The sequence below is a fragment of the Rhinolophus ferrumequinum genome, chromosome 15, assembly GCF_004115265.2.
Source record: "Rhinolophus ferrumequinum isolate MPI-CBG mRhiFer1 chromosome 15, mRhiFer1_v1.p, whole genome shotgun sequence".
Lineage (NCBI taxonomy): Eukaryota > Metazoa > Chordata > Mammalia > Chiroptera > Rhinolophidae > Rhinolophus > Rhinolophus ferrumequinum.
This window is the reverse complement of record NC_046298.1, coordinates 50,490,789-50,628,208: the sequence shown is the minus strand read 5'-3', so window position 1 is coordinate 50,628,208 and position 137,420 is coordinate 50,490,789. Positions and strand designations below refer to the sequence as shown.

The 137,420-nt window shown below is 43.2% G+C and overlaps 5 protein-coding genes, 1 non-coding gene and 1 pseudogene across 20 annotated transcripts; all 7 read left to right on the top strand.

The window, feature by feature from the left end:
• The first annotated feature begins 8,830 nt into the window (after positions 1-8,830).
• Positions 8,831-45,578, top strand: LOC117034569 (zinc finger protein 606). Of its 9 annotated transcripts, XM_033127653.1 has the most exons (9): positions 8,831-8,918; positions 9,926-10,034; positions 10,836-10,994; positions 11,419-11,507; positions 18,626-18,763; positions 19,748-19,874; positions 20,112-20,207; positions 22,387-22,463; positions 25,794-25,910. In XM_033127653.1, the coding sequence occupies exons 2-9, from the start codon at positions 10,004-10,006 to the stop codon at positions 25,797-25,799; spliced, it is 723 nt and encodes a 240-aa protein (XP_032983544.1). In that variant the 5' UTR covers positions 8,831-8,918; positions 9,926-10,003; the 3' UTR covers positions 25,800-25,910. The 9 variants fall into 9 exon arrangements, with proteins under 9 accessions (XP_032983544.1, XP_032983543.1, XP_032983537.1 ...); XM_033127652.1 differs by lacking the exons at positions 22,387-22,463; positions 25,794-25,910 and adding an exon at positions 45,054-45,578; XM_033127646.1 differs by lacking the exon at positions 22,387-22,463 and having other exon boundaries at positions 9,960-10,034; positions 25,794-28,950.
• Positions 45,270-49,624, top strand: C15H19orf18 (chromosome 15 C19orf18 homolog). The gene is made up of 4 exons (XM_033129312.1): positions 45,270-45,276; positions 45,578-45,680; positions 48,355-48,521; positions 49,506-49,624. Exons 1-4 carry the CDS (start codon positions 45,270-45,272, stop codon positions 49,622-49,624), a joined length of 396 nt encoding a protein of 131 aa, XP_032985203.1.
• Positions 49,625-52,884: 3,260 nt separating this feature from the next.
• LOC117035457 (zinc finger protein 239-like) lies at positions 52,885-59,933 on the top strand (annotated as a pseudogene).
• A 4,970-nt stretch (positions 59,934-64,903) lies between these two features.
• LOC117034607 (zinc finger protein 211) lies at positions 64,904-71,579 on the top strand. Of its 6 annotated transcripts, none has more exons than XM_033127772.1 (4): positions 64,904-65,141; positions 68,274-68,400; positions 69,812-70,075; positions 71,314-71,579. In XM_033127772.1, exons 1-4 carry the CDS (start codon positions 65,109-65,111, stop codon positions 71,391-71,393), a joined length of 504 nt encoding a protein of 167 aa, XP_032983663.1. In that variant the 5' UTR covers positions 64,904-65,108; the 3' UTR covers positions 71,394-71,579. The 6 variants fall into 6 exon arrangements, with proteins under 6 accessions (XP_032983663.1, XP_032983662.1, XP_032983661.1 ...); XM_033127771.1 differs by having other exon boundaries at positions 69,812-70,250; XM_033127770.1 differs by having other exon boundaries at positions 69,812-70,316.
• A 7,491-nt stretch (positions 71,580-79,070) lies between these two features.
• Positions 79,071-94,244, top strand: LOC117034585 (zinc finger protein 211-like). The gene is made up of 3 exons (XM_033127714.1): positions 79,071-80,318; positions 86,348-86,474; positions 90,991-94,244. Exons 1-3 carry the CDS (start codon positions 79,980-79,982, stop codon positions 92,538-92,540), a joined length of 2,016 nt encoding a protein of 671 aa, XP_032983605.1. The 5' UTR covers positions 79,071-79,979; the 3' UTR covers positions 92,541-94,244.
• An 18,629-nt stretch (positions 94,245-112,873) lies between these two features.
• LOC117034612 (zinc finger protein 396) lies at positions 112,874-114,661 on the top strand. Of its 2 annotated transcripts, XM_033127784.1 has the most exons (2): positions 112,874-114,004; positions 114,207-114,661. In XM_033127784.1, the coding sequence occupies exons 1-2, from the start codon at positions 112,990-112,992 to the stop codon at positions 114,317-114,319; spliced, it is 1,128 nt and encodes a 375-aa protein (XP_032983675.1). In that variant the 5' UTR covers positions 112,874-112,989; the 3' UTR covers positions 114,320-114,661. The 2 variants fall into 2 exon arrangements, with proteins under 2 accessions (XP_032983675.1, XP_032983674.1); XM_033127783.1 differs by having other exon boundaries at positions 112,874-114,661.
• On the top strand, positions 114,007-114,080 carry TRNAM-CAU (transfer RNA methionine (anticodon CAU)). Its single transcript has one exon. It is a non-coding gene; the product is annotated as a tRNA-Met (tRNA).
• Positions 114,662-137,420: the final 22,759 nt, after the last annotated feature.

Below are 137,420 nucleotides of genomic sequence, written 5' to 3'. Positions count from 1 at the left end.
TGTCAACGGATGGATGCTATCATCCTGTGAGGAAACCTGAGGAGAGCAAAGAAGTAAATTATCCACATATTGTAACAAAATGGAACCTTTAGGGAAAACTACATCATCCAAATCAGTCTTTAGAATCTGTGAGAAATAAGAAGGGCTGTCAGTAAAACCTTGAGGCATTACTGTCCAGGTAAATTGCTTTCCTTCCCAGGAGAAAACAAAAAGGTATTGGCTAGCTTCATCAACTGGGATGCTAAAGAATGTGCTGCATAAATCAATTACTGTAAAGAATTTACTTCTAGTTGGAATGGATGCCAGCAGCATGAGTGTCAGGAACGACAGGGTGTTGAGGGAGAACAAAGTGGTATATTGCTCAGAGGTCCTGGACAAACCTCCACCCATGTCCCTTTGGCTTTCTCACAGATAGACTAGGAATGTTACGAGGACTAGTCAAGAAATAATAATACCGTGAGTTATATAATCTCTTATTATGGGCTTTATACCTTGAAGGGCCTCCTTACTTATAGGATGTTAATTATGGGCAGAGGCTTTGAAGGATCAATTTGAACCTTGATGGAAGGTGCACTGTGAATTCTGCCAATATCAGCTGAAGATTTTGCACACAAAGTAGATGGTAGTTGGTCCAATAGGGATCACTGATCAGTGTTTTCAGGTTCAGTTACTGTACCATCAGAGACAGCACAAATAAAAGATGCTGAAAAATCATGTAATTCACCTGATTGGTGATTCTGACAGTTACCATCCAACTCTAACATTTCTTCCTTTTGAGAAAAGGATATTCCAGCATGACACTTTTCTAAGAAGTCTCTGCCTAATAAATGGGTAGGGGCAGAAGAACTAAGGAGAAAACAATTTCTCTCTTAAGGGGCCTACACAAAAGGGAATAGGTTCAGATATGTAAACCTGTTGAGGTTTATTTGAAATCCCCACTATTTGAAATGTCTAATTACTCTGAGGCAGGGGCCAGTTTATAACAGTGGGGTTGAGCACCGAGAGTGTAGCACCAGTGTCAATAAGAACAGGAATAGTTTCCTCCCCAATTTCAAGAGAAGTTTCTCCAAAATGATTAAGGGGAAGGATTAGGAAAAGCCCCTGGAGTTCCTCAGAGCCCTGTCACTGGGAATCAGGAGATCTGAAAAAGATTGGTTAGAAGGCAGAGAGTGTCTTGTACACTTAAACTTATGGCAGTCCCTTTTCTAGGGTCCTTGCTCCTTGCAGTGATGGCAAAATGTTGGAGTTTTTTGGTTTTCCATAGGGCTTCTCATTTGCCACTGCTGAAAGTCAGAAGTCTTGGCAATCTTACTTCTAGGTGGCTCATCTAGGGTACTGGCAAGCTCATTGGCCAAATTTACCAAGTCTAGGGTAGGTATAGTTCCCCATCCCATCCTGGATCTCCTAACCAGGAGGGAAAGTTTTTATTTAGCCCATTGACAAACAAAGAATTAAAAGGTTTTTTTATTTCTTTAAATTAAAGTTTATTGGGGTGACAATTGTTAGTAAAGTTACATAGATTTCCGGTGTACAATTCTGTAATACATTATCTATATCTCACATTGTGTGTTCACCACCCAGAGTCAGTTCTCTTTCCATCACCATATATTAGACCCCATTTACCCTCTTCTAGAGCCCAGCTCCCCCCTCCCCCCTTACTCTCTGGTAACCCCTATTGTCTATGTCTATGAGTTTTTGTTCTTTCAGTTTTTTTGTCTTATTCAAAGAATTAAAAGTTATACGTGTGGTGTCAACATCTGAAGGAAGACCAGAGTTTTCCTTAAAAACTACTTGAAGTCTATTATAATAGTCATGAACTGATTCTTCAGTTCTTTGTGAGCTGAAGAATTTTGCGTGTGAATTTTGCTCCAATCAATAGACCTTGGGAAGGCCTTAGGAATTGCTTGATGTAGTTTTCGAGCAAGTTGCCTGGCTTCCTCCCAATAATTGGAAATTTGCTTTTCTAAATCTCTATCAGGATGCTCCCATCTGGCAATCCTCCTCCAATGTCTAGCTTGGCCTTCACCAACTAACATATTGATTAGCTGGTACAAATCAGAAAACCCAGGCTGATAGGCCTAAATAGTAATATTAATATCAAAGTTTTTAGTAAACTTTATTAGAGTCCTCAGTTACCTCAGGAAATTCCTTTGCAATGGCTCGTAACCCATCTTTAGCCCAGGGGATGTAGGAGATGGGGGGTTTAGTAGGATCTCCAGAGGGTTTAATCTTAAATGGGAAAGTACTGAGAAGTTCTGAGGAAGGAGAAAAAGAAGATTCAAGAGAAGGTGCTGCTAGGGGCTGAGCTGAAAGTGAAGGAGGCAGGCATGAGAGCAAAATAGCATTGGAGGTGGAGCTTGAGACAAAGGAACAATGGGGGAAGGGCAAGGCAGTGCTGTAGAGGAAAAGCATGAGGTTTCAGGTGCAATGTTGTGTCTTTGAATTTTTAGCAGCCCTTGTTAACTTTGAGACTTTATTTTGTAATTGGGTAACTTTAGATTCATAGCCTTGTTTGGAAGCCTCAATATACCACTCAAAAGAGGCATTCCATCCCTCTCTCTTAATTATAGCACTATTATTATGCAATTTAGTTTTAAGAAATCAAGTTTGGGAATCTCAAAAGTTCCCCAAAGTGACCTGATTTTCTAAATTACTCTTAGTCAGATCTGTCTATTCAGTTAAATACGTTCACGAAAATTCCCTGCAGGTTTTAAGCATATACTAGGCTGGTGTGCCTAGTGGAGGAGGGACAGTTTTAGAAGGCTTAGACAGCAGCGATCCCCTTTTTTTTTTTTCTTCAGCGATCCCATTTTTAACACTGGGCCTGAAACAGTTCACAGCTCGAGCAACCTCCAGGTCTTCAGCTCACCTCACTCTGGAACAGTCTGATTACTGACAACCAGGCCGAAGATTAAAAGCCGGTTCCAGGGAAATAACCAACTCTCAGAGAGTTAAGTTATAGGCTGAGCTGTGACTGGGCCCAAGTCAGTTTACAACTCAAGCAGCCCATGGGTATTTAGTTTGTCTCACTCCAGGACAGTCTGATTACTGAACCAGGTCAAAGGCTAAACACCAGTTCCATAGAAATAACCAACTCTCAGAGAGTTAAGTTATAGGCTGAGCTGGATGGCACTCTTCTCACTTTCTCAATGAGACGGCACAGTCTAAAAACGGCCAAAACTAACCAATTTCAGTAGAAATAACCTCTGTCCCCAAAGGGACTTTAGGCAAAGGCCAGTTTTTGTCTCAAAGGAACAGCTCCCTTTCCAAAGAATTCAAGCTGATGTACCACAATGAGTATGCAGACAACATAGACAAATAGGCCTTTAATGCATTCACACACACATATACACAAACCAACAACAAAATTTTTTTTTAAGCAATTCACAAATAAAGGCTGGAGAGCATCAGATGCAAAGGTTCAGATCCAGGAGAGAACTCACCTGAGGTCTCTAAGCCGAGGAGCAAAGCATCAAGCCGAAATGGCTCATTTAGGTGTCAAAGCAGGTTTGCCCATTGTTCAGAAGCCACCAGAGTTTGCCCTTCTCTGGATCCTGGACAAGTCCCCAAAATGTTGATTGGACAAAATAATTTTCCGGGTAGTCCACCAAAAAGAGGGTTTATTCAGGAAAAGAAAAAGCAAAACCACTGCAGCAGTGTAAGAAAGTGCACTTCGAGGCAGCCGCCCATGTTCAAAGCTTTTCCCCTCCCAAGATGGCTCCTATATATATATATATCCCTCCCCCAGGAAGTTGGAACCATAAAGTTTTAGTATGAAGTGAGGACTAGAGAGTAACAGGAACCCCAGCTCTGTCCATGGACCTCCCAGCTCTTGGGTCAGTTTTCTTAAAATGCCATTTCACTTTTATCACTACAGACTAATTATGAACACTGTAGAAACATGGAAAACTCTTATGATGTATAGTGAAAGGTGCAGAATTGTTGGGGCTGTAATACCCTATGTGTGCATTTTAACAAGGGCTTAAAAGGAAATGCAGAAATGAATGTAGCTAATTAATAAGAGTTTTTGGAATATTGTGTGACTTTTTAACATTTTTTTGAAAATTGCTCTAAGTTAACAATGAAACGAGGAGAATTACATCAAATGTCAGTCTGAATATTAGAAATGGGTGCACTAAGGTAGCAAAAACAAGAAGAAATGGAAATAAATTTGATGTCCAATATAAGAACTTAGAAAAAGAAATTATTTCCAATCAAAGCAGAAAGAAGGATGCAATAAAGATAGAAGCAGAGAATACATGGTAAAAGGTGACTCTGAGAAAAACACACTCTACATATAAATTCCAAACTAACATGATCCAGAAAAATGACATACAGATTTGCAACACTGGGAAAGAAAAGGGAAATAAACATAGGGAAAGTAATATGTAAGATTTGTACATTTTTGTGTATACTTGAAAACATAGATGAAAAGGAAAGTTTTCTAAGAAAATATAATCGTGGTAAACATAAATGGACTGAAGAAAACACAGAAAACCTAAATAGACTAAACATTTCACATTAAATTGAAAAAGTTCTCAGAAAATTATTCCACAATAAAATTCTGAGCCCATGCTGTTTTACCAGTGGTAGAGAAAAAACAGTCATCTCAATGATGAATGAGAAAGAAGCTGATAAAATTTAATATTGATAATTTCAGGAAAATAAACCTGGTAGTAGGAAAAAAAGTATTTTTATAGTATGAGGATATCAGACTTAATGGTGACACTAGAATTGATGTTGGCAAACTAGGGCCCACAGGCCAAATCTAGCCCATGTGTTTCTGTAAATAAAGTTTTATGTTAACATAGCACACAACCACTCATTTCTGCATTGTTTATAGCTGCTTAATAAGGTAGAGTTGAGTAGTTGTTAAAGAGATTTCATGTCCTGAAAAGCCAAAATATTTACCAGAAAAGCTATGCCGATCTAGAAGTATCTCCATTCCGTTCAGGGAGGATCAAGGCAAGGTTACTCACTAGTCCTTATTTATGAGCAGGCAATTCACAAAAGGAGTACAAATGGATAGTAAATACATGAACAAGTATGAAGTCAACAATAATCAAAGAGATGGAAATAAAAATGATAAAAGTATATACCCAAGCATCTGTTATGAGGCAGGCAGTACCTCAAGCACTCAATCTACATAACCTCATTTAATACTAGTGAGGGAAGTTCTGTTATTTCAATTTAGAGATGCACAAAATGAAGTCCAAAGAGGCTAATTGGCAGGTAAAGATTGGCAAAGGTTTTAAAAGACTATGTTGGATGTAGGCAAAAATAGTGAGGAAATGGACCCTATTACTCAGCACCTATGGATGGTTATGTGGGTGCACCCTCTGTAGGGTGGTCGGGTTAGAAGTCCAGATGTAAAGTATGCTTATTCAGCAATTTCACCTTTGTGATTCCCTCGTGGAAATCACTGCCCAGTATGAAAGCATGTGGTGATAGGACTTCTGTTACAGCATGCTTTGTGACAGAACATCCACCAATAGAATGTTTAATTATGGTGAGAAATTAAATGGCATATTGTTGGGAGACAAAATTAGGTTCATAACAACATGGGTGATCCCAGCTCTATGAAATTGTCTCCCAGGGGAGCTCCGGAAGAATGTCACCCAAATGTTAATGGTTGTTATCTTATAGGGGGCAGGATTTTAAGCAATATTTGTTCTTTACCTTTTCCTGAGTGATTTTCATTCTTTATAATGAATTTGTATCATTTGAATTAAAAAGAAAGAAAAACTATACAGCAGTGAAAATTAATGAACTAGATTGTCATATCAGAAAGGCAAATCTTGCAACGATAAATACATGGAGGTAAAAAAGGAAAGTTGCAAATAAAATCTGGTATCGATAGCATTTATATGAATGCAAAACGTGCAAAGTAAATACTGTTCTGTATTGTTCTTGAATACACACACACACGTAAAGTTTCAGGAAACATGAGGAGTGACCCACATCTCATTCAGGACAGTGGCTGCCTCTGGAGAAAGGGGGTTTCTATTGGAGAGGAGAACAGGGTTTTCAACCATGTGGGCAATGTTCTTTTTTTTTTTCCGGCTTTGGAATGCATGTGTTCACTGATTTCCTTACAACTTTATCAGGTTTTACTTATTTTTCTTAAAAGAAAAATGATCAGACCTCTCACATTAAATTCCACGGGTGTGAGAAATTGCAGGCTGAATGCTGAGCTAGCGACAAAGGCACCTGGAAGAGTTGTGGAAGGGGAGCTTCCACAAGGTCACTGACAGTGATGCATGTTGACTTCCATGCGGGATACTGAGTAACTCAGCCTTACCAGCTAAATGCCCATAGTGTTGAACTCAGTAACTCCTGGGCATTTAGCTAGTGAGGCTTAGTTAATTCTAGGATTTGAGGGTACAAGGTAACTTAGAGTCTAGCTTACCTGTGTTAGTTATTTTACTATTGGTGACTCTACAACCTAGTTCATAAAATGCCTTACTTGTTCCAAGTAATGTGCCCTGGACCCCATCCCCCTTTACGTTTCATTATCATCTGGCTATGAGCAAATGGAACCAACTGGAGCGCACATGTGGCACAGGGTGACCACTCTGCGCATCCCTCAGACAAAGGCTATGTCTGGGCAGAACCTAGATTCTCCAGCTCTGGTCTCTTCCCACTCAGAAACCTCAGTGGCAGCTCACACACAGATCAGACTCCCCTAATAGGGGCATCCAAGATGGCTGTGCAGCCCAGCCCTTGCCACCTCATAGCATGGAGAACAGGGTACTCTCCGGCACCCTGGGGTCGCTATTAGGGGAGAGGGCTTGGGTCAGAGGGAAGCAGAATCTTCACATAACTGTAATCCACTTCCCACCCCGCCCTTGGTGAATAGCTCTGAGTAGACAGGCCTCTTCTATGCCCTGCATTGTTCTGGGTACTACAGGCTGAACTGCAGCCTACAATGAAAACCCTTGAACCTACTGCCTGTTGGCTCTACCTTTAAAATACTAACATGTCCCCAGTCTGACGACTGATCACCACCACTCTGATCCAAGCTGCCATCATCTCTCTACCTTGATCACTACATTGGTTTCTTGGGTCACTGTGGTCCTTCCCTCACCCTCATCTATTCTCCACACAGAAGCCAGAGTAATCCTTTGATGAGGCCAGAGCCTGTCACTGCTCTGCTCGGAGCCATGACCCCCATTTCACTCAAAGCCAGAGCCATCACAATGCCCCTGAGGCTCTCTGCACTGCAGCCCCTACTGCTTCTCTAACTATGGTGCTGTTGAAAAGAAGGTGGACAAAGGAACAGGCAAGGCGAATAAGGAGCAAGGAATAAAGTCCTGGGGCCCAGGGAGTCTCTTAAGAGAGGGTCATTCCCAACACAGGTGGGAAGGAGGTGTCCGTGGGCTCCATAACGGGATTCCAGGGTCAACTGGGGCTGGAGGACCCGTGCCAGGTGAGTAGGCTTTCTTCCTTCCTGTTCATGCTCTTGAATAGTGGCCTTGATTGGCCGCTGACAGAAGTTTGGTTTGCCTTGTTCCCTGCTCTGTTCCTCAGTGTCATTCAGTAAATGATGTCACAAGGGGAAAAAAAAAATCGCAAAACAGGTAGATGATAATTTATGTTCCCATAAAGCTTTGCCATCTGGAGACCATTTTGGGAACAATTTCTGATATTCTCAGCAGTAGGGGCTTCATATCCCAGAGAAAGTTCAAAATTACGTTCCTCATCTGAAGAAAGGTATCATAAGAGCCCCTTCCTCAGAGTCTTGTGTCGATGTAGAACGTCCAAACCAGTAAAGAATTTTGATGAGCTAAAACTGACAATTTCAGGAAAACAAGATCTCAAATGGTCCAGTGAAGGACAATTTTGCAGGTTCTTTCACTCATTTGGAATTAAGGAAGATTACAGGGAGGTGGGAGAAAGCAAGGCAGGGATCAGATTATAGAGATATAGTAAAGAGATTCTGTGCTCTCTTGAGGGTGGTTAGTCTTACTTCAAAGGTGTGTTAACCAAATGCACAGAAACCATGGACAGGGATGCTTAAGGCAAAGATAAGCCATTTACTGAAGAAACTGTATGCCTGGGGCGTGACTACTAACCGTGACCTGCCCGGTTAGGAATTTATGGTCAGATTACCCAGGTCACTTTCCCTAGCACTCCTATTTTGGCCAAACTTGTAAATATTAAAGGAAAGGATCCCTTGAAAGCGCTCAGACTTCATTAAGTTCCTATTGCTCACTGAGCCGCCATTTTACAGACCAGCAAACTGAGACTCCCCACCGGACTTACCCAAGCCCCCGAAATTGGGCAACCTTGGCCGGGTAGGGCGGTCTGGGGCTGGGACAGTGCAGCCTCCTTACAGGAGCCTAGGACACTAGCAGCCGGGTTAAGTCCACGGCGCCACGGACTCCAAGGGTAGAAGCGCCCCTAACCAGCAGTGGAGGCGCTTCCCACCAAACCGGAAGTGTGCCTCCTGGAACTACAACTCCCGGCAGGCCGTGCGACGCGTCCCGGTCGACGTCGGGGAGCTGCCGCCATTGTCCGCGGCTGAGGTGAGGCGGTCGCTGGGGTGTTGGGGGCTCGGAGCTTCCGGAGAACGGGCGGGGAGAGGCGGCACCTGCCATTGCGGCGGGCGCGGCACCTGGGCAGGTCCTACGCCTGCCCTTTAGCGTCGGCTTCGCTTCTGTCTCCTCGGCCTGCCGACCCTCCGCTTCTAGGCTTGCGGCCGCGCGTGGCCGGGCTGGGCGAGCCCCCTGGCCCGCAGTCGCGGCCGCAGGCCCAGCGCGCCTTTGTTCCCCAGGCCGCGCGCCGAACCTCGGAGCAAAACAAAAGCTGAACAGAAGGTGTGTTCCCACCTGGCGAAGCGCCCCCGAACAGAGAAGTCGCCTGCGGAGAGAGCGTCGGGGACCGGCCGGAGGGGGAGGCCGGCAGCTGCGAACCAGGTAAGGGCGCCTCTCGCTGGTGCGCGCTCCTGAGTATCGCATCCACGTTGGGGTTGAAATCTGGGGCAAGAGGCCAGGAAGCAGGCGGTGAGGACGCCTGTGAAACCGTTCATGGGAAATACCCACATTTCATTCCCTATCGGGCGTTTCTCGTTGGTACTGCGCTGAAGGACGTCAGACGTGGACTGGGGACAGCCCTGGGTTCTTTTAAACATGCAGTGACGGCGGGACTTTGTCAAGTTGCAAACAGCGGGGCAGAATACGGTTTGCCTGTTTTGAGTGTTGGCGCTGATCCCGGTGCTCCTGGGGCCCGGCGGGCGATCCACTGCTTTGGCCGCACTCCCAGGAATCCACAGAGCTCCGCCAGTTGGCGCCGCTACCCTCAGAGAGGGACTTGCACAAAGACCCGGAACCTAGGGACTTGGAGGTTTAGGCTTCAGACCAGGAGACGAACAGGCTTAGGCCTGGTAGGTGTTGCAGGTGGATTCTTTTCTTTTAAAGACATTTCCACAACATAAAATTAACCATTGTAGTGTATAATTCATTGGTTTTGTTGTACATTCAGGAACTCGTGCGAGTATCACCACTATCTAATTACGTTTTCATCATCCCCCAAAAGAAACCCCAGTAACTATTAAGTGGTCACTCCCCATTCCTCCCTCCCCCCAGCTCTAGGTAACCACGTATGCATGAGGGTTGCTGGTAGATTTTTACAATAATTCTTGGCAAATCACTGAAAAGTTACCTGGACATTGTGACTGGCTGTCTCCTGGGAACCTTTGACAAATTTCCACTCTGTCATCTTGGATGGGGCTCTTTTTCAGCTGATTCAAATCACCTTTTATTTCTCTCCAGGAATTCTGTTATGTTTTTGACATGTCAACATTATTTTCTTAAGATGCTGCCTAGCAGTCCTTTGTTGCTTCTGTGGGTGGGTTCTCTTCTTTGTTCCCACTGGATCTTCTGTGAGAAGGGACCACTTTTGTCTTTTTCACTTTTGTCTCTAGGTTGGTATTGCAGTTGCTTTCTTTATGTCACCAGAATCCAGTGTTCCTGGCAGGCTCCTGGTTAATTAATCCTGTGGGATGGCTGCCATCAACCCGTGGGCCTCCTGGGGTGAGTCCAAATCCTGTTCCTTCTGGGCCTTCCCAGCAGTGACTTACTGTAGTCAGGATTCAGAGCTGGGGAGGGCCTGAGGGCTTCTGGGATTGGAGGGGATCTGTTTTGGTACAGAATTAGAATGAGTGAGATTTAAAAAACAACAACAACAAAAAACTTGGTTATTGGTGAAAGGGGAAACTTGGTGTAAAAAACATTGTAATTTTTATATATTTTATAGTCATCTCCTGAGCTATTTTATTAGTTCTAAGAGTTTTCTGGTTATTTGTGAGATTTCTTAGACCATCATTCAGACCATCAGAATTTCTTTACCACTCCTAAATTTTACTTTTATTATTGTTTTTCACTTACATAGCACTAGTCTGTAATTTAAGAGCAATGTTAAATAGTAGTGTGATATCAGTTGTATGTTTTACCCTTAAGTGAGTTTTCAGGTATCTCTCACTAAAGTCATCAAAAAAGTGTCTTTCTACTACTTATATTTTTGAAAAATTAGGTAATGTTAAACATTTTATCAGATACCTCTTCAGCCATTTCACAGGTTTTGTTCTTAATTGTTCTGTGGCTATATCATATCTATACATTTCCTGACGGTGACTGACCCACCTGTGCGTTTCAGGTATAAATCTAGCTTACTATGTTGGATCTTTTCACATGCCTTTGGGCTCTGTGTATGGAACTTTGTTATGCCCATTAGTGAGTGCCCATTACTGTTTTCATGTTGTGGCCTTTGGTCACTAGGATTGGTGTCAAAGAGTACCTTTCCATTTCTTGTTCTAACCTGATCTTTTGGTACAGGTGTCCTTACGGACCAGTCCTGGGGGATGGCAGCTGTTGACCCATGGGCCTCCTGGGGTGAGTCAAGAACCTGTGTCCCCATTGGCCATGTTGGCTGCCATTCTGTGGCCTCTCCCAGCAGTGACCTGCCATGGCCAGGGATCAGACATGGGAAGCCAGGTGGGGCTTTAGGGGAGGGGAAGGGGTTCTAGTCCAGATCTGTCTGTACAGAGTTGGAATAGGGAGGACTCATTCTGAGGGATAAGGTGGGGGAAAAGGGGATGGTGACATCTCTAGGACAAGGTGCATGAGAATAAATGTGTGGTAATTTAGGGCTCAGACCCAGAAAGCCTATGAATGGACACTGCTTCTCAGAGATGGTGCCTCAGAGCAAAGGGGGACAGTGTGGGGTTCATGTGTTTAGGCACATTCCTTGTCTTCTCTGAGCCCCATTTCCGTCATCTATAAAATGAGGAGGTGTGTCTCTTCCCTTGTCCAAGGGGGAGGGCCAGGGCTGGCTCTCTCTGATCCCTCCCACCCACCCCCAGGAGGGCACACTTCTGGCAGAGAGAGCTGCCTCTATGACTATGCTTTCCTCCCCCAGCTCTGTATCCTCAGGACCCTGGCTGGCGTATGGAGGAGACCCCCGAGGAGGTGGGGAGAGCCGCTGGGCTCCTAACAGCCCAGGTCCAGGTGAGGTGTCCAGGTTGTCCGCAGCCATCCCACTCCCTGTGATTCCTCAGTTTAGAACATCTACTTTGGGTAGATGGAATCAGGCAGAAGTTTATCATTTCCTGAGCACAGACAGGGAGAATTCAGTTTCCCATGATGCAGAGCCTCATTGTTAACCAGCCGATTGACAGTCCTGAGCCCCGGCTGTTCTGTGGATTGTTTTGGTGGATGAGGGACAACCCCCTTGGTTGTCAGCCCCCCCACCCCGTCCCCTTTCTCCTCCCACCTTCTCTCATGTATTCAGTGCCTGATTCAGGTGATGTTTGGTGAGTGCTGTGCTTGCTTAGAGGGGAACAAGGACACATTTGAGCTCTTGTCCTAAATCGCTCCCAGGGTGGTTCAGTCAGCTACTAGGCACCACAACCTGCCTGGTGCCGCACGTGTGGTTCAAGACACAGAAGTCTGAGACGCTTGGGGAGGCCCTGAGCCTTGAAGGAGCAGAACCCAACTGATACCTCAGGATGTGGGACAAAGTCTGCATAGAGGTCACGGGGCACAGAGCAGCTGGGGTCCTTTAGCTAGGTCGAGGGAGGCTGCCCAGGACGTACCTGAGCCAAGAGGCGAAGGAGACACATCAGCCAGATGGGCATGGCTGGTCAGCAGGGGTCTGGGCTCCTGAAGCACCGCGGGGTGGCAGGGGGCACTGTATGACCAGTGTCTGGGTGAAGACTGACCCCACATAGATTTTAGGCTGGAGAGGGCAAGCCCAGCCGGGCTCTGAATGCCTGCTGCACAGCTGGGCTCCATCCTGGTGGTAATACGGAGCCTGGGAAGCTCTGGGAGCAGGAGGTGGTAGGATTCACAGTGTGGCTGGAAAGATGTCCCTGGCAGGGGTGGGGAGAAGGGGCTATGGGAAGCAGACTGGCATTTCAGGCTTCAGTCTGACCAGGGCCTGGGAGCAAGATCTGAGAGGTGTTAGTGGGTCGAAGCAGGGGGACTTTGACTTGTAAGAGCACAGGGGTGGCTCTTGAGAGAAAAAGGATAGCAGGGTTGATGGTGTTGGAGAGGTGTCGTCTTCCTTCCTCCTGCCCAGCCTCCTCACTAGAGGCAGCCGCTTAAGAAAAAAAATATTTTTATAACAGATTTATTAAAATATTCATATACCATAAAGTTCAACCTTTTAAAACGTACAGTTCAGTGGTTTTTAGTATCTTCACAGAATTGTGCCACCATCCCCAGGATCTAATTCTAGAACATTTTCATTATCCCGAAAAGAAACCCCATATCCATAATGGTCACTCTTTGCACGCCCCCACCGCCCCCCCCGTCCAACCCCCAGGGTCTCTATGTATTTACCTATCCTGAACATTTTATATAAAGGGAATTGTACAATATATGGCCTTTTGTGTCTGGTTTCTGTCACTTAGCATGTTTTCAAAGGGTTATCAGTATTGTAGCATGACTCAGTATTTTATTTCTTTTCATGACTCAGGCAGCTATTCTTAACTTACTGTTTTCAGTTTCTTAGGGTTATCTCCATATTTCTAAATGAGAGCTTTTTATCCTAATTCATCAAATATACATTTACTGTATTGACTCCCTGCTGTGAAAGATGAAGAGAAATAGTTTCATTACTCTAAGTCTTTTACTTCTGAGTTAAAATAATGAATCAACTAAATGTGAGATACTATGATATAAAAATATTAATAATGTCTGTTAACTTTATACCTCCCCCAAATTTAAAAAAAAAAAAAAACACACAAAAAAACTAATGAGCCCTCTCACAGTTAAAGGTGACTGGTGCGTCTGGGTGTACTACCCCACGTGGCAGCACTACTCTCCTGGGCTGCCAAGGGCCTGGTCTGCACGGTGCCGGGTGGTGGTTGTCTGGCATCAGAACGTGAGCGACGACGATGTTCACTGCTGATGTAACGTATAGTCACTTTTACATCCTGTGTGGAATCAGCAGTGAAGCTAGGCCAGGCTGAAAAATGGGCCCCGAATCAGTGTCTTGGAAACAAGTTAGTTGTAATAAAATGCTGTGAAGAAGCTCTAATAACCACTGTGCTGCATTCTGCTATTAACTTAGGTGAGGGTTTCTTAGAATTATTAGGGTTAACACAGAAAATGAAATGGAGAATTCAAATAAAAACACCCTCCAATGTCTGAAGAGTTGTGATTTCTCAGAACATACTCCTGGTCCCCTCTCCACATTCACTTTGGATTTTTCCTGTGGGGAAACTCGAGACTTGAATCATGTGAGTTTTGTACTGAGCAAGGTCTTCAGGAACACAAATGAGCCCCGTATCCCTTTATTGTTCCCTCCAAGTTAAATATTTACTGAAATAAAGCATTCACCTGGTGAAAAAATCAAGTGCTGTCATCCCTTGTTATCTGAATAGTCTGTTCTTAGAAACATGTTGGCGAGTGAAGTTTCAACTAATTGGAGCCCAATTCCCATTACTTTGAGGAATAGGGAAAATAATGTAATGTCTCAGCCTATCTGAAAATCCCAGCCAGCCTCCCCAAGTATGGAAACTCCCAAATCCCTCTAGAACAGCCCACCAACGATTTCTGCATGATAAACAGTATGCTCATAAAACACCAATAATCTGGTACCTTGCACCTGTCCTTGGCTGTCTTGAGAATGTGCAGTCTCATTACATTTCTCTGCAAAGCTTGTACTAAAATATTAACAAATAATGAAATTCTGAAGATTGCAAAGAGGCCATCTGAATTTCCCCGGGTTCTGTGAAGGGACGACTCAGAATTTAGGTGATGCAGGGGCAGTCCCATGAGATCCTGTCAGGCAAACAGCTGAGACCAGCTGGGCACCCTCTGCAGTCTCCCAAAACCTTCCCATGGTTTAACTGTGCTGCTGGTGTGTGAGCAGATTCCAGAAAGTACTTTAGAAAGCCTAAACTCCCACGTGTGCGCAAAGCATGGAAACAGGAATGTTAAGTCCTCCTAGCAGACGTAGCTGGAAAGGGCTCAGTCATTCCTGGGGCGGGGCCCTTCTTTGTCCTGCCCCCTCACCCGTAAGTGTCAGTAACCGTGACATCTGCAATACCTCTCCTAGCCCAGGAACGTCCCTGTTGTCTCTACAGCTGGTTAGACTAGGTGCCTGTCTTCTGCCATCTCTCCTATGTCATCTCCAGCCTTGGTTTTGCATTTTTCTTTGTATTCCTGAGGCCTCCCATGAACTGTGAACCCCAACATGGGGACATATTCATCTGGGGTCTTTTTTTCTTTTTGTTAGTCGATGGCCCTTCTAGTTTGATAACATCTCTGTCAGTTCTGGAAACCTTTTTTTTATTTAACTTTATTTTGACAAATTCTGTAATTACAGAAAAGTATAAAAAGTAATCAAACATGATCCCCATCACTCTGAATTAAGTTGTTCATGTTTTGTCATACTTTATTTTCCTTTACAGTCCCCAATCACATTTTCTTCCCATCCTTCCTCAGAATGACTCATGGTGTGTATGCAACTAATCCATTTTCATACTCATGTAGGTAATAAACTACATAGACATGATAGGTAATACTGTTCTTTTCTAAAAAATTGCTTTTTCTACACGTAGCTTTTGTACAGCTTGTTTTGAACACTCAAAGTCAACTTTGAGGTCCGTGCATGTGAAATGCAGGTTAGGTTAGGTTCGTTCCTTTTGCCCCATCAGAGAGGTGGACTCTGTTCATCCTATCTGTGGATAGGCTTATAAGTCTGCCTCCCTGCTCCATGTCTGCTGTTCCAACCACAGCTGTGTGGACATTCTTGCAGTTTCCTTTTGTGCACATGTGTTTTTCTAGGGATACCCCTAGAATCGGAATTGTCTGAAGTTCAGGGTGTGCGTGTTAATATGATTAGTGCTGCCGTATGGCTCTGATGACCTAAAGCCACTTCTCAGTGCCTTATGAGAAAGGGCTCATTTCCCTCCCTCTTCACCACCACTTGACAGTCTCTCTTAGTTTTTGCTTATCTCAAGACTAAATGGTATATTGTACAATTTTAATTTGCATTTCCTTGATTGCTAGTGAGGTTGAATATCTTCATATGATGGTTGGCCATCTATGTCCTCACTGTGCCGTCCCTAGATTTCTGCATGTTTTGACTTAACTGATATGTAGGCAGTTTATATACATTCTGGATCTTGATTCGTTCCCATATATAAACTATCTTCTGGTCTGTAGCTTGTCTTGACTTTGTGGTGTCTTCTATCAATCGAATGTTTTTCAGTGTATTTTTGTTAAACATATCTGTCTTTGTTCATGCCTAGTGTTTTTGTTTCTTTTTAAAAGATGTCCTATAGTTAATAAAAACATCCCTCGTGTCCTTTTCTTTTATAGTCCCTTTCTGGGGTCTTCTGTTAGATGGTGGGTGTCCTGAATGAACTGTGTCTCTCTGATCTCTATATTCCATGTTTATTTTGGGGGGGCAGGGCCTGGCCATCATATTCTTGCCACCACGGAACTCTTTCTGAGGCCTTTTACATGATGGCCATCCTGAAGCAATTGCTCTGTCTTCTAGCTCTTCTTCACATTCTATAAATTATTTCCTGATCTCTCAGAGATCCTCTCATATCGTCCTGTTTTGTACCAAAATCTTTCATCAGAACCAGAATTATAGCTCATTGACAGCTGGGCTGCCTGGACTCTTACTGGCCGCTGAATTGGGTCACCTATCCAGGGAAGAGCTGGGAGGGTTGTTCGAGAGTCAGGTCTGCTTCGTCGTTGGCCTGCCTCCCTGTCTGTCTCTGTCTCTTCTGACGTGTCTCACTCTAAGCTCCGTGGGCCTGGATGGGCCAGGATCACCAGGTAGGTTCTGCTGCCAGTTTCCCAGGCACACAGCTGGCTGTCAGGCCACAGATTCCCCTCTCTCCCCATGTCAGGCTGAAGGTCTCAGCTCACCAGCCTGACAACCTCCCACACTCGAGTCTGATAAGGCTCGGGGGAGTTTTGACCACATGTAAAGGCTGCTGGTTGTGCTGCCCACAGGGGAGGTGGGGGAGCTGGCAAAGCTGTGCCGAATATACATCTTCACCTCCCCTGTTGTCAGCCTGACTCTCACTCCTGCCTTCACTGTATCCTTTAACCTGGGGTCCTACCTCCATTGCAACCCTTTCTGATGTGCGGGGCTGGGGTCACCTCTGCTCTGTTTCCATGGGCTGCCACAGTTTCATCTGTTCCCCATCTTCCAGGGACGTGCGGACCACCACGTGCCTATGGCCTCTTTTCACCGGCTGTGATATTTCTGTTACTTTCTTTAAAAAAAAAAAAACAAACTTTTTTTTTATTTAGGAGATTTTTAAACCCAAAGGTGAACCCTGTATTAGTTTCCGGTTGCTGCTGTCATGTGACTACAGACTTAATGTCTTAGAACAGCATCACTTTACTCCCATGGGGCCCAGAAGTCTGGATGATGGCAGGGCTGGTTCCTTCCAGAGGCTCAATGGAGAGTGATTCCTGGCCCTTCCTAGCTTCTGGAGGCCGCCTGCATTTCTTGGCTCATGGCTCCTTCCTCCATCTTCAAAAGTGTGGCACTCCGACCTCTGCTTCCATTGTCACATCTCACTATGACCGTCCTGCCAACCTTTTTCACTTGTAAGGACCCTTGTGATGACATCTGGATATCTTTAATCACATCTCTGCCGACTCCTTTTGTCATATTGAGGTAACAGTCACAAGTTCTCAGGATTAGGATGTGGGGGATGTGTGGGGGGGACCGTTATTCAGCCAACCACTGACACCCATGTTCACCAGCTTTGCCAGCTCATCTCTAAGCTTTCTGCCTTGCCATCTATTCCAGCACAATCTTTTTTGTAAAACTGGAGTATTTTCAAGTGTATCTTAGATATGTTTTACCTGTTAACACTTCAGTGTATATCAAAGAGATACCTACGGTAAGGTGACCACATACCTTGTCACACCCAACGAAATTAACAATTCCTTAGTATTACCTAAGACCCAGTTCACCTTCAGTTTTCCACACTTGTCCCCTGAATGTCTCTTTACAGTTGGTTGGTTCAAATCGGTCTAAATAAGGACTGTACATTGCATGTACTTTGTATGCTAAAGAAAACAGGTCAATTGTTAGTTTGCCTGCTTTTGTCCTGGTGATGTGATTGGATGACTTCCTCCATCCCTTTATCTCCTGTAAACTGGTGGTTGGGCTAAGCTAGGGTAGATTCAGGTTCTGTATTTTTGGCAAGAGAACTTCATAGGTGGTGCTGGGTCCTTCCTACTATGTGGCATCAGTGGGCTCAGGGTGTCTGGGTGTCCCGTTTTCAGATGACATGATAGATTTGCGAGTATCAGTATTGTCAGTTTGACATCTCTGTTACCAGCTTTCCTGTCTGCCTTCATGGACAGCAGTCACTGTTGATCAGTGACATTGTCCACTTTTATTAGGTGTTGCTGAAGCTCTAATGATTTCATTCCTTCTGTGTCTATTAGATATGGTTCTCCTATTCCTTTTAAATGTGTTTGTGGCGGGGGGCATTCCACTGGGGTCTTGAGAGGGGTGGGAGTTGAAGTTGGGGCTCAATCTACCAGCTTGGCAGCTGACAGTATAGGTGAACTCGGAAGCCATCTAAAGAGATTAGGTAGATAGCAGGAGATGAGCAGGCCTCCTGGCGGGTCCCCCAAGTGCCGTCACTCTGAAACTGAACTGAGGCTTTGCTTCTGCACTTCTCTACCTGAGGTTACATTTAAGTAAAAACCTTACATTACCCCAAAACATATAAGAAGCAGCCATCAAAGAAACTCAGGCCCCAAGCAGGTCTGTAAGATGAAAACCAAGAAATTGACATTGATGAGTCCAGGGTTGGGGCGGGTTTCACTGAGGGAGGTTGTGGTCAGCAGTTTAAAATGCTTTTTGGAGTAAGAGGGTCATAGTAGTAGGGTCACTTCTGGGTTCTCAGCCAGTTGTCATTTGGAGGGGAGCAGTTCAGGACAGAGATGCAGCACTGAGGGCTGGCGCTGATCAGTTTAGAACCATGACTCGCAGGGGCAGAAAGTCCTGCCATCGGGTAGGAGAGAAGTGACCAGACAGCTGTGAGGGGGTGGGTAGAGGGTTACAGGGCTCTCAGTGGAAGCACACTACACATGTGTCTTGTGGTTGATTCTGCACCGACGGAGAGGTCAGAAAGCCAGCTTCCAGCTGGAGAGGAGGACCACAGTGCACAGACAGGCCAAGAGGGGACCTAGAAGTGAGCTGGGGCTGCCACAGACCCTCTCCCCTGATGCACAAGCTCACTCCACTGCACCACCACAGGGAGGTATGCCCCTGCCACCACACCCCCTCACCCCCACCCCCATACCCAAGGCTTATGCTGATTGCTTCCAAGGATTGTAAGTGATACACTCATTTCCCAAATCACAGGAAGATTAGAATTCATCTTCCCTGTTAGTTTTCTAGTGAGTATTCCTGGTTCTATTTTCCTAAAAGCATCAGTTTGGATTTTTTCTAACTCAGAGTGCTTTTGACAGCAACTGTGATTGTCCTTGGCTCAATTCTGTCCCACCCTAGCCCCAGTCCTTGGGACAGAGATGATCTAGGGACAGAAAATTCCACACTGTGGCCAGGAAGATAGACTGTGAGTGTTCAGATCACCCTTCCAGGTCCTAGCCCCAAGATCTCTGGTCTGATCAGAGGTAATGTGCGTCCACCTGGTCATGGCTTTATTAAGCATCTACGTGTATATCTCCAGAGAAGACGGGGCGTTGCTTTAGTGGGAATCCTGTCCACACTGGCCAGTGTCACTAGGATTGGGCAAGAGTCTTGGGAACAACCTGCTCATCTTTGTTGTGGTTATTGTGGCCCAGATGGCTAATCCCTAAAAATATATCCCAGATGTGGGTTCCTGGGTGGCTCCCAGTGAGACGTGATCCCTATCAGAATATTGAAGATATTCAGGGCTACTGCTCTACATCTTGTCTCCTCCTCAAAGCTGTCCGGCTCACTTCCTTTCCAGAAAAGGTCCTTCCTACTATGTGGCATCAGTGGGCTCAGGGTGTCTGGGTGTCCCGTTTTCAGATGACATGATAGATTTGCGAGTGTCAGTATTGTCAGTTTGACATCTCTGTTACCAGCTTTCCTGTCTGCCTTTCCTATGGACAGCAGTCACTGTTGATCAGTGACATTGTCCACTTTTATTAGGTGTTGCTGAAGCTCTAATGATTTCATTCCTTCTGTGTCTATTAGATATGGTTCTCTGGAGGGGGTGGCCCCAGGCTGAGGAGAAATGTGTGTGCTCTTTTAGGAACCTGTGACCTTCCGGGACGTGGCTGTGGACTTCACCCAGGAGGAGTGGGGCCAGCTGGGCCCCGCTCAGAGGACCCTGTACCGCGATGTGATGCTGGAGACCTATGGGCACCTGCTGTCTTTGGGTAAGGCAGGTGCTGCCCACGTATTTCCACTGCAGTACCTTCTGTGCTCCATGTTTAAGACTCGCCTCAGAAGGGCTGAGTTGACCTTGAGCCCTGAGCTTCAAGGATGAAATTCCTAACACTTATAAAGCAAGAAGTTGTGGGACCATGCTTATTCTGCCCAAGTGATAGGTCAGGGAGGAAGAGGCAAGGGAAGCATTCCAGGCTACACAAGTCTGTGTTTTTCCTCACGTGTAGGGAAGCAGATTGCCAAGCCTGAGGTTATCTCCCTGTTGGAGCAAGGAGAAGAACCATGGTTGGTGGAGCACACATATCCTCAGAGCACCTGTCCAGGTGAGAGCGGGCCCCAGGTGGGAGCAGGAAACCTCCTAAGCCCACCTTGATAGAGAAATCGGCTGAGGCCACGAGGAGTCATCTTTCTCAGACACATTCACAGTTCCCTCCAAAGAGCCTTATCGCTTGCATTGATTTTGTTGTTGTTGTGCTGCTGTTGATTCAGAGCAGATAGGCCCTTTTTTTAACAAGGTGAGTTATTGTAAGTTACACTTCTATCCCTTGCCATCTGCTTTCCTGATGCCTCTCAAAACTCTGCTATGCCTTTCTCTCAGATAACTTCTCATTCTGTAACCTGCTTTTTAATTTCTTCTTAATTCATTTATTGCTGAACTTGTTTCCTGTAGCCACAGACTCTTCCTTTTTTTTTAATACTCTTTGACCCATTTTATTTTTAGAACTGTATCCCAAGTATATATATGTGCTGCAGTGCCAACTGAGGGTTTTTTGTTGTTGTTTTTTTTTTTTAGTTTCGGGTATACAGAACAATGTAATAGACATTTACACCCCTCACAAAGTGATAACCCCATTCCCCCAATCTACTACCCCTCTAACATCGTATATAGCTGTTACAATTCCGTTTTCCATTGACTCTATCCTCTATGCCACAGACTCTTCTTTAAAAATATATATATATGTTTTTTTAATGTAGGTGTAATTCACAGGGTATTCACAGGGTTGACAAAACTTAAAGCTATAAAATAGGTAAGGTGGAAAAAAATCTCATTATTATTCTCTCCTCTTACCCACATTATTCTTACCCCCAAACATACACACACACACACGCAACCAGTTTTTTTTTTACTATAAATTTTTGAGTTATTAGTGGTTGCCCTGCAGATTATAATTAACATCTTAACCTGTAATAATTGAGTTTGGATTAATACCAATTTAATTTTGATAGTATTCGAAAACTTAGTTTCTGTGTAGCTCTGTCTTCCCCTTTTTATGCTATTGTTGTCACAAGTCACGCCTGTACGTTGTGTCCCTCACCATAGATTTATAATTGCTATATGTAGTTGTTTTTCAAATAAGAGAGAAAAAAAAAGTTGGGCCCTCTCGGTGGCTCAGGCGGTTAGAGCTCCATGCTCCTAACTCCGAAGGCTGCCAGTTCGATTCCCACATGGGCCAGTGGGCTCTCAACCACAAGGTTGCCAGTTCAATTCCTCCCGTCCCTCAAAGGATGGTGGGCAGCGTCCCCTGCAACTAAAATTGAACATGGCACCTTGAGCTGAGCTGCCGCTGAGCTCTTTAAAAAAAAAAAGTTATAAACCAAAAACGCATTTACGGTTTTGATATATTTATCTATGTAATTACCTTTATTGGTGTTTTATAGTTTGAGTTACTATCTAGTGTCCTTTCATTTCAACCTAAAGGGCTCCCTTTAGCATTTCTTGTAGGGCAGGTTTGCTAGCAGCAAACTCACCCAGGTTTTGTTTATCTGGGAATGTCTTGATTTCTCCATTTTTGAAAGATAGTTTTGCCAGATATAGAATTTTTTACTGATAGTTTATCTTTCTGGCATCCATAGTTTCTGATGAGAAATAAGCTGTTAGTCTTATGAGGACCACTTGTCTGTGATGAGTCGCTTCTCTCCTGCTCCTTTCAGGATTCTCACTTTGGCTTTGGCTTTTGGCGGTTTCATGTGTATGCACATGGCCTTCTAGATTCCTAGGAATATGTTAGAACTTCTCAGAGTCCCCATGGACGTCTCATTCCTTGGCTTTTCCTTTCATCTTTTTGATTTGTGTATTGTTTCCCCAACTGTTTCCTTTCATCTCAGACAGTAGCAACTTTAAAACATTGCCTGAAAACGTTTGACAGATAGATACCTCTTCCCTAGAAGCTTTTAGCGCTATTCGAGTTCCCGACAAGCCTTTCAAGGGGGGTCTTCCAGGGAACCACCAGACAGGTCAAATAAAGGTTATTTATTGGGGACGAGGCTTTAATAAAGCTCCAGCTGTGTTCTCCCTCTAGTACCAGAAATATGGGCTGTTATTTTCCAAGGCTACTGCTGAGTTTGGGAGCCAGAGATGGGACTAGGGTAGGTGAAAAATGCTACAAAGCTCACTGTTATTATAAAAATTCAGCCTTTTCTTTATTAAACTCTCCCTGGGTGGCTGCAAATCTTTGGTTAATTTATAGAATTCTGAAGCAATTGATTCTGTGTTTCTGATAGTTTTTTTGGTTGCTTTCACGGAGGGACAAAACTTCAGAGGTCCTCATTTTGCCATTTTCACTGACATTTTATCCAAGGTAATCATTTTCAGTATTTATGTTGCATGTTTCCAGAGTTTCTTTATGCAACTACAAGCATGTAGGGATAGGTAGTTACTTTTCACCTTTCGAAAGGTAGAATATGACACACACTGTTCTGTATCTTGCTGTTTTTGATTTAACAATGTACCATACCTCTCCTTGAGTCCTGAAGATGGATGACATCCCATCCACTCTAATGAAGTGGGCTTTTGTGGAGTCTCCTAAGTTGCCCCCTATTCAGATCTGAAACCTTATAAGGGCTCCTGAATTCTGGTGGCTTTAACTCTCCCACCTTTAGTGCTGACCATTCTAAGTTGCCATCCTGAGCCCTGTGGTTCCACCACTTCCGTTCTTATACTTCTATCATCTTGCAAATCATCTCAGCCATTTCCTTGATCTTGATACAACCAGGAATCTCATTGCATCCTTCTGGATTATGTCTCCCCTCCTTCCTAATGTGTATCCCTGGGACCAGCCTTCAGTGAGTCCTCTAAGCTAGAAATTGAGAAGTCGTCCTGACTTCCTGTTCTTTCCTCTCCAAGAAGTGATCTCTCTTCTAACTCCCGAGATTTTTTTCATCCTCTGACATGTCAGCTAAGCTTCCACCAACGCCATTCTCAAGTCCCTTCCTCATAAAATTGCCGCTCAAATTGATGATTAAATTCTTACTTGTTATTAGCCACTTCAGGTGTTATTTCTAGATTTATGGCCCTGAAATCTTCCATTATGAGGTCAGTAAATCTACAGTAATTCAAGTTGCCTTTTACACAACTGACCAGATCAAGACCTTCCCCTTTTTTCTATTATTTTTCTCATTTCCTGACTAATTCCTGAAGCTTACTGAACTGGCATCTCGGTGTCTTCCTCACATGTCAGTCACATCATGCCTTTCCCCCTGGTGTATGTAGTGGCGGTCTTTTTGTCTATCTGCATTTGAGTCATGCTCGAAGGCTAAGCTCATGTTGTTACTCTGTGTGGTTGCCTCTGTCATAGCTAATCTTTCCGACCTCCCACCCACTTAGCATCCACAACCCCACAGTTCCTTAGTGGTACATTGTATTTATTGAGCATAACTGTTTAGTATGTCCTCTAATCACAGAGATTCTATCTTCCAGGTGAAAGTTCTCATTGGTCTTTACATCTATACTTTCTTGACTTGTCTCTGGTTCTGGATACTTAGGCCACAAGGGTGTAAAATTGGACAAGAAGTGTTCATTTGGTCAGTGAGTTGGTCAGCTACTATTTTTAGGAGTTTCTACTGGAAGGATTCAAAAGCTATATGAAGATTTTTTCCTAACTTCTAGGAGCTAAGCTTGAAATTGGTAATAAATGCTAGTTTTTGAGCAGAGTAGAGCCTCTGTTGTAATGAACTTTGGTAGTAAAAGGGGGAAAATGGTGTATGGTGAAGACAGAACAAGAAAAAACTAGAGAAAGAGGACAGGGTCTAGGTCCTGTTGTGTACCTGCAGCTTTAGACCCTGTGGTAGGCTGATTGATGACACTCCCCCCAGAAAAGCATGTCCACTCCTAAACCTGGCACCTTATATGGCAAAGGGGGCTTTTCAGATGTGAATAAGTTAAGGACCTTGAGATGGAGAAATGATCTCATATTATCTGGATGGACCCATCATAATCACGTGGTCCTTATATGAGTGAAGCAGTAGTGGCAGAAACACAGGGAGGAGATGTGGTTGACAGAAGCAGAGGCCAAAATGATGTGCTTTGAAGATATGAGGTGTGACAATTAAGTTCGTGAACGTGTTGCAATGATGTTGCTAACCTTTTTTTGATATCAGAGGGATTATTCATTATGAATTTGTACCAACTGGACAAACAGTTAATCAAGTTTACTATTTGGAAATGCTGAAAAGGCTACATGAAAAAGTTAGACGACCTGAATTTTTTGCCAACAATTCATGGCTCTTACAGCATGACAATGCACCAGCTCACACGGCACTGTCTGTGAGGGAGTTTTTAGCCAGTAAACAACTGTATTGGAACACCCTCCCTACCCACCTGATCTGGCCCCCAATGACTTCTTTCTTTACCCGAAGATAAATGAAATGTTGAAAGGAAGACATTTTGATGACATTCAGGACATCGAGGGTAATACAACGACAGCTCTGATGGCCATTCCAGAAAAAGAATTCCAGAATTGCTTTGAAGGGTGGACTAGGCGCTGGCATTGGTGCATAGCTTTCCAAGGGGAGCACTTCGAAGGTGACCGTAGTGATATTCAGCAATGAGGTATGTAGCACTTTTTCTAGGATGAGTTCGCGAGCTTAATTGTCCGTCCTTGTTGAGGAAGGAGGCACAAGCCAAGGAAAGCAAACAGCTTGTAAAAGTGGAAAAGGCAAGGGTATGGATTCTCCCCTAGAGCTTTTGAAGGGAAGCTACTTTGATTTTAGCCCAGTGAAAGCCATTTTGGATTCTGACTTCCAGACTGTAAGATAGTCAGTTTGTGTTATTTGAAGCCACTACTTAACAGGTGTGATAGTTTGTTGCAGCAGCAGTAGCAAACTAATGCAGACCCCTTCAGTTGTTGGAGGATTGATGCCTCAGCAATGATGACAGTTGGCTTTATATATTGAATTTGCCAGACATTTCACTGGATTCATAATCTCATTTCATCATCAGAAAAGTCCTCTAATGATAGTGGCAGAGCCAATATTTAAATACAGATTGTCAGATTATAACGTATGTATCTGTCTTATCACAATATACTGCCTTTCAAGTTAATCTCGTATGTCACTGCTCCATAAATGATTCTGTAGTTGTTAGAAGAACTTTAGGAGTGTCCCTAAATCATGTGACTTTTGCCCTTTGGGCTAATGAATTTTGTGTTATTGACTGAACTCTATGGAGTAGGAAGTAATGTGATAGCATATTTTCATAGATAACATCCTGGCTTGAAGCCTCTGTTGGTGATTTCTCTTAATGCTACCCCGTCCTATTTTGGCAGGTGTCAAAACGGGAGCAGTAAGAGCATTAGAGCACATAAATAAATTAAGACACCTTGGTAATTTAAACATTATTTGCTAAGGGCCTTGCTCATCCATCTTTTGTTACCATGGATAAATATTCCTGAATGGACTTTATCAGTATTTAAGCAAACACTTTATATTCTGATTACTTACTTTTGTTCACTTTTTCTCCTCTTTTCAATTGTGATGTTTCTGGTTGTTACAAGTTTATTTGAAAACAAGTTCAGTCTTGCCTTTTCAATAATATGGACCAAAAAAAAAAAAAAAAAAATTTCACTTTTTCCACTATATTCTTAGAAGTTCTTTTTCTGTGCTCTCACAGCTTTTTTTTCTGTTTATTTCAGAAATGATGAGAAATCTTGAAAGCAAAGCATTGATCCCAACGCAGAACATTTTTGAGGAAGAACAATCCCATAGCATGAAGTTAGAACAATACGTATGGGGTGATCCTTGGTTCTCCAGGTTAGAAATTTTGGGATGTAAAGACCAATTAGAAATGTACCACATGAACCAAAGTACAGCTATGAGGCAGATGGTCTTCATGCAAAAGCAAGTACTGTCTCAAAGAGGCTCTGAGTTCTGTGAATTTGGGGCAGAGTGTAGCCAGAGCTTAAACTTTGTTGCACCTCAGAGAGTTTCTCAAATAGAACATTTCTATAAGCCTGATACAAATGCTGAAAGTTGGAGATGTAATTCAGCCATAATGTATGCAGATAAGATTACCTGTGAAAGTAATGATTATGACAAAGCTTTCTGCCAGTCTGTGCAACCTATTCACCCTGTAAGGATGCAAACTGGAGATAATCTTTTCAAATGTACTGATGCTGTTAAATCTTTCAATCATATACTACATTTTGGTGATCATAATGGAATGCATACAGGAGGAAAACTCTATGAATATAAGGAATACCATCAAATCTTTAACCAGAGCCCATCCTTTAATGAACATTCAAAACCTCATATTGGGGAAAAACAGTGTGGTTACAAAGAATATGAGAATATCTTTTACTTCTCATCCTTTATGGAGCATCAAAAAATTGGTACTGTAGAGAAAGCATATAAATACAATGAATGGGAGAAAGTCTTTGGGTATGACTCATTCCTCACTCAACATACAAGCACTTACACTGCAGAGAAACCCTATGAATACAATGAATGTGGGACATCATTCATCTGGAGCTCTTATCTTATCCAGCATAAGAAAACTCATACCGGAGAGAAGCCCTATGAATGTGATAAATGTGGAAAAGTTTTTAGGAATCGTTCAGCCCTTACTAAACATGAACGGACTCACACTGGAATAAAACCCTACGAATGTAATAAATGTGGAAAAGCCTTCAGCTGGAATTCTCATCTTATTGTGCATACGAGAATTCATACAGGAGAGAAACCTTACGTATGCAATGAATGTGGGAAGTCTTTCAACTGGAATTCCCATCTTATTGGACATCAGAGAACTCATACTGGAGAGAAACCTTTTGAATGTACTGAATGTGGGAAATCTTTCAGCTGGAGCTCCCATCTTATTGCCCACATGAGAATGCATACTGGAGAGAAACCCTTTAAATGTGATGAATGTGAAAAAGCTTTTAGGGATTACTCAGCCCTTAGTAAACATGAAAGGACTCACTCTGGAGCAAAACCGTATAAATGTACTGAATGTGGAAAATCCTTCAGCTGGAGCTCCCACCTTATTGCCCACCAGAGGACTCACACGGGGGAAAAACCGTATAACTGTCAGGAATGTGGCAAAGCATTCAGAGAACGCTCAGCTCTCACTAAACATGAAATTATTCATTCTGGAATTAAGCCTTATGAATGTAATAAATGTGGAAAATCCTGCAGCCAGATGGCTCATCTTGTTAGACATCAAAGGACTCACACTGGAGAAAAGCCCTATGAATGCAATAAATGTGGGAAATCCTTCAGCCAGAGCTGTCACCTGGTTGCTCATCGAAGAATTCACACTGGTGAGAAGCCCTATAAATGTAATCAATGTGAAAGATCCTTTAACTGTAGCTCTCACCTTATTGCGCACCGGAGAACTCACACTGGAGAAAAACCATATAGATGCAATGAATGTGGGAAAGCATTTAATGAGAGTTCGTCCCTTATTGTACATCTGAGAAACCATACTGGAGAAAAACCCTACAAATGCAATCATTGTGAGAAGGCTTTCTGTAAGAATTCTTCTCTTATTATTCATCAGAGAATGCACAGTGGAGAGAAACGCTTTATATGCAATGACTGTGGAAAAGCTTATAGTGGTCACTCAGCTCTGCTTCAACACCAGAGGAGTCATAGTGAAGAGAAACTCTATGACTTGAATTGAATTGAATTGAATTGATGAGAGATTGTCTTTTGTACATTTGATAACACATTGAAAAAACCCCTACAAGTATAATCAAGAGGGAATTTTTTAGTAAGAGTTCAGTAAGACTTCTCCCTTTATTACTAAGTAGAAAATATCTTCTTAGAAGAAACCTATGAATGAAAAGAATAGAAGAAAGCTTAGCAGTTCTGTAGCTCTTATTTAACTTCAGATAATTACAGTGAAGAAAACTCCAAACTCCTCTCATGGTCCATCAGTAATCCTACTTGAGGAACTTGAATGTAGGGAATGAGACATATTTTAGTAAGAGGTCTCAACTATTTGTGGATCAGAGTGCATTGTTAAGGAGAAAACCTTATGTTAGGAAAAGTGTTTCAGGTGGAAACACAGTGTTTTGCATCAAGCTGGAGTATTAGATGGGAAGATTTACAATAACATTTTGTGCATAATCATGAAAATACAGATTCTATTATTATAATGTGAGGGTCTAGGTGCCCTTTAAGAAATAGAATATGGAATAGTAAATCTGAATTTAAGAAAAAAATAGTATTGAATGGGATATTTACTGTTGATAAAGATTAACCTTAGAAAAGATGAGTAAATGAGATTTCTAATGGTGGAAAGGTTATTGCCTAGAAGTATAAGACTGATGTTGTTGGAACAAATGGTGATACTTTATAACCCAGTGTGTTGTTGTCCATGGTTTACTCATTCCTGCATTGTTGGACATTAGTTTGTAATTTGTTTTAGGCAATCACTATAAGTTATAATTATGGACAATGCATTAATATACATAATCTGAAGGAATAAAAAGGACACAGAGTTGTATATACATATGTACTATGACACCTAAAAAAATGTATATGGATAAGGACTGAAAAGACATATGGAGAAATTAACCCCGTTAATTTTTTTTTTAATTTAAAATTTAACATAGCACTTGCCACATGCTAGGCTTTGTTTAAAATGCTTTTCAAATATTAACTTGTTCAATCCCCTTAGTTCTATAAGATAGGTACTATTATTATGCTAATTTTGCAAATGGAGAAACTGAAGTGAAGATGTTGAGATATCTACCTAAGAACGCAGAGCTAGCAAGGAGTGACGCTGAGATTGTTTGGCTCCAGAGTTCATGTTTTTAACCACTATGTTACACCTCTCCAGTGATTCTTTTTCCCCTAATATTTTTTGTCTTTTGTTCAGTGTTTATATAGTAGATATTTGATAATAAAAATCAAGAAATTCCTAAACAGTGAAAAATAAAGTTACATGGCTCTCTTTCCTGAAGGATTTCTGGTAACATGAGAGCTAAGCTCCCTTTGGAATTTGAAGTCTGGATTGGACATTCAGGAGGACTGCATTTTCTAGGACCTGGGTTCCCTAGAATTTTACCACCCACAACCCTGAACATTATAACGGAATGGGCTGGAGGACTCATTGGAGGTTTGGGCAAGCCAGATGAATGCTCAATGAGGCAGAGGGCAGGAGATGCCACTGCACATGGGAGCACCATTCCACAAGTTCTCCCTTGAAATCATGTTTATATTTTCTTTATGTTCTCCAGATGAAAAGGTTGCTTGATCACAGGATTCAAAAGGGAAGGGTGCTAACCAGTCCCTATGGAGTGCTCTCTGAGTTCTCACAGGGGAAGTGGGCAGGATGGATAGGAGGATTTGGGTGGCTTCTTTCCACTTTACAAATATGTCCTGTATTTCCCTAACATAACGCCAACAATCCTTCCTGGATAGACTTCCAAGATATTGGTTGAAAATCCAGGGTATAAAAGGTTCATCTAGGTCCATGACTCCTCAGTGGTTGACAAACAGTGGCCTCCTGGTGTCAGGGGATGTTGTATTCACCATATGACTGCTGTCTCTGGAGCTTACATAGGTAAGTAATATCTGATTCCCTACATTTCAGGGCTTAAAGCATAGTGTCAGCCAATAAATGTTGCCGGAGTAAATTGAAGTAATTGAATGGATTTCTTATGTGATTTGAGCAAAGACGCTTGGACAGAATCGAGTTAGCAATATCATCTTTAAGAGAATGCAGCCTAACTATCAAGTGTCATACTGCCAATATGTGGGTATTGTGTTCTAATACCCAGTGTAATACACTGAGTGAATCCAGATTCTCTGGTTTAGGGACTCCAAGGGGTTTCATATGTCACACACAATATTCCACAAGCATCCTGACAAGTTATTCTATAACTCTATTACCAAGATTAGTGTCTTTTAAATCCCTTGAACAAACCTTACCTCACACTCACTCCTGGCAGAGGACTTTGCTTCCTATTTCCCTGAGAGAGTACAAGCAAGCAGCAGAGGCCTCCGTGGTATCTCCTCCTCCCTAACAACTTTCCAGCGTTGGTGCCTGTGTTTTATTTATTTTTTTAACTTTTTTAAACTTTATTTAAGTGTGTTTTTCCAGGACCCTCAGCTCCAAGTCAAGTAGTTTCAATCTAGTTGTGGAGGGTGCAGCTCACAGTGACTCCTGTGGGGATCGAATCATAACCAACTGAGCTAACTGGCTGCCCTGGTGCCTGCGTTTTAGAAAGTAAAATGCCTGGAGTTGTCTGTTCTTTCTGTCTTCACTTCCTTTCCAGTCTTTGTTGAACCCACTCCAAGCCTAACTTGCCAGTGGCCTCCAGGTTGCTAGGTCCAGTGGTCAATTCTGTTTTCTTCCTTGACATCAGCAGCATCTTAGCTAATGAATCATTTTGTCCTTGAAACATGTTCACTTGCTTTTAGGACATCCCTCCTGCCTCTTAGCCTTCATTTCAGTCTTCCCCACCACCCTTACCTCTCACCATCAGGGTGCCCATTTCCTGTCTGCTCGCACTCTCTTGATGACCTCATCCAGTCTGGAGGCTTTAAACAACCACAGGATGGTGATGACTTTGCTTTTTAAGGCAAAACTCATCATTTTTTAAGTGAATTTTGAAAATGTCCACACCCTGTAAGTACCGCTGTAATCAAAACAGAACATTTTCACTTCTCCAAAAAGTTCCTCATGTCTTCGCAGTTAATCCCTCCACACCCCACCAAGCCCTGGGTAACTACCTATTTGCTTTGTCACTACATGTTAGAGCCATCTTTTGGAGTTTTATATAAGTAGAGTCACACAGCATTCTATTCATACACCAACTTTTGGGGCTGGATTCTTTTGCCCAGCATGTTTTTGGAGGCTCATCCATGTGGTATTGTGTGTCAGCTCCTTTTTTTTGCTGAGTAGCATTCTATCACGTGGACGTGCCACATTAGTTATCCTGTTCTGTAGAAGGACATTAAGTTGTTTCCAGATCTTGGCGTTGTTACAGCCACTGTGGACATTTCTACAAGGCTGTGTACACAAGTTCTCATATATCTTGGGGGAGAATGTAGGAGTGGAACTGCTGGGTTGTTTGGTAAGTATGGGGTATAATCAAAAAACATGGTGAATGTTTAAATTAAAAAAAATTGCAGTAAAAGACACATTGCCATTAATTCCCCCTCAAAATACTCCCCCTCACTTAGAACACACTTATCCCATTGTTCTTGCCACTTTCTGAAGCAGTTCTGGAAGTCCTCCTTCGTGTTTTTAGTTGCGCTGTCGTGATTGCCTCCATATCCTGAATTGATTCAAAACATTAACCTTTCATGGCCATTTTGACTTTGGGGAGGAGTTGGAAGTTGCATGGTGCCAGATCCGGTGAATAAGGTGGATGAGGGCACACCGTAATGTTTTCATTTGACAGAAATTGTCATATACCAGAAGCTGTGTGTGACATGGAGCATTGTCATGATGGGGGATGACACTGCCCATTTCATGTTAATGCGTTGTTCATGATCCATGATTTACAGCACACTTGAAAACACACCTCTTAACTGTAGCTCACACCTGACTGATTGTACTGAACAAGTTGAAACTTGTCACACAGTTACTAAGGTTCCACGTGCCACTTCCCATATTGAAGATCCCTGCCTTTCTATTGGAAGGCACTCGGCACCATCATTCACCATATTTTATGATCACATCTTGTATATGTTTAGCTTCATAAGATACTGTCTGTGGGCCTTTTAACCTGATGTCTTTAATCTGTTTTACTTCTGAGAAATCTCATTTTTAAAATATTTCATCCTTTCCATTTAAAAAATTTCTTTTTAGGACTCTTATTATGTAGATGTAAGCATGTCTTGTCTTTTTGTCTGGACATGACCTCAGTTTGCTCTTCCTCTTTGCTCATTTGTTCCTCAGTTGTCTTCCCATTTTGCTGTGTATTTCCTCTATTGTGTGTTCATTTCAACAGTTGATTTACAGACCTAATACTTCTTGGTTCTTTTTTATGTGTTGTTATTTTCTGTTGTTAATACCATGCCTTATCTCTTTACGTGTATTTAATAGATGAATTAAAATTTTCGGTCCATTTGTTTCTAATGTGTCTGCTTCTGATGGACTCTGTAATCCAATGTTTGGTTTTTCCTTTTGGAATAGTTGTGCTCAGAAGACTGCTTTTTACCTTGGCCAATTAACACAGTTCACTTGGGGGTCACAGCTACTCCATTAATTGTTATGCATACATGTGACAGGATGGGGTCCTGGTCCCTGTAAATCCCACTGAAGTTGGGGTTGGGGAATGGATCCTGGGATGGGGAGGTCAAGGCATTAGAAAGCTAGTCAGTGATTGGAATGTGGTTCACCAGCCCAGGACTTTGAGGAGGCTGGCTGTGGAAATGCGTGCCTGAGGTACGGTGTCTGCCTGTTCCCCAGCTAACTCATAAACAGGCTGCTTCCCCACCATGATCCCCCTTCTCAGGAAGCCTGGAACAGAGGTTTGGTGACAGCAGCTGCAGAGACAGTGTTCTAAGACAAAGGCAGGAAAAGTTAGAGTGAACTCCAGAAGTCCCTTTTCTATTTCATTCATATAGCTGAGCTGTGCTGCATCCTGCCCAGCACACTAGTCCAAATCAGGCACCCGCCCAGGTCTTTCTAAGAGTTTCTGATACTCCCTGATCTTTTGCTCTGAAGTTGTACTTGGGTTTGTTTATCTGAGGTAGGTGCCTGAGGTTGAGCTGGCTTCTAAGTGCCAGAGTTGGATATCAGTTGTGCACCCTCTTCGGATTGTGGAAAGGTACTGAAGACCACGTGCCATCATGCCTCCCCTAATTCTCTTGACTTCTCCACAGCAACAGCACACAGCACAGGCCTGGCCAAGGCAAGGAGGGTCTATTTAAAAATGCAGACCCCATCCTTGATTCCCTTACCCTGTTCTAGTATTTTACATGTAACACCTATCCGCTTCAAGCACACTATATGTTCAACTAATTTATTATGTTTCTTTCTATTGCCTTATCAGTTTTACTAGAAAGGAACAACTGTAACATAGTGACAAAGCTCGGAGAGGGCAGGGATTTCATTGCTCAGTGTTGTATCCCCAGGACCTGGGATAGTCCCTGGCACACTGTCAGTTCTCAACAAGTGTTGACGAATGAGCCAGCATTAGGGTTGTTCCCAAGGCACCAAGACACGTCCCACAGTTAACATTGTGTGTACATGCACGTAAGCAAGGTCTTGATCTAAATAGCCCAGTTACAGTCATCCTAACTGGACATCTTGATTTCTAGTACACTCGTAGGGCTGCGTATATGCTAGCCATTGAGTGCCTAACTCACTGGTATTAGAAACAGTGAAGGAGATGTATGGGGGTGGGGGTCAGGGGAGAGAACTACAGGCTTATTCAGAAATCAGCTGAGGATAGTGATGACCGACCTGTAGGCGATGCCACTAGGCAGTGACTTCACCTCATGGCTGCAGTTTGGGGGCAGGTACCAATGCAGTACAGAAACGGATAGACTTTGAAGTGTGAATAACTAGGTTTGGGTCACCATGAGGGAGCGATACACTGGAAAGCAGCTCACGTACACGGAGCCCTGTGCCGGGCTCTGTGGGTGCCCTCAGGAGTCACTGTCATGGGTGAGATAGTGGGGACATTAGCGAGAACAGGTCAGGGTGTTGGGACCACAATGGGCAGGAATGGGTGTTCTTGGAGCACTCATGGAGGTAGCAGTCAGACCAGGGAGTCAGGGAGGGCCTTCTGGGGGAGGTCAAGCCACTGCTTATTTCTGCCCACGGCCAGAAACTAGCAACGACACCACCAGCCATTTTCATTGCCCTCGGGTTTCTTAGAGGACAAGAAAGCACACACTTGCCTGTCAGTTCAGAACATGACACTCAAGGTTTTGTTTAACAGGAGATGAGCACAGTTATACATTGTGGACTCTGCTCTTGAGATCATAAGCATAGGGTGGACCTAAGCTGAACAAGGAGAAGACTGGGGAGACAGAAGAGGGCCAAGGCCTCGGACCAAAAACAGGCGGAAGAGGAAATACATGGGGCAGGGAGAGGGAGACAAAGGAGCAAGCTCTCCTTTCCCGCTGATCTGGATGCTCCCTGAGGACAGGGACCTCGTCTTTGTAGGCATATCCATCTTTGTACCTATATCCGCCAGCTTCACCTCACTGGCCACGCCCCCCGTTCTGTGAGTCTCCCCATTGGCTGGCTTGTTTCTATGAAGGATCTCCACGAGGCAGCCTGAGCTGATCTCACATTGGTGACTCCAAGTCAGGACCTAAACATTCTATAGGGAGCGGAGTTTCTTAGTTCCCTCGGATAAATATATAGGGCAAATGCTGGGTTCTAGCTGAATATTTCCTTTCATCCATAGGATAAAAGACTAACAATTTTGGAGTGATGGATAACGTTCAAAGTTCTTTCACCTTTTTGTTTTTGTTTTTTATGGAATGTCCACTTTGTTTATGCTTGCCTTATGCAGGTGAGTTCAAACCCACTTGGACAAAAAGCTGACTTAATGGGTAGTGTCAACCATTGTTTTTACTTGTTTTAGAAGAAGTAAAAAGGGGTAGTAACATTTTACTGCTATAAGTTTTCAAGGCTATAAGCAGTCACAGGAATCCACAAATGTCACCAAGCAGCTCAAAGTGTCCTCTAAGAAAACTCAATTATCTCAGATTCAAGAAGAGGCTTCCCAGGCCCAGCCCGGTGGCTCAGGCAGTTAGCGCTCCATGCTCCTAACTCCGAAGGCTGCTGGTTCGATTCCCACATGGGCTAGTGGGCTCTCAACCACAAGGTTGCCAGTTCGATTCCTCAACTCCCACAAGGGATGGTAGGCAGCGCCCCCTGCAACTAAAATTGAACATGGCACCTTGAGCTGAGCTGCCGCTGAGCTTCCGGATGTCTCGGTTGGAGCGTGTCCTCTCAACCACAAGTTTGCCGGTTTGACTCCCGCAAGGGATGGTGGCCTGTGCCTCCTGCAACTAGCAACGGCAACTGGACCTGGAGCTGAGCTGCGCCCTCCACAACTAAGACTGAAAGGACAACAACTTGAAGCTGAATGGCACCCTCCACAACTAAAATTGAAAGGACAACAACTTGACTTGGAAAAAAAAAGTCCTGGAAGTACACACTGTTCCCCAATAAAGTCCCGTTCCCCTTCCCCAATAAAATCTTTAAAAAATAAAAAAGAAGAAGAGGCTTCCCCAAGACCCAGCAATAAGTCCTTCTGCTGTTCATTTTGTGAAATGGGTCCTCTCATCTGCTATATGAACGTCTTTTCTTGTGTATTTGTTAGTAGCCTGGCCCATAAAATAATATTAGATAAGCACTGCTTGGAAATTAAACTCTATGTTCTTCACTCTCTGTAAGTTGTGCTCTTTTTAGGCATTACTACTTCTCGTACGTCTCACTTGAGCGCACTCAGAAACCTGGTCCACTGGGTCCTATGAGCGTGTATGTGTGACTTCAATTGTGATTTGATATACTTGTTTTCATGGTCGAGTGGAGGTGTCCAGACACAGATGCTCTACAAGTGTGAAATATTCTTTATAATTCTTTCTCTTCTACGCTTTGCATTTTGAACTCCATTTATCTCAAAACAGAGGAACTGACCCTGACAATCTATAAAGTCAGGCAGTAACTCTTTGTGCAGCTATGTTCTGCTTATAAACAGTCTCAGTTCTGTACAAGGGAAATGCCATCTGCACACAATAATGGCATATGATTTGTGTCGGAGGAAAGAATATTGCTGTTGGGCTTTCCCTGGCATTGGTTCTCTGGCCTTGTGATGAAAGCACAGTCCCCTTGAAGTCTGCACTGCATCATTCCAGGGCCTCAACCAGCTTGTGTGACTGCAAAAGCAGTCAAGAAACCAAATGTGCTATGTTCTTTATGGTCCATGTTCACGAAAGGAAACTCTGGATGCAAATAGAACACGCCTTTGGCAAACTAAGCCACACATTTCTACTAAGCATTGGAATAAATTTATTAACCACATTTATCATCTTAATTATTTGGAAACTACATATTAGGCCCCCTCGTCTAATACCAAGTTACTTCCTTATTTTCCTAAATCTATCTTAAACCTGTCTCTTCTCTTTGATCCCCTTCAAAGGCCTTCTAGCTGCGAGACCTCCACAATTCTCAAGGCATAATGGTAAGTCAAGGAATCTGGGAAGGTGGATGGGACCCATGTGCATTCCCAAAGCTGCTGTGGTGTGTGGCTCCAGAGGGCGCCCACTGTAGTAACCTCTGCAGCCCCTTTGTGCACGTTAGAAAAAGGCATCCTCCCTGGATAGTTGGATTAGCAATGATGGTCAGAAAATACAGAAAATAAAAATACATGATTAATACACGCATCCATCGCAAACACATTATTAATCTTCCTAAAATTCAATCATGAGTAGTTCATTTGCAGGTTCACTCCCTCACCACCAAAGCGCAGAGACTGAGTTGTGGCCATGGTATCAAAGGGCCTGCATTCTGTTCCTTACTTTGACACCTACTTGTTTTGTGAGCTTGCATTAGAGCTTCACTGAGACCTCCTCCTTGCCCAAGCTTTGGATCTCAAGTGTAGGTTCTGATATGGAGATAGAGGAAAGAATTGCCTGATCAGATCACTGGAAGACTCCAATTTTCACATGTAACCCTTAGCTCTTGGTTATATGGAAAGATGCCTAACTCATAATAAGGGAAATACACATTGAAAATACACCATATTTGCAGGTTTTAGCTATCATGTTGAAAGTGGGCAAAATGTTTCATAATGAACTATTGGCAAAGGAGTAGGAAAGCACAATCTCCCATCTTGCTTGTAGGTTAGGAATGATTGCAACTTCTATAGTGGGCAATTGGCAATTCTTATAAAAAGGATGCGTTTATTTTTTGACCCAGAGTGTTGAACTATACATGGGATTTGTTTTACTCAGGTATGGTAAGACACACAGACATGGAAATGATTGTTATGAAGGAAAAAGTTTATATGCACAGATCCCTAGAAACAGGCATGTTACACCATGCAGGGCCATGTAAGGAAGGACCAGAGTTAGGAGGCAGGAGGAAGATGGGAAAGCGTGGCCCAGAGCCTTTATTGGGGTTTACATGGGAAGGAATGGGTGAAGTGAGGTAGGTACATGGAGTAAGCTTAGGGTTGGATAGCTTGAATAATTTCAGCAGGTTCTGGACTATAGGAATGGTTCCTAGTTGTCCAGTACCTAGCCTTGGGGTGATTGAGGGCAGACAGAATTGGCTTGTGTATTGGCATAGAATTACCCCTGGTCATTTGCAGAATATGGAAGAATTCTGTCCTGTGGGAGACCCTGCTCTCTGAGCCATTTGTTGTGCGAGGCAGTCTGCGGGGTCTCTGGTCCCGCTCCCCACATAAGAACGCAGGATATGGCTAGGCCAAAAAGGAATACCCACGAAGCCATAGATAGGGGAGTCATACCACTATAGTTTCACTGGAGGCTGGATCCACAAGACCTGCAACCTGCTGTCCACTTCTCTGCCTGCCAACGAACCGACTGACCAACCAGCGCAGCCGAGGCAGTTATATCAGTGGCTAATTGGCTAACTGGTTACAGCTGATGGTCAACTAGCCACAGCTGATGGCCATCTACTACCTGAGCCAGCACCTTTCCGCGAGAGGCCAAGAGCCTGGAAACTGCTCTCTGAGACTCTGTCCCCACAAATTCACAAGACTCAGAAAAGTAGGAAAGCTTTATTAAAAGTCGGGCTCCCCATAGCAGTGTCTAAAGATGGCTGCCACAGGTAGTAAGGAGAGAAACACTGGTGGAGGGTGGGGGGATTGCAGAGGGCATAGTCTTGAGTAGACAGATGCAGCAAGTTGCTGTTTAGTTGGGGTTTCATATTTTTCTATGCAGATGCAAGGGGCTAGTCATCTTGCAGTTGTTTACCATTGTAGTTGGCCCATTCTGAGAACTGTTGCCACAGTTGGGTTCCTCTGAAAATTGTCCTGATGTTTGTCAACCTGTAAATGTAGTGTTAACCAGGGGACTCAGAGCTAAGTGGTTAATCTTTGAACCTATTCCTCTTAGCTCCCAGACTCATTAACACTTTCTGACTCATCAGTTAAGCTTTAGGCTAACTCTTGTTAGCTTCCAGACTTGTTCTTATTAACTCTTTCTCTGACTCATCATTCTCCCATCTCTGATCAGCAATGAAAATCTTTGGGGTCTGGGGCAAGGGCCTATCTTCTGTAACTGCTTCAGAGCTGGGTAGTGCTTAGAGCTGGCCCTACCTAAGAGATTGCCAGTCAAGGATGGTGGTGCAACTGGGCTTTGGAAAATCTGGGCAGTTTCATCTAAGGACTTGACCAAGCTGGAGGCTTCAGGCCGGGAGTTGGAGCTCTGATCTATGGGGCTGAGGGTGGTTTCAGAGTTACTTGTGGGGATGGGCTAGACGCCCTGCATGAGAACCATCTGTAACTTAAGAGACAAATTTAACCAGAAGGTTAAAGAGGTACAGTCTAAATAGAAGTAAACCAAGAATAATAAGGAAGGGAACCAGTAAAGGTGAGAGAACTAGGATCCCCAAGAGCGGAAAGGGGATCCCAGGTGGAGTGCGAGTAAAGAGGAAAACAAGAAGTCTTAAGAGAAAAGTAATAAAGAGCAGCTCCAGGAGTCTAGGGTTAATTATTAGTACTTATCAGTCTTGGGAGATTGACTTGCTTGTTTGAAGAGGAGCTTAAGATCTTTAATTGGCTCACAGAAGCAGGTACAACAGTCTTCATTTCTGGGGTAGTCCTGTGGAGACTTAAATGAAATACATTTGATTGGAGGGAAGAGGACCCAGCTACTGAGTCTCTGCAGCCCGATGGCAGTTGGATGCTCAGGAGAACTGTAGAAGATCCCTTCCATTTAGGAGTTAACTGGTTTCTTGGGGACCCCTCTTTTCTAGGCTTGTAATAATTTTTTTTTTTTAAGATTTTATTGGGGGAAGGGGAACAGGACTTTATTGGGGAATAGTGTGTACTTCCAGGATTTTTTTCCCAAGTTGTTGTCCTTTCAATCTTTAGTTGTGGAGGGCGCAGCTCAGCTCAGGTCCAGTTGCCATTGTTAGTTGCGGGGGCATATGCCCACCATCCCTTGTGGGAGTCGAGGAGTCGAACCAGCAACCTTATGGTTGAGAGACCACTGGCCCATGTGGGAATTGAACCAGCAGCCTTCAGCATTAGGAGCACGGAGCTCCAACCGCCTGAGCCACTGGACCAGCCCTTGTAATAATTCTTGGTCTCTTGGCTTTACAGGGCTATAGAGAGAGCAGAGGGGACGGCCTGTGGAAGGTGCAGTCCCTATATTTCTTCAGTGACTGTTGAACTTCTCCTAAGTTAATAATATAGGAAATAACAGAATTGAAGTTAGAATCTAAAGTAATGGGCAGCAATTAGAGTCAGGGCTTAGAGGACTCCTGACAACTTTTGCTAGAGTCCTTTTGAAACACCAAGGTACAGGCCATTGACAAGAAATAGGCTGAGTATGAGCCTAAATCTAGGTGCTCTATTTATCCATACAACCGAGCAGGTTTCAAAGAAAACAGTTCCAGAGTGAGTAAAGACAAAGTAAGTGGCTCCTGTATCAATCAAGAAATTAACAGGCTTACCTTCCATTTCAAGGGGCACCCACAGTTTTACCCCTGTGAGGATGACAGCCTCTTTCTTTTCTTTTTTTAAAGATTTTATTGGGGAAGGGGAACAGGACTTTATTGGGGAATAGTGTGTACTTCCAGGACTTTTTTCCAAGTCAAGTTGTTGTCCTTTCAGTCTTAGTTGTGGAGGGCGCAGCTCAGCTCCAGGTCCAGTTGCTGTTGCTAGTTGTAGGGGGCACAGCCCACCATCCCTTGCGGGAGTCGAAATCAGCAACCTTGTGGTTGAGAGGACGCGCTCCAACCAACTGAGCCATCCGGGAGCTCAGCAGCAGCTCAGCTCAAGGTGCCATGTTCAATCTTAATTGCAGGGGGCACGGTCCACCATCCCTTATGAGACTCAAGGAATCAAACTTGGCAACCTTGTGGTTGAGAGCCCACTGGCCCATGTGGGAATCGAACCGGCAGCCTTCAGAGTTAGGAGCATGGAGCTCTAACTGCCACAGCCACTGGGCCGGCCCTGGCAGCCTCTTTCTTCTTGGGAGCTGCTGCTGGGTACTTTAGACCTGTCAATCAATTACAGCCATTTTCATGGAAGGAGTTGGTCCCTGCTCCCTTCAGTACAGGGGCAATCCCTCCTCCACTGCCCTTTTAGTTTGCACAGGGGGCACAACTGCTTTGGAGGATTAGGATACACTTTATTCCAGTGGTCTGGGCTTTTACATTCCAAGCAGGCTCCTTCTCCTGGTGTTCCTCTTCTGAGGTTGTCAGGGTGGCCATGAGGTGGCTTTGGCCTTGGGATGTCTATAACTGCAGCCAAAAGGCTGGCCTGTCTCTGGTCTTGTTGTTTATTCTTTCCTTGTTTTCCCTGTCTCAGTTGTAAAAGACATTGTAACAAATTCCCTAGCCTTCTTTTAGGATCTGAGCCTCTTTATCAAGGATGCTACAGTGAGTCAGAACTATTATAACAGCCTGCCAGATTAGGAAAAGTATTAAGCTAAGCTTCCTTATATTGGCCTATATTTGATGCCATGAACCCTAGCAGTAGCAAAACTTAGTTCTTAGATTTAGTTTTCTTGAGTAACCAAAGACCTAATTGAGATAATATAAAACAAATTATTCTGATAACATATATGATGTTTGCTTTTCAGGGAGAAAACTTTTTCTTAATATCAGTAGCTGACCAATAGTCTAACAAACTTTGTCTTACTTAGCAGAGAGAGAACTTAACTCTAATTTTGTAATAACTTACTTTTGATATTCACATTTGTTTACTTAATTAATCTATAATCTTTAGAACCTTAATTTTTACTGATAGCTGAAAGCAAGTACTTATCATTTCCATTGGCAAATTCAGCAACATATTTTGCAACCTTCAAAAACATAAGTTTTTGTAATAAAATACAAGATATTTTATTTGTTTGTTTGTTTGTTTTTAAACTTTTATTTATTTTAAGTGTGTTTTTCCAGGACCCATCAGCTCCAAGTCAAGTTGTTGTTTCAATCTAGTTGTGGAGGGCACAGCTCACATTGGCCCATGCGGGGATGGAATTGGTAACCCTGGTGTTACAAGCACCACGCTCTAACCAACTGAGCATCATGCTGTAACTAATTGAGCTAACTGGACGCCCACAAGATATATTTATTAATAGATCTTAATTTATTTTTATAACCTTCCTGTGATAAGAAGCCAGAAATAGATGAACCCAGACCTATCTAATAATTAATATTTCAGCATTTTATTATTTTGAAATACCTAGATATTTAATAATTTTTATTATTTAATACAACTTAGCAAAACTAAAATTTTAAGTTACTAACAGATGTTGAGAAACCATGTCCAAGCATCTATATTGTATAACTATTGCTGAAAAGTTTCATCTAAAACTGTATTTTATTTACTTCTTATTAGCTTTTAATTTTATGAGATTTTAATTATTACGCAAGCTATTTTCTTGACAAATTTTGTAACAGAGATAACACAAATTTATTTTTGCAACTTAGATAAAACAAAAGGTTAATAACCTTAAAAGGCATGTCTATTTAACCAAAAGTTATACCAGCCTTAGTATCAAATATTTGCTTAGATCACATGATCCTGAAAAGTATTTGGGTCAGTTTTTATTATATAAGCACTTAAAATTTTATTTAAAGCGAATTAAACATTATACTGGTAATACTATCCAGAGGCAAAAATGCTACGTGTAAAATACTACAAGCACAGGTTATACACAAAAACAGAACTACCAACAATTGCAAAGAGGACCTAAGATCTTTAATTGCGCCAATAGGACAGTTTCAAAGAGGCTGTAATAAAAGGGTGAGGTTTGGCTTGAGAGATTAACCGCTTGTGTTTCTTCTTAAAAATACCTCTTTTTTCCCCCTTTTTTTTACCTCAGCCTCAGGCAGTGGTAGTGGCTATGTTTACACTTCAGGCTATCTGCTAGATCTTGAAAGTAACTGAGAGTTAGAAAAAGCTTTCTTTTTGAGAGGAGAGAGGTCAAATTTGGTCTAATTCTTGAAAAAACAACCAAGAGGGGAGTTGAGAGGGACAGAGGAGGAGCTGCCCATGGTGCTAGGGACGGTGGCCTCGTGATCGCCAGACTAAGAATTTGAGGGGCATCCCCCGAAGATCCTCTGGAGTCTCTGACTCAGGAGTTACGGAATTAGCACACTTGTTACCACATACTTCAGAGAAAGAGAGGAAATAAATGACCATTAGTTGTGAGGGCGTCCCCACCTAAGATCGAGGTGAGGGTTGTGGACCTGGCCTGTGGAATTCCTGTTGCCCCACAGACATCTCCAGGCATATCTCTTACCAACCAAAGACCTGTTGACCCGTGGAGGCAGCGACAGAGATCCAGAGAAAGCGAAAGAAGAATTTAGATGGGGAGCAAGTCACCGCAAAGAACTATAGGGAGTGTCCAGTGGGGAGGGAGACTGTGCATCTTTGACTTGTGTGCCTGTACGATGAGTGGGTCTTTGACTTGCACCGGCGGGACCTAGTCCTAGAGTCCTGGACCGCTACCAGGTCATCCTGTCACAGGAGACTTCTTGTGGCGGATGCTTTGAAGGCTTTTACACGTCCGTGCCATGCCCACTAAGAGTGCAGCCAAGATGACTCGCCTGTCCCCTAAGAAAAAGAAAGGAGCCTCACACCAGGTCTGGCAATGGAATTCCCCAACCAACAGAGAAGTTGGGCTTTCAATTGCACTGGAGAGTAGCCCCAGTCAGAAAACATCAATTTCCAACTCTCAAGAGAAGGAATCCATGAGAGGCTCTGGCGAGCCACCGGGGGAAATCCCCAGCAGGGGAGAGAAAGAGGTAGAGTCGAACTCCTGAGTTTCAGCACCAAAATGTATTGTTATGCAGGGTGTCATGTGGGGTATCTGGTACAGCTCCCCACATAAGAACACAGCATATAGTGAGGCCAAAAAAGAACACCCACGGAGCCATAGATAGGAGAGTCAGACCACTATATTCTTGCTGGCAGCTGGGTTGGAGACACAGGAAGCAGGAGCCACACGACCTGCAACCTGCCGTCCACTTCTCTCTGCCAACCAACCTCACTTGCTAACTGCAATCCGCTCTTGCTAGCTCAGCCACCATCTTCTTGCCAGCCCCCATTTGATGCTAGCATAGCCACGGCAGTTATATTAGTGGCCAATGGCTCACTGGTTACAGCTGACGGCCAACTAGCCACAGCTGATGGCCATCCAATCACAGTTGATGGCCATTAACTACCCGAGCCAGCACCTTTCCACGTGAGGGCGAGAGACTGGAAACTGCACTCCTGGCTCTGTCCCCACACATATAATTACCCCTGGTCATTTACAGAATGTGAAAGAATTCACAAGACTTAGAAAAGTAGGAAAGCAAGGAAAGTTTTATTAAACGTCAGGCAGAGAGAATGCCCATGGCAGTGTCTAAAGAAGATAGCTGTCACATGTAGTAAGGAGAGAAACATCAGCAGAGGGGTTGCCAGGGGCAGGGTCTTAGAGTAGACAGCTGCAGCAGTTTGTTGTTTAGCTGGTTTTATATTTTTCTATGCAGGATGCAGGGGGGATAGTCATCTTATAGTTGTTTACCATTGTGGCTGGCCTCTTCTGAGAACTGTTGTTGCAGGTGGCTTCCTCCAAAAATTGTCCTGGTGTTTGTCAGCCTGCAAGTGTAGTGCTAACCAGGGGACTCAGAGCTAAGTGGTTAATCTTTGAATCTATTCCTGTTAGCTCCCAGACTCCTTCCTATTAACTTTTTTTGATTCATCAGCGTGGAGTTTGAATGTTTGACAAATGAAGTGTTACATGACATCATATACAAATCCATATATGAATCCATATATGAGGGTGTGGGCTCTGAATTGGTTGGTTTGTATATCAAAAGCATGCTCACAGGGGAGTCCTTTGCTCTAGGAAATACTAGCCTCAGGGGCTGGGAGCAGGAGTCTCTCCAGGAACAAAGCCTCAAATGCCAGAGCACCAAGAATACAGAAAATAAGAAAATACAGTCACTATAAACAGCAATTCCATTTCTAGGAAGTTTTATAAAAAATACGCTACTCCATTTCATTAGTCCACTTGCTTTCCCATTCTGCTTGGTGACTTCCTGTTGTATCACAACTTAAAATATCAGTCCCATTTTCAGACAAACATGCTGTCAATTTCCCCATCTTAAACAAAATACATCTCTTGATTGCTCAGCCCCTTTCAGGAGCTGCCTCCATTTCTCTCCCTGCCTTTACAGCAGAGCTCTTTAAGAGTTTCCAAAACTCACAGTCTTTAATTCCTTTCCTCCCATTCTCTCTTGAACCTGTTTCAGTCAACATTGCATCCCCACCATGTTGCTAACACTGCCTTTGTCTAGGTCCCCGATGCCCTTCGCATTGCCAGACCGAACAGCCAATTTTCAGTACTCATTGTATTGAAACCATCTGTAACCCATATTCTTATTTTCTCCCCCAGTATTTCATTATTAAAATCTGAAAACATACAGAAAAGTTGAAAGAATTGTGGAGTGCACATTAATAAACCCCACAGCTACAGTCTACAATTAAGCATTTTGCACTGCTAGCATTTTCATAGTCCAGGTTCTTTTCATCATGCCAGGCTGGCTTTTCACTGAGATGTGAACTTCAAGGCATTTTTCAGCCGAGTCACTGAACTCCTCACCCTGTGCCAGTGAAGAGACAGAAAGTGAGGGAAGGCCAAGTGAAGGACATGGAGTAGTCACTTCAATTTGTCAGAATTTGCAAGTCGCTGAGTAATGTACTTACTTTCCAATTGTACTTTTGTTCAATTTGTACAAACAATAAATCTCTCGTTTTTCTTTTTTATTTCAGATGATGGGAAGGATGATACACCTGAGCCTATAAAAAATGACCAGAGTTCTATACTACATTCGATAGCCCCAAACACCAATTCCTGGGATGCCGGTTTGTGGAATTGTACCCTGAGTTGCCCTGTAATATTCTTTCATTATAGCACTGCACACCCTGAGACCATCAAGGCAACACTTGAGTTGTAACACTGAGGCTACTCTCCTGCCAGCTGCATACATGGCAGGTGCTGCTGTACTGAGTCAGGGACCCCCATATCTCTATAGAGCAAAAGAGAGGGCTTCAACCAAGGACAGGAGGCAGATGAAAAAGGGGAGTCAGTGATTACATGTGAATTCAAATTATATTTGATTACAGAAGCAATCTCATCTCTGCATTTTTAAAAATTAAAAATGCTCATTTTAAATGGTATTTCTCATTTTCTGTCACATTTCCCTTTGGAATAACAATATATTTAACAAATATATTAACTGCCAGGCATAGCTGAAATGAAATTCTGTGCAAACTTCTTTTCTTTCCATTTTTAGCACTGATTCCGCATAGACCTGCTCTTGTTCAAGTCGTTACAATTGCATGTATAGCCTTAAGCATCGCCCTGATTTGTGGGATCACTTTTTCCTATATGATATAGTAAGTATATGCTAAGTAACATTACCATCCGTGAGCAAGATATAAAGTAACTAAATTATTATTTAGCGATGATGACAATAATGATGATAATTTTTATATAATCACTATAAATTTCCAGACCAGTGTTTTTCAGAATATGAACTGTACTCATATTGGGTCATAATATAAATTTAAAAGAAGAAAATAAAAATAAACAGAACAGAATACAATTTAGAAGAATAGAACATATTAGAAAGTATTACATGTATTAAAGTAACTTGTCAGACAGACAGATACATGGTTGTGAAGTAAAACTTTTCTTACTGTGGTTCATGGTCAAAAATGTTTGAAAGCCACTGTCTGAGATGCTAGTTATCCTCCCAAAATGTGGTGTTCTCAAGTGAACTTGCTACCTGGAAGGAATCTTAATAATACAAAGCAAAAAAGAGTGACCACTCTCTTTTTCACTAGAAACTTGTTAGTATCAAAGTAGTCTGGGATAATGGTAGCATTTGGGGAAGACACTTCATCTTGTTCGCACAAATAAAGCTTGTGATCAAGCTCTTTCAAGTGATGTGATCATTTTGAATTAGGATCGGACAGAAGTGAATTGCACTAGGACATCATACCACTCTGACCAGAACATACCGATTCCTGCTCTAGGATTCAGTTCTAGGGTCCCATTATATCCCATCAGAAACAGCTTGAAGACGTACTGAATTATTTGCTTGATTAGAATTCAGTATGAACACAAGGACTATAGCACCATGTATGGGATATTTTTCCCCCCTTCTTCCACCTCCCGCCCACACTCTGGTTCAAGCTGTTGTTTCTTAGTCTGGTTGTGTAGGACACAGTTCCCTGGCCCATGCTGGTGTTATGAGCCTTGTGTGTAGAGGGTGCAGCTCATTGGCCCGTGTGGGAATTGAATCAGCGACCTCGGCATTAGGAGCATGGCGCTCCAACCACCTGAGCCACTGGGCCAGCCCCGGATGTTTTTTAAGGGAGCCATTTTAGGACCACCCTGAAGTATGTCAAATGAAGGCAAAATGAGATTGAAGGTAAAATTGAAGACATTTTGCTAACGAGAGTGTGTAACTAGCATTTTTGGTTCTGTGTTATCTAATGTGGTGATTTCCTTTGATCAATTTCTGCAACTGCTATTTTGGTTTATTTCATTAGTGTAGACAAAGATGTTAACAGATATAAAGTTTTCTAAAATAATTCACTAAAACGTATCCTCTTGGACTTTTCAATGTCCAATTAAGTTGCTGAGTTAATGTCTACTCTTACAGCTTTTACATTTGTGTCACACGCAGGGTCACACCTAGCTATTTTATAGCCGGAGGCAAAAGGAAAACACATGCCCCAAAGTATATGTTTTCATGTAATTTTTAGTGGTTAATTTTTCCCAGATGTAGATTTTAAAAATACTATTGATAAGTTTGTTTTCATTTAAACCAAGGAAGTAAAATTATAATAAATTGTTTCTTATGTAGATAAAATATTTAAACTTAAATAATGTTGTGAGTTTTGATGACCACTTTTCAATTTTTTAATATATTGTCAACTTTAATGTTTTGGAAAAGAATAACCATTTAAAAATACACAAAAACATGCATGTATGTAGGGACTCACCTTTTTCCTTTTGACTCAGGCTCCCGTATGGTTTGTCACAGCACTATTGGATGTGTCTTTATTTAAAATTTTGATATTTGGTTTATTATGGATTTTCTCCATTCACTTCATTTTAAAAGAAATACTGAGTTAAAATATTTATCATCGCTACTGAGTTTTTTGCACCTCCTTCAATTTTGCACCTGAAGGGAGCACCTCACTCTCCTTACCTAAATCCTGATCCTGTCCCAACTTCTTGATTATCTTTAATGATGTTTATGATCAGGCCTGTTCTTCCTGCTGCACAGCTTGCCTCTGGATGCTCCTCCTCACCCTCTCCTACATCACAACCCCTTAGAACACAAATAAGCCAATCCTAAAATTATTTTTTATTACATCAGTCAAATAGAATTGAAAAGGTAAGTATGTTAGGAAAAAGTAACACACTCTATTACCCATTTCCATGTTAAACATCTAAGGTTGGACCTATGGTGAAGTGAGCAAGGCACTCACCTTAGGTGCAAAATTTAAAGGGGTGCCGAAAAACTCCTTAATCAAGATAAATAATATTTTAATGCAATATTTTTTAAAAATCTAAATGCCCCAAAAAATCCACAAGGAACAAAATATCAACATTTAAAATACAGGATCAGTAATGGTGTTGGGACAAGCTGTATTGGAGACTGAGCAAAAGGGAAAATCTGTAATATCTATACTGTCTTTATTGAAATGTTGATATTTTGTTCATCATGGAGTTCTTGGCGTTAATTTTTCTTTTGTAAATTATTTCATTAAGATATTATTTATCTTACGAAGTTTTGTACCTAATGTGAGTGCCTCATCTACCTCACCCTACTCCTTCTCTGATCCACACTTGGCATTATCTGTTACTCCTCTTATGCCTGTCAGCACAAATTTACAATCTTTGATTACTTTGGTTTAACAGTCTATTTCTGCTTCCGTCACCTACCTACCACCATGTACTGGTGACTCTTTGTCAGTCAAAAAGTCACGTGGTTAAGACATGATGATGTGTTGTGAAAATTGTGCTCCTAAATTCATCTGTATTATTCTCCAGTCGATTGGTACAGGCTGAGGAAAGACAACAACTTGCGTTGCTTTATAAAAATGTCAGGACACCATTATTAGGAGATGAAGAGGAGGGCTCCGAGGATGAGCGCCAAGACGAGTCCTCTTACCTACTTCCAGAGAATGAGAAGGAACTGGAAAAGTTTATTCACTCAGGTAGAGAATCAACCAGTTTATCTATCTCGTCATATCCAAAGTCACATGAAAGCTGAGCTGGCAATGATGGTTTGGTTTTGAAACGCAAAGCTAAGTGGGAGTTAATGGAGTTTGAGGTAAGAAAGATGAATATTTACAGCCACACCTACATAAATGAACTGTTCTGATCAAATTATACAGTGGTTAACAACTGTGTGGTTGCTTGGTTCCTTTTGCAGGGAAATTCCAAGGATTGAAAAAAGAGTTCAGGAAACAAACCTTTTCCCAGACAAGACATTTCCCTTAAGCATAGTTATTAATGTGGCATTATTCTCAAGTTTAGAACACAAACAAGTGGATGTCCTGTCTGCACCGTGTGCCTCAATGTGATGTGGAAACGGTATCCAGGCCCACAAAACAGAGGTTATTATCCCCAGGTCAAAGACACCTGTCTGAGAGATGTTTACCATACCTGCAAATCCTTCTGAGGAGAGGGCAACATATATGCTCATATAAACTTGATTTTGTAGAAGTTCTGATGTTGGAATTTTTAAAATTCTACAGCAGAAATATGGAGAGAGTGCAGTGTCTGATTTAATCCTATTAACTGTCCCCTGCATGGATCTCCTCTCTAATAAGACCAGGCATAGACAGTAGGAAAGAGGCTGGAAGACTATGAGGAGAAGAGATAAGTGATGGTTACTAAGGCAGACGGCTCTTCCTTACCCTTAGAAAATATTTTTTTCAATGTCTTTTCATAACATTGGATTATAACTTTTCTACATTTACTTTTTTACTGGGCATTTATAAAGCTTGAATACAGAAAGTGGGAAAATAATTTTAAAATTTAATTTTCACCATCCTTATCAGACAAATAACAGTTATTATGTACTGAAAATCCACTGTTTGCACCCTTATTTTTCGCTCCATTTTTCCTCACCTCTTTTGTCTCCATTTCTATTCCTCATTTATTTGTCTTTCAATAACATTATGTCTATATTTTAGTTATTAGATCAAAGAGAAAAAAACATATTGAAAAGATGAAATTGAAGGGTAAGCAAAAGTTTGTAAAGAAAACAAAAACACAGAATGCTGTGCACATTGCAAAAATGGGAACTCTGTGAAAGCAAATAAAAGCTGCAGCACATGCCACCCAGAGTAAACAATGGCAGGGATGACAGACAGGACATGAACAGAATTCACTCCCTGAGAACCCTGTACAACAGCTTTCTAAGGAAAGAAAACTAGAAGTGTGTAACAGAAAATAAATACATAGCAGTTCTTGCTTCTTCACTCTCACAGTTTGTGAATAATTATAACTTAATTGGAAAGGAAAAAAAAATCCAACGTCGCAAGTGTGAAAGAGAAATTGTCAGGATTTTCTTTTCTTGGTCCTAACCAGAAGTACAAGTAATTTCTTTGAGCAGTCTCCCAGACCATGCTAAGGAGCCACTTTCATTAAATGGAACTTTCCCAGTAATATTACCTATCAATACCAGTAGCTTGTCTCCATTTACACACAAGGAGACTGAGAACATCAACTTGGTACTAGAGGAAGGAGGGGGAAAATCCATTCCATTGCCAATAATTCTCAGAGTGATTATATTCCAGGGTTCCAAATCAGGTAAGAGCCCAGAAAGTGGGGAAGCCAGGCTCCAGTACAACTTGTGCCTCTGGAATCCATCAAGGTCTGTGGCTAGGCCATCTGGTCATTGGAGGGCAGCATGGTACATACTACAGTGTTGGTTCTGCTGTACTACATACCATATATGGATGCCAGCATGGAGAGGCTAGACTGATTTTTAATCAAGTCAACAAGGAAGGGAAAAGCACAAATCTTCATGGGCATATGTGTCTTAGTAAAACCACTGTGGTAAGAAAATTCCAAGATGGTCCCCAAGATTCCCTTCCCCTGGTGTACACAGCTGTATAATTCCCTCCCCTTGAGTGTGGGCCTGCAAATATGATGGATGTCACTCCCTTGATTAGTCAAAGATGATAATATAGTTGCTTTCTTGTTACTAAAACTCCGTCTTAGCAAACCAGAGAGCCATCTTTCCTAGTGTTTAGGGCCTGGCTCCATGCAGGGAAAGGCCATCATTAACCAACCCAGCATGAAGGCTTCAGGCCTTCTCAGATATTTTCCGAGACTGCATCGCCTCTGGCTTCCGTGTGTGTGTGTTTCTCAATTTTGCATTTTACACAAAATGACTAATACATTGTGCTAAGTAGCTTGATTTTACTGAGGGGGTACAAAATAGTAGTTATAAGTATAAAATGGCAAAAACAAAAACCACTTTAAAGACTTGCCAATCAAGAATGTCCAAATTGGGGCCGGCCTGGTGGCTCAGGCAGTTGGAGCTCCGTGCTCCTAATGCTGAAGGCTGCCAGTTCGATTCCCACATGGGCCAGTGGGCTCTCAACCACAAGGTTGCCAGTTGGACTCCTCGACTCCCACAGGGGATGGTGGGCTGTGCCCCCTGCAACTAACAATGGCGACTGGACATGGAGCTGAGCTGTGCCTTCCACAGCTAAGACTGAAAGGACAACAATTTGACTTGGAAAAAGTCCTGGAAGTAAACACTCTTCCCCAATAAAATCTTAAAAAAAAAAAAAAGAATCTCCAAATTATCCTTGGTACACCAAGGATTTTTCTTTTCAAAATGTACATGTTATGTGACTGTGTATGTCTTCTCATGGATGTCATTACTAAAACTTCTAAAAGTGAGATCTTCACTTTTTTTCACCATCCAATGATACTTCCCCAGAGACAATTCTGCCACCATCTTTGAATCACTACATAGCCACTATTAATAGCTTCCTATTTTTTTAATTGAAGTATAATTGACATATAACATTATATTAGTTTTAGGTGTACAACATAATGACTTGATATTTGTATACATTGTGAAATGACCACCACAGTAAGTCTAGTTAACATCTGTCACCTTACATAGTTATAAAAATTAATACCTTTCTATAATTTCCATTTTACAAGTGTGTTTCTGAGATATCAATTCCTCATGCAGTACCTGCTCATATCCCTGTAATATTCCCAGAAATGAAATGAGATCACAGATTTAAGATACCCCTATATTCCTCTACCAGTGGACACATTTTCTGAGTATGGAATATGTGCATTTGGATCAGTAAACCTTTGGGAGCATCTGAAAGAATGTTTAGCCTCCCGGACTCTGAAATGATATGTCTCCAAACACTAGGGTGATCAGTTGCACATAGTACTCCCCAGAAATCTGAGTACGGCACCTTTAAAAAGGAGTTAAGCCAGTCCTCTGTCTTGTGACCTAGACTGCCAGTTTCCCGGCAACCCTCGCGACGGAGCTTGGCCTTTTCCACAGGGGATCTGGTGGGAACATCCTTGGTGGGAGCGGCCTGTAGACCCGGGAACTACATTAATGTTTCCAGATGGCAGCAGCATTGTCTGACCAATAAAGGCTCAGAAAACTTTCCACGTGAGAATGTAACTTCGGGTGGGACTTCTGGCAGCCTCCTTGTGGTGGGCGTTTTGTCTTCTCTCAGGATGCACTCACCCGGTTACAGGCTCGGGAGAGTATGGAGGGGGTGTTGATGATGGGACCAGGAAGTTGCGATAGTAGTCATGGTCTCCGCTGCACAGACGCTGGCCTGAGGCTGGGCTACGCTGCCAGAGTGACCCGCACCAGGGCCGGTGTAATGCAGAGTCTCTGGTCCCGCTCCCTGCACAAGAATGCAGGATATGGTGAGGCCAAAAAGGAACACCCATGGAGCCATAGATAGGGGTCATAGCACTGTATTCTCGATGGCGGCTGGTCGAGATACAAAAGCAAACATCTGCCAGTACCTCAATGAGGGGTCTTCCTGCACCTGAGTCTCACTGGTGGCCAGGAGAGATACAGGAAGCAAGACCAACATGATCTGCAGTCCACAATCCACCTGCCAACCACAATTGCCAGCCACAATCCACTTACTAACCACACTTGCTAACTGCAATCTGCCATCCGCTTCTCTGCCAACCACCCCTTGCCAGTGTAGCCACGGCAGTATATTAATGGCTAATGGCTAACTGGTAACAGCTGATGTCCACCCAGCCACAGCGGACAGCCATCTAATTACAGCTGATGGCCATTTACTACCCAAGTGAGCACCTTTCCGCGTGACGCCAAGAGCCTGGAAACTGCTCTCCTGGTTCTGTCCCCACACTTGAGAAAGGGACCTCTGCGCCTGGGGCTCCCTCCTCTCTCACTGCTCCTGCCCCGACCTGCCCACAGAGTCCTAAGGCAGCAGCCACGCTGAGGGACCTGGCTCAGGTGAGTGAGTGTCCCCCAGGCCCTCACCACCCTAACCCCACTCGAACTCTAAAGCCCCGGGTGTGTGGCGCCTGCTCATGTCCTGCATCCTAGGGCCCGGCGTCCAGGATGATGAGGCGCTCATGGGTGACATCCGGTGTGACTGGTAGTGGAAGAGGGTTATGAGCAGAGGGACCGGCTGTATAAGGACATGGAGAGGCGACTGAGCCGGGAGGATCTGGGAACATGGCGTCCGCCTTCTGCCTGCAGGGAACAGAGAGTGAGGAGGAGTGACACCTGAACTGGTAAGCTGAGGGGTTGTACCTCCATTCTGAGCATCCTGGGAACCATGGAGGATTGTGAACAAAAAGACATGATCTCCATTAGGATTTTAAAACGGTCCCGAAGGCTGTTCAAAGGAAGAACAGATTGGAGGCAGGTGATGAGTTTATGGAGGCACTGGGAGGTTGAGTCTTTGTTTAGGGTCACACTGCTGGCAAGAGTCAACACTGACCATTGAGGTCCACAAGTTAGGCAGCCAGTCTGACTGAGGTCACCTGGCTCCAGGACCAGGGAGGATACAGGGAGGTATGAGCACATGGAACACCACCAGGGACCCATTCATTCCTCGAAGGCCTGCCTCTTTGCACAGGTTCCCATAACTGCCAAAGTGCTTATGGAACTCACACAGGTAAGTGGAGGTGTTCCAATCCCTTACTAATCTCAGCCCCACTCTAGTGTTCTTTGGATCGTGGTTTCCTGGGACTCCTAATGCTATTCCTCCAGTCCTTAGGTTTGGCTACCCTGAAGAAAACCCCAAGCCCAGGTCCTGACTCTATCTCAGGCTGTATATAGAGGTGTTTCCATTACTGACAACCAAGTATGGAAAGTATGTAAACAAGTATGGAAAGTTAACCTGATAGCTGGTCCCAGGATGTGCATATGCTTCAAGGTAAAACTGATAAGAGAGAGGAAGTGATATCACAATCTTAACTGGCTCCTTCCGGGTGCAGAGTAGAGAACAGACAGTGGCTTTGAGGAAGAAGGAGGAGAGGTCAGGGTGGAGACCATTACCATAGCTCAGGTCGCAATTAATGGACCAGAGTTGTGGCTTAGGAAGTGAGTTTGAATCTGGCTGTGTGTTTTAAAGGGAAACTATTAGGAAGGACGCTGATGTTGAGACTATAACTACCATGCTTTCCAGTGCTTTGACGAAACCTCAGATGCGTGGCCTTCAGGTGAAGCATCTAGAATACAATATTGTTGGAGCAATCTTATTCCTGGGGGTTGCAGCTTTCTATAAGTTTGCTGTGGCTGCACCAAGAAAGAAGGCATATGCAGATTTCTACAAAAATTAGGATTCCATGAAAGATTTTGATGAGATGAGGAAGGCTGATATCTTTCAGAGAGCAAAGTGATTTGGGGATGTGAAGAATTTCTTTAGGTTGTGTTCCATAGAAGTTTGTCACTCACCTGTGTTCCTGAACTATGAAACAAGTATATTTGGGCTAAGGAATAGTTTCTCTTGATAAATAAGCAATTAAAAATTTAAAAATAATAAAGAAGGGCAACTAGATTTTCTAATGTGGATAGTGAAGGAGTGAAACAAGAATCAGTGATGTCCTCAGGGATTTTGGGTTAGCAGCTGTAGTGATGGAAGCTGCACCAACTGAGATGAGGAAGTTGGTGATACGTGTAATATTTACTGAGGATATCAGTATCTTTGTTTTGACCATGTTAAGAATCTGAGATGTTTCTAAGACTACTGAGTAGAAGCCTCAAATGGGCAGATGGACACACAAACTGAGAAATCTGGGGAAGGATTCAGATTGGATGCATCCAAAGTGTAGTCGTTACTGCGAAGACCAAGTGAGCTGTGGTCACACTTATGAGATGCAAACTTCAGGTTATAGTGGTAAAGCTATTAGCGGATGTTGACCTTAAGCAAATAGTCATATATTTCTTCTGAAAAATGAGTTTATTTGGGAACAACAAAGAATTGCAATCCAGGATATGCAAGCTATGGTAGAACCATAGGCAAGTCCAGAGAAGAAAGGAGAGGAATTTTTTTTATAGAAGAAGGAGAGAGTTCAGAGGGGCTGTTGTAAACAAAGTCCAGTGCAGAGAACTGGGAGTTTGATATTTAGTGGCTTTTCATTGGCTGAGTGGTTGTGAAGCAAGGAAAAGATACTCCTACTTCCTGCTGGAGTACAAAACATCTTCCAGTTGCAAATGGAAAATACGACTCTTTCTGTTTGGAGTTCTTAACGATGAGTGGTAGAGTGTAAGAACTCGCCCTACAGGCCCACCAAACTTCATTTTAAATGAGGTTTCTGTTTATTAATTTTCACAGTGGACAGGAAGGAGAGTGTGGGGGCCCAAGGACTGGGTCTTTTGCTTGCGTACCTGGATGATGTTATTGGGCTTCATAACCACAGATAAGGGAGATAAGTGACCCTGCAGGTAGTCTGGCAGGTGGCTGAGGCTTACAAGGGAAGAGTGGACGTAAGATGGATGCACAGGTCTAATTAAGGCATGATGCTCTCAGGCTGAAACTGGTGCTTATTTACCACTTTATGGACTCACCAGGATTTTGTGAGGACTTTAGTGAAGCCTGAAATGTTTTCATTCAGCCAGATACGATTGGGGGTAATTTCAGTCACCTGAGACTCAGTAGACCTGGGCAGAGTGATCATGGGGCTAGGCTATGAATGAGGGGTGGATGGAAGGAGGAAGGCTGTAATTGCTGAGGGCACAGCAAATGCTGCAAAATTAGTATGGGACCTTGGGTATCAGATCCTTCCACTTTCTCTCCTCTGGTTCTTTTGGCTGGCCAAATATTAAAATCAACAAGAGACATATTGACAGGAGAAAATCAAATTTAATTTCATGCACATGGAACTCCACATACTTGAGAGTTTCGGAGACAGAAAGGGACCATGAGTATATAAGACATTCTGAGCCGACAATGAGGTTAGGAACCTTGGGGTGCAGATCATTGCAGGGAGAGCACACATTCAGTAATTAGTAGTTTACCCTGACACGTAAGAAGGTCAGAAAAGGTTATCTCTGCTAATCTCTTATGGCAAAACTTCTCATTGAAATTTCTCTAAGATAGTTAAGGGGAAGGACACAGAACTTTCTTTTTAGCCTTCATGGTCTCAGTTGCCTTTAGCTCAAAATAATTTGCATACCACCAACGTGTATCTTGGGGTGGCTCATTCTGAACGCCCCCCCCTCCCCCACTCACACACACACAAGGCTCTCTGTGGCAAAGTCTGATGGAAGGAGTGTAGTGAGACCATCATGTTAATAGAATGATGGGGCTGCCCTGGCTAATGGGGACCTTGGGAGGTCTGTGGAAATATTGGATCCTGTTTGAATTTGTCAAGTATGCTCTGGATGCTTTCTGCCAACTTGTGTTAAGTCCTAAAATTAAGGCCAATTGATGTCCTGCCTTGACATCAGGTGAAACCAGGATGCCCTCAAATGGCCCTTGTGCAAGTTTTTCTCCACATTGCGCTCTTCTAGCCTCACAACGCTTTTTATCAAGGGAACCAGGCACAGTTCCTGCTTATCCCTGTGTAGTGGGTTTTGGTTCCCTCCCAACCTTCAGAGTTATTTAAACAAGTCAGTCACATCCTGCAGAATTGGAATATCCTACCCTCTCAGTCCCACAAAGACTGCCCCTGGTTGTTCACTTTTTCCTAGCGTGCAACCTTCCTGGGAGACGTAGTCATGCGTCCTCCTCTCCCAGGCTGTGAGTATCTGAAGTTAATAAACATCTGTTAATTGCATCTGTCCAGCATCAGGTGTTATAAGTTTGGCTCAATGATACCCTCACCATTGGGGTTATGAGGAGGTAATTAAATACGAGTGTGTGGGGCATTGATTTTAGTGGCCATGACATGTGGCTATGGGATCTGGAGATGTGGGGGGTGTGCGTTCTAAAGAGTGATGTGTAGTTGGATAGGGAGCATGTCTGACTGTCTAGGGTACTGCATTGAGAATTACACTAAATGGCCATGCCAGGGAATTGCCTGTGGAGGGGGTAGATCCTTCTGTGCTAGTCCCACAGCTTAGATATCTATTTGTCCATCTGCCTCTTGCTGCTGATGTCTTTACCCAGTTATCAGTGGGCCCATAAAGAGACAGCTGCACCAGTAATTCCATGGCCTGGTTTCTCCTCTGAGTTGGGGATCTTAGGGGAAGGATGGGCATACAGTAAATGTTTGTGGCTCCTCAGGAGAGAGGCTATTTGTGGTTTCATCTGTCGCCATCATAGAAGAGCAGTGTGACCTTTGAAGATGTGGTCGTGTACGTCTCTTGGGAGGAATGGGATCTACTTGATGAGGCTTAAAGACACCTATAACATGATGAGATGCTTGAGAACTTGGCGCTTACAATCTCCCTGGGTAAGATCCTCAAACTTTTCCCCATGACCTAATCTAGTCTTTGCTCTTCCCTTTACCCCAGAGACAAGTCTGTCCTCACATAGGACCATGGGCACTTCTTGCCCCTCGTTCCCTGGGTAGGTGCTGTGTTTGGTTGGCTGAGGTGTGTGCACTGCCCTCTCCTCCTTGAGCAGCCCTAACACCTTCCCTATAGTCTCACAGGGAAGGTATCACGAGCAGAGGTTTTGCAGTCACATTAATGGAACCCACTTTGCTTGCTCTCACCCAGGCCAGGTAACTTTGTCCAGATCTAAGTCACCTGTGTAGCTCTGGTTCTGCTTCCTTCTTCTAGCTGACATTTCCTTATGCCTGCCTGTGACAGGAATTGACATCACTGACATGGTCACCACTCACGTGGACCATGGTCTGTTCTTGCAAGACTCTCCTCTGAAATTATCTGTAATATTTCGTTTTCTTTCCTGTGGATTGTCATGTGTTGAGTAGTTCTTAATTAGTGTTGTCTGTCTTTCCCTAAGTAGTTGCATCATCCAGGTCCCATGTACTTCACCATCTTGGGGTTGGGGTGGAGAGCACTCAATGGTTCAGTATTTGGATATGAATCCAGCTCCAGCAAGATGGGCTCAGAGGGAGCCTGGCCGAGAGTCTGGTACCCTGGAGGAGGGCATGATGTCAGGATATGTTCAAATCATACCAGACACCTATTCTGTTTGACTAGTATTTGGGTGCCAATGCCTGTGATCACACACACTATTTCTGCATTTTCTTTTCCATTCTTGACATTTGCTGACCTGTCAATTTTATACTTTGTCACTTCTACACCTACATCCAGCCCATGGTTAATTCTTACCTCTCTGGACTCTGTCTCACCCATTTTTCTCACTGCTCTATCTGTAGCCATCTTCAGTATTGGCTTATATGATTTGTATTATGAAGTGTGGACCCATTCTTAAACAGTTCCTGACCAACAGCTGCCCTGTTACAGTTTCATTGTGTGTGGGGGGGCTTGGACACAACCTTTTACATGGCACTCAGGTCACCAGCAAACAGGGTCATGTTGAAAGTTATTTGATGAGGAGTTGTGTCCTTCACCTCATGAGGCCTCCCCCGTCCTGTGATCTGTATAGCCCAGTATTTCTAACCGTCACATCTTCAACCTAAAGCCAACTCCAGTTCCTGCAAATAATCCCATGGACTCGTTCCTGGGTTTGTCACACACACACTTGTCTGTAGGCTGCCCCCTCCACCAAAGTCAGCATGCACTTCACCAGCATTTCTTGCTTTCAGGTAATTGCCACGAAGTGGTGTATCAGGAGGCTCTTTCTGACCAGAGCATTTCTGTACAAACAGTGTCACAAGTCAGGACTCTCAGTGTCAATCTGTCTCCCAAGAATGCCCATCCTTGTAAAATGTGTGGTTCAATCTTGAGTGGCATTTTGCATTTGGCTGAGCACCAGGGAACACACTGCAAGCAGAAATTTTGCAGGTGTGAGGCATGTGGGAAAAAACTCTATGTCAGTGCAAATGTTCATCAGAAGCAGCACATGGGAGAGAAACCCATCAGCAGTCATGTGACAGAGCCTTATTTTTGAAGAGCTACAAATTGAATGTGTCAGGGAAGACACTTATCTCCAGGGAGGTTGGGAAGGACCTCTTGGCCAGCTCTGGATTTCTCCAGCAACAGACCACTTATACCAGGGAGAAGTCAAATAGCAGAACCAATTGTGTGACAGCCTTTCAGAAGGCAAAAGCTCAATTTTTCTCAACAACTCACAGCTGGGGAGAACACATGAAATCCTTCAGCCACAAACACATACTTGTTCAGCACCAGAGAGTCCTCAGTAGAGACAGATGTTTTTTGTCCAGTGGATATGGGAAATCCTTTAGCAAAAGCTGCAGCCTCATTAGACATCAGAGTGTTCACACTGGAGAAAGAGCTTTTGAGTATGAGGAATGTGGGATATTTAACAACAGGTCCCATGACATTGAACACTGGAAAAGAAACACCTTATGAACGTACAGAGTGTGGGAAATCATTTACCTGAAATTCCCACCTCATTACACATAGGAGAGTTCACACTGGAGAAAGACCTTATGAGTATGGCGAATGTGGGAAATCACTTAGGTACAAGTCCAACCTCACTGTACACCAGAGAATTCACACTAGAGAAAAGCCTTATGAGTGTGGCAAATGTGGGAAATCCTTTAGCCAAAATTTCAGCCTCGTTTTCCACCAGAGAGTTCACACTGGAGAAAGGCCTTATAAGTACAGTGAATGTGGAAAATTCTTCAAGCAAAGATCTAGCATCAGTTCACATCAGAAATTTCACACTGAACAAAGCCCTGTTGAGTGCAGCAAATGTGGAAAATTCTTCAGCTGCAAATCTAACCTCACTAAACACCTGAGAGTTCACACTGGAGAAAAGCCTTACGAATGTGGGGAATGTAAAAATCCCTTCAGCCAAAGCTCGAGTCTCACTCAACACCAGAGAGTTCACACTGGAAAAAGGCCTCATGAGTGCACTGAATGTGGAAAAAACTTTGCTGCAAACTCCAACTTTATTAAACACAGGAGAGTTCACACTGGATGCAAACCTTATATATATGGTGAATGTGGAAAACCATTTTGCCAAATCTCTGCTTTCCATTATAATCAGAGAGTTCACACTGGAGAAAGACCCTATGAATGCAGTGAATGTGGGAAATTCCTTTGCTGCAAACCTCAGCCTCATTAACTATAGGAAAATTACGCTAGAGAAAGACCGTATAATTGAAGCAAATGTGGGAGATTCTTTCGCCAAAGCTCTGTTCCTTCAACATCAGCAGTTCACACTGCATCAAGAACTAATAAGTGCTAAAACAACATGATGTTCACACTGGATAGTGACCTTATTAGTGTGGGGAATGTGGGAAGTCTTTTAGCCAAAACTCCAGTCTCAGTACGCATTAGAGTTCACACTGGGAAAGGCCTTATGAGTACAGTGAATGTGAAAAAACATGCAGCATTATCTCATTGGAAAACCACACATTTCACATGAGAACAACAGCTTAGATGTGCAGGGAATGTGTCATTTCTTCCATATAACACTAAGAGTGATCTCTTGGGAGAGTGCCATCTGCCTGAGTTAAACCTCACACATCTGAACATCCACATAAATTCCAGGTATGTGGGAACTGTACTGCATTTTTTAAATGCCCAGGGCCATTGCCAGATTTATGTCACTGCCAGTTCTGTAGAAAAAGCCTTTCATTTCTGTTAATTGGCTGGTGCCCACTGTGCAACACTCACCCACCTCAGTGCACCCAGGGATGGAAACCTTGGTGATCTATTCACAAGAAGGATTTTTGATAAGCCTGAGTACTCAGTTCTTCCTTTCTGATGAGTTATTCTTCCTTTCTGATAAGTTAGGCCATGGACCTGAGCCATTTTTTACTCAGAGAACTCTGCCATGACTTAAAAAGATGGATGAACTTTTTCAGGAAAACCATTGGTCTCACATGGCTATTGTGGAATTTTTCATTCTCTAGTCATGAATCTGAGAACAGTCTACCTCATATTGCACTGCTTTGTGTGACAGTGAAGGAAGGCCTTATTGTTCAAGCTCATTTAATCTTGAAACTCTATTTACTGTATGGGGTGGTTTGAAAACAAGTGGGTTCTGGGTTCTGCTAACATGAAGACATGACCAGTTTATGCTGGGATCCCAAACTTCAGGTGCCTCAGGAGGGACAGTGACAGCTCAGAGAATATAGCTGTCTTTCCAGTTTTGGCCTAGTTTTTATTGCTGCCTGGGGCCTAATTTGTAGCCTGTATGCCATGATATTTTGTGGGTTCAGAGGTCAACCTATAGCCGGAACAGTTGTTGTGACAACCTCTGGTGCTTCTAGAGCACTATAAAATTGTTCTCTTGTTCACAGTGGGTATTGCATCATGCTCAGTACTAACGAGGGAAATATGTCCCCCAGGTCCTGCAGAGGAGCCATGTGCCCTGATATCCAGAGTTCCTTAGGGTGAAAGTTATTACAGAAACACTGGGTTTATAGGAAGTGGAGGAACAAGATTGCAACAAACTGGTTGGCATGCACCTCTTTTAAAGGGGCATCCAAAGTGTTTTGGTCATGATGGCTGTGAAGGATGAGCAGGTACCGAAAGTCTCAGGCCCTCTGGAACTATGTATCTTATGTAGCTGAGAGCACTGTTACAGAAAAGAAAGATTTTGTGGATTCCTATAGATCTGGGCTTTTCATGTCAAGACCAGTGCTGCACAAGCAGATGAAGAACATAAGGAGGAGGGAGATCTTAGTCCAGCTCTGTGGCCTTTGTGACCAGCTGGGATTCCTGTTGAATCAGATGGAAACCGCCTTCATTGCTCACCAGTATTTGCCACCTCTGAAGCAAGGTGCCCAGGCCAGGGTACGAGGAAAGATATGGTAGTGTCAATATTGTGTTGCCAAACTTGATTTTCTAAAAACAGGGAATTCTAGGTTTCTATTTTGAACCCCATTTTATAATAGCTTTAAGAAAGTATAAATGATGTGCAATAAACTGAACATATTTAAATATTGTTCAACTTGGTAACTTTGGATATTTTTATAAACTCATGGATGCTTTAGCATAATCATAATCATGAGCCTATGCATCAGCCCATATTTACTTCATGCCCTTTATAATCTCTTTTGCCCTCCAGTCAGCCATTGATTTAGTTTCCTTTATGGTAGAGAAGTTTACATTTTCTTTTTTTTTCTATCTAGTTGTGGAGGGCACAGCTCACTGGCTCATGTGAGAATCGAACTGGCGACCTTCTGTTATGAGCACTGTGCTCTAACCACAGAGCCAACTAGCCGGCTACACACCGGAGACTCACCTCCAAGCTCAAGCCATTGTTTCTCACTGGTCCATGTGGGAATCGAACCGGCGACCTTGGTGTTATGAGTATTGCACTCTAACCACTGAGCCAACTGGCCGCCTGAGTTTACATTTTCTAGAATTTTATAAGATTGAAGTCATAAAGCATTTTCCTCTTTTTTGCCCCTGGGTACCCTCATGAGTTTCATTAATGATGCTTCTATGCGTAGTTTATTCTTTTCATATTGCTGAAAAGTATGATATTCTGTGGATGGACCAGTTTATTCATCTTCCTATAGACATTTGAATGGTTTCCATTTTTTGGCTATTGCAAATATAACTGCTGCATAGATTTTAATGTAGTTCTTCATAAGCATGTTTCATTGATTTTGTGCTAATATACTGGGTTTCAATGCCTGAATCACAGGTAGAATCAGGTAGATGAATACACAACTTTTCAGTAAATGTCATATTATGTAAAATGGTTGTTCCCTTTTTTATGCCTACCAGCAGTGGATGAGGGTTTCAGTTCTTCCACATCCTTGCTGATGGTAGATATGGCTAACCTGTTATAATTCTGACCTTTTAAAACAAATGTGTAACACTATCTCACTGTGGTGTTAGTTGCATTTCTCAGATGTTTCACGACATTGAGAATTTTTTTTCATCTGTTTATCTGCCACCTATATGTCTTCTTTGATAAAATGTCTGCTCATATCTTTTGCTTGTTTCTTTTTTTAAAATAAATTATGGCTTGTTTTCTTTTTCATTAACAAATAACATAGTGAAACAACAAACACTTTAAAATTTCATTCATTCTTCAGTGATGTTGACTTCTTTGCTCTAAGGAATTATTGCGTTTGAATACCAGAAGGATGTTTCCTGATTGGTTTTTGTGCTGTACACAATGCAGTGGCCACATACAGCATATATTTTTAAGTTTAATCTGCATTAATATATTTTCCACATTCTTCACTCTAGATATTCAACAGTACAATATATCAAGCCATGATTTGTAGTGTTTGTCAATTTCCCTGCTGTACACATTCCCACTGTGGCCAGTTTAAAACTGTCAATGGGATTTCACTGAAAGTGGAGGTGGGAAGAGTTGTCAGTAATGCACTGTTATATTCTGTTTCCACATACTGATAGAGTAGCTGCAGTTAACCTCAAGGACATAGCAAATAAAATGTATGATAATTAGAAAGTCAGAAATTTTCATATTTGATTTTAAAACAGTTTAATGGAAGTATAGTTGACTTAAACTGCATGCTTAAAATATGCATTTTGATGTTTTGATGTATGCTTGCACCCTGAAACCAAAAGTTTCCTCCTGACTTTTGAAATTCATCTTTCTCATCATATAAGATTACTGATAAAATGACAAATTCTGTCTTTTGTTATGACTATTTTCAAATATATACAGAACAGGAAAAGTCTTATGAAGAACAAAAGAACAGCTGTTATGCAGCCACATGAACCCCTCCCCAATCTTCCATCGTTATTATTTCAGGCCTTTCCTGTGTCACCCATCTCTCAGCACACTGATGCGTTAGTTTACTCATAATTCCAGACATCGTATCATTTCATGCATAGTCTACTGATGGATGCCTAGCTTGAATTTACAAAACTATTTGTCATAAAGATGAGAAGAAATTTGTTTTTCCTCTGGATAAAGGCAATTAGCTAACACAATTACCAGGTAAATTTAGGAAGAACTATGTGTGACAAACGGTGCTGCCAAGTTCTTTTACTTGACTAGTTTTTGGGTTTTTTTTCCAGGGCCAATTTCCTTACTTTTAGACTAAATCAACTTTTGATGCTCTTAAGGAATGAGATGGAAGTTTCAGAAACTGAACTTTATCTCTTAAGAGATAAACCTGTCTTTGGCCAAACCACATTTAAGATCATTTGATTATTATCCATATAGTTTCAGTCCTGGGCAGACATGAGGGTGTGCTGCTGGGTCCTGCCTTATGATGGATCTTGCTGTGACAAGTGTAGTTGGACAACAGCCCCCAGCTGTGCTCTTGGGTATCCACTGCAGCCTTCCAGAGATCACACTCTCAGCAGCCTGCTCAGCCAGTGGCTGAGCATGGTGTGGTTACAGAGTTGGGCGACTAGTTACTGTTTATCTCCAAAACATATATGTACTGAGTTGTATCTGCTTAGCTATATAAGGGAGATTTTTTTTTCCTGCCTTTGCAGTTAACACATTTCCTGTCATGTGCATCAAATTCTGGTTTAATGCAAGTGTTTTCTGTCACCATTACTTTTGAGGAGAGCGTTTCTGGGTTCCTAGATTTTATTTACCCAACAGTCATCACACTCCTTTGTCACGACCAATCCTCAATCACCCATCTCGTCAATATCTAGTGTACAGGATTATAGGGAAGGGTGATAAGTTAAACAGTATAAGACTCAGCCACATCCAAAATGTGCCAAATTCTGATGGAAAAAAATGACTCAGCAAATTCAACAAATAATAAAAATTATAAAAACAGCTTTATTAACGTGTATCTCCCATACACAGGCGAGAGACTCAGGATCGATTCAAAGAGGTGGCTTAGAATTCAGTCTCATAGAATATCTTTAATAAAGAACAATATTTTTAGGGAAGTAACAACACAAAGGAAAAGTATCTTGAGTTTCTAGGGGCGAAATATTGTGGTAAAGCAAGAATACGGGAAACTACTGTCAAACAACGGCTAGTCAAGTTCAGTCATGATCGCCAACACCACAACCCCGCCCCCTCTAGAGCGCTGGGACCTACATTACCCGGAAGAGCCTGCACAGAGAAGACGCCGTGCACAGCCAATGACGGGCCAGGATGAGACATTTCCGCGCGTGCGCATCGCGCAAAGGCGGAACTTCCGGCGTCCTCATCATGTCGCCTATTCTTACAACTATGTTTTGGTTCTAAAGCGTCCGGTCGGGACCGAGAAAGGGCAGAGGAATCGTGGTCTCCGCCGCACTGACACGGGTCTGAAGCGCCGCCAGAGTGACCCGCGCTCTTGGGCCCTCCTCTCCTGCCGCTCCCGCCCCGCCCCGCCCACAGAGTTCGATGGCGGCAGTCGCGCTGAGCGGTCCGGCTCAGGTGAGTGCGTGTCTCTCGAACCCTAAAGCCCCGGGTGCGGGGCGCCTGCTCACATCCTGCAGCTCAGGCCCTGGCTTCCAGGACGGTGAGGCGCTCGTGGGTGACATCCGGTGTGACGGGGTGTGGGAGAGGGTTTCAGGCGGAGGGGCTGGCGGTGTAAAGACGTGTAGGGGCGACTGAGCCGGGAGGATCCGGGAATCTGGGGTCCGCCTTCTGCCTGCAGGGAAAGAATGAGGAGTGACCCCTGGAATAGCAGGCTGGTGTCTCTTATTGTGAGGACTCTAGAAGCCATGGAGCGTTTTAAACAAAGGAGGGACACGGTCTGCGTTTGCGTCTTAAAAGTTTCTCAAAGGCTACTCAAAGGAAGAACAGATTGGATGGGGTGATGAGTTCATTGAGGTACTGGGAGGTTGAATCCTTGTTTAAGATCACGTAGCTGGTAACGGACACCGAGCACTGAGGCACAGAGGTTAGGCATCCAGGGTGAGGTCAACTGGCTTCAGGGCTAGGAAAGTGACAGCGAGGCACGAGCCCTTTAAACTGCATCATGGACCAATTTCTCTAAGGCCTACCTTTTCATACGGGTTCCCAAGGCTGCAGAAGTGCTTATAGAACCTACACAGGGAAGTGGACGGTGTCCCAGAACCTCAGTGGCCCTGACCTCCACTCACATTTTCTGTTTCTTTTTTTTCCTTTTAAATTTTTTAAAGATTCATTTTAAATTGTAGTTGACATACAATATTATATTAGTTTCAGGTGTGTACAACATAGTGAGTCAACATTTATATACCTACCTGGGAGTCTTTAAGTGCCATTCCCCCTGACCTTTGGTCTGGAGATCTTGGAGAAACCCCAAGTCTAGAGTTGTAAGTCCATCTCAGGCTTTATATAGAGGTGTTACTGTTTGTGGCAACCAGTGTGAAAAGTGTGGAGGATTATATCAAGAACTCGTACCAAAATGTGCAGATGCTCAGAGATAACTGAGCTATGTATGTTCAAGAAACCTCAGGTCTCCTTTTTTTCATGTGGGAACAAACAGCAGGAATGAGGACTGGAATGGCTGCCTGAGAAGTTGGGTCTATTCTGGAGGTATTTGGAAGTTTGGATCAGAGGAGGGAGGTGATCTTAAAAGTTCTTACCAGCCTCTATGTAGCTGTAGAGTGGCTGCAGACTGTAGGGGTGAGGCAGGAGAAAGGAAGATCAGGCTGCAGGTTACTGCTAACTCCAGGTGAGGATTAAGTGGACCAGAATAGTGGCTTAGGAAAAGTGGTTGGATTCTCGATGAATGTTTTAAAAAGGGGCAACTACATTTTCTAATGAGAGAGAAAGAGAGAGGGAAACACAGGGTTCAGGGATAACCCCTGTGCTTAGCACCTGTAGGAATAGATGCTCCATCACCCGAGTTGGGGAAGGTTATAGTATGAGAAGTATTCACCGGGGATATCAAGAGCTTTATTTTGGCCATGTTAAGAGGCTGAGGTGTTTCTGAGATCACTGAGTAGAGGCATCAGTTGGGCAGCTGGACACACAGGTCTGCAAATCAAGAGGGTTTTTGATGGAAATATCCAGTGTTCTGGTGTGAGTCCAGGTGAGTGAGCTGTGGTCACACTTAGGAGGGGTTATCTTCACGTTATGGTAGTAAAGTTATTAGGCAGCCAGATTGGGGAGCGTGGGGTCTGAACTGAGGACAGGATAGTCTGGCAGGTGACCAGGGCTTCCAAGGGAAGAATGGACATGAGGTTGATGCAAAGGCGTAGGAGTGATGCAAGCAGGATGACACTTAGGCCACAGCTAGTGCTTATTTTCCATGCTGTGCACCCACCTGAATTTTGCGACAATTCTGATGGAGCCTGGGGTGTTTTGTTCATCCTGGAGGATCAGGTCAGGGGCACTTGTTACCATTTGTGAGCGTCACTAGGCATGAAGTGGATGAGCAATAGGGCTGACCTTTGGATGAGATTAAGTAAACAGAGAGACAGCAAGTGCAGCACAGAAATGGAAGAGGTCAAGGTTGTCTGAGATCCACAGGTGATTCTGTGTGGCTAAGTCTGAGGCAAGGAACTGAGCCAGGCAGGGAGGCCTTTGTAGAAGTATTTGGAGCTGCCACCACTAGTGGGAAGGAAGTCTGGTAATATTGGATCCTGTTTGAATTTGCCAAGCATGCTCTGGTTGTTGTCTGCCAACTTGTAGTGTAAGTCCCAGTGTTACGTGTTGCCTTGACATCTGGTGAAACCTGAATGGCCTGAAATGGCCTGAATGCAAGTTCCCTTCCCCACTCTGCTCCTGTGGATAAGTTCTACTAGCCAAACAATTCTTTTTATCAAGGATACCACACCCATTTCCTCCTTGTACCTTTTAAAATTAGATTTCAGTTCTCTACCAGCCCATGGAGTTATTCAGGTCAACCAGGTGCATCCTCACGCTGGACTCCAGGGGCACCTCAGCGTCCTGGTACTACAAAGCTTGCATCCCACAGCCCCTGGGTGTTCACTCTTTTCTATAGCGTAACTCCCGTGAACCTCTGGGTGGTGTCCTCCTCTCCTGGGCTGTGAATATCTGTGAGTGATTAAACTGCTGTCAGTCTCATCTGTCCAGTGTCAGGTGTCGTATGTTCGGCTTTAACCATAACCTAGGGCAGGATCCCACCCTCAGCAGTGGGTGGAAAGGAGGAGGTCACTAAGTTACAGTGACGTGGGGAGGCCAGGGAAAGACTTATGGTATGGGACAATGAGATGGTGGTGGCTGTACTCTTCAGAGATGTGATGGAAGTACAGTTTAAGGAATTGTGTGCACTTGGAGAGGGAGTATGTCTGATGGTTCCAGGGCCCTCATTGACATTTATATGACCTTGGCCATACTAGAGGAGCTGCCTGGTGGGAGCTGGTGGAATCTTCTGTGCCAGGCCTGCAACCTAGATATCTATTTGTTCACCTGCCTCTTGTTACTGATGGCTGGATCTCATGACCAGTGAGCCCATGAGGAGACAACAGTGTCGTTGGCACTAGGGCCTGGTGTTTCCTCTGAGTTGGGGAGCTTGGGAGGGAAATGGGCATGGGCCAAATATATGGGGGACGGGATTGTAGGTCCTTAGGAAGGGGCTGCTTTTGGTTTCATCTATCCCCATTATGATAGGGCAGTGTGACCTTTGAAGATGTGGCCGTGTTCTTCTCCTGGGAGGAGTGGGAGCTCCTTGATGAGGCTCAAAGACACCTGTACCATGATGTGATGCTGGAGAACTTGAGACTTATAACCTCCCCGGGTAAGATCTTCACTCCCACCTCTGTTTCCTGAGCTCCTCTCTGTCCTTTTCTTTTCCCCAGAGACAAGTCTGTCCTTCTCACATAGGACCACGGGCACTGCTTCCTTCCCCCATGTCCTGGGTAGGTGCTGTAGTTGATTGGGCTGAGGTGTGTGCACTGCCCTCTTCTTGAACAGGCAAAACACCTGCTACCCCTAAGTCTCCCGTGGAAGATTCTGGCGTCAGTGTCTTGCAGTCACCATTATGTATTCCACCTTGCTTGCCGTCTCCTTAGCCAGGCAAATTTGTCCAGATCCCAAGCAGCTCTCTGCCCACGGTTTTACTACTTTTCTCATGCCTGCCTGTGCCAGGAATCGTCACCAGTTACATTGTCATTGCTTTGTGGACCATGGGATGTTTTTGTAAGACCCCCCTCATAAGTTCTGTTTGTAGCATTTAGTTTTCTTTCTTGGGCTGTCATGTGCTGAGTTGTTCTTGGTCACTGCTGGCTGCTCGCCTCTCCTGTTTTTTCCTTAGTACTTGCATCATGTGGGTGCCATGTAGTTACTCATCTTGGAGGTAAGGCGGAAAGCCCTTGGTGGTTCACAGGATGGTTATGAGTCCAGCCACAGCAAGATGGGCTCAGAGGGAGCCTGGCCCTGAGGAGTGGCACCCTGGGGGAGGGCATGATGTCATGGTTGTATTGAAACCGCACCAGAAATGTATTCTATTTGACTGGTATTTTGGTCCCATAGCCAGTGGCTACATTCCATTTCTGCCTGCTTTCTACATGTCATTTCTCTTCTTACATCCAGTCTGTGGGCTGGTCCTCACATCTCTGGACTCTACATGTCACCCTTTATTTTTACTTCTCTGTTGGCAGTGCTGTCCTCTACATGTTATGTCATAATGTGCACACGTATTCTTAAACAGTCATAGAACACCAGCTGCTCTAGTGCAGTTGGATATTCCTGAGCCTGGACACACCCTTCTGCGTAGCACTCCTGGGTCAGCTGCAGACAAAATCCTGCAGAAAGTTTTCACATAAACAAGTAGCAGCCCTGCCTTCACCTTATGCTACCTCCCCCATCTTGTGCTCTTTATAGCCTCGTCCTTTTCTACCCAGCATTTGGGTGATGGCCACATCAGACAGGTCTTCCTAAATTTGTGTACAGAGAAATGAGTTGTAGACCCTGTCTCTCCTCCCTGTGTTGCACCACAGGGTCGTGTCCTTCACATCATGAGGTTTCCCACATTCTTCCCACTCTCAGCCCAGTGCTGCCCAGTACTGGTAAGGGATCCTCAACCTGAACCCAGGTTTCTGCAAACAGTTCATAGACTCATTCCTGCTTGTGTCACACATACACCTATAACAGGCTGCCCCCTCCCACCAGAATCAGCACACACTTTATCAGTATTTCTTTTCTTTTAGGTTGTTGGTGTGGGGCAGAGGATGAGGCACCTGAGCAGAGCATTTCTGTAGAGAGAGTGTCACAGGTCAGGAGTTCCAAGGCAGGTCTGTCTTCCCAGAGGGCCCATCCATGTGAGAGGTGTACCCCAGTGCTGAAAGATATTTTGCACTTGGCTGATCACCAGGGAAGAACACATCATGGACAGAAGCTGTGCAGGCTTGCCTCATGTGGGAAACAGTTATATTTCAGTGCAAACCTCCCTCAGCACCAGACACAGAACATCGGAGAGAAACCCTTCAGAATCGATGTGAGCAGAGCCTCCTTTGGGAATGACTGCACATTTCATGTGTCTGGGAAGCGCTTTACCTGCTGGGTGGTTGGGAAGGACTTCCTGGCCACTTCAGGATTTCTCCAGGTGCAAACCACTAACACTGAAGAAACTTCAAACACTGGAACCAAGTATGTGGCAGCCTTCACCAGGCAAAAAACGCATTACAATCCTCAAGAATGCACAAAAGCTTTGAGGTACAAACACACCCTTGTTCATCACCAGAGAGTCCTCAATAGAGAAAGATGTTACATATGCAGTGAATGTGGGAAATCCTTTGGCCAGAGCTACAGCCTTATTAGACACTGGAGAGTTCACTCGGAAGAAAGGCCTTATGAGTGCGGGCAATGTGGGAAATCCTTTAGCAAAAGCTGTACCCTCAGTAACCATCAGAGAGTTCACACTGGAGAAAGGCCTTATGAATGTAGGGAATGTGGGAAGACCTTTACCCACAGCTCTAACCTCATGAAACACCAAAGAGTTCACACTGCAGAAAGGCCTTATGAGTGCAAAGAATGTGGGAAATTCTTTACCTACAGGTCCATTCTCTTAGAACACCAAAGAGTTCACACTGGAGAAAGGCCTTATGAATGCAGCGAATGTGGGAAATCATTTAGCCAAAGATCCCACCTCAATAACCATGGGAGAATTCACACTGGAGAAAGGCCATATGAATGCTGTCAATGTGGAAAATCATTTAGCCATAGCTCCAGCCTCATTAAACACCAGATAGTTCACAGTGGAGAAAGACCTTATGAATGTGGGGAATGTGGGAAGTCCTTTTATCAAAATTCTGGCCTCATTCAACACCAGAGAGTTCACACTGGAATAAGGCCTTATGAGTGTGGTGAATGTGGAAAATTATTTAGTAACAAATCCAACCTCAATAAACATTGGAGAGTTCACACTGGAGAAAGGCCTTATGAGTGCTGTGAATGTGGGAAATCCTTTAGTCAAAGCTCCAGTCTCATTCAACACCAGAAGGTACACACCAGATAATGGCCTTATGAGTGATGTTATGTCCCCCCCACATTCATATGTTGAAACCCTATTCCCTAGTGTGATAGTATTAGGAGGTAAGGTCTTTGGGAGATAATTAGGATAAAAATGGGTCATGAGAGTAGAACCATCATGAATGGGATTAGTGTCCTTATAAGAATCGAAAGAGTTTTCTTTCTCCATCTACTATTTTAGGACCCTTTGAGAAGATGGTCCTCTATGAAGCAGGAAGCAAGTTTTCACTAGACACTGGACTGACCATATATGGACCATGATGTCAGATGTCCAGCCTTCAGAAGTGTGAGAAATAAATTTCTGTTGTTTATAAGCCCCCCAGTTTGTACTATTTTATAGCAGCCCAAGCTAAGACAAATGTGTAGAATATGGGTAATCCTTTAACCAAAGATACAGTCTCATAAAAATCAGAAAATTCACACTGGAATAAAGCCTTTATGAGTGCAGTGAATGTCACAATTCCTTTAGCCAGACATCTGTCTTCATTTCACACTTTAGAGTTCACACTGCAGAAAGTCTTTAAAATAGCACAGAAAGTAATGGGTTTTTTTTGCATAGTGTCATTACACTGGAGGAGAGCCTTTGCAAGGATGTCCACAGTGGGGTGATTGCCTGTATGTTTCAGATACTTGGAAAACAATCAGAAGTGACATTGTGCTTTCTAACCTTCCCAGAGTCCTTGCTAGATTTAAGTCATTGCCAGTTTCTGTGGCAGAAGTAATTTCATTTCTGCCACCTGGCAGTTCCCCACAGTGTACATCAGTCACCACCCCACATGCTTAGGGAAGCTAACCTCTCCTCTCTCATTGCTGATGGAAATTATAGGAAATGCAACCCACAGGGGATCCTCATTCCCTTCTCTCTGACTAAAAGTATGGATGGGACTCAATGTTGGCTCAGAGTACCTGATTGGAGTTTTGAAAGGTGTCTTGCAAAGAAAGACAACATTTCTTAGGAACATTGTTGGTCTCACATGAGGCTTGTGATAAAATCTTTGAAGCTTTGAAGTCACCAGCCCAGGAATTGCGTGCCACACATTTCTCTGGTTTATGCAATAATTAAGACCTTTTTGTTTAATTACCTTTAATATTGGGTATTCTGTTCACTTTGAGGGGTGGTTTGAAAGCAGAATTCAGCTCTGCCAGCATGAAGGGGTGAACAGATTTCACTGGATCCCAAACTTCATGTTTTAGAAAGGACAATGTAATTGCAAATGAATGAATGAATAAAAGCTTTCTGCTTTTCCATCTTAACTTGCATTATGACCCAAAGTCTTTGTTAGGGGCTGAGTTCTGTACCCCAAAATTCATGTCAAAGTTATAACCACCAGTACCTCAAAGTGTGACTGTCATTGGACATAACATCTTGAAAGAGATATTAAGTCAAAATGAAGCTACTGTGGTAGACTCTTATGCAATATGAAAGGAGCCCTTAAAAGAAGAGGTGAGGATACAGATACACACAAAAGGAAGATGAGCATCTATCTGAAAGCTGAGGAGAGAGGCCTCAGAGGAAACCAACCCTGCTGACAACTGTTTCTCTGATTTCTAGATTCCGTATTTGTGGGAAAATAAATTTCTGTTGTCTGAGCCACCAGTTAGTGGTACTTTGTTATGGCAGTTCTAGCCAACTAATACAACCTCCTGGGCTCTATGGTCCGGATGCCAGGATTTTTTGTGGGCTCAGACAGAGCAGTTGTGACAACCTCCAGTTCTTCTGGAAACACCATGGATGTTTTGCTTGCTCAGTTTATATAAAACCAGGTACAGTTGAGTGGAATCTCTCCCCCAGAACCTGCAAAGGAGCCAAGTACCTTGATGTACAGAATTCACTTGTAACACAAGAGGGCAGGGGAACCATAACTGGTGATCCAGAAGACTGGGTTCATAGGGAGTGAAGGAGACCACCTCAGCCACCTAAATGGAATGTACTGCATCTAAAATTGCATCCACAAATACTCCAGTGGCTGTTCAGGATCAGTGTGCACAGAAATTCTTCAACCTGCAGATCCTTGGAGCTTGTGTAACAGAGATTATTGTCAGAAAAATAAACTAAAGGTTTTTGGATTCCCATTTCCTCCCTGGGCTATTCATCTCATCAAGGCTGTTGCTGTGCAGGCATGAAAGCCAGGATAAAGAGAAGGGAGAGCTCATAGTCCAAGGAAGTGCCTTTTGTGACCCAGTCCAGCCACTATTCCTGTGACTCAAGTGGAAATAGCATTGCTTGCCAACTGCTACGGAGGCCAGACTGAGCTCGCTAGGACAAGAGGAGAGCTTATGGAGTCAATATATAGTTACCAAAGCTTAGTTTCTGAAAAGAGTAGGAGATTGAGATTTCTGTTTTGAACAGTAAAGGATTATTAAGGTGTAATTCACATGCATTAAGTATTTAAAGTGTACAATTTGTTAAGTTTTCCCATACATATGATCCTGTGAAAACATGATGATAATGAAAATACTTGTCACTTGCATATTTACTCCCTGTCCTTTTATAATCTCTCTTCATGTCCTTCCTTGCCCACCCAGCAACTATTTATTTACTTTCTTACAGTATATTAGTTTGCAGTTTCTAGGCTTTTATATGATTGTAACCATAAAGTGTTTACTTATTTTCCCCCCGAGTTCCTCATGTGCAGTCTTGTTTTGAGATACATCAGTGGTGCTTATATGAGTAGTTTCATTGTTTTTATTGCCGAGTACTGTTTTGTTCTCTGGATATATAGCACTATTTTTTTTATCCATTCATCTGTTGGGATTATTTCATTTGGGACTATTTGCAAAAAATAGTGCTCTGAATATTTTCATTACAGTTATTTATATGGAGAGATGTTTCATGGCTCTTCTGGTAAAACTCAAAGTGCAATGCCTAACACACAGGGTAGGTGACAGTTAAAATTTTTAAGAAACTGCCAAACTAATCTAAAATGATAGTTCCCTTTTGCATTTCCACCAGCAGTGTATGAGAGTCCCATTTCCTCCACATTCCTGCCAATACTTGATATGGTTAGTCTTTGATGTTAACCTTTTTAGTAAATGTGTAGTGTTATCTGTGGTTTTAATCACATTTCCCTAGGGATTCGTGACTTTGAGCATTTTCTCATGTGTTAATTTACCACTATTACCGTGCTAAAGGTCGGCTGCTCACCACACGAAAGCCAAAACTCAAGAGGCAAGGTTGGTGTAAGAAAAGCAGGTTCATTCAAAATGCCAACATTCTGGGAGAATGGTGGACTCCTGTCCAAAGGCCATCCGCTCCCTCCCCCCCACCTTTCCCCCAGCATGGCCAAAAGGTTTTATAGGCAGGTAAGGAGAGGCAGAAAAAAGGAAAGGGGAAGTTGGTCAGGCAATTCCTCAAAAAAGATGCTTCCCAGATGCTGGTTTGTTTCAGGGATATGCAGATGTAAAAACTTTCAAGTCAGTGTTCTGGAATTTTCCTTGAGGAAACAGGATCATTGAGCCTGGTATGCATAAGATCTGGAGTAAACATCACTGAAATTGATATGGCAGAGTAAATGTATAGTAAACAGAGTCATTAAGGTTTGGCGGGAAGGGAGGAAAGCAAAGCAAGAAAAACTTTTAAAAAGTCCCAAGGTCAACTACACTGTTAAGTCGAAATTATACTAAGAGGTCTAAATCTCAAAATAGAAGATATAGTATCAACATTATGTTACCGGTGAGTGGGCCCTTCTCAGCACAGGTCCAGGTTCTTGGCATCTCGAGCAAAGAATTGAACGAGCTACCGAGGTAAAGTAGTGCAAAAGCAGTTTATGAGAAGAAAAAGTACACTTCAAAGATGTAGAAGTGGGCTCAAGCAGAAAGCAGTGTGCTCAAGGCCATTATTAGAAGAGAAAGTACCCTCCAAAGGGTTTGGAGCAGGCCCCAAGCAAAGGCCAGGCTCAAGAGGCGCTGACTGGCGAGGACTTGGAGTTTTTATATCTTTTTCTCTAGAATGGGCTGTTTCTTTCCAGGCATGGGACCACTTGATTGACACCTGTGATTGACAAGAGGCTACTACATCATCTTTTTAGACTGCACTATTCCTTCACAGAATTCACTCTGTTATAATGATACTACTGAACTTCTGGGCATATGTGTGATATTATGATGGTATAATGATGCCCAGGTGAAATGAAGGTTGTTGTGGCCTATACTGTGTAGGTGTGAGTAACTGCTGCAATCCAGTTGGGTATTTTGTACCCATTTGTTTCCTCATAAGGGTAGATAATTACAGTGAGAAGGGGAAATTTGGGGCAGAGGTGAGGTCTTTTGGATGGTCGTATTCTGTGGGTTGTGTTGGACGTGCAGGAATGCAGAGACCCGATACCTATCTCTAACTGCCTGCCTTGTTTTCCCCTTGAGAGACGTGATCCTCATAAAATCTCTGGGAAGTTGAGAAACAGGGGTCTTTTCTTCTGTATCTGCTTCCTGCTGGGCGGGGGTGTGGAGCTGTCCCTACCTATTGGGGGATTCACAGAACTCTCACCCTATCCAATCTCAGATGAGAGGAAGGGGTCTCAGGATCCGCTTGGAAGACCGAGATCTGCTTGGAAGGCTGTGTTGGCTTCTTTGGTTGGAACTGGTAATGTTGCTGGGGTATCATCTTGTCATGCAGGGTGTCATGCAGGGTCTCTAGTCTGTTCCCCACATAAGAACGCAGGATATGGTGAGGCCAAAAAGGAACACCCACGGAGCCATAGATAGGGGAGTCATGCTACTATATTCTCTCTGGCGGCTGGGCCGGAGACACAGGAAGCAGGATCTACATGATCTGCAACCCGCCATGCTAACTGCAATCCGCGCTTGCTAGCTCAACCACCATCTTCTTGCTAGCCCCCATTTGCTTCTAGCGTAGTCACAGCAGTTATACTAGTGGCTCATTGGTTATAGCTGACGGCCAACTAGCCACAGCTGATGGCCATCCAATCACAGTTGATGGCCATTTACTACCTGAGCCAGCAACTTTCCACGTGAGGGCGAGAGTCTGGAAACTGCACTCCTGGCTCTGTCCCCACACATCTGTATCCCCAAGGCCTCTAAATGAGGAAAAATAGATTTTGGTTAAACAGAGTTAAAAATGTTGGCCCAAGAAGCAGGACCCAAAGCCATCGACACAAGGTGGCTGTGGGATAGAATTCTGTTTAGCTTCATGGAATCTATGGTCTTTTCCTCTGGTTAATCCGGTTATTTAGGTGGTGGTGTTCACCTAGGAGCTGGGCCTGGAATGGCCTCGAGCAGGGAGCAGGGGACGTCCTATGATTCAGGCTAGGAACAATCTTCAGTTTAAGATTAAAAAGCTGCTTTGAAAAGTGATTAAGACCAGGAACAAGGGAGCTAAGAAATGGGGGAAAAAGAAACTTAAAATCCCTATAGGAAAGAAAACTTAGAAGTTTTTCAGTTGGGGGTGGGGCTACTCACTTGGCCTGTTATCAGTTACACCACCTGTAAATGCTTCAATATAAGAAATTGAAACCTAAGAACAAGTCACAAACAGCCAACCGGGCCTTCCCAAATGAGGCAACTCCTTAAGCTATAACCAATCAAATAATTGCCTTGCTTTGCTTCCTTTCCCCTAGTTCAGTTTGGTACTGCCTGATTGGAATTGATGTTTGCTCAAATAAACTCTTCAAAATTTTAATGTACCTCAGTTTATTTTTTAAAGAGAATGTAGTGCAGGGGACTCCTGCCGACTACGCCAAGTGTCGTGCGGGGTGTCAGGCGGGGTCTCTGTTCCCTCTCCCCACATAAGAACGCAGGACATGGTGAGGCCAAACAGGAACACCCACGGAGCCATAGGTAGGGGAGTCACACCACTATACTCTCACTGGCGGCTGGGTTGGAGACACAGGAACCAGGAGCAAGACAATTCTCAACCCTCACTGCACCGCTTGCAGACTCAGCCACCATCTTCTTGCTAGCTCCCCCTTTTTTTTTTCCTGCTAGCCTAGCCACGGCAGTTATATTCGTGGCCAATGGCTCACTGGTTACAGCTGACGGCCAACTAGCCACAGCTGCTGGCCATTTGATCACAGTCGATGGCCATTTACTACCTGAGCCAGCACCTTTCTATGTGAGGTCGAGAGCCTGGAAACTGCTTTTTGGGGCTCTGTCCCACAGAGAACAAATACCCCTCTCCCCAAAAAATACTTAACAAGGCTCATCCATGTCAATGGCCTTTCAGTAAGGAGGCCTTCCTCACTGCTCATCCACTCTTCTCAGCAAAATCACCTTTTCTCCTTGATTCCGTTGCACCTGCCACATTCTAACATACTATATAATTTAGTATTTCATATTTCCTGTGTTTTCCTTGAATATAATAGAAGCCATATAAAGGCAGGGCTCTTTGTCTTGTGCCTGAATTTCTCCCACGCACCTACAGAAAGTTCCTTTAAACGCAGTACTCAGTGAACGTTTGTTAGAGCAGTGAATACACAGGACACCTCAATTTCCTTATTTTTACTATAATGTGTACTCAATGTTCTCTGTAACTCTATCTTAAATAATATTGAAACCAGAGGGCAACTGAGTCGGGCTCCTGCTGCCTGCACCACTCAGCCAATAGACCGACACAGGAGTTGGGCCATAGAATAACTGTTTATTGTCAGAGTGATGGAGAAACTGACCTAAAATGGTTCCCTGCCACGTGGAACTGACCTAAAATGGTGGCCCGAGCAGAGAGAGAAGTCCCCAGCCTAAGCTCCAGCCCACTTCCACATAACCCCCTCCTAGCCACACTCCGAGCCAATCACCAGAGACACCTACCCCTTCCCCAACTGAAGGAAGCCCCAACCCATAAAAACCTGCTCTAAACCTTGTTGGGGGCTCAGTCTTTGGGAAGGATCCTGCGGAGCCCGCCGGCATAATAAAGCTGAACTTCCTAACTCTGAGTGCTGATTGGGTTCTTTCCAGTCTTGGTATCCGTAACAAGAGCACCGGTGATCTGAGAAGGCAGCAGGTTAGCACCTTCAAAAACAGCCTTACCATTCTGAGACTGGCTTAGGGTGTTGAAGGGAAATTCTGGGTGTTCCTCCAGAGGCTACAATTATGGGAGTCTGCATGGAGACTTTCCTCTGGCAATGTGGCAGGAACAATGATGGGAGTAGCCTGGAAAGAATGCTAGACCATAGAGACTGTGATCAATAAGCTAAGGGCATTAATCAGAAGTTTGAGGGTAATTTTGTAAAACAGGGAACTGGGTATGAAGGGGCATTCTGAGCTCAAGCCGCAGGGGGAACGGATGATCTCTTGTTAAGAGGTAGGTCAAGAAAAGGTGAGGCCTGGACATTGCGAGGCCTCTATTACTGGGGTCCCAACTGGGCCCTGCTTCAGTATGGCTCAGTGTTTTCAGGAATGAAACAGAATCACGTTTTGGAGACAAAATTCAATGACCAAGGTTCTAACACAGTCACATACTTAGCTTGATTCTTTTCTCAGACTTTAGAGAGGCTTTTCTAAAAGTTCTCTGAGGTCTTACTTTTTTCACCCTTTACTGATGTTTCCCCAGAGCCATTTCTGCCGCTGTCTTTAAGGAACTGAAGGAGGGCCCAGTTGGGACCCCTCCCAACATCCCAGCCTCACCTTTCCTTGACCTACAGCTTAACAATAGATCATCCCCCTGCAGCTTGAGCTCAGAATATCCTGTCCCACCCAGTTCCCTGTTTTACAAAATTACCCTGAAACTTATTAATACCCTTAGGCTTATTGATCACAATATCAATGGTCTACCAGGTTACTGCCATCATTGTTCCTGGGTTGCCAATATGGGAGAATCATGTTGCCAGAGGGAAGGTTCCATGCAGACCCCCGGAACCATCATGTAGCCCCTGGAGGAATGCCTAGATTTTTCCTTAAATACCCTAAGCCAGTCTAAGAATGTTAAGGCTGTTTTTGGAGGTGTTAACTGGCTGCCTTCTAAGACCACCAGTGCTCTGAAAATAAACACTTATTCTATGGCCCAATTTCTGTGTCAGTCTATTGGCTGAAAGGTGCAGGACTCAGTAGGCATCCGGTTTCAGAACTACATAACATTATTAACTGCATTCTGAAATGCACATTTCACAACTGTTTTTCTGAGATAATCTCAGTTCCACATGCAAAACTATACCACTAATGCCTGTGGAAATAACCACTTCCCAGCAAGATGATACCACGAGGATCAGATACTCCTTTATTTCAGCGTTCATTTGTACCCATCACACACATGCTCTGACTCCATATTGCAGGGTCTATCCCATACCCAAAATAGCATCAGTTAAATTGCTCTTTGATATAGACGTCCGATTCCTTAAAGAAATTGAATATGTATGAGGATAAGGTATAAGAAATGTATGGGTAAAAGTGTTCCTCAGTGGGTGGGACACAATTACTAACTATACAGGTAAAAGGTTTTGGAGGGAGCAGAGGACAACCTCGTGGTTGTCCACCTAATTCACTGTGGCCCGACATCCATCTTCCTCCCCAGTCATAAACTATTGTTCCAAACCAATTATCCTGAAATTCACAAAACTGACTAACGCTTTAGGCTACAAGCACTTGAAGAGCAATAACGCCATGTTTCAAGCTATGTATGGACTCCTTTGTGTCACACTGACACTCTGGAATGATATGGCATTATTAATCGGATTTGGGAGCCTTTCAAAGAATAGTTTTATCTTTGGGAGACGGTTGAACCTCACGGAGTCTGAAATGATAACCCTTCGCCTTGATCAACAATGAGCAAAGCCCCTCTCCCTGCTAGGGGGCATCATTTCCAGCTCCCGCTGGGTGCCACGTAGAACAAACACGCTTCCCGGCGTCCTCTAGAACTACGGGAACGACATTACCCACAATTCCCTGCGCAGTGTTGCGCCAATGACAGATCAGGATGAAAGTATTTTATCGCATCAGGACGGGACTTCCGGCGTCCTCCTCGTAGCGGGTCATTTCGTGTTTTCTCAGGATCGCCTCACAGAGTTAGGAGCTCCGAAGCGTCGTGTGGGGGTCACGATGCCGGGACCGAGGACGCGCGATAGTAGTTATGGTCCCCGCCGCGTAGACGCGGGCCTGAGGCTGGGCGACGCCGCCAGCGTGACCCGCGCCAGGACCGGGAAAGGGACCGCCGCTCTCGGAGCCACCTCCACTCCCGCCGCTCCATCCCGGCTCCGCCCACAGCGTCCGATGGCGGCGGCCACGCTTAGGCTCCGGGCTCAGGTGAGTGCGTGTCCCGTGGGCCATCACCGCCCTCACCCCACCGGAAGCCTAAAGCTCCGGGTGCAGGGCGCTTGCTCACATCCTGCAGCCCAGCCCCGGGCGTCCAGGACGGTGAGGCGCTCGTGGGTGACATCGGTGTGACGGCGGGTGGGAGAGGGTTACAGGCAGAGGGGCTGGCGGTGTATAGATGTGGAGGGGCGACTGAGCCGGGACCAAGGTGTTGTGTCTGCTGGCTTGCGGGCCAAGAATTCACGAGTCAGGCAGAAATATAAAAGGAAGATTTATTAAAGTAAGAGAAGGGCCAGCTGGGCAGTCTGCTGGAAACTACTGCAAACTACTGGGTCGAGTCTTGTTTGGTCTCAAGTTTTGTATTTTCTAACCAGGATATAAATTGCTTTGGCTTGTAGTGGAATTTTCTGTTGAGTTCGGCTTTGTCCGTTGTGGTGGGGGAAGATGCAGTTAAGCCGGTTATTGCAACCTTTGCATACATAATGTAAATTTAAGTTGGAGCTAGGAGTGGATTCCACACAGGTGTAAAACCTCTCCCACGTCACAGGGCCAGTACTAGGCCAAAATAAATAGAAACACTGAAATTGGTATGCCTAGTAAATGTATAGGAAGCAGAACCATTAAGAGGCGAAAAAAAGAAAGCTTTCAAAAAGTCCCAAGCTAAATTATACTTGTTAAATTATACCAGAGATTGAAATCTTAAAATAGAAGATTTACACCACCATTACAATCCCCTGTTTTAACATTCCCCCATCTGTGATCAGCAATATGGAAAAATCTTTGCAAATTGGGATGAGGGTCCATCTTCTGTAACTGCTGCAGAGCTGGGCAGGGGCGTAGAGCTGTCCCTACCTATGAGATTGCCTGTCAAAGATGGAACGACCAAGCCCAGGAAAATCCGGGTGGCTCTGTCTAGAAACTGGATTGAGTTGGGGACACCAGACTGGAAGATTAGAGCTCTGATCTATGGGAACGGGGGGCCGTTTCAGGATCATCCACAGGAATGAGCTGGAAGCCTTCTATAAGTGCCATCTGCTGTTTGATGGACTCGATCCTGGAAGAGACAAATTTTAACCAGAAGGTTAAAGAGGCATGGTCCAAATATAAGTAACCTAAGCACAATAAGGAGGGGTGCTACTAAAGGTGAGAGAAGAGACCATAAGTAGGATTCCCTAAGAGTGAAAAGGGGGTCGCAAGTGAGGTGCAAGTAAAGAGGAAAACAAGATCTCTTGAGAGATGAATAGCAGCTCCAGGAGTCTGGGGTTAGTTATTAGTATTTATCAATCCTGGGAGACGGACTTGTTGTTTGAAGAGGAGCTTAAGATCTTCACTTGGTTCAAGGACAGAAGTGGCAGTCTTCCTTCTGGGGGAGTCCTGTGGAGACTTAAATGAAACAGGTTTGATTCAAGGGAAGGTGCTCTCTGAAGCCCGACAACTGGGCTGTCAGGGGCCCCCATCCCCCTCCAGCCTTCTACCAATACTTGGTCCTGAATTTAGAAGCCTGCAGTGTGTATAGGGGTCGGCCTGCGGGAGGTGCCGGTCCCTATATTTCCTGAGTGCCTGCTGAACCTCTCAAGTTAACATAGGAAATAACAGAATTGAGGTCAGAATCTCCAAGCATAAAGCAATGGTCAGTAATTAAAGCTAGGGTTTATTGACCAAACTTTCCCAGAGTCCTTTTCAAGAGGCTCTCTTTGTCTTTATAGCTGAGCAGGTTTCAGAAGAGTGGTCAAGAAAGAATAAATGGCTGAATTAACAGCTTACCTGCTATGTCAAGGGTCACCTGCAGTTTTGCCCCAGTGATGAGAACAGCTTGGGAGGCCACTGGGAGTTCAGACCCATTAGTCAATCACAGCCATTTGTTGGGGAAGGAGTTGGTCCCCATTTCCTTCACAGCAGGGGAGGATCCCTCCTCCAGTGCCCTTTTATTTTGCAAAGGGTCCCTGCTGCTTTGGAGGATTAAGACATTCTTTCCTTCCTTCCTTCTTTACTTCCTTTCTTCCTTTTTTTAACTTTTGTTGGGGAGCAGTGTGTTTTTCCAGGACCCATCAGCTCCAAGTCAGTGGTTGTTTTCAATCTAGCTGTGGAGGGCGCAGCTCACTGGCCAGTGTGGGAATCCAACTGGCGACCTTGGTGTTATGAGCGCTGCACTCTAACCAACTGGCTGCCCCAGGACACTTTTATAATATCAATAGCAGATCAGTAGTTCAAGAAATTTGTCCTGCTTAGAAGAGAAAGAACACTCAACTCTACTAGCTTACTTTTGATGTTCTAGTTTACTTAATTAATTGTGTTTAGCTTAACTATACATAAAAAGCTCTCTCAAGACTTTTCACAAACCTCCTACAACTTTCTTAGTCCTTCTTACTTTGTCTCTTCTCACTCTTCAGAAGTACCATCTTTCAGTTCTTTCAAAAGAAACTTTCTTTCAGTTCCTTCAGAAATGTATTTCTGTACCTTATACCTTTCTTGAAAACACACATTAGAATCCATAACCTTCAGAACCTTAATTTTTACTGACAACCAAAAGCAAGCAATTAGCACTTCCACTGGCAAATCTAGGACATATTTTGTAACTTTCAAAAGCATATGTTTTTGTAATAAAATATATGTTTATTTACAGATCTTAATTATCTTTTAACATTCCTGTGACGAAGCCAGAAATAGATTAATGTAAACCTATTTAATAATTAATATTTCAGTATTTCATTGTTTTGAAATACCTAGATATTCAATAATTTTTATCATGTAACATAACATAGCAAAACTAAAATCTTAAGATGTTGAGAAATTACGTCCAAGCATCCACAATATATGATTATTACTGAAAAGTTTCACTTAAAACGTTATTTTAGTTACTTCTTATTAGTTCTTAACTCTATGAGATCCCAAAGTTAATTATCCAAGCTATTCTCTTGACAAGTTCTGCAGCAGAGATAACATGAATTTGTCTTAAAAGTAGGCTTATTCAGAATGCCGGCACTCTGGGAGGATGGCGAACTCCTGTCCAAAGGCCATCTCCCTTGCAGTGAATCCCACTAGAGGTGGTCGGTCCCTTCAGGACTTAGAATGGGACCAGTGGAGTAAGGAGGAGGAGTTGCAGGAGACAGGGAAATGGATGGGGCGGAAGAATGGGAGGGAGAGGAAGGAAGGGAGTGCCGAAGGAGGAGGAAAGTCCAGAGGCTGTTTAAGCCATGGGGGAATGTGAGGTAAGAGGATAATCAAGGAGGTTGGCGGGGGGAGGTGGACTAAGGAATGTTAGCCAAGCACATGGGGCATTGTTTCTGGAGATATAGGTGTTGACTTAGGGCCATGAAGGCTTCGACATGGGGTACAGCAGGTTTTGGGTTTTTTTATTTGTTTTTTAGAAGCAAGATAGATTGGTACCAGAGTCAAGCCTGAGCAGTTAGCCATCTGTTATGGAGGTAATGAAAGGTTTGAATCTGAGGAGGGAGGTGGTCTCACTGAGGTCTTAACAGGCTCCATGTGGTTGCAGAGAAGACAGCAAACTATGGGGATAAGGGAAGAGGCAGGGAGCACAGGAGGAGGTTATCACTGTCATCCAGATGAGTGTTAATGGACCACAGTGGCAGCCATGGAAGTGGGAAAAGGGATTATGTATGGGTCCATGTTTTGAGAAGGGCCAAGCCAAATTTTGGGTGTTGCAGGTGACAAGAGAAAGGAGGAAATAAAAGATGATGCCAGGGTTTTTGGTCCTGGGAGCTGAAGGGATAGAAGCTCCATTAACTGGATGGGGAAGTTAGCAGTAGGTTATTTTCTTTGGGACTATAAATATGGTTGTTTTGACCCATTACCAATGTATGGTTTCAGAGAACAGTGAGTGGTGGCATCAAGTGGATAGTGTTAGGCACAGCCAGAGGAATGAGTCCCAGGAGACCAAAATTGGTCTATTAGAATTTATTTGGCGGGCTTGAGCTGCTGGAGGTCAGGTTAGAAAAGACCATAACCTCTCTGAGTAAGAGGGGTATGGAGTTTTTCAGTGCTTCAGTGACTTTTTGTTGCATTGTTTACTGAAACTGAGAGTTTCAGGGTGTGGCCATGTCTTCTTGTTCCATAACCTGATTCCCATGCCATTGCCTGGGCATGTTCATGGTCTGTTGATCATGGGCTCCTATGAGAAAAATATAAGACAGCAGGTACAAGCAAGCAGAGAGCAAGACAAGATGGCCTCTGAGATAAGATGGTTTCTGTTATTCAGCACATCCGGGCAGTTTCTGTAGGCCTAAGGCGGGTTCTGCTCCTGGCCTAACAGGTACCTGCACAGGCAAGTCTGGAAAACCCAGGAAGGTGTTTAGGGTAGGGACATCCCAATGTGTATGTGAACCAGGGTGGAGCTGCCGATGGCAGGGAAATGCAGCTGATAGTGCCAGTGCTGTTAACGAGGCCAGAAAGACTAGGCTGCTTGCTGAGTAGTGGGTTATCTTGCTCAAGGCCTCGTTGGGGTTGCTGGGTGTCACAAACATGAGTGAGGGAGAGAAGTGGCAGTGGGAATATTGGGAAAGAGAATGATCTGGTAAGTGGCCAAGACTTCCATGGGATGAGTAGACGAGATGGCTCAGGAGATCTAGGAGTAATTGAGACAAGATGACAGTGAGGCTGGGACTCCTGCTTATTTACTGCTGTATGGATCTATCAGAATTTTGTGATGAGCTTTGGTGGGTCTGAGGTGTGTCCATCTTGCTGGTGAGATAAAGTCTGGGCAAATGTGGTCATTTGTGGGTCACTGTGCCTGTCAGGGAGACATTTAGGATTGGGTTTTAACAAATGTTGAATGGAGAGAGGAGGGTTGTGGCTGCTGAGGGGAGAGCAAGTGCAGGTCTGGAGTGGAATGGGGTCGCAGACATCTGAAATTCCCATGTGTTTCTGGGTGACTAATAAGCAAATGTCATAGGCAGATGGGGAGGCCTCCAAAGCAGCATTTGGGGCTTTCTCTGTATATACTAGATGTAGATGAAACAAAAACCATCTCCATTTTTGTGTCGTTTTATGCTATGACCTTTGAGCAACCTCACTGTCCTTAGTAAGCATATCAAAGCCTTCTAGTTAATGATGATCTGTGTTCCCTGAGTACTTTTGTTTGTAATGGCCAGGATGACAACCGAGATGAGTATCAAACTGGTGGTAGTATGGACCACCAGGCGGTACGGCCCTTGGCGTTACTGCATTCTTTGCTTCTTTCTCTTATCCATCATTAGCACATGAGTTATACTTTTAAAAAAGGTGCACTAACAGGAGTCTTTAGCAGAGAATAATTTGTGCAGGATTGCTGGGTCATCTTTTCAGCTCTGACCCATTCTTCCTGTAAGTAAAGTGCCCTATAATGAATTCTGTTATATGTTCTGGAGTTAACCTGCGTCATTTCTTGGTCTTAAGCCACCTTCTTGTTACAATGGCCATTACACCTTTGTTCCACCATCAGACACCCTGACTTTGGGAACCATCAGAGGTCTGGGATGGTACTGGATTCTGTTTGAATTTGTCCAGCATTCTCTGGATGCTGTGTGCCAAATACGTGGGTGAATCTAGGGAGATGCCTGTGGTGTGGAACAGGAAGGTAGAGCTGGGGGAGTGCAGCTGTGGGCTCTGAAGAAGTTAGAGAGGCACATCCAGAGAATGGTGTATATATGCAGGAAGTGCTAGCTGAGGGCCCCGGGACACTGAGACTTACAGGTGAAGCATGAGCCCACATTTGGCTATATCTTGTAGACACAATGTAAGAGACCCCAAAGGAATTGCTTTGTAGGAGGGATGGGGCCCCTGCTGACCAGGCCCAGGGCTTACATGGCATTTATCTGTCTTCCTGCTTTTCTTGCCGAGGGTTGAACACAGTGATTAATGGGCAGGTGAGGAGAGAGCAGGCATCAGAGGGGCAGCAGGGCCTGATACCCCCTCTGTGGGGGGCAGCTATGGTGGAGGGTGAGGGTGGGATGGATGTACGGGGAGTAGACAGACAGTGGGTTCTCAGAGAATGGTAGTTTGATTTTTCTCTATCATTATAGGACAGTGTGACCTTTGAGGACATTGCTGTGTTCTTCTCCTGGGAGGAATGGGGCCTCCTTGATGAGGCTCAGAGACGTCTGTACCACGATGTGATGCTGGAGAACTTTGCACTTATATCCTCGCTGGGTAAGACTCACAGCCTCCTCAGTGACTGAACTAGACTCTGTCCTGCCTCACCTTCCTTTCCCCAGGGGGTGCTCTTTCTGTTCTTACCGATGGACTATGGTCACTGCTTCCTTCTCTAGCTCTCTGGGTGGTTGCTGTCCTTGGTAGGGCTGGGGGGTTTGCATTTCCCCATGCCCCCTTCCCCCAGGGGGTGCTCGGTCCTCATGCATGGACTGTGGGCACTGCTTGCTTTCCCAGTTTTCTGGGTGGTTGCTGTCCTTGGTAGGTCTGGGGGGTTTGGACAGCCCTCTTCTCTCCTGCAGCCCCAGTAATTGCTGTACCGAACCCGCATAGGGAAGGATTGGAGGTCAGCAGTCTTGCACTGAGACTAATGCGTTGCACCTTGCTTGCCCCCTCCTTGGCCAGGTCAAGGTATCCAGACCCATGGCACTTCTGTGTCCCAGGGTTTGATCCCTTCCTTTAGCTGACATTTCCTTGTGCCTGCCTGTACCAGGAATTGCAGTCGTGGTCATGGTCATTACTTAGCTGGACCGGGCTTCTTTTCAAAACTATCATGTAAGGTGCTTTTTACAGTGTTTAGATTTCTTCTCTCTGTCCCTCCTCCTCCTACTTTATTGAAATACAGTTGACAAATAAAATTATATGTATTTAAAGTGTATAGTATGATTGGACATATGTATACATTATGAAATAATTACCACAATGAAGTTAATTAATCTGCCCATCCCCTGACATAATTATCTTCTTTTGGGAGGGTGAAAACACTTAGGATCTACTCTCAGCAAATTTCAAGTGTATAATACAGTATTATTAACTGTAGTCACCATGCTATACATGAGATCCTCATAACTTATTCATCTTATGAATAAAAATGTGTATATACCTTTTGACCAACATCCCTTATTTCCTCCAGCCCTCATCTGGCATCCTGCTTTCTGTTTCTATGAGTTTGACCCTTTTTTTTCCTTTAAGGTTCTACATGTAAGTAATAACCATATAGTATGTATTTGTCTGTCTCTATGTGGGTTATTTCACTTGCATAATGTTCTGCCGGTTCATCCATGTTGTTGCAAGTTTTTCCATTTTGCCTTTTTTATAACAGAATATTCCTGCATATGTGCATTTGTGTACGTGTGTGTGTCTGTCACATTTACTTTATCTGTTCATGCAGAGAGGGATACTTAGTTTGTTTCCATAAATTGGCTATTGTGAATAATGCAGCAATGAATATGAATGTGCCGATGTGTTTTGGGGATAATGATACTGTTTTTTTCGGATGTATATCAGGAAATGGGAATGGTGGATCACATGGTATTTGATTTTTTATTTTTTTTAGGAGCTCCCATAATATTTTCCATAGTGTATTTTATTGATCTAGATGCTTTTTTTTTTTTTTTAAGATTCTGTTGGGGAAGGGGAACAGGACTTTATTGGGGAACAGTGAGTACTTCCAGGACTTTTTTCCAAGTCAAGTTGTTGTCCTTTCAATCTTAGTTGTGGAGGGCGCAGCTCAGCTCCAGGTCCAGTTGCTGTTGCTAATTGCGGGGGGCGCAGCCCACCATCCCTTGTGGGAGTCGAGGAGGAATTGAACTGGCAACCTTGTGGTTGAGAGCCCACTGGCCCATGTGGGAATCGAACCGGCAGCCTTCGGAGTTAGGAGCACAGAGCTCCAACCACCTGAGCCACTGGGCCGGCCCTGATCTAGATGCTTTTGTAAGTGGAATTGTTTTCTTTGTTTCTCTTTCAGATATTTCATTGTTAATGTACTGAAACACAAGTGATATTCATGTGTTGATTTTGTATCCTGCAACTTTACTGAATTTGTTTATTTGTTCAGACAGTTTTTTGTGGTAGTCCTTAGGGTTTTCTGTATATAAGATCATGTCATCTGCAGGAGTGATTTTGCTTCCTTTCCAATTTGGATGCCTTTTATTTCTTTCTCCTGCCTAATTGCTCTGACTAGGACTTCATTACAATGGTGAATAGAGGTTATGAAAGAGTAGCCATCCTTGTTTTTTTGTTCCTGGTCCTAGAGGTCAAGATTTTAGCTAATTTTTTATTATGGAATACAGTGTAGGCTGTTGGCTTGTCATATCTGTCATATATTACATAGAAGTACGTTTCTTCTGTATCTAATTTGTTGAGAGTTTCTGTGATTAAAGTATGCTGAAGATGTTGAAATGCTTCTTTTGCATCTGTTGAAATGATCATATGATCTTTTTAACTTCATTCTAATAGGCGGTGTATCACATTTATTGACTTTTGTATGTTGAGGCAGTGTTGCATTCCAGGGGTACTTACTACCAGCGTGATCTTAGTGCATTATACTTTGTGCTGTGGAATTGAGTTTGGTAGTATTTTACTGAGAATTTCTGCTTGTCTGTTCATGAATATTGGGGTATAATTTTCTGTCCTTGTAGTGTCTTTGAGTGGCTTTTGTAACGGTGATATAGGCCTTATGAAAGAAGTTTGGAAGTGGTCTCTCCTCTTCAATTTTTTGAAGTTTGTGTGGAGGGTTGATGTTAATTCTTTATATGTTTGGTAGAATTCACCAGTGAATGTATTTGATCTGCAGCTTTTTATTGTCAGATTTTTGATTATAGGTTTGTTCTTAGTAATTATAGGTCCACTTTGATTTTCAGTTTTTCATGATTCAGTCTTAGTAAGTTGTATGTTTCTAGGAACTTAGCCATTTCTTCTAGGTTATCCAATTTATTGGTGTCTAATTGTTCACAATAGTCTTATAATCCATTGTGTTTGTTTTTTTGTTTTTTTGTGTGTGTGGTATACATTGTAATGTTTCTCTTTCATTTCTGATTTTATTTCTTTTAGTTTACATAAAAATTCGTAAATTTCACCCTTTTAAAAGTGAACTTCCTGTATCATTTATCTTTTCTATTTTCCTAGATTTTATTTTTCATTTATTTCTGCTCTGATCTTTGTTTTTTCCTTCCTTCTGCTAAATTTGGGCTTAATGTGGTCTTCCTCTAGTTCCTTGATACAAAGTTAAGTTATTTCAGATCTTTCTCTTTCACAATGTAGGCATTCATTGATGTAAATTTCCTTCTTAACAACTACTTTTGCTGTATCCCATAAGTCTTGCTATTTTGTTTGTCTGTTTCCTTTGTCTTAACATATTTTTTTGTGGGTTTGTTTTTTGGGGTTTTTTTTTTTTTGGACCCATTGATATTTCAAGTTGTGTTGTTTACTTTCTATACATTTCTGAATGATCCAGCTTTCCTCCTGTTATTTTGTTTTGTAATACCGTTGTGGTTGGAAAAGAAACCTGATATTATTTCAGTCTTATGTTTATTGAGACTGGTTTGAGACCTATAACATGATGCAGTTGAGAAGAACGTATATTCTGCCTTTGGATGAAATGGTTTTTTTGTGTGTGTGTATATGTTTTAAAGATTTTATTGGGGAAGGGGAACAGGACTTTATTGGGGAACAGTGTGTACTTCCAGGACTTTTTTTCAAGTCAAGTTGTTGTCATTTCAATCTTAGTTGTGGAGGGTGCCCTTCAGCTTCAAGTTGTTCTTTCAGTCTTAGTTGTGGAGGGCGCAGCTCAGCTCCAGGTCCAGTTGCCGTTGCTAGTTACAGGGGGCACAGCCCACCATCCCTTGCGGGAGTCGAAACCAGCAACCTTGTGGTTGAGAGGACGTGCTCCAACCAACTGAGCCATCTGGGAGCTCAGCAGCGGCTCAGCTCAAGGTGCCCTGTTCAATCTTAGTTGCAGCGGGTGGAGCCCACCATCCCTTATGGGACCGAACTGGCAACCTTGTGGTTGAGAGCCCACTGGCCCATGTGGGAATTGAACTGGCAGCCTTCGGAGTAAGGAGCACAGAGCTCAAACCGCCTGAGCCACCAGGCCGGCCGGATGAAATGTTTTGTATAGATCTATTAGGTTTATGTATTTTAAAATATAGTTCAAGTGCAATGTTTCCTTACTAATTTTCTGTTTGAATGATATTTGCCCATTGTTAAAAGGGGAATATTGACATCTTCTATTGTGTTGCTGTCTATTTCTGCCTTTTATGCTCCGCCACTCTATCTTGTATCACACCTATTTTTGTATTTTTTTTCCTGTTGAGGTTTCCACCGCTCTTCATATGTATGGGCCCAGTAATGCACAGTAGCCACTTCAATTACATTGCAATGCCCTTGTCTTGAAAAGCATCTTGGGGTGGCCGGATAGCTCAGTTGGTTAGAATGCAAGCTCTTAACAAGGTTGCCGATTCAATTCCTGCATGGGATGGTGGGCTGCATCCCCTCCAACTAAGATTGAAAACGGCAACCGGTGCTGAGCTGTGCCCTCCACAACTAAATTGAAAGACAATGATTTGGAGATGATGGGCCCTGGAAAAACACACTGTTCCCCAATATTCCCAAATAAGAAAAAAAAAGAAAAGCATCTTAAAGACTCATGCCTAGATGTGACAGATGCACATTTGTGATGGAATTACCCCACCCTATAAGGTCAACATGTACTTCACCACCATTTCTTTGTGTTCAGGTTGCTGCTGTGGAGCAGGGGATGTGGAGGCACCCACTGAACAGAGCATTTTTGTGGGAGTGTCACAGGCCAGGACTCCTGAGGGAGCTCCGACTTCCCAGAAGACCCACCCCTGTGAGATGTGTGGTCCAGTCTTGAGAGACATCTTCCACTTGGCTGAGCAGCAGGGAACACAACACAGCCAGGAACTGTTGAGGTGTGGGGCATGTGCAAAACTATTTTATCTCAGTGCAAACTTTCACCAGCATCAGGTGGACCACATGGGAAACAAATGCTTCAGAAGTAGTGTGGACAGGTCTTTGATTGTGAAGACCTGCAGTTTCCATGTGTCACAGAAGCCTTTTACCTGCTGGGTGGTTGGGAAGGACTTCTTGATCAGCTTGGGACATCTGCCGCAACAGGTCACTCTGACCAAGGAGGAGCCTAACAAAATCATCCAGGGCACAACTTCACAAAGCAGAAAAAGTCATTACACTTGGGGAGAATGCACAAAAGCTTTCAGCTCCATACTCACACTTGTTCAGGATGAGAATGTTCACACTGAAAGACAGCGTTTTGTATGCCATGAATGTGGGAAAGCATTTAGGAATAGATCTTCACTTGTTTTGCACCAGAGAGTCCACACTGGAAGTTTTCCTGTGTGTGGCGAAGGTAGAAAATCCTCTCGGAGAAACTCAACCCTCAGTCAACACTGGCGAATTCATACAAGGGCAAGGCAGTATAAGTGTGGCAAATGTGGGAAATCCTTAAGTCACAAATCTGTCCTCATTTATTCTCAGAGAGGACTCAAAGAAAACAGCTATGTGTGCCATGAATGTGCGAAATCTTTTACCTCCAGCACTGCCCTCAGTTATCATAGATCTCACACAGGAGAAAGACCTCATGAGTGCAGTGAATGTGGGAAAAGTTTTCTCTCTCAGTTCGACCTCTGTTCTCATCAGAGAATTCATTCTGGAGAAAGATACAGTGAATTTGGGAAGTCCTTTACCCAAAGAAATGCCCTCAATAGACACCTAAGAGTTCAGTCAGGAGAAAGGCCTTATGAGTGCACTGAATGTGGGAAATCCTTTAAGCATAGATCTAACTTCAGTCGACACCGGAGGCTTCACACAGGAGAAAGGCCTTATAGGTGTTATGAGTGTGTGAAATCTTTTACCTCTAGCTCTGCCCTCCGTGACCATCAGAGTGTTCACACAGGAGAAATGCCTTATGAGTGCAGTGATTGTGGGAAATCCTTTAGGGATAGTTCCTACTTTAGTCGACACCGGAAAGTTCACACAGGAGAAAGGCTGTATCAGTGTAGTGAGTGTTTGAAATCTTTTACCTGTAGGTCTGCACTCACTTATCATCAAAGATCTCACACTGGAGAAAGGCCATATGAGTGCACTGAATGTGGGAAATCCTTTAAACATAGTTCTAACTTCAGTCGACACAGGAGAGTTCACACAGAAGAAAGACCTTATGAGTGCAGTAAATGTGGGAAATTTTTTAACACTAGATTCCATTTAAATCGACACCAGAGTGTTCACAGAAGAGAAAAGCCTTTGTAAGTGTGGTGAGTGTGAGAAATCTTTTAAGGCTAGTTCTGGATTGATTATAAACACTGGGGAGTTCATCCTGGAGAACGTCCTTATAAGTGCCATGAGTGTGAGAAGTCTTCTACTGTTAGCTCTGACCTCCATTGCTGTGGGAGGATTCACAGTGCGTAGAGTCCTTACTTATGTCTGCAGTAAATGTGGGAGATGTTTTACCTTTAACGCCCATCTTTGTTATCAGAGAGTTCATACTGGCGAAAGGCCTTTTGAGTGTAGTGAATGTGGAAAATTTTCTAAGCAAAAGTCTCTCCTCAGCACACCAGAGAATTCAAAATAGAGAAAAACCTTAGAATGCAGCAAATGCAGGAAATCTTTTAGTTTTAGTTTCAATGTCCATTATCATCAGAGGATACACATAGGAGAAAGGCCTTATGAGTGCAGCAAATATGGGAAATTTCTAATAGGAAAATGTACATTCATTCTACATCAAAGTTCACAATAGAAAAAGACACACATGAGCAATTTCATTGTTCCATGTTAGGACACTGGTGTTAAGTCTGGAGGAGCCATCTGTCTGAATTGATTCTCATACATGTGAACATACACCATGTGGAGATTCCCCATAAGCTCATTTTTTGGGATGGTGTGGCTGTGTTGCACTTGGTAACCTTCTCAGGGCTTTTGCTAGGTTTATATCACTGCCAGTGTCTGTGGCCAAAGCTATTTCACCTTTACCATCTGGTAGGTCCACATTGGTCACCATCCCAATGTGCTCAGGGAAGTGAATTGTTCTTCCATGTATTGGAGCAAACTAGGAGTAACCTGAGCCTTTAGGTTGGCAACCAAGGTTGACAACCTTGGCCTGGGTCAGTGTTGGCCAAGAGAATATCATATGAGTTTGCCTGGCAGCTTTCCACAAGGACTGCCATTTTCAGGGTCATGTTGGTCTCATGTGATACAAGATTTTCCAACTTCCAAGTCATGAACTTGAGACTCAATGCCTGTAGTAAATTGCTTTGGTTTGTGCAATAATGAAGGCCTTACTATTTAAATCCTTTTTAATCTTGGGTGTTTTGTTTACTGTATTTGCTGTGTGGGATAGTTTGTAAACTGATTTGGGGTCTATAAGCATAAAGAGGAGAAAACTGGGTCTCTGCCCTCAGCAGGGGGACAGTATTATGGCAAAAAATAACTTGTTGATTTTGACCAGTTTTGACCAAATTTGTATTGCTGCCCTTTTCTAAATAAAGGTGCAGCCAGAAAGTTTGTGACCCTCACTACCAGAATTAGTTTGTACACAAATTTGAGGACTTCAGACATGTTTATCTTATGTGGCTTAAAAGAAAATAATAGAAAGGTGTTGTGGATTCCTGTAGCCTCTCAGTGATGTTTACCTCTGAGCACAGGCTGGAAAAAAAAAGAAAGGGGAACTCATGATCTGGAGATGTGGCTCTTGTGACCCAGGCAGCAATGTTGACTTCTGTTCTTCATTTGTCCCCATACTTGGCTGCCACTAAAGGAAGACTGACTCCCCCAGAGGACACGAAGACAGAGATGGTGGAGTCAATACAAACTTGCCAAACTTATTTTCCAAAAGAGTCAGACTTGCAGATTTTTAAAATTTTGAGCCAAGTTTTAAAGCCTTGTTAAAGTATAATTTACATATACTAAACTGCATATATTTTATTTTTTAAATAATTATTTTTCAATTAAAGTTGACATACAATATTAATTTCAGGTTTATAATATAGTGATTAGATATTTATATAACTTATGAAGCGATCACCCTGTGAAATCTAGTACCCACCTAACACCGTACATAGTTATTACAATATTATTGACTATACAAACATATTTTAAAGTGTACAATTTGTTAAGTGTTGACGTAGGTATGAACTTCTCAAACCATCAACAGAGTCATGATAATGACCATAACTGTCAACATTATATTTACCTCATTTTCTATTATAATCTTGTCCTTTCCACCTTTCCAGGTGACCATTGATTTATTTTTCCTTACCATACATTCCTTTGCATTTTTTTGAATTTGTATCATTGGAAACCTACACTGTTGTTGTTTTCTAATTTCCTTTGTGTTTCATAATTGGCATATGGAGATTCATCAATGGTATTTATATATAGCAGCTTTTTTTTTTTTTCCTGAGTAGTATTCTTATTTTGGGATATACCGCTTTTAGTTTATCCATTTATCTTTCATGGATGTTGAGGTTATTTCTAGATTTTTACTGTTGAAAATAAAGCTGTTACAAACATTTGTGTCAATTCCTTGTATGGATGTATGTTTGTTTTATTTTTTGACAAGAAGTTAGTGCAGTATCTTAGTCACCAGGGAGATGAATGCTTAACTCTTGAAGAAACTGCCAAACTCTGATTTTAAATGATTGTTCCTTTTGCATTTCCACCAGAAGTGTATGAGAATCCCATTTTCTCCCCATCCCTGCCAATACTTGATATGGGCACTCTTTAATTTCAGCCCTTTTAATAAGTATAATGCTATCTCAGTGTTGTTTTCATTGCATTTCCTAAAGGATTTGTGATTTTGAGCACTTTTCATGTCTTTATATAATTTTTGTACAGTTTCTGTTGATAGCATTTGCCTGTATTGTATGTGAGTTGTGGCTATTTCCCTTTTCATTTAGAAAGAAGACACTGAAACAACCAAGACATGTTGGAATTGTACTCATTCTCAAGTGCCTCAGGAGACATTTTGCTATATGCAGTCATTGTTTCTAAATACTGGAAGAATATTTCTCCATTTTTTCCCCTTAGATTTTTTTTGTGTCATGTACAATGTCATGACCACAAACACCATACAGTTTTAGTCTGTGTTATTAACATAATGTCCGGCACCGAGGTCGAGGCTTCTAGTAATACAGTAAATTTTGCCTTGGTTTGTAGTGTTTGCCAATTTTCCAAGTGTAAATTGTCCCCATGTGAAAGTGACATGCTCCGAGGAGTTTAAAAATTCTTCTCGGGGTCCCCTGGTGTGAGGCGGAAAAGTAAACTTGGTGAGTGCAGGATGAGACTCCAAAACCAGGCAGAGAAAAGACGTGGGGGCTGCGACTGCGAGCTGGTCAGAGGTTGCAGAGGCCTCAGGTTGGAGACCTTAGAATCCTGACCCACCAGAGGTACATTCCTGAGCACATTAGGGGGTCAGTGGAGACCCGCAGTGGATCTCGGCCAGGTACCTTGGAAGGAGTTCTCCCCCTCCAAGCTGTCTCCTTCAAGTGATAGCTTTCCCTTGCTATAATTGTTGGTCTCCTACAGGTAATTTACCTTACATGGAGTTTAGGGCCGCTTTCCCAGACACTGACCCCTGGAAGACGCACTGGGCCTTGGGGGTCACTGCAGGCCTCCCCCGTCCCTGGCAGGGCCTCTCAGAAGAAGCGGCCTTGGCGGGGCAGGATGGTCCTCTGGGCAACCCATGTGAGGTAGGGTCCACACCGGGCTCTCCATGCTCCTGTGTCCCCAAGGGCGGCTGGTGATTTCCACCCAGAACGCAGGTACTTCAAGTCACAGTGCACGTGTGACCTGAGGTCGCATCTTGGAAGGGACAGCAAGGAAGGCGCAAGCTAGGTGGAATGCAGGATGCTGGAGAGCCACAGTAAGGAGCTGAAGACCCACGGTGCCTGGAGTGAAGGTGCACGGGTGACTTGGGAGCTGGAGAGGACACCTACAGGGAGTTGCACCCCCTCGGTGGTGATTTAGAAAGGACCCTCAGGGCTGAGTCCCTGCTTCTTTCTCTGGAGATTAATCTCCCACCACTCATCCCTAAGGCGATGCCTGGCCCCGTTGCTCTTGCCCTGGGAGGTCCCTGAGGGCCACAGCATAGTCCACTGGGTCCCCAGGCTCGACCTTCCTGGCAACTCCCTGCCCTCCACCTTTCTGGCAGCTCCTTGCCCTCCACCACACGTGCAACCGGAGAGTTCAATAAATGGTGTTTGGAAAACTGGACCTTATTTTACATCATACACAAAAAACAACTAAAAATTCAGCTAGCTTAAAGAATGTTATAAAAGTTGAAAGCATCTCAGGAATGGTTTATTTTTAGAAAATACATTAATAGCATTATAAATGGCTTAAAACATAATTAATAAATGCAGAAAAAACACAAATCCATTCACATTAGCAAAAAGATACCACATGCATAGAAATATACACCCTTAACTAGTAGTGTTTAATTCATGAAAACAGTACAATAAACCTGAATTTTAGTAATATCAGAAATTTTGGCTTTCCATTTAGCAACCAAACAAAGCTGTCACTAAATGCTTAAATAACATACCAGACATTTTAGCTGGTGGTATGACAGACAAAAAAATTAAAATAATTTGAATATCATTTACAGACCTATATTTTTTTCTCAAATTATATGATTATCCACATAGAAAATTTTCAAAAAATAACATGAATTTCTGGAGTATCTATGACAGTTCATCAAGTTGACCATATTTAAGATTAGTATCCTAAAATAAATTACACTTCCACAAATGAGAATCATAGGGCAAAAAGGAAATTATATATATTATTTGCCTTATAACCGAAAAAAAAAGAAAAGAAAAAAGACTGATAAGATAAAATTAACAAAATGTTTGTGTGGTGGAGACTGCGGATTTTCTACTAACATTGTTTCTCTCCTTCCTGGGCCTATGCTTGCCGGCTTATATTCCCATCTTTCCTCTGGCTTGGTCATGAGATTTATGTGAATGGAATAGGATTCAAATGATCATGCCAATATCTATCCTTGGATCTTAGGGTATTAGACTGCCATCCTCCAATTTCTCAGCTGAGAGCCATTTTAGAAGCTGCCTACCACACTGGCCAATAGTCCCACCATCACTCAGCACCAAGATGTCAGTCAAGTGAGTGTGCTATCTTCAGTGTGAATTCTTTATCAACTATCAGTCTTCCCCATCATGCCACCAGTTGGACTGGCCAGAATCATCTCAAGGCAACATCTGCAAAATACAGGAAATCCTAATTATTGGTAAACAGAGAGCAAGTGATAATTGTCATGGAAATCAATGGGTGGGGGATCTTATCTAGTATTAGGAATTACTGCCTGTACGTCATGATTTAGACAGAGCTTACTGCTGTAGTTTAGAGTCTTGATATGTGTGACTAAGAACTGGCCACCACATAGTATTTAATCATTCATTCATTCGTTTATTGAATAAATGAATAAACTTAATCACTGCCTAGCAGCTTTATTCTAGACTAGTCAAATCTGGAAACACACCAAATCTTCTGAAATGAGTAAATGGATAAACAAAATATGTTATGTCTATACAATAGGATATTATTCAGCAACAATAAGGAATTCACTTGCTAAATGCAACAGGATGGAAGCGTCTCAAAGACATCATGCAGAGTCAAATAAGCCAGGTACATAGTATATGGTTCCATTTATACAACATTTTTGAAAAGGTGACAGCAGTCAAATCAGTGGTCCTGTGGCTGGAATTGGGGGGATGACTGACTGTAGTGGGGTACAATGTTGAATGTTGAATGTTGAAGAGATGGGAATATTTTCTATTTTGATTATGGTGGTGGCTACACAAATGCAAACATTTGTCAAAACTCAATGAATTACATACTTAAAATAGGTGCAATTTATTGTTTTTAAGTTGTGTTTCAATGAAGTCCTAGTTTTTTTCTACAAATACGTACAGGAAGCTCTTATTTAAATGGTCACTAGGACACTAAAATAACTATTACCACTGAAAGTAGTAAACAAGAAACTATTACAGCATATGCATATTCAACTGCTGTGCCATCACTGCAGTCATCCACTTACACATAACTCATGGTCTTTAGGCACCTCAACATTTGGAATTATCATCCAGTGGATTACACTTTTTGCCCACACCTTAGAAAAATAATACATATTTTAAATAGGTTTAATGTAATTATGTATTATGTGGTAAATTAAATCATTCATAGCTAAATATCAGCTAACCTATTACTGGCTGTTTCCTGGGTTGGATGACATACACAAAAATATGCGTGACTTACTGCACCATTTTTCAAGTATTGCCTGAAATAATCAATTGGCAGTGATGTTCTCCATCACTATCCAGTTCATAGTGAACCCTCTCATCAATTACTTGCTTATCCTTCTAAACCACCTTTTTTATTCTTAGAACTCACTTATCAATTTATAACATATTGAATACTTTATTTACTCATGTTATTGTCCATTTTTCTCAACTATAATTTTGGCTCTGTAGAGGCAGTTTCTCTGTAATTCTGATTTTTTTGTGGTACATCTCATACACCAAGAATAATATGTGACACACTTTAGATGCTTAACCTACATATGCCTATTGAAGCAGTGAGTAAAACTTCCTTTAGCTATGACCCTAAATTAAACATTTGGCAAAGAAATGTCTTTTAAAATGAAAAAGTAAGATTTCAGGAGACGTCATCAAAATGGCGGCGTGAGGTGAGCCTCTGCAAATCTCCCCTAGAATGTACAACAACTATAACTCCACAAAGGACTCCCTGCACAGCAGACAGGCAAGACGAAGAGGCTCACTACTGAATTCACCAAAAGGTGGGCAAATTGCACGAGCCGGGGAGGAGGGAAGGGGGAAGTGCAGAGATGGAGCCACGGGGGCGCAGGATGCAGACCTAGCTCAGTGCTCCAAGCTAGCTGCATCCTGGAACTACCGCAGCTGCGGGAGAGGGAAGAACTGGGACTGCTAGGACTTCCTTTATGGCCCACAGGGCTGAGGGGACAGCATATAACACGGCTGAAGCCAACGCTCACAGCAGACACCACGGAGCAATGACTGAGGGAAGAAGGCTGAAAACGGTGGTTTAAGCCCACACTGCCACAGAGAATGGAAGCCTTAGGCACTGAGACTAGCAGCCCCCTCCCTACCTTCCCAGAGCTCGCCCCTCCCCCACCTGCTATAAGTGAAACAGTAGCAGTGTCAGATCAAAAGAACAGAACATTTGCAGTTCTGAGAACTATGGTCCGCAGTCACAGATTTGCAGCCCAACTAGTTCTGGCAAAGGGGAGGGAAATGTGGAAGCAGTATCGGCTGTGGTGGTGGTCGCTGCCGTTACTCTGGGCCACCTCTCACAACCCACCCTGCCCCTCTCCCCACCTATCTGGGTGGATCCCTGCAGGAGTAAACAGAGCTGCTGAAACACACGGGCTCTGAATCTGGTGCAGGAAGAGCTTTGGAACTTCAAAAGCTCTCCACATCCCAACACGGATGCAGCGCCCTATGACCCAGGTGAACTGTTAACAGAGGATAAGCCCGCCTTCCAGGGAATTCCCCCATTGTGTGAGAAGATGGAATAGTGCAGAGAAAACATAACACTACAGTGTGAGAAAGAATAAAAGGCTACAGTCGGAGAGAAAATAAAACATTCTACCAACACGTAGTGTAAAACAAAAGAAAGACCTCTTCCTATTACCCTGTTGCAGAACCCACTCCTGTAGATGTCTAGGAAGAGAAATAATAAATCATTAATTGCCACGAATAACCAAGTCAACAAGACAGCTCAGAAAGAAAATGAAAAGTCTCCAGAAAATAAACTTAAAGATATGGAAATATGTGACTTAAATGACAGAGAATTCAAGATTGCAGTTCTGAAAAAACTCAACAAGATGCAAGCAAACACAGAAAGGCAGTTTAATGAACCCAGAAACACAATCAAAGAAAAACATAAACATTTTACCAATGAGACTGAAATTTTAAAAAAGAACCAAATGGAATTTCTGGAGATTAAGAACTCAATAGAAGAAATGAAGAATACCATAGCCAGCTTAGGTAGTAGAGTTGACCAGATGGAGGAAAGAAATCAGTGACACTGAAGATAGAAACCTGGAAATGACACGGATGGAAGGAGAAAGAGACTTGAGACTTAAAAGAAATGCAAGAACTCTACAAGAACTCTTTGACTCCACCAGAAAGAGCAATATAAGAATAATGGGCATACCAGAAGGAGAAGAAAGACAGAAGGAAACAGTATATTTAAACAAATAGTCGATGAGAACTTCCCAAACTTGTGGAAGGAACTGGATCCTCAAATCCAAGAAGCAAATAGAACACCTAATTACCTCAACCCCAACAGGCCTTCTCCAAGGCACATTGCATTGAAGCTGTCTAAAATCAATGACAAAGAAAGAATCCTCAAGGCAGCCAGGGAAAAGAAGACGGTAACCTACAAAGGAAAGCCCATTAGATTATCATCAGATTTCTCAGCAGAAACTCTACAAGCCAGGAGAGAGTGGAACCAAATATTCAAACTATTGAAAGGGAGAAATTATGAGCCAAGAATAATATACCCAACAAAGATTTCCTTTAGATATGAAGGAGGAATAAAGACCTTTCCAGACATACAGAAACTGAGGGAATTTTCTAATACTCAACCTGGACTACAAGAAATATTAAAGGAGGCTATTTGACCATCAACAGGGACAATTTGTGGCAACCAAGGGGGAGAGTAAAGGCCTGAACTGGAATATGGGAGTGGAGAAAATAAACATGCTGAAGAAAATGGAATACTCTAAATATCAAAGTTTCTTTTGCATAAACTTAAGGGTAACCACTCATAAAAAAATCCAGAACAGAAATACATACTGTAATAAAAGAAGAAACAGAGGGAAACATCGTAGAATACCACCACACAGAAATAATAGACAACAACAAAAAGGCAAAGAAACAATGGAGACACAGTCTTACCAGAAAACTAAAGATAGAATGACAGGAAAGCCTCACATATCAATAATCACCCTACAAGTAAATGGACTGAACTCACCAATAAAAAGGAAGGCACAGAGTAGAAGATTGGATAAAAAAACCTGAACCCAACCATATGCTGTCTCCAAGAGACACATCTCAGCTACAAGTACAAGCATAGACTCAAAGTGAAAAACTGGAAATTGACACTCAAGCAAATGGTATCCAGAGAAAATCAGGTGTAGCATACTGATATCAGATGAAACAGACTTTGTGGTGTAAAAAGTAACAAAAGACAAACATGGACATTTCATAATGGCAAAGGGGACTATACAACAAGAAGACATACCAGTCATCAATATTTATGCCCCAATCGGGAAGTACCGAAATATACCAAGCAACTACTAAGAGAACTAAAGGGAGAAATTGACCAAAACACAATTATAGCAGGGGACCTAAATACATCATTGACAGCTATGGATAGATCATCCAAACAGAAAATAAATAATGAAATAGCAGCCCTAAATGACACATTAGATGAAATGGACATAATTGACATTTATAGAGCACTTCATCCTAAAACATCAGACTATACATTTTTTTCTAGTGTACATGGAACATTCTCAAGGATAGACTATATATTGGGACATAAAATCAGCCTCAGCAAATTTAAGAAAGTTGAAATCATACCAAGCATATTCTCTGATCACAAGGCTTTGAAATTGGATATCAATTGCAAAAAGGAAGCAGGAAAACCCACAAATACATGGAGATTAAACAACATACTTTTAAAGAACAACCGGGTCCAAGAAGAAATTAGAGGAGAGATCAGAATATACATAGAAACAAATGAGAATGGAAATACATCCTACCAAAAGTTTTGGGATGCATCAAAAGCAGTTTTAAGAGGGAAATTTATATCATTACAGGCCTATCTCAAGAAACAAGAAAAATCCCAAATAAATAACCTCACGTTACATCTTAAAGAACCAGAAAAAGAAGAACAAATGAAACCCAAGATCAGCAGAAGAAAGGAAATAATAAAAATCAGAGCAGAACTAAATGAAATAGAGAACAAAAAGACAATAGAAAAAAATTAATGTGACAAAAAGCTGGTTCTTTAAAAAGATTAACAAAATTGACAAACTCTTGGCTAGACTCACTAAGTTAAAATGAGAGAAGACACTAATTAACAAAATCAGAAATGAAAAAGGGGAAGTTATCACGGATGACACAGAAATACAAAGGATCATCCAAGAATACTGTGAAGGACTATATGCCACCAAATTCAATAACCTAGAAGAAATGGACAAGTTCATGGTTAGCCTTCCTAGGCTGAACCATGAAGAATTGGAAAATCTAAACAGACTGATTACCTGAAACGAAATTGAATCAGTCATCCGAAACCTTCCCAAAAGCAAAAGTCCTGGACCAGATGGCTTCACTAGTGAATTCTACCAAACCTTCAAAGAAGATCTAATACCAATCCTACTCAAACTCTTCCAAAAAACTGAAGAAGAGACAGGACTCCCTAACTCATTTTATGAAGCCAACATTAACATGATACCAAAACCTGGTAAGGACAACACAAAAAAGAAAACTACAGACCAATATCTCTGATGAATTCAGATGCAAAAATCCTAAACAAAATTCTAGCAAATCGAATGCAACAAATGCATTCAAAAGATTATTCATCATGAACAAGTGGGGTTCATCCCAGGGGCACAAGGATGGTTCAACATATGCAAATCCATCAATGTGATGAGACATCACATAAACAAAATAGAGGACAAAAAGCATATGATTATATCAATTGATGCAGAAAAAGCATTTGACAAGATACACCATCCATTTATGATTAAAACACTTAATAAAATAGGTATAGAAGGAAAATACCTTGACATAATAAAGGCCTTATAACAAAACCTCAGCTCATCTCATAATTAACGGCGAAAAACCGAAGCCTTTTGCTCTACATTCAGGAATACGACAGGGCTGTCCCCTATCACCTCTGTTTTTCAACTTAGTGTTGGAAGTCCTCGTCAGAGCAATCACGCAAGAGAAAGAAATAAAAGGCATCCAAATTGGGAATGAAGAAATTAAATTGTCACTCTTTGCAGATGACATGATGCTGTATATAGAAAACCCCAAAGACCACCAAAAAGCTGTTAAAAAATAATCAATGAATACAGTAAAGTTGCTGGCTACAAAATCAACGTACAAAAGTCCATTGCATTCCTATATACTAACAATGAAATCTCAGAAAAATAAATTTAAAAAAAATTTCTTTTGCAATTGCAGCAAAAAATAATAAAATAGGAATAAACTTAACCAAGGATGTGAAAGACCTATATGCTGAAAACTGTAAGACATTTTTAAAGGAAATTGAAGAAGACACAAAGAAATGGAAAGACATTCTGTGCTCATGGATTGGAAGAATCAACATAGTTAAAATGGCCATATTACCCAAAGCAATATACAGATTTAATGCAATCCCCATCAAAATCCCAATGGCATTTTTAAAAGAAATAGAACAGAAAAATCATCAGATTTGTTTGGAACCACAAAAAACCCCGAATATCCAAAGCAATCTTAAGCAAAAAGAACAATGCTGGAGGTATCAGACTCCCTGACTTTAGCTTGTACTGCAGGGCAACAATAATCAAAACTGCATGGTATTGACAAAAAATCAGACACATAGACCAATGGAATAGAATTGAGAACCCAGAAATAAAACCACATAAATATGGACAGATAATTTTTGACAAAGAAGCAAAAAACATGCAATGGAGAAAAGACAGCCTCTTAATAAATGGTGCTGGCAGAATTGGAAAGCCACGTGCAAAAGAATGAAACTGAACTGCTATCTGTCACCATGTACCAAAATTAATTCAAAATGGATCAAAGACTTAAGCGTAAGACCTGACACAATAAACTGCAAAGAAGAAAACATAGGTACTAAACTTATGGACCTTGGGTTCAAAGAGCATTTTATGAATTTGACTCCAAAGGTAAGGGAAGTAAAAGTTAAAATAAATGAATGGGACTATATCAAACTTAAAAGCTTCTGCACAGCAAAAGAAACTATCGACAAAATAAAGAGGCAACCAACTGAATGGGAGAAGATTTTTGCAAACAATGCCTCCAATAAGGGGCTAATATCCAAAATATACAAGGAACTCATGAAACTCAACAACAAAAAACAAACAACCCAATTGAAAAATGGGCCCAGGACTTGAAGAGACATTTCTCCAAAGAGGACATACAAATGGCAAATAGACATATGAAAAAATGCTCAACATCACTAATCATCAGAGAAATGCAAATAAAAACCACAATGAGATATCACCTTACCCCAGTTAGAATGGCTATCATCAACAAGACAAATAGTAACAAGTGTTGGAGAGGCTGTGTAGAAAAAGGAACCCTCATACACAGTTGTTGGGAATGAAGATTGGTGTAGCCACTATGGAAGGCAGTGTGGAGGTTCCTCAAAAAATTACGAATAGAATTACCATATGACTCAGCAATCCCTCTCTTGGGTATCTACCCAAAAAATATGAAAATATTAATCCATAAAGACACATGTGCTCCATTGTTCATTGCAGCTTTATTTACTTACGGTGGTCAAGACATGGAAACAACCAAAATGTCGTTCGATAGATGAATGGATAAAGAAGTTGTGGTATATATACACAATGGAATACTATTCAGCGGTAAGAAAAGATGAAATAGGACCATTTGTGGCAATATGGATGGATCTTGAGATTATAATGCTAAGCGAAATAAGTCAGACAGAAAAAGCAGAGAACCATATGATTTCACTGATGTGTGATATATAAACCAAAAACAACCAAAGAACAAGACAAATAAATGAGAAACAAAAACTAATAGACACAGACAATAGTTTAGTGGTTACCAGAGGGTGAGGGGTGTGGGGGTGTGGGAGATGATGGTAAGGGGGATCAAATATATGGTGTTGGAAGGAGAACTGACCTTGGGTGGTGAACACACAATGGGATTTATAGATAATGTAATACAGAATTGTACACCTAAAATCTATGTAACTTTACTAACAATTGTCACCACAATAAACTTTAATTTAAATAAATAAATAAAATTTTAAAAAAATGAAAAAGTATATCCCTTAAAATTTATTTTGCATGTGCAAGATAATTTTGAGAAAACCACATTTTGTATTTAATAGTTTTTTTTCTTTTTTTTTCCCTGAGAATTGTTTGTTTATATAATTTCTCTGCTTAGAAAGCATATGCTTTTTTATCTTACTGTGCAAGGTGGACACTTAGAATCTTATCGACAACGTCTCCTTTCATATTTTATTATATACAATATTTTCCTATATTCTGTTTCATTTTTATTTTTTGTGTTTCATTTTATATGAGTTTTACTAGTTTATTTAATTTTAATATTTTTAGATTATTGTATGGTGCTTATTTTTTTGCATTGCTTAATATGTGTTTGCCTCTACTCATGTTTTTAAAAATATACACATTCCTGTGTGATTAATAGACAATATTTTCATTTGTATGTTTATATGCCAGTATAATGTTTGGTTTATCTAAATATGGTTTATTTAGTATAAATGTTTGGTTTATCTAAGTATAATGAATGTTTATTTATCTAAATGGCATGCAGTAGAAACTTGCCTATTTTCCAACTAAGCATCCAAATATTTTATACCATGTATTTTAATAAATTTTTCCAACTGATTTTTAATTCATTTTTAGTTATATGTGGTGTGATAAAAAAATACGGTAAATGCTGCTACTGAATGTCATCCAATGGAAAGGCAGGGATCTTCGATACTGGAAGCAGTACATTGAACCTTAGTAACAGTGTGTGACAAGTTTCAACTTCTTCAGTGCAGTCAGTTGGGTGTGAGCTACGGATGAGAAATTGTGTGTTTAAAGTGCGCGGTAAATCATCCTCCATCTTGACAATGCTCTGTGTCACACATTGCTTCTGGTATACTGCACTTTCTGTCAAGTGAAACACTACGGTGTGCCTTCATCCACCTTATGCACCAGGTCTGCACACCATGCAACCTCTGGCTCTTCCCCAAAGTCAAAATGACCATGAAAGGTAAACATTTTATATCGATTCAGGACATTGAAGCAGCCATGACAGCGCAATTAAAGACACAAAAGAGGACTTCCAGAACTGCTTCAGAAAGTGGCAAGAACGATGGGATAAGTGTGTTGAAAGTGAGGGGGGAATACTATGAAGGGGATTAATGGCTATGTGTTTTTTCTGTAATACATTTTTTATTCAAACATTCACCATATTTTTTGATCACACCTCATACACTACTTTCCTAATATTTTTCATACCTTAAGTCTTATATCTATTTTTTAAAAATTACTAGATCTAACCACATTTCTACCTGTGTTACCTACCTACCAAATACTTAATATTATTTTTTTTTAACTCTGTTCTATATTCTTGGCTCATTATAACCAAAGTGTATGGGTAATTAAGAAAAAAAATTGTCCGAGCTGCTGCTACTACTACTATGACTTCTTATTCTCCTCCTCCTCCTTTCTTCATTTGTTTGTTTTTACCAGTATAGGATATTTGGGAATGTTGCATATAATGATAAATTACACTATTTATAGACACATATTTAGTTGATCAAATTATTTAAAATATCAAGGCATTCCATGCAAGATAGTTGTTCCTCTCTGCATTTCTTTAGAACTTATTTTAAGTTCATTTTTTTAAAGTATTTATCTCATATTTATTTAATACTGTGGGTGTTTTATATATATATATTTTTATTAGTTTCAGGTGCACAAAACGATGTAATAGTTAGACATTTATCATTTATATCCCTCACACTGTGTCAAGGTTGTTTTATAATTTGCACACATTTTATCAAAGCACTTTTACCATCATATTTTCAAATATAACATTGTCTCTAGACAGAAAAATCTGTAAATTATTCGTATTACCTAGCCTTTATACATTTCTAAACTCATAAATATTAATAGCTCATTTTATTTATTTTAGTAATTAGCAACTTACTTAGCAATTATTCACCTGTATCATCTCCATAAGTTGAAAGGTAAATTTGTGATAGCCGAGAAATTCAGTGTGGTTGTACTTTTGCCTTCTTAATTGTGCTTGCTAGAGACGAATTAAAAAAAAAAATAGTAGATTTCAATATTGTGGTCTTATTTCTGAGCAATTTTCATGTGCCACTAATTATAACCACTCTAATACTAAAAACGGTGCTCTTTACTCTTGGATAAAGTTAATTTGTACAAGAGATTGTGCTCCCTCAATAAACCACAGCGTTGTCCATTACTGAGCTCTGAAAGTGGGAGTCATGAGTCTCATCTAAATAATAGATTTGTTTTGTTTTTGTGCTTGAGTTTTAAATGTAAACTTTAAAAAAAATAAAAATAAAGGATATTTTTAAAAATCTAAATTTGATGATGTGGTAACAGAAACGTCAAAAAAAAGTTAAACTGACAAAGAACCCATTTGCTTGGACCTTGCATTCTGGATTTTCTAAGTCTGCCCCCATGGCTGGCCTCTCTCCTTTGATTGTACTCTCTGAATAGTGGAAGCACTTAAATTTTTGAACCCTGCTTCAGGTAGATGATAAAAATATAGTAATATAAAGAGACTTCAAAGTAATACTATCTGAAAATTGCGGGCTAAGTGATCCAAAGTAAAACTATTATGCAACCAGGAGAGGAAAAAATTGTAGCAAACAGAAAACAAATTCTCGATATTTGTTAATTGTTGAAATAAGAATTTTAAACAATATGAAAATTTCCAGACATCTGCAAAAGATGAGAAGGTAATATAATAGACCATGTGAATCTAACACAGCTACCCCAGGACCAATCCATGGTTAAACTCATTTCAAGTATAATTGAACTCAATATTCCTTCAGGAAGTACATAAAGCAAATCCTAGAAGCCATATAATTGCATCTCTAAATACTTCACTGATTTCTCTAAAAGACAAAGATACTGGAGAGACAACCAAGATGATGCAGTAGATAAATGCTGTGTTTACCTTCTCTGACAATCAAAATTACAACAAATCTATAAAACAACCACTATTGAGAATCACCTAAAATCAAGGTGAACTAAAGCCTTTCAACTAAGGATGTGCAGAAGAAGTCACCTCCAGACTGGTAGGAAGGTCAGAGACACGGAACGGGCTCGTCCCTCACCCATGTGTGACCATTAAAAATCGGGAGGGCTATTTTGGCTGTGGGGGTCCCCCCATCCCCTAAAGGAGTGAGAGATACCATCCCCACCCCAGCCCAGGGTTCCAGTGCTGGGGAGAGAAGTTCCCATAATTTTTGGTTGTACAAAACTGCAGAAATTGTGACTGCATGAGACAGTGCGGCTGCACTCACAGGCACTCCCCTTAAAGGGCCTGCGCATGGATTATGCACCAGTGGAATCACTCGCTCTGAGCTCCAGCACTGGTGCAGCAGCTGGAAAGGCGGCAGGGACAAATGGTGGGGAATTGAGTTGTCCAGCTTGGGATGGGTGCTGGAGAAGTGGCTTTCTCCTAGACGGAGGAGCTGGCAGGAGCCATTGTTTCTTTGTTGAGCCCTCACTCTTCCTGGTGTGCAAACACAGGCAACCACCATTTCTGAGTCTCAGCTGTTCATTTGCCCCACCCTGGTGATTTGAGACCTGGCCCTACCCAACTTTTGGGCACCCCAGTCTGCTTTCAGTGACCGCTTACCTTGGCTCAAGCTGCACTTTCCTAGGATCTCTCAAAGATTCACAGAACCCAGACAAGCAGCACCTGGCTTGAGCATGTCCTGTGCCTCTGACTGACCAGCCCTAAGCCAGCACTAGTGGCAGTGGCCTTGGTTCGGGGCTTGGACTCTCAAAGGCACTTCCAAGCACAGCATGGGTGGCAGACACCTACAAATTTTTTTCTGGCTCCCACTAGGTGGCCCTGGGTGGGGCACAGGCTGTGGCTGAAGTAGACCTACAGTGGATCCCCTCCAAGGTGGTCCTGGGGCTGGCGCCTCCAGTGGCCAGCTTCAAAATGAGCTGGAGGATCACCTGGCTGTCTCCAATTCCGACACACCCAATGGGAGGATTGGGCAGGTACCAGAGTCCTGCTGAGGCAGATCCTGCTATGTAGGATCAGCCCCCACAAAACAACCCTTCCACTGGAGTCAAGGCCAGTGCTCACAACTAGTGAGTCCAAGTGTCAGTCCCTCACATTGATGTGCCATTATCAACCAAGACTCAACTACAAAAGGAGGGCACACACAACCCACACAAGGGTTGCACCTGGAGCATGTGGCTCAGGTGACCAGAAATACTGCACCACTGAACCCCACAGCACACCAATCTACTAAGACCAGAAAACATAGCAGCCCTACCTAATACATAGAAACAAACACAGGGAGGCAGCCAAAATGGGGAGAGAAAGAAACATGTCCCAAATGAAAGAACAGAACAAAGCTCCAGAAAAAGAACTAAGCGAAACGAAGATAAGCAATCTATCAGACGCAGAGTTCCAAGCACTAGTTATAAGAATGCTCGATGGGGCAGGCAGGTGGCTCAGTTGGTTAGAACACGAGATCTGGGCAACAGGGCTGCCAGTTTGATTCCCACATGGACCAGCATGCTGTGCAGTCCGCAACTAGAAAGAAGTCAATGCGCTGCCGCTCAGCTCCCAGGTGGCCAGATGGCTCAGTTGGTTGGAGCTTGGGCTCTCAACCACAAGGTTGCCGGCTGGACTCCTCCACTCCAGTAAGGGATGGTGGGCTGCACCTCCTGCAACTAACAACAGCAACTGGACCCAGAGCTGAGCTGCGCCCTCCACAACTAAGATGAAAAGGACAACAACTTGACTTGGAAATGTCCCAGAAGTACACACTGTTCCCCAATAAAGTCCTGTTCCCCCCCCAAAAAAAAGAACACTCAATGATCTCATAAAAATGAAGATGGAAACCATGAAAAAGAACCAGTCAGGGGCCGGTCTGGTGGCTCAGGCGGTTGGAGCATGCTCCTAATACCAAAGGCTGCAGGTTCAATTCCCACATGGGCCAGTGAGCTGCACCCTCTACAGCTAAGATTGTGAACAACAGCTGTCCCTGGAGCTGGGCTGCTGTGAGCAGCCAGAGGTTGGCTTGAGCTGGTGTGTGCTGCCATGTGCTACCACGGGCTGCTGTGCGCTCCCGTGGGCTGCTGTGTGCTGCCATGGGTGGCTGGTGGCCAGCATGAGTGGCTGGCAGCCATCGTGAGCGGCCAGCAGCTGGTGGCAGCTGCCGTGAGCTACTGTGAGCGGCCAACCAACAATTGGCAACTGACTGCCTCAGCCAGGGGGAGTGCAAGGCTCATAATACCAGCATGGGTCAGGGAGCTGTGTCCTACACAACTAGACTGAGAAACAACGGCTCGAACTGGAGGTGGGGGGCAGGCAGAAGAAAGGGGGAAAGAAAAAAAAAGAAACAGTCAGAAATAAAGGATACAATAATGGAAACTGTAAATAATATATTACAGGGAATCAACAGTAGATTAGATGAAGCAGAGGATCCAACCGGCAACGTAGAAGATAAGGTAGCAGAAAACACCCAACCAGAACAGCAAAAAGAAAAAAAGAATCCAAAAAATTGAGGAGAGTTTTAGGGGCCTCCAGGACAATATCAAGCATACCAACATTCACATTATAGGGGTACCAGAAGGAAAAGAGAGAGAGCAAGGAATTGAAAACCTATTTGAAGAAACAATGACAGAAAACTTCCCTAACCTGGTGAAGGAAATAGACATACAAGCCCAGGAAGCACAGAGAGTCCCAAACAAGATAAACTCAAAGAGGTCCACACCAAGACACATCATAATTAAAATGCCAAAGGATAAATACAAAGAAAAAATTTTAAAAGCACCAAGAGAAAAGCAGTTAGTTACCTACAAAGGAGCCCCCATAAGACTGTCAGCTGATTTCTCAACAGAAACTTTGCAGGCAAGAAGGCAGTGGCAGGAAACATTCCAAATGATGAAAAGCAATGACATACAACCAAGATTACTCTACCCAGCAAAGCTGTCAGTTAGAATTGAAGGACAGATAAGGAGCTTCCCAGACAAGCAAAAGCTGAAGGAGTTCCTTACCACCTAACCAGTATTACAAGGACATTTAGAGGGACTTCTTTAAGATGGGAGGGGGTTAAGGATCGGTGAAAGGGGAATGGATTAAGAAGAACAAGTTGGGTGTTATACAGTAGTCATGGGGATGTAGGCTGTAGCATGAGGAATATAGTCAATAATATTGTAATAACTAGGTGTGCTGCCAGATAGGTACTAGATCAATCAGGGTGATAGTTGGTTGTGGTGGTCGCACAACAGCCTAACCGTTTATCCCCTCCTGCCTTTCCCTAAGAAAGGAAGGATTGTGGAACTGTGCCTCTTTGGGATTAGAGTTTTATGACTCGTGTCTCTCCACCTGGTCTCCAGAAAGGAGGATTCGCAGTCAAAGATGAGTACGATTCCTTACGGAAGGAACAACTCAAGCCAGACGGGACCCCGTTGAGACCCCTGATGAGCTGCTGTAAAATAAATGGAAAGGAACCTTTTCTCCCTTCCCTCTTGCTTGAGAAAAGCAGCTGCTGACTCTTGCTACTCCCTCTCACCTAATTGTGAGAGAGGTCCATTAGAGCGATAAGATCTCGCTCTTACTGCTCAGCTCATGGAATGGCTCATCACGAGAGACTTTCTCCCCTCCGGGAGGTGCATACCATGCCTTAGATATCATGGGACTATATGCTTCGGTTGCTGTGGGACCTACAATTGGGCTCAAAAAGTATTTTTTAAATTTTGCAAGAGTTTCACAGGCCGTGCCTAAAATCATGTGATTCCTTTGCTTGTAATCAATAAATACCCCAGTCGACCCTATTCAGTGCTCCAGTCTCTTGAGGCTGCGAGTCCCTTGGTCCTCTGTGATTTAACTGTGTTTTAGTCTCTGTCTCTTTATTATAGTTTAATCCTCGTCGCCTCCCTCGTCTTCCCACGGCTTGTGTTGTGCAGGTCGCAACAGATGGGAATGGAATTGGGGTCAGGGTGAAAAAGGTAAAGGCATTAAGAAATATAAATTGATAGTTAATACAGTATGAGGAATATAATCAACAATGTTGTAAAGATCACGTAAGGTGCCAGATGAGCACTGGACTTGTTAGGGGGGTCACATCATAGACTGTGTAGATGCCTGACCAAAGTCCTATACACCTGAAGAGCTGAAGTAGAATAGTATTGGCTGTCAACTATAACTAAATATATAGGTATATATAGTCACAGGATGTGGAGTACAACATAGGGAAGATAGTCGATGGTATTGTAACAGCTATATAAGATGTCAGAGGAGTAGTAGCTTGGGGAGTGGGTTATCACTTTATGAGGGATTTAAATGTCTAACTATTACATTGCTTTGTACACCTGAAACTAATAAAAATTTTTCAATAAAAATAGTAATAAATAAAAGACAAAGATACTTTTCTTTTTCTTACTTACAGTATTTTATCATCCATAAACATATGCATTCTTCAGTATCATCAAGTACCAAGTCATTGTTCAAGTACACCAGTGTCTATTAAATATTCAGAATGGTTCCAGCTTGGCGCTTCCCGGGCTTCTCCCAGACACCGCGGTCGTCTTTCCCGGCCCCGAGGAGTATCCATAAGGAGAGCTTTGCCTCCTTGAAAATTAAAGCCTAGTGGTTCTGAGCTATTCCCAATCCAAATGTCTGCAAAATTGAAACAGTCATCATCACTCCTTTCACACACTTCAGAAGAGCCTGACAGCATTCTGGTAGTGAAGATGGAAAAGACAAAGGAGGCCTGTAATCTGGAATCCAGCCTCCACTGGAGAAGCTACTATTGCCCAGAGACTTTCCGCCAGCGGTTTAGGCAGTTTGGCTACCAAGAGTCACCTGGGCCCCGGGAGGCTCTGAACCGGCTCCGGGAGCTTTGCTGTCAGTGGCTGCGGCCTGAGGTGTACACCAAGAAGCAGATCCTGGAGTTGCTGGTGCTGGAGCAGTTCCTGGCCATCCTGCCAAAGGAGCTGCAGGCCTGGCTGCGAGAGCACCGACCAGAGAATGGAGAGGAAGCTGTGACTATGTTGGAGGAGCTGGAAAAAGAGCTTGATGGACCGACTGAGCAGCCTCAGGTAACCTGTTTCCAGATCTCTGGACAGAATGAGGACATGCTTGCAGAGAAGCTAGCACCTTGGGAAATCACTACGGAGTCACCAAGTGGCCAGCTCAAGCCTGCGAAGCAGCAGCTACAGTGTACATCCATGGAGCTTCAGTCCTCAAGACAAAATGATAAAGACATCAGAACTATAAATGTGAAATCAGCTTCAAGGCAAAAGACTTCTTCAGGCACAGAACTGCATTACGATGTTTCCAACACTGTTCATATGAATACTTCTCCCAGTTTCACATCTAGAGGAACCTGTGAACAAGATGGCAGGTTTGAAAGAAGACATAGAAACCCTTCTCGAAAAAAACAACACAAGTGTGATGAATGTGGCAAAACCTTTAGTCGGAGCACAGCTGTTATCCTACATCAGAGAATCCACAGTGGAGAGAAGCCATATGCATGTGATGTGTGTGCAAAGGCTTTCAGCCGAAATGCAGCCCTAATTCAGCATCGAAGAATCCACACTGGGGAAAAACCCTACAAGTGTCCTGAATGTGGGAAAGCCTTTAGTAAGAACTCGAATCTTTTTAGACATAGGAAAAGTCACACACGGGGTGGCCGGTTGGCTCAGTTGGTTAGAGTGCAGTGCTCATAACACCGAGGTCGCTGGTTCGATTCCCACATGGGCCAGTGAGCTACACCCTCCACAACTAGATTGAAAAGTGACCTGACTTGGAGCTGATGGGTCCTGGAAGAACACACTGTTCCCCAATATTCCCCCATAAAAAATAGAAAAAAGAAAAAGTCACACTAGAGGAAAAAGTCCCATCAGTATCGTGAGGGAATCAAAGCATTCACTCAGAACTTTTTCAACAGAGGAAGAAGACACAAAACACAAACACCTTCTTAGTATTGATCAGTGGTTTTAATGGGCACCAGTTTCCTTTCAAAAGTCATAAAAGCCACAGGAAAGAATATGGACTCTTATGTCAGCATTACTTGCCTTTCTGCTTACCAGTACAGTGTCAGTTCAGATGTTTGAGGTGCTAAAGCTTAATTCAGATTTCCATCCTTAGGGTAGCTCTTGAAAACACATTCTCAGATATGTTCTATTTCCACTGTTAACACAAATAATGAAATAGTACCTTTGACCCTTGGACAACATGACAAGAGACATCCCATGGCAAGAGACATCCCTGACCCTCCTTACGGCTATGGTTTTTATTAGTTAAGCTTTTTAATATGGGAATAAGGAGGAATATTATTAGTTCTCGAAAAAATGGGTTTTCCCAGGAATTTGGAATGCAGCCCTAATTTTTTGTCCTCCTTTTTTGTCCTTATGTGGTCCTCTCCAGAAGTGTCATGGCACTGGTGGGTGTGTCATTTAGCATGGAGATGTATTACAACTATAGTTTAATGCGGCTGGAGGTTACTTGGAGGTGAATCTTGTTGCCATTTTGGTCTTGGCTGGTTCTGGCTGGTTTCCTTGTTTCATCTTGATTTACTGACCGTTTTTCGTTGATTGGCTGTTAATGGTTTTTCTCGGAGGCCCTGTCCCAGCCCTATCTCATTCCCCCCTCAGCGATTTTACTCCCGTATTCTTTATGGGAGATCGAGGGGTAGTGGTCCGTCTTCTGGAGCTGCTTCATAGCTGGCGAGGGACATTGACCCTGCCTGGCATGGGAGTGAAAATTTCTGGATCCCTGACTCAGGTCCCAGGGGCAGGATCTCTCGGATGGTGTCTTCAACCAGGATGGGTCAGAAACCTTGCATGAGCATCATCTTTACATGGAATAGTTGTAATCTGGAAGATACAAACTTTACTAAAATGTAAAATATGCAGGGCCAAATACTAGAATGAAGATTACGAGCGGCACTACAATGTGCAACGGGCTCAAGAGATGTCTGAACCAACCAGTAAGGGTATTAAAGATCTCTCCTAAGAAAAAAAAAAAAAAAAAAAAAAAAAAAAAATTCAGAATGTTTTGTTTGAATCCTCCCAAACAATTTTCTAACCATTGTATCATGTTTGTGATTTTTAAATATTCTATAGATAACCTCCCTCTTTCATCTTAAAATACTTTGTTTTATGAAAGAAATCACTATCATGTAGAATTTACCTTATTCTGGGTTAACTTACTGGCTCCTCGAGGTATTTTTTTTTTAATTTCTTTTTTTTTTTTTAATTTCTTTTTAATTTATTGGGGTGACAATTGTTAGTATAATTACATAGATTTCAGGTGTGCAATTCTGTATCACATCATCCATAAGTCACACTGTGTGTTCACCACCCAGAGTCAGCTCCCCTTCCATCACCATACATTTGATCCCCCTCACCCTCATCCCCCCCCCAACCCCCTTACGCTCTGGTAACCACCAAATTACGTTCCACAGATTAATTTTCAAACCCCGTGGCCATCCTGTGGTCACCGACTGCCCTCCAATCCCCTCACCCTCCCCCCCACCCCCCACTCCTCCCGCCCATCTAGCAACCCTCAGTTTTTCCTCATTGTCTCCCAAACTGTTTCTGATTAGTTCATTCACTTATTCTTTTCTTTAGAATCCGCAAATAAGTGAGATAATATGGTACTTATCTTTCTCTGTCTGACTTATTTCACTTAACATAATGTTCTCTAGATCCATCCATGTTGTTGCAAATGGTAAGATTTCTTTCTTCTTTATGGCTGCATAATACTCCATTGTATAAATGTACCACAGTTTCTTAATCCAGTCATCTACCGATGGGCATTTTGGTTGTTTCCATGTCTTAGCTATTGTGTATAGTGCTGCAATAAACATAGGAGTGCATAAAGATTTTTGAATTGAAGTTCTGGATTTCTCCGGATAGATACCTAGGAGTGGAATTACTGGATCATAAGGTAGTTCCATTTTCAGAATTTTGAGATACCTCCATACTGTTTTCCATAGCAGCTGCACCAGTCTGCAATCCCACCAACAGTGCACAAGCGTTCCCTTTTCTCCACATCCGCGCCAGCACTTGTTGTTTGTTGATTTATTGATGATAGCCATTTTGACTGGGGTGAGGTGGTATCTTTTGCATTTCTCTGATGGTTAGTGAGGTTGAGCATTTCTTCATATGTCTGTTTGCCATCTGTATGTCCTTTTCAGAAAAATGTCTCTTCAAGTCCTCTGCCCATTTTTTAATTGGATCGTTTGTTTTTTTGGAGTTGGGTTGAGTAAGTTTTCCATAGATTTGTGATATTAATCCCTTATCAGATATATCATTGGCAAATATCTTTTCCCATTCAGTAGGATCCCTTCTTGTTTTATTGATGGTTTCCTTTGCTGTGAAAAAACTTTTTAGTTTGATATAATCCCACATGTTTATTTTTTCTCTTAGTTCCCTCGAGCGAGGGTGTCCTCGAGGTATTTTTAAACATGACTTTTGTGACTCACAATTCCTTAAACAGATGGTTATTCTACCGCTTTTGACATTTGGGCCCACTCATTCATAGGTGTTCATGCCTGCTTGTTTTTGCATCGCACTAAAATATTGTATCTCTTTATTTCTATTTTTGTGACATTATGATCAACGTAATCAGTAGATTCCTGTATTGTCCATTATGATATTCACCATTGACCTCGTACCTAAAGGGTTTGGCAACCATTGATGTTTACTGACTGTATGCTCAATGTGAAGATGATCCAAGTCATTTCTGCCATTGTCTTTATTAGGTGGAAAATATCTACAGAGAAGAGAAAGTTTTCTGAGGTGTAGTTCTGATAGAAAAGAAAGATCTTGATTTTTTCCCCTTTATTTCTGCTTTCTTGCTGTGGTGATTTGGTTCTTTATCACTCCCCAAGTGTGAGGATGTTTTTGTTTTGTTTTGTGTTGCTTTTGTTTTTAGCAGTATTAAACATATAGGGTTTGTATATGTTAATTGTTTCAATCATTACAAATATTACTTGGTGCTATAAATATCCCACCCTTTACCAGTGGGACTGCTTTGTGACAGCCTTTCTGTTCTGTGCACGTGAATCCAGTGGTCTCCGGTGGCTCCTTTGCTGTCTTATGCTACAAAGATTCTGAGCTCATTCCCTATAACTGCTGTTCTAGATGGAGATTCAGCTATTTCTTCAGGAACCCTCTCTTGTTTTTACTAAAGATGGTACTTAAAATATATATACATATATAATTTGGAAATAAATTACCCATTATAAACATTTTACTTTTTATTTTATTCAATTATTTATTAATACAGAGCAGATAATAAAATAATTTTGCTTAAATTTTAGTGGAAATAATTCTTTGCTTAGTTAAACCTTAATTTGGCACAAAGTTAGATTCAGTTTTTTGTTTGTTTGTTTGTTTTTAAGGTTTTGCCTTTAGGTTTATGAAATATATTTGAAAATCTTTTTGGCATTTTATATATATTTGAGAAAAATGCATATATACTTCTAAACCAAACCAGAGCAGTTTGGCTTCATCCTGTCTCTCCTGAACCATTTCCTCTCTTCCTTGCACGTATCCATTTATAGAGTTTTTAAAGTTTATTTTTCCATTTTTAATGAAAAAATATAGACATACACACAAATGCATATTACTATGTATTTCTCTATGGCTCTTAGTAAAATAAAGTTAACTGCACATGATGTTCTGAGACTTCTTTTTTCTTTATTCCTTTTTTCCCCCCCACAAAATAGTATGGCCTGTCAGGGCAACAGTCAAGAGAACTTTCTCATTGCATCCACGGCTGCCCAGAGTTCCACTGTGGGGTGCATTGGTATTAATTCAGTCCCTCGGTGACTAAAGTCGGGTGGGTTCCAGTCTTTGTTGTTACAAATAATGCTGCAAGAAACAGATCTGTAGTTATGAAAGACCTGTTCTTAATGTTCATTTGTTGTCCTTGTTTTTTGTTCCTATTTTTTGTCTTGTACTCTTTTCCTGCCTTTTGTGGTTTTAATGAGCATTTTACATGATTCCATTTTCTCTTGTCTTGGCATATCAGTTATACTTTTTCAACATTTTTAGTCATTAGAATTTGCGATACACACTCACAACTAATCCAAATCCACTTTCAAATAACATTACACCATTTCACATATAGTACCTTACAATAACAACTCCTTCCACCCATCCCTTGTATCATTGCTGTCATTCATTTCATTTACATATAAGCATAAATAAGCATATTGTATGTATATATATTTATATATCAACATACATAATTGAATACATTGTTATATTATCTTTAAGTTGTTATTATCTGTTAGATCAATTAAATAAGAAAAATTTTCGTTTTACTTTCCTATTCCTTCTTTGATGTTCTTCTTTTCTTTATGACCTATATTATTTTCCTTCACTCTGAAGAACGTCTTTTCACATTTCTTACAAGTCAGTTTCTATTGGCAGCAAATTCCCTCAATTTTTTTTAGTCTGAGAAAGTCTTGTTTCTCCTTCACTTCTGAAGTAAAATTTCACAGGGTACAGAATTCTAGGTTGGTGGGGTGTTTTCTCTCAACACATTAAACATTTCACTTTTCTCTCTTCTTGATTACATGGTTTCTGAAGAGAACTTGGATATAATTCTTATCTTTGTTCTGGTATAGATAAGGTGTTTTCCTCCCACCCATGGCTTCCATTAGGATTTTTCTTTATCTTTAATTTTCTGTAATTTGAAAATGATATGCCTACATGTAGTTTTTTGGCATCTATCTTGCTTGATATTCTCTGGGCTTCCTGGATCTGTGGTTTGGTGTCTGATATTAACTTTGGGGGAAATTCTTAGTCATTATTGATTCAAATATTTCTTCTGTCCATTTGTCTCTTCTCTTTCTGGTATTCCTATTATGTGTATGTATAATAGTAGCTGACCCACTGTTTTTGGATATTCTGTTCTGTTTCTTTTTTTCAGCCTTTATGCTTGCATTTCAGTTTTGAAGTTTCTATTGTTATATCTTCAAGCTCAGAGATTCTTTCCTCAGCTGTGTCCAGTACAGTAAAAAGGCCATCAAAGGCATTCTTTATTTCCATTACAGTGTTTTTTATCTTTAGCATTTATTTTTTTGTGTGTGCTTTCATAGGATTTCCATCTCTCTGCATACATCTATTTTGCATGCTGTGTACTTCTTTTTAAAAAAATTTTTTTGGGGGGGAAGGGGAACAGGACTTTATTGGGGAACAGTGTATACTTCCAGGACTTTTTCCAAGTCAAGCTGTTGTCCTTTCAATTGTAGTTGTGGAGGGTGCAGCTCAGCTCCAGTTCTGGCTGCCATTGTTAGTTGCAGGAGGTGCAGCCCACCATCCCTTGCGGGGATCAAACTGGCAACCTTGTGGTTGAGAGGACTCATTCCAACCAACTGAGCCGTCCAGGAGCTCAGCGGCAGCTCAGCTCAAGGTGCTGTGCTCAATCTTAGTTGCAGGGGGCACAGCCCACCATCCCTTGTGGGACTTGAGTTGAACTGGCAACCATGTGGTTGAGAGCCCACTGGCCCATGTGGGAATCGAACTGACAGCCTTCAGCGTTAAGAGCACGGAGCTCCAACAGCCTGAGCCACCCAGCCGGCCCATATGCTGTGTACTTTATCTATCAGAGCCCTTAGAATACTTTTTTGGGGGGAGAGGGAATATTGGAGAACAGTGTGTTTTTCCAGTACCCATCAGCTCCATGTCAAGTTATTGTTTTCAGTCTGGTTGTGGAGAGAGCAGCTCAGCTCCAGCTCAAGTCATTGTTTTCAATCTAGTTGTGGAGGGCATAGCTCACTGGCCCAAGTAGGAATTGAACCTATGAGCTTGGTGTTATGAGCTCTGCACTCTAACCACTGAGCGAACCAGCCACCCAGAATCTTAATCAAAGTTGTTTTACATTCCTGGTCTGATGATTCCAACATCTCTACCATGTCTGAATTTGATGCTTGCTTACCTCTTCAAATGTGCTTTGCCTTTAGGTATGCCTTGTAATTTTTTTATTGCTAGTCGTACATGATGTGCTGGGTAAAAGGCACTGCTATAAATAGGCCTTTGGAGATGTGGTGAGTAGTGGGGGAGAGTAAGTAGTTTTGTGATTAGGTCTCAATCTTTTAGTGAGCCTGTGCCTCTGGACTGTGATTTCACAAGTGTTTCTCAGTGTTTTTTTTCCCTCCCCTTTAGGTGGACAAGGATGACTAGAGTTGACTGGAGTTGGGTACTTCCCTTCCCTAGGTCAGTGAGGCTCTGATAAAACCCCAGCAGTTTAGGCTCTCGTTACCAGTTTCCCTAAGGACAGGTTGTGTTAAGAAGTACAGACTGGTCTGATATATATATATATATATATATATATATATATATATATATTCATATATATATATATATTCATATATATATATATATATATATGTATATATATATTAAGATTTTATTGGGGAAGGAGAACAGGACTTCACTGGGGAACAGTGTGCACTTCCAGGACTTTTTTTTCCCAAGTCAATTTGTTGTCATTTCAATCCCAGCCGCGGAGGGTGCAGCTCAACTCCAGGTCCAGTTGCCATCGCTAGTTGCAGAGGCACAGCCACCATCCCCTGCGGGAGTCCAACCAGCAACCTTGTGGTTGAGCGGACACGCTCCAACCAACTGAGCCATTTGGGAGCTCAGCGGCAGCTCAGCTCAAGGTGCCTGTGCTCAACCCTAGTTGTAGGGGGCGGAGCCCACCATCCCTTGTGGGACTCAAGGAATCGAACTTGCAACCCTGTGGTCAAGAGCACACTGGCCCATGTGGGAATCAAACTGGCAGCCCTCAGAGTTAGGAGCACGGAGCTCCAAACGCCTGAGCCACTGGGCCGGCCCAAGACTGGTCTGGTATATTGCAAAGTGGTTCCTTTTCCCCTCCTCCTGCCAGAAGCATGGGAAGGCTTCGCTTCAATATTTACTGTGTGAATCTGGCCCAGCTCCTGGTGGTAATTCTCACAATATTTTGGGGCCCTGCTCTGACTCAGTTCCCCTGGAGTTTCTAACTCTTAGAGTTGTCTGTATCAAGCTCAGGTTTTCCTACCCCATCACTGGTTCATCACTGGTTCTTGACTCCCTATAGTCACCTGTCCTCTCCCCAGTCAACAGAGGGCAACTGTTGGCCCTGTGTCCTCCCCTGTCTTATGGATGCAAGAAGAGTTGTTGTTTTTTTCAGTCTGTTAGCTTTTTATTTGCTGTGAGGTCAGAGTGGTGACTTCAGAGCTCCTTATGTCTGAAACCAGAAACCAGAAGTAATCCTTGACGTTCAGAGTCATTTGAAATAATGGTTGTTTTATTTTCACAAAAGATACTTCCTGGATGTAATCAGAGTGACCCAATTTTATTTTTTAACTTAAATCAAACGACAGCATCTTCTCTAAATGAAAGAATTGGTTTTTCCTATCTTAAATTGGGGTCTTACCTTCCTCACTGAAATTAATTCTGGAATCCTTTGAAATTTTTCATTCCTTTATCTTTACAATGTAACTTTGCTCAGTGCACAGGTCTTGAAACACAAAGACTTAATTCTCAACCAACTGGTAGTAAACAACTTGGTTCTTTTCTCTACAGGGATTCCCCAGACAATGGCAACTCTTGGATTGCCATCTTTCCTAGATGAGGCTGGATGTAAATTTGTCTTCTATTTACACAGTGTGGCCCATGGGTTTTCCTCAGCACCACCTGCCTCCTCAGTGGCTTCCAGGCCGTTAAGCTGAACCCGAGTATTTGTAGGTGGATGGAGCTCAGAATTAGATCCACAATATACATTGGCTTCTGCTGTGTCAGCTGCTGGATTGTGCGTCTCTTGTTAAATATGTTTGCCATCTCTGGCCCAAAGAATAGCAAGACATGAGTATGGAATACTTCTATACATACTGTTCCTCACCCATTCATGAGAGATTGGTTTTCTCCTTAGTTGCAGTTATTTACTACTTCACTGATGTTATGTGTTTGTGCATCATGGTATGGACTAATAGCTTCATGGTCCTTGTCATGAACAGAAACCATCAGTGAGTCCAACACATTCACAGAAGCAGAGTCTCCCCTAGACCCTCCCATGAGCCAGAACCATAAACACCATCCTGATCCTGGTGAGCACGTTTGTCTCCCTTTCCTGTCTAGCTTCTATTTTATTCTTTTGCAGAACCCAGAATGTGAACTCAAGTTGTTACTGGAGGGTGGGGGCCTTCTTGGCAGGATTCCTGGGCATGACTGTCACACCCGGGGTCAAAGCCCACAGAGTCCAGGCTAGGTTCCCACACCAGGGGTTGAACCCGGGCCTTGGGGAGGAAAAATGAGAATCCTAGCCACTTCATTGCTGGGGTTTGGGTCCTCCTCGGTGGGGTGTCCAGGTTCTTGGCGTCTGGAGCAAAGAATTGAATGAGACACAGAAGTAAAGTTGTGAAAGAGAAGTTTATTAGAAGAGAGAGTACACTCCAAAGAATTGGGAGCAGTCCCGAGCTCAAAGTAAAGCAGCTCGATGGCCTTTTGTCAGCGGGAGTCTGGAGGTTTTATTCTTTTTCTCTGGGATGGGATGTTCTCCTCCTGGTGCAGGACCACTTGATTGACACCTGTGATTGATAAGAGGCCATCACTTCATCCTTTTAGACTGCACATTTCCCTTCCCAGAATTCAGTCTGTTATAATGATATTAATGAACTTCAGGGCATATGTATGATATTACAATGAAGGTGTAATGAGGCTAGGGTGAGATGTAGGTCATGGTAGCCTTCTACCATGCAGGTGTGAGCAATTTAGTTAGGTCCTCACAGTGGTTAATGGTTAGGATAAGTAAGGGAAGAATTAGGGTGGTCTCTAGTCAGTGCTCCTTATAGAGAGTGTTGAATGTGCAGGAATGCAGAAATCCAATTACCTGTCTCTAACTGCCTGCCTTATTTCTCCTGAGAGATGTGATCCCCATAAATCTCTGTGGGGAGTTGAGGGTTGAGGGTCTCTTCTTCTGTATTTGCTTTAAGCTGAGAAGGGGCGTAGAGCTTTCCCTACCTAATGGGGATTCACAAAACTCTCACCCTATCTGATCTTAAATAAAAAAAGATGGGGTCTCATATCTGCCTTTGTTGGGGTACACTGGAAGCCTTGCTGGGACATAATTCGTATCCCCATGGGCCCTAGATGAGAAGAGATAGATGTTAGTTAATAAATTAAAGGTGCTGGCTCTAGGAACAGGACTTTGATATTTATTTATCTTGTTCCACTCAGGGGTTAGGTCTGGGATGGCCTGGTGGAGTATTGGTTACAATGATTACAGTTAAAAAGCTTAAGTCACAGCCTGTTAAGTAGTTATTTGAAGCAGGGGTGAGAGACATTTGGTAATTTAGGCTACGAGCAATCTTTAATTTTTATTTATTTATTTATTTTTCCCAAGTCAAGTTGTTGTCCTTTCAATCTTAGTTGTGGAGGGTGCCGTACAGCTTCAAGTTGTTGTCCTTTCAGTCTTAGTTGTGGAGGGTGCAGCTCAGCTCCAGGTGCAGTTGCCATTTTCTAGTTGCAGGGGGCACAGCCCACGATCCCTTGTGGGAGTCGAACCGGCAACCTTGTGGTTGAGAGGACGCACTCCAACCAACTGGGCGATCCGGGAGCTCAGCGGCAGCTCAGCTCAAGGTGCCGCGTTCAACCTTAGTTGCAGGAGGCAGAGGCCACCATCCCTTGCAGGACTCAATGAGTTGAACCGGCAACCTTGTGGTTGAGAGCCCACTGGCCCATGTGGGAATCAAACAGGCAGCCTTTGGAGTTAGGAGCACGGAGCTCTAACTGCCTGAGCCACCGGGCCGGCTGAGGAACAATCTTTAGTTTAGGATTAAGAAACTGATTAGAAGAGTGATTAAGACCAGGGGCTAAGGAGCTAAGAAACTAGGGTAAAGGAGACCTAAAATTCCTATAGTGAGGGGTCTCAAAATTTTTATAGTGCAGGGGCTTTCCCATATCAAAGCCACTGGCTGATGAGCACCTCTGAACTGGTGTCTTTAGGTTTCCCAACATTCACCCCCCTTTATGTTCATTTTCAGTGATACCCACATGTCAGAGTTTTGCTTTATCTGCTGGACAAAGAAAACAAATGTTGTAAGCATGATCTCTAGGCCATAAGTTCCCACCAGAACATCCCACCATTTATTTTTTTCAAGACTTGTGGGATGGAAAGCAGAGACTTGAACAGATACTTGTACACCAGTGTTCACAAGAGCATTATTCACAATAGCCAAAAGGAGGAAACAACCCAAATATTCATGGATGGATGAATGGATCAACAAAATATGATATTACATACAGTAAGATATCATTGAGCCTTAAAAATGCATTAAATTCTGAACCGAGCTACAATATAGATGAAACTTGAAGATAATTATACTAAGTGAAATAAGCTACACAAAAAGGACAGATATCATATTATTCTATTACCATGTTTCCCTGAAAATAAGACTGGGTCTTATATTAATTTTTGCTCCAAAAGATGAATTAGGGCTTATGTTCAGGGGATGTCATCCTGAAAAATCATGCTAGGGTTTATTTTTCGGTTAGGTCTTATTTTGGGGGAAACACAGTATCATGAGGTAGCTAGAACAGTCAAACTCGTTGTCATGTAGGGTGGCAGGCGGGGTCTCTAGTCCTGCTCTCCGCATAAGAACACAGGATATGGTGAGGCCAAAAAGGAACACCAATGGAGCCATAGATAGGGGAGTCATACCACTATAGTCTCACTGGCTGCTGGGTTGGAGACACAGGAAGCAGGAGCCACATGATCCGCAACCCGCCATCCACTTGTCTGTGGGGACAGAGCCAGGAGTGCAGTTTCCAGGGTCTCAGCCTCACGTGGAAAGGTGCTGGCTCAGGTAGTAAATGTCCATCTACTGTGATTGGATGGCCATCAGCTATGCCTAGTTGGCCGTCAGCTGTAACCAGTGAGCCATTGGCCACTAATATAACTGCTGTGGCTACGCTAGCAGAAAAATGGGGGCTAGCAAGAAGATGGTGGCTGAGCTAGCAATAGCGGATGGCAGCCAGCAAGTGAGGTTGGCTGGCAGAGAGAAGTGGATGGCAGGTTGCGGATAGTGTGGCTCCTGCTTCTTGTGTCTCCAACCCAGCCGCCAGTGAGAGTATAGTGTTATGACTCCCCTGTCTTTGGCACTGTGGGTGTTCCTTTTTGGCCTCACCATGTTCTTATGTGGGGAGCGGGACCAGAGACCCCGCGTGACTTCCTGCATGACATGTCTCTGAAAAACAACCTCACTTGCTAACTGCAATCCACCTCTCTGCAATCCGCAATCCACATTCTGCCCTCCTGACTCAGCCACCATCTTCTTGCTAGCCCCCATTTACTGCTAGCGTAGCCATGGCAGTTATATTAGTGGCCAATGGCTCACTGGATACAGCTGACGGCCAACCAGCCATAGCTGATGGCCATCCAATTATAGTTGATGGCCATTTACTACCTGAGCCAGCGCCTTTCTATGTGAGGACAAGAGCCTGGCAACTGCACTCCTGACTCTGTCCCCACACTCTTTCTGTAGAGTCAGAAAGTAGGTTATTAGTTATCAGGAGCTGGTGGTGGGGGGCGGGGAATGGGGATTTCTGTTTCCTGAGTATGGATTTTCAGTTTGGGATGATGTCGTGAGGGGCAGCCTGCGGGGTCTCTGCTCCCGCTCACCACATAAGAACGCAGGATATGGCTAGACCAAAAAGGAACTCCCACGGAGCCATAGGTAGGGGAGTCATACTGCTATAGTCTCACTGGAGGCTGGATTCATACGATGTGCGACATGCTGTCAGCTTTCTGCCAACCGACCGACTCTCTCCTCTACTTCCCTCCCTAAAGCAGCCGCGGCAGTTATATTAGTGGACAATGGCTCAAGGGCCACAGCTGATGGCCAACTAGCCACAGCTGCTGGCCATCTACTACCCGAGCCAGGACCTTTCCACATGAGGCTGAGAGCCTGGAAACTGCTCTCTGGGACTCTGTCCCCAAACTCTACCCCTACAGGGTCTCACCTCACAATCTACGTGACAAGCGTCTCCCACGAGGGGCCCTGTGTCGTATTAGCCTATAGGCATGTATGGGTGGAAAGAAATAGCAGTCTTAGGAACGAACAATGATAAATCCCTTCCATCTGGGAGGATACATGATAGCTTTTTGTCCTGGGAAAGGAGGGTCACTGCCACTGGCACCTTTCCCGGTTTGTGGTACCAGACCTTTATGGCAGTGCTTGGGGTCCCTTGCATAGTTTCAACATGTAACAGAATAGGGGACCCCATAATAGGCCATAGTGAGAACACATAGTTTCCCCGCAAATTCATCCCGGTATCGGGACCTCTGTATACTACAGTCACTTGCGGTGGCCACACAGCCACCACACCTAGCGTCACTTGCAAATCATGAGTCAAACCGGCCCCCCACGGGGCTATCAGACCCAACCATCGACAGTGGGGGCTTTTGACCTGCCAGGGCCAAGTCCATTGCTGCCGTTCCCCTGCTTTCAAGCATGTGGGTGCTGGCAGCAAAATGTTTCCATTCCTGCCGTAGCCTGGCTTTAACAGAGTCTCACTGGTGGTAACTTGTAATTGAATGGGAGCGGCCGTTCGATGTCGCAGAGCTTCTACTGGTGCGGGCCTTCCCTTCTGTGGTCTCTCATTCAGGACTCTCAGGACGTCCCATAGACGCGAGGCCCAGTCACGCATCGTGGGAGGGTGTTTTGACACCCGGAGACCTTGCTTCAAAAGGCCATTATAGCGTTCAATCATGCCAGCTGCTTATGGGTTATACGGAACGTGAAATAACCATTGCACATCCATCCTGGCAGCCCAGCGCTGCACTTCTTGCCCCGTAAAATGGGTACCCCTGTCACTTTCAATGACTTTGGGGTGCCCATAGAGGGTGCACAGCCGTGTAAGAGTGACCGCTGTATGCCGCTGATCTGCAGCCGGATACGCCAAGCAAACATCAACCCTATAGCAGTGTCCACAGTTATAAATGCATATATCGCATTGCGGGCCTTAGGCAGGGGTCCAATGTAATCTACTTGGCAGCAAGTGAGGGGCACCCTCCCTCGCATAATCTGCTGTGTCTCCCAGGGGAGCCTCCGCCTTTGGGGGCTGTCCTGGGCACAGACAGCACAGTCATAGCAGGCATCTGCTATCTCCTGCCATTTCAAAGGCAGACCCCAGCGTCTGCTCACCTGCCACATGGTTCGGCTTCCAGCGTGCTGCAGTTTCCTATGCAGCCAATGGGCCACATTAGTGGCAGGAGCCCGTTCTAACCATCGGACCCATGCTAAGGCATCTGCTTCATCATTACCTGGGGACACTAAGGGGGAGTGACCTGCGACATGCATTAGGGTCACCTCCTTTCTCTGCCCTAGGTCCCAGAGGTCCTGCCACATGGTTTGACTCCACAGTGGATGGTGTCCTACCAACCAGTTTTGGTGTTTCCATGTAGGGAGCCACGATGTTAGGCCCCAGAACACCGCCCAGCTGTCAGTACAAATAAGTAGGGGCCCGGGCTCGTGGCTGATTACCATCCACACAGCCCGTAGCTCAGCCCACGGGCTACTCTGGCCCGTCCCAGTATCAAACCAAATGGTGTCTGTTTTGGGCTGCACACCAATAGCCATCCAAACAGCTGCAGCCCCTCAGTTAGAACCATCAGTAAACCAGGCATCCTCAGGTACTGGGGACTGTCTTTCTTTGTAGGGCGAGGGCTCCAAATCCTCCCCTCTAGGCAGAATGCGTGGCTCAGCCTGGGCTACAATCTCCACAGGCCCCAGGACCTGTTGTAGCTCTGTGCTCAAAGGGCTTGAACTAAGGGTGCTACGTTGCTCCAAGTAGGCACCCCGCTTGGCGAGGGTGGTGGTCTGTGCCACCCCCATTTTGGGTCCCTGGGTCAATGTACGGACCCACCCCTGGACAGGATAGGTTGTTCGAACCAACACCCGCGTTGTTTCTGTGATGGCTTCTGTGGCCACTAGGGCTGCATACACAGCGGCCAGCTGTTTCTCTATTAGAGAGTAGTGGACCTCCGTTCCTTTCCATAATTGGGTCCAAAATCCCACTGGCAACCAGAGACGCTCCTGCCATTTCCAGAGGCCCCATCCGTACCCCTCTTGGGCTACGTGAACATCAAGTTCAAATGGGCAGCCGGGGTCTACTACTTACAGAGACTGTACCTGCTGCATTGCCCATTTTGTGGGAACGAAGCCTTGCTCTATAGCCTCTGTCCAATCCCATGAGGCCCCCTTTTTCATCATATTGTACAAGGGCCTTGCCATTTGTGCTAAATGGGGTACAAATGCCCGCCAATATCCTAGCAGTCCCAAATACATCTGCAGTTGGGAGACCTTGGTCGGCCGGGGAAAGGCTTATATCTTATCAATAATCGCCTCAGGTATGACCTTTGTTTTACCTGACCACACAACACCCAAAAACTTGACAGATAAGCCAGGGCCTTGGACCTTTGGACCTTGGGCCTTGGACCTCATTCACCACCCAGCTGCATGACTTCAGGTGGCGGAGAAGAGAGGGAGCTGCTTGCTCTAAATTAGAAAGAGAATCTGATATTAATATCACTGACATAATGAAACAAGGCCACAGAGGATGGGCGATCCCACTGTGCCAAATCCTTGGCCACGAGCCTGTGGCAGATAGTGGGGCTGTGCAAGTATTATTGCGGAAGGACTTGAAAATCCACTGCCGCCCATCCGAAGTAAAAGCAAACTGCTCTTGACACTCGGGTGCAATGTCAATGGAGAAAAAAGCATTGGCCAAGTCCACTATGCAGTGATATGTTCCCAAGCAGACAGTCAGACGATCCATCAAATCGTGTATTGAAAGTACTGCCGTGTGCAAAGGTGGCATCACCTTATTTAACTCCCTATAGTCCACAGTCATTCGCCAGGTCCCATCTGGCTTCTTGACAGGCCATACTGGGGAGTTAAAGGGACTGTGCGTTGGCCTCACAATATGTGCCTTCTCCAATTCCAATATTGTACAACCAATCTCCTCCTGCCCTCCTGGCAGGCAGTACTGTCGCACTCTAACCACGCGCCAGGGCTGTGGCAACACTTAAGGAGGGTGGCGAGCATGCCCACGTGTCACCGCTTTCACCACCCGGATCCGGAGACGGAACTCTCCTACCATCGTCTGTAAGCTGAGGCCATGTAGCACATCCACCCCTAGAATATACTCCAGAACAGGGGAGACATATACCTTGTAGGTACAAGGGGGAATCTTTCCTATACCCAGTGGTAAGGAAACAGCTTTCACAGTCACAGTCTTTCCCCCGTAGCCATCAATGCAGATTGCTGGTCCAGGGAACAGTTCTGGGTTCCCATAAACAAGACTGCATTCTGCGCCAGTGTCCACTAGGGCTAAAACCCTCTGCACATTAGAAGGGGACCAATGTATGGACAGTTCCACGTGGGGCCTCCGGTACCTGCTCGTCCCCTCTGACTGGGTACCTTGGCCCCACCCCTAATCAAGCTGGTAGGAGTCGGCTTCAAGTGGCCGCATGAAGTCCTGGAGAGACACGGGTCGCACTTTCCCAGACTTCTCCTTTAGGCGTTTCCAGAATTGCTGTTCTGGACACAACTATATCCAAAGTTCCAGCAGGAGTGCATTGGGTTGTCGGTCTATTTACTTCTGATTGACCCCTGCTGCCACGAGATCACACCACATCTGTGCGCATGTTACTCTCTGAGGCCCGCGAACTCGCCCTTTTACCTTTGGTTTGAGCTTCCAGGTCTCAACTGCGCCACACTGGCCAGAGAGCTGTCCATGTCCTCGCACCCATCCTTGGGGGTCCAACTCCTGAGAACAGTGATCACCGGACACCACACAATGTGTGGGGGCCACACGTCCTCCTGCCCAAAGTCAGACTCCATTCCTACCTGGTCGGAATCTTGCTCGCCATGCCAGGTGTCTGAGTGGGTGGTGGCCTCGGTGTATAATGTCCACAACCCTCGGAGCCTACAGCAGCAGCAGATCAACAAAAGGAAGGCAACGCCTTCTATGGCCAAGAGGGAGGTGTGCCATCTGGAGGCTCGAATCTCCCAGGCAGACGGTGCCTCCCGCTCCCGGCCTCGCTCCTTGTGGGGCTCCCGAAGCTGAACTTTTGTATGCATAAACTGCTCCACCATCCTTCGGTGAGTTTTGGCTGGCACCATAACCTGCTCGCTGTGCCATTTGTCACGCGGGGCAGCCTGTGAGGTCTCAGCTCTGGCTCCCCACACAAGAACACAGGATACGGTGAAGCCAAAAAGGAACACCCACGGAGCCATAGGTAGAGGAATCATACCACTATAGTCTCACTGGAGGCTGGATTCACACGACGTGTGACCTGCTGTCCACTTTTCTGCCAACCGAACGACTCTCTGACTTCCCTCGACTCTCCTCCACTCCCCAACGTAGCCACGGAAGTTATATTAGTGGCCAATGGCTCAAGGGCCACAGCTGAAGGTCAACTAGCCACAACTGACGGCCATCTACTACCCGAACCAGCACCTTTCCACGTGAGGCCGAGAGCCTGGAAACTGCTCTCTGGGGCTCTGTCCCCACAAGACCCTCTCTCTCATTTCAGAGGTCAGGCACACACAAGGTACCACCAGCTTGCTTTTCTACAGGCAGTGTCCTCACAGCTGGTCTCAGAGATTGAGTTCACACTTCTCCCTCTGTTGGCTGACACTCCACACATGGCACCTGAGCAATGCCAATCCCACATGTTGGGACAATCTCAGGGCTAGGTCTGTAGGGCAGGACATGGCTGGGATGATGTGACTCTCCTGGACACTATGGTGGGCACCAAAGCCAAACCTGACCCCAACTAGCAGGATGAGACAGTTCTGGTTCCCAAGGACTGGTACAGCATTGCCAGCCTCCTGACCTTCAGGTGCTCTTGGTTTTGGTTCTCATTCCTGTGAATTTTCCTGAGTAGCCTTACCAACAAGGTAAGATTCCAGAGGAATCCAGGGAGTTTCCTCTGGTATGCTAGGAAAGGCCCTATGGGAACCAAGGGGCAATGGGAAGGCAAGGCTACATCCCTGACTGCAGCAGGCCAGTTTGCAATGTGCAGACAACAAAAACAAAACAGTCTTAACAAAGAAACAACTTGAAGTACACAAAGTGTGATGATAAGGAGGTATCAGGTGTAAAATGAAGAAGCAACTATTGTCCAAGATATATTAAGTGAGAAAAAATATCTTTGGATCAGTATAAAATGTATGACTTGGTTTTTACTAAGAAAAACAACATATATAGGAATATATTTGAACATGCAGGCAACACTCAGAGTAATACACACATGTGCACACACAATTCTAAAACGGTTGTCCTATACTGCAAACTTTGTTTTTATCCAGGAGCTAGAGTGATCAGAAACTATTTTATAAATGTATGTAGTAGAGTACCCCTTTAATAAAAAATTAAAACTCTGACATGTTGTATATTTTTTAAATATTAGTGTACAAATATGCACTGATGCCTTTATGTAATCTCAGTGTAAAAATCTTGCATATATCCATGGGATTCCACTTAATCACAAAAAATGAGGTAAATCATAGACAGGAACCAGAACAGAAAGAACACTTCTTAAAAGTGCATCAAATCACCTGAAAACTTTTTTTTTTTAAATTATTCACACAGGTTATTTTTTTTTTAAAGATGTTATTGGGGAAGGGGAACAGGACTTTATTGGGGAACAGTGTGTACTTCCAGGACTTTTTTCCAAGTCAAGTCGTTGTCCTTTCAATCTTAGTTGTGGAGGGTGCCGTTCAGCTTCAAGTTGTTGTCCTTTCAGTCTTAGTTGTGGAGGGTGCAGCTCAGCTCCAGGTGCAGTTGCCGTTGCTAGTTGCAGGGGGCGCAGCCCACCATCCCTTGTGGGAGTTGAGGAATCGAACTGGCAACCTTGTGGTTGAGAGGGTGCACTCCAACCAACTGAGCCATTTGGGAGCTCAGCAGCAGCTCAGCTCAAGGTGCCATGTTCAAACTTAGCTGTAGGGGGCGCTGCCCACCATCCCTTGCGGGACTCGAGGAATTGAACTGACATCCTTGTGGTTGAGAGCCCACTGGCCCATGTGGGAATCGAACCGGCAGCCTTCAGAGTTAGGAGCATGGAGCTCTTACCACCTGAGCCACTGGGCCTGCCCAACCTGAAAACTTTTAAGACACAGATTTTAAGGCCTGATTTCAAGTGCCTGATTCAGTAGGACTGCATTCAGGAGTGAGAAAATGCATATCCAACGAGTTCCTGGGTGACCCTGATACTGAAGGTCTGAGGATCAAACTATGAAGAACATAGTTGTTAAAAGTCCTCCCTGGCCAGCCCTGAGTCCACCAAGGAAGAGATTTTCAGGCTCCAAGGAACGGATCCAAATTTTCTTACCCACACCCCCTGAGTGTGTCTGCAGTAATCAAAGCAGATGAATGGCCAACTGGGCTTAAGTCCCAGGCCCCTCCCTTCTGCTGAATCCTGTGAGGGCTCCACGCACCAAAATCAGCTAGCCACCTGCTTCTTTTCCCTCAAACATGCATACATGTTTCAATTGCTCCTTATCAAGCAGGAATCCCTTACTGCAATATGTAATACTACATCTCATCTTCCCATTTCTGGGGATACTCACTTCCCTTTTATATTGTTTGTATCTGTGATTGTGGGGACAGAGCCCCAGAGAGCAATTTCCAGGCTCTCGGCCTCACATGGAAAGGTGCTGCCTCGGGTAGTAGATGGCCGTCAGCTGTGGCTAGTTGGCCGTCAGGTGTAGCCGGTTAGCCAATTGGCCACAGATATAACTGCCGTGGCTGCGCTGGTTGGGGAGTTGAGTGGAGTCAGTTGGTTGGCAGGCAGAAAAGCGGACAGCAGGTTGCACGTGGTGCGAATCCAGCCTCCAGTGAGACTATAGTGGTATGATTCCCCTACCTATGGCTCTGTGGGTGTTCCTTTTTGGCCTAGCCACATCCTGCGTTCTTATGTGGGGAGCAGGAGCTGAGACCCCGCAGGCCACCCCGCACGACAGTGATATTATAATTTACAATAAGAAATATACATATCTGGTCTCCATCCTGATTTCTGGCATAGAGCTGCTAAAACCCTTGGAATTTCCTAAGTGATAAGAGTGATAAAATTGTCCTGATATTCATAACAAATCCCTTTCAACCACACCTGAGTTTATGTTGATGAGTGAATTTTAGAAAGCACTTAAGAACGTGGGCTAGTTGCCAGAGGGAACTAACCAAGTAATTGGAGAGTTGGAACTTCCAGTCCTACTCCCCTTCTTCTACGGAGGGAAGAGGGGTTGGATGTTGAATAAATCACCAATAGCCAAAATTTATCAATTATGGCTATGTAATGAAGTCTCCACAAAAATCCAAACATGTGGGGTTCAGAGAGCTTCCAAACTAGGGAACACATGGTGATGCAAGGAGAATGGTGCACTCAGACAGTGCATAGAAGCACTGCACCCCTTCCCACTTATTTTGCCCTATGCATATCTTCCATCTAGATGATCCTGAGTTACATCTTTGTATAATAAACTGGTAATCTAGTTTGCAAAATGTTTCTATGAGTTCTGTGAGCTGCTCTAGCAAATTAATTTAACCCAAGGAGGGGGTTATGGGAATCTTTGATTTATAGTGTTAAAAACAAAATTCAACAGTAAATTTAAAGATGGCTTTGAAGCGGGGCCTAGTTGGGACCCCCCATAATAAAGGCTGTGTCTCTGGCCTCACCATTCCTTGACCTGTAGTTTAACAATAGATCATCCCCCTGTGGTTTGAACTCAGAATGCCCTGTCCCACCCAGTTCTCTGTTTTAGAAAATTACCTTGAAACTTATGATTAATACCCATAGGCTTATTGATCACAATTTCAATGGTCTACCAGGCTACTCCCTGGATTGCTGATGCCACCAGAGAGCCATGTTGCCTGAGGGAAGTCTTCATGCAGACCCCCAGAACCATCTTGTAGCCTCTGGAGGGATGCCCAGATTTTCCCTTAAATACCCTAAAGTGGTCTGAGAATGTTAAGGCAGTTTTTGAATGTGTTAACCCGCTGCCTTCTCAGACCACCCGTGCTCTGAAAATAAATGCTTATTCTGTGACCCAACTCCTGTGTCAGTCTATTGGCTGAGCAGCACAGGCAGCACGAGCCCTGGCCTTGGTTGTCCTCAGTTTCAGCTTTAATTAAGCTATTCATGAATTGGGTAGCATCCCATCTAGCAAGTTGAAGGGTGCTCCGAGTTGTACAAAATTGAAGATTTTGATAAGCATAAAGAATGTGGGACTAAGAAGTTAAGATTATTTCAGGCAGTCACCTTCCTTTAAGGGAAGGTAGGGGTCTTATCCAAAAGGTTTTATGGGAAGCAGGGTGGGGCAAGGGAACGAACAGCTAAACAAAATACAGGCTATTTTGGGGTTGGGACACTTTTTCTTTAGGGGAAAAGACCAGGAAGGGTTTTTATCAAGCAGATTGCCTCTTCTTTGGGGTGGGGGGCAGGGAATGGAGAGGGTCCAAGTAACAGATTACCTTACTGGTGCTTGGCCAGAAAATTCCAAACTGGTTGGTTAAGATTAGGTTTTGGGGAGAGGTTGAAACTACAATTAAATCAGTCATTAAACTAGCTTTGGTATCATGGACCTTCAGTACGAGATGTCATTTTGGACCTATGGTTTTGATACAGGCCAAACGAAAGGGTTTCTCACTATAGAAACTCTAGTTTTCTTTTCCCTAGTGTTTTGGCCCCATAGCCCCTGGTTATAATCATTTTTGAAATCAGTTTCTTAATCATAAACAATACATTGCTTTTCACCTGAATCATAGAAATCTCCTACCCCCTGATTTAAACAATTACCCTAAAGTTTGTGATTAATATCTGTTGACTATGGTCATTGTATCACAGTATTTTTTCCAGACCTATCTCCCAGGTGAACAATAACTGCACGACAGGTTAAATCAGAAGAAAGGCCAGGCTTCATGAAACTGAACAATTTTTCATCACACAGTTACCTTGTGTCAATGGCTTTGAATCCTGCTTCTTGGACCAACACTTTTAACTCTATTAACTAAAATCTATCTCTCCTCATCTAGGGGCCGTTAGGACACAAGTGATACTCCAACAAGGCTTCCAGTACATCCTGGCCACAGAGATCAACATGGTCCTCAGGGCAGATCGCGAGACCTCATCTAAGACCAGATAGGGGAAGAGTTCCCTGAATCCCCAATAGGAACAAGGGCCACATTCAGCAGGAAGCAGATACAGAAGAAGAGATCTCCTGTCCTTTAACTTCCCATAGAGACTTATGGGGATCACGTCTTTCAAGGGGGATATAAGACAAGAAGTTAGAGAAAGGAATTGGGTCTCCAAGATATCTGGATACATCAGATAACATTCTTGCACAACCAACATAGTCTACAGGAAATAACTGCCCAAAAGACCCCCCTCTCTGCCCAAACTTGCCCTTGTTTACCATAATCATTAGCCATTGTCAATCATAGATATCAATCAAGTGGCCACACAATTAGAGAGGAATAGCCCATTGTAGAAAGAAAAGGGATAAAACCCACCAAGACCCAGTTAGTCGGGGCCCTTGAGCAACTCTCTTCTCTTGGGCCCGCTCCCACATCTTTGGAGTGTACTTTCACTTCTAATAAACTGCTCTTTCACCACTATATTTCTGTGTTTCATTCAATTCTTTGCTCGAGATGCCAAGAACCTGGACACTGCGCCAAGAAGGGCCTGTTCTCCGGTAACAGTTTTATGTTTAATACAGTATTTTCCCAAAAATAAGACCAAGTCTTATATTAATTTTTGCTCCAAAAGACGCATTAGGACTTATTTTCAGCAGATGTCTTATTTTTTCATGTACAACAAATTATATTTATTCATGTACAACAATCTACATTTATTCAAATACAGTCATGTCATCTTCTGGAACATCATCATAACTCTCCAAACCCCAAATTCCGGCTTGAATTTCTTGCAACTCCATTTCCTGCAGAACCATTGGCCACAATCTCTCATGTCCCACAACAGAGCTCTCCTTAAATGAATACTTCTTGTCCATGTAGCCTGCTCGTAGTGCATTGGCAACACAGCTGTCAGCAATTTTATCCCATGAATTCTTCACCCAAGTCACGACCTCTTGCCCACTTCACAAAGTTTCCACGCTGATTTCTCTCCATTCTATTTTCAATATCGTCACGCAGGTCAAGATGCAAGATCTCTGTTCCGCTCCCCACATAAGAACACAGGATACGGTGAGGCCAAAAAGGAACACCCACGGAGCCATAGATAGGGGAGTTATACCACTATAGTCTCGCTGGTGGCTGGGTTGGAAAAACAGGAAACAGGAGACACACGATCCGCAACCCTCACTCTGCTGCTTGCTAGCTCAGCCACCATCTTCTTGCTAGCCCCCATTTGCTGCTAGCATAGCCACAGCAGTTACATTAGTGGCCAATGGCTCACTGGTTACAGCTGAAGGCCAACTAGCCACAGCTGATGGCCATCCAATCACAGTTGATGGCAATTTACTACCTGAGCCAGCACCTTTCCCCGTGAGGCCAAGAGCCTGGAAACTGCACTCCTGGCTCTGTCCCCACAAATGTAGTCATTGATTTCCATGTGCAAATAGTCCTTGAATGGCTAATTATTGTAATATCAAGAGTCTGGAGATAGGCAGTCATTCCTGTGGGAATCATTATTTGATCTTCTTTCTGCAAGGAAGTCCTTCATGTCTTTAGCGTGGTGAGTGCTGGCTGCATCCCAGACTGGCAGACCTCTTTGGCCACCTCGCAAAACAAATGGCAGCATTAAATCGACCAACTTCCTTATAAATACTTGTGTGCACCAGGCTTTTTCAGTTTCAAGAACATAGATGCCTGAAACACATTCAACCTTATTTTTTTTTGCCCTTAGTAATGATTAGAGGTGGGGCTTTCTTTATATCCAGACGAATTGCCAAAATACAGATAACACATGCAATTTTATAATTAGTGGAAGGAATGTAGATTAACGAGGCACCCCTCTGATCAATTGTTGTTTGAGATCCTTGGCCCATAAACACTATAGTTTTCATCCATAGCAATTG

Excerpts from the sequence above, each read along its gene's own strand:
- C15H19orf18 (XM_033129312.1), top strand. Across the intron at positions 45,681-48,354 it reads ACTTTTTCCTATATGATATA|TCGATTGGTACAGGCTGAGG; the intron begins GTAAGTATATGC and ends ATTATTCTCCAG. Across the intron at positions 48,522-49,505 it reads GGAAAAGTTTATTCACTCAG|TTATTAGATCAAAGAGAAAA; the intron begins GTAGAGAATCAA and ends TCTATATTTTAG.
- LOC117034612 (XM_033127784.1), top strand. The coding sequence starts at position 112,990 with ATGTCTGCAAAATTGAAACAGTCATCATCACTCCTTTCACACACTTCA. Across the intron at positions 114,005-114,206 it reads TAGGAAAAGTCACACACGGG|GAAAAAGTCCCATCAGTATC; the intron begins GTGGCCGGTTGG and ends GTCACACTAGAG.
- LOC117034607 (XM_033127768.1), top strand. The coding sequence starts at position 65,109 with ATGGCGGCAGTCGCGCTGAGCGGTCCGGCTCAG. Across the intron at positions 65,142-68,273 it reads CGCTGAGCGGTCCGGCTCAG|GGCAGTGTGACCTTTGAAGA; the intron begins GTGAGTGCGTGT and ends CCATTATGATAG. Across the intron at positions 68,401-69,811 it reads GAGACTTATAACCTCCCCGG|GTTGTTGGTGTGGGGCAGAG; the intron begins GTAAGATCTTCA and ends CTTTTCTTTTAG.
- LOC117034569 (XM_033127646.1), top strand. The coding sequence starts at position 10,004 with ATGGCTGCCATCAACCCGTGGGCCTCCTGGG. Across the intron at positions 10,995-11,418 it reads GATCAGACATGGGAAGCCAG|CTCTGTATCCTCAGGACCCT; the intron begins GTGGGGCTTTAG and ends TTCCTCCCCCAG. Across the intron at positions 19,875-20,111 it reads TGGGCACCTGCTGTCTTTGG|GGAAGCAGATTGCCAAGCCT; the intron begins GTAAGGCAGGTG and ends CCTCACGTGTAG.
- LOC117034585 (XM_033127714.1), top strand. The coding sequence starts at position 79,980 with ATGACAGATCAGGATGAAAGTATTTTATCGCATCAGGACGGGACTTCC. Across the intron at positions 80,319-86,347 it reads CGCTTAGGCTCCGGGCTCAG|GACAGTGTGACCTTTGAGGA; the intron begins GTGAGTGCGTGT and ends CTATCATTATAG. Across the intron at positions 86,475-90,990 it reads TGCACTTATATCCTCGCTGG|GTTGCTGCTGTGGAGCAGGG; the intron begins GTAAGACTCACA and ends CTTTGTGTTCAG.